Source organism: Pelobates fuscus, chromosome 9 (assembly GCF_036172605.1).
Source record: "Pelobates fuscus isolate aPelFus1 chromosome 9, aPelFus1.pri, whole genome shotgun sequence".
In the NCBI taxonomy this organism is placed as follows: Eukaryota; Metazoa; Chordata; class Amphibia; order Anura; family Pelobatidae; genus Pelobates; species Pelobates fuscus.
The window spans coordinates 164,644,206-164,788,384 of NC_086325.1; the positions used below are offsets into that span (position 1 = coordinate 164,644,206).

Below are 144,179 nucleotides of genomic sequence, written 5' to 3' on the forward strand. Positions count from 1 at the left end.
ACACCACTCCCTCTAGCATGTAAACTCACTGAGCAGGGCCCTCAATCCCTCTGTTACTGTGTCACTATACACCACTCCCTCTAGCATGTAAACTCACTGAGCAGGGCCCTCAATCCCTCTGTTACTGTGTCACTATACACCACTCCTTCTACCATGTAAACTCACTGAGCAGGGCCCTCAATCCCTCTGTTACTGTGTCACTATACCCCACTCCCTCTAGCATGTAAACTCACTGAGCAGGGCCCTCAATCCCTCTGTTACTGTCACTATACCCCACTCCCTCTAACATGTAACCTCACTGAGCAGGGCCTCAATCCCCCTGTTACTGTGTCACTATACCCCACTCCCTCTAACATGTAAACTCACTGAGCAGGGCCCTCAAACCCTCTGTTACTGTGTCACTATACTCCACTCCCTCTAACATGTAAACTCACTGAGCAGGGCCCTCAATCCCTCTGTTACTGTGTTACTATACCCCACTCCCTCTAACATGTAAACTCACTGAGCAGGGCCCTCAATCCCTCTGTTACTGTGTCACTATACCCCACTCCCTCTAACATGTAAACTCACTGAGCCGGCGCTCAATCCCTCTGTTACTGTGTCACTATACCCCACTCCCTCTAACATGTAAACTCACTGAGCAGGGCCTCAATCCCTCTGTTACTGTGTCACTATACCCCACTCCCTCTAACATGTAACCTCACTGAGCAGGGCCTCAATCCCTCTGTTACTGTGTCACTATACCCCACTCCCTCTAACATGTAACCTCACTGAGCAGGGCCCTCAAACCCTCTGTTACTGTGTCACTATACTCCACTCCCTCTAACATGTAAACTCACTGAGCAGGCCCTCAATCCCTCTGTTACTGTGTCACTATACCCCACTCCCTCTAACATGTAAACTCACTGAGCAGGCCCTCAATCCCTCTGTTACTGTGTCACTATACCCCACTCCCTCTAACATGTAAACTCACTGAGCAGGGCCTCAATCCCTCTGTTACTGTGTCACTATACCCCACTCCCTCTAACATGTAAACTCACTGAGCAGGGCCCTCAATCCCTCTGTTACTGTCACTATACCCCACTCCCTCTAACATGTAAACTCACTGAGCAGGGCCCTCAGTCCCTCTGTTACTGTCACTATACCCCACTGCCTCTAACATGTAAACTCACTGAGCAGGGCCCTCAATCCCTCTGTCACTGTCACTATACCCCACTCCCTCTAGCATGTAAACTCACTGAGCAGGCCCTCAATCCCTCTGTTACTGTGTCACTATACCCCACTCCCTCTAACATGTAAACTCAATGAGCAGGGCCTCAATCCCTCTGTTACTGTGTCACTATAGCCCACTCCCTCTAACATGTAAACTCTCTGAGCAGGCCATCAATCCCTCTGTTACTGTCACTATACCACACTCCATCTAACATGTAAACTCACCGAGCAGTCCCTCAATCCCTCTGTTACTGTGTCACTATACCCCACTCCCTCTAACATGTAAACTCACTGAGCAGGGCCAGCAATCCCTCTGTTACTGTGTCACTATACCCCACTCCCTCTTACATGTAAACTCACTGAGCATGACCCTCAATCCCTCTGTTACTGTGTCACTATACCCCACTCCCTCTAACATGTAAACTCAATGAGCAGGGCCTCAATCCCTCTGTTACTGTGTCACTATAGCCCACTCCCTCTAACATGTAAACTCTCTGAGCAGGCCATCAATCCCTCTGTTACTGTCACTATACCCCACTCCATCTAACATGTAAACTCACCGAGCAGTCCCTCAATCCCTCTGTTACTGTGTCACTATACCCCACTCCCTCTAACATGTAAACTCACTGAGCAGGGCCAGCAATCCCTCTGTTACTGTGTCACTATACCCCACTCCCTCTTACATGTAAACTCACTGAGCATGACCCTCAATCCCTCTGTTACTGTGTCACTATACCCCACTCCTTCTAGTGTATAAACTCATTGAGCAGGGCCCTCAATCCCTCTGTTACTGTGTCACTATACTCCACTCCCTCTAGCATGTAAGCTCACTGAGCAGGGCCTCAATCCCTCTGTTACTGTGTCACTATACCCCACTCCCTCTAACATGTAAACTCACTGAGCAGGCCCTCAATCCCTCTGTTACTGTGTCACTATACCCCACTCCCTCTAACATGTAAGCTCACTGAGCAGGGCCCTCCACCCCTGTGTTACTGTGTCACTATACCCCACTCCCTCTAGCATGTAAACTCACTGAGCAGGCCCTCAATCCCTCTGTTACTCTGTCACTATACCCCACTCCCTCTAACATGTAAACTCATTGAACAGGGCCCTCAATCCCTCTGTTACTGTGTCACTATACCCCACTCCATCTAACATGTAAACTCACTGAGCAGGGCCCTCAATCCCTCTGTTACTGTGTCACTGTACCCCACTCCCTCTAGCATGTAAACTCACTGAGCAGGGCCTCAATCCCTCTGTTACTGTGTCACTATACCCCCCTCCCTCTAGCATGTAAACTCACTGAGCAGGGCCTCAATCCCTCTGTTACTGTGTCACTATACCCCACTCCCTCTAACATGTAAACTCACTGAGCAGGCCCTCAATCCCTCTGTTACTGTGTCACTATACCCCACTCCCTCTAACATGTATGTGGCGAAACCGACCTCGCCACTGGGCATTGGAAAAGACTGATTGCCAGCCTCCTGCCATGTGACTATGGCCCCTGGGATGTATTTCCCTTTAAAGACATTATTTGGGAATATTGTATTTTATTGTGCTGTTTCTGGCCCTTGAAGTACTTTGGGAAAGGACCTGCAGTTTTGGCATAGCACTTCGGATGTAGCCGAAGTGCCAAAGTAATCGAAGTGTCCGCCATTAGAAAACACGTGGCGACCGCCATTTTGATTCATTTGAATGCAGTCAGCAGTGTGTGCCGTCAAACTCATGGAACTAAAATCGGGTACAGAACGGCACGAACACCGCGGAAGTTTTACCTTCCCTGGAACTAATGCATTCGACAGTTCATTCGACAATTCGAATGGTTGTCGTTCGTCTGTTTGAACTTACTTTAACATGGGAAATAGACCGACCGCACAGCCCAAATCTATGGAACTGTTTTGGGCAGGAAAATGTCCTTGCGGTCGGTCATAAAGGACTTCCAGCTAACTTTTTAACCCCTTGAAGGAATCACCTGAATTTTGGATATGTTTATATTTGAAGTGAATGAATAATAATATGTCATTTTTATGAAGATTGAATGTATATTTTTAAAGTTATAGTACATGTGTAAAAACTGTATTTCTCTGCCTGTGATAATTACATTAACCCATTGTGTAAGGCAATTGTATCACAGGCAGAGGGGAGGATTTTGTGTGGTAGTGTCTGAGTGTATTGTACGTATTGATTGGTTGTACTTCAAAACCCTGTGGGCGGTACTATGGTTGTAGAATGGGTATAAAAGCAGAGTGTTTGAATAAAAGTTCTTCAGTTCTACTTCACCCTCAATTTGGAGTGCCATCTCTTATTGGGGGAATCTGCTACAAGGGATTGCTATGCTCTGCATACTCTCATGCGATATTCACTGCTAAGCTCTTGTAAGAGCTTGTTCCGGTTTTGCTCTCTGAAGGGGTCTACGGTGGTTATGGTGTCTGCTGGAGTGATAGAAACCCTCAGGAAGCGCGAGGAGCATCCTTCAACGGAGGTACCCAGTCGAGGTGCCTGTCGATCGGTTACAATGTAAACTCAATGAGCAGGGCCCTCAATCCCTCTGTTACTGTGTCACTATACTCCATTCCCTCTAACATGTAAACTCACTGAGCAGGCCCTCAATCCCTCTGTTACTGTGTCACTATACCCCACTCCCTCTAGCATGTAAGCTCACTGAGCAGGCCCTCAATCCCTCTGTTACTGTGTCACTATACCCCACTCCCTCTAGCATGTAAGCTCATTGAGCAGGGCCATGAATCCCTCTGTTACTGTGTCAGTACACCCCACTACCTCTAGCATGTAAACTCATTGAGCAGGGCCCTCAACCCCTCTGTTACTGTGTCACTATACCCCACTCCCTCTAGCATGTAAACTCATTGAGAAGGGCCCTCAACCCCTCTGTTACTGTGTCACTATACCCCACTCCCTCTAGCATGTAAACTCACTGAGCAGGCCCTCAATCCCTCTGTTACTGTGTCACTATACCCCACTCCCTCTAGCATGTAAGCTCACTGAGCAGGGCCCTCAATCCCTCTGTTACTGTGTCACTACACCCCACTCCCTCTAACATGTAAACTCACTGAGCAGGCCCTCAATCCCTCTGTTACTGTGTCACTATACTCCACTCCCTCTAACATGTAAACTCACTGAGCAGGCCCTCAATCCCTCTGTTACTGTGTCACTATACCCCACTCCCTCTAGCATGTAAGCTCACTGAGCAGGCCCTCAATCCCTCTGTTACTGTGTCACTATACCCCACTCCCTCTAGCATGTAAGCTCATTGAGCAGGGCCATGAATCCCTCTGTTACTGTGTCAGTACACCCCACTACCTCTAGCATGTAAACTCATTGAGCAGGGCCCTCAACCCCTCTGTTACTGTGTCACTATACCCCACTCCCTCTAGCATGTAAACTCATTGAGAAGGGCCCTCAACCCCTCTGTTACTGTGTCACTATACCCCACTCCCTCTAACATGTAAACTCACTGAGCAGGCCCTCAATCCCTCTGTTACTGTGTCACTATACCCCACTCCCTCTAGCATGTAAGCTCACTGAGCAGGGCCCTCAATCCCTCTGTTACTGTGTCACTATACCCCACTCCCTCTAACATGTAAGCTCACTGAGCAGGGCCCTCAATCCCTCTGTTACTGTGTGTCCAACTTGTCTAGTTACAACTATGTTTGTTCATCTACCCACTGTAAAGCGCTACGGAATTTGTTGGCGCTATATAAATAATAACATAATAATAATAATAATTGGATTGGACAAGAAGAAGAAGAGAAGCCTTACTGCGGAGTGAGGCTTGGCGCTGGAGAATAGCGGAGTAAAAAACATTTTTTTTTAGACTATAGAGTAGAACTCTATAGTGTTATCAATACATGTTTGTAGTCCTAACGCTAGAGCGTGCCTTCAAGTGAACAGAAGGGACCTCATAATAAAATATCATACACAAGTCACCTCTTTGTTGGGATAGAATTGTGAAAGCACTTGCGCTGCGCATGTGAAATATAACACGTCATTGTTTTAGTAAGACTTTCATATTGCACAACTCTACCAGTTTCTTCCAGGGTGCTGCCTATGCCCCCTGTGGCTATATCTGGAATTGCAGAATTAAAAAAAATACATATATATATACATATTTTTCAATTTACAGATTTATTTTGTGTTAATTACGAGTGTGAAGTCCTTCTAGTTTTTCTCAAACCAGTTTCACGCAGGTTGTGATTCTTTGGCACTCTAAGTCCACCCCATTTACTGGATACATCATTATGAGTATTTTTTCCTTCTTCATTATCCAATCAAAATATTTGTACAGTGTGAGCATGTGTTGTGTCCTCACAATGCAATACAGCACAATGAGGGCTGCGAGCAATGGGTACAGCAGCATTCAGCCTCAGCAAATTGTCTTTAACTATAGAATGTAAGTTCGATTGAGCAGAGTCCTCTCCAACCTATCGTTCCTGTAATTTTTTTGTAATTGTCCTATTTATAGTTAAATCCCCCCTCTCATAATATTGTAAAGCGCTACGGAATCTGTTGGCGCTATATACATGGCAATAATAACAATAATAATAATAATAACAACTTTCGGCCAAACCACATCACCATTAACCATTTTCAACACTGCAGAATTGAAACACGGGGCCTGTGGAATCATGCAGTTCTACCGCCCCTTAGTGTGACAGCCTCTCAATGCACGACTTGAACAAGTCTATTTTCAACCTATGATATACCCTAACTAATCATCAGCACAAGAGTTAAAGCTTGTATACTGTATTTATTTTTTTAATTCAGAATGTCAGGGTAGGCAGCACGTTTCAGGAGATTATATAATGTGCTGATGAATACTATAGCCATTGCTACCCCCCAAGGGTGGGGAAGGTTGAGCACAGGGTTTATTTCTGTATGGGTTAATAGGATGGGTAACAAGGTCTGGCAATGACTTTAGAGTTTCTGCCAAGCATTAGTAAGGACAAGCAAAGTTCTGCAAACACTAACAGGGTTTTTAACTAAAGTGTGAATGACAAGGTGTATACATGTGAGAATTGTTCAACTCAAGGTAAATTGAAATTTGAGCCCAAATAAATCGGATGTACATGGGTGTGAAAGGGCTCTCGAGTAAGGACGATTGTGGCAAGTACATGCCAGTACACCATATTACCTACCCCGAGCATGCATGATATAGACAGTAACTGAGGAAATGTTGGTTAGAGAAGACGAATTGTGAGTGTAAAGATCTGTAAGTTGGTAAAGATCTGGCCACGTGAGCATGCAAGCTATTAAGCGGCATTGAAGGTTCTGGTTTCTCTACCGGTCAGATTAGAAGGCCCAACACAGGAGTTCTGACGGGATAAAACCACCCTCAAACTGTGCGATGCCAGCAAAGCCTTCCGGATGAGATGCTATGACGAGATCTGTCTTTTATTTTCCTTCCATTGTGTCAATATTTAGATATAAGCAGTATTGTTCCTTCTTGCTGAAAAACCAGTAGTACTGAGACAGCTCGCATGAAGATATAATGTATCACATCCTTAACAGAGACACAGGAGTCTTTACACTAAACAGCGAATTGTTCGAGCGAACGGAAAATATACATTTCAAAATAATAGGCAGAAATAGCTCAAATGGAAAAATTCTCCCATGGGACTGTAGTCACAGTGGGCTATTTTAGCCCGAATGCCCGATTTGATTTCCATTTATTACAATGCAGTGTTGAGTGAATAACTAGGCTATTTAAAGGCGCATCCTCAGCTCCCTTCCAGTAAATCAGCAGGAGACTCCCGTCACTCACCCCGCAATTTTTCAAACTACTCCGGAGTTGTACGATGGGACATGTAGGTGACAAGGTGCCTGAGACAGTGTAAATATTGTGCTTCAGGCCTATGATTAAAGGGACACTCCAGGCACCCAGACCACTTCTGCCCATTGGAGTGGTCTGGGTGCCAACTCCCACTACCCTTAACTCTGCAAGTGTATGTATTGCAGTTTTTATAAACTGCAATAATTACTTTGCAGGGTTAATGCCTCCTCTAGTGGCTGTCATTCTGTCTACTAGACAGCCACTAGAGGGCACTTCCTGATTCATAGCACAGGTTTTCTGTGCTATAGCGTCGCTGGACATCCTCACGCTGTGTGAGGACCTCCAGCGTTGCTAAAATCCCCATAGCATTGAAAAGCATTTTCAATGCTTTCCTATGGAGAGGTCTAATGCGCCTGCGCAGCATTGCCGCACATGCGCATTAGGTCTCACCTGCCAGCGGGTGTGATCAGTCTCCCCCGCCGGCTGCCGTGATGAAGGGGAGGAGCATGAGCGGAGGAAGAAGCAGCGACGTGGGACATGTCGCTGCATCTGGTAAGTAACTGAAGGGGTTTTCACCCCTTCAGCAACCGGAGGTGGGAGGGAGAGGGGACCTGCAGTGCCAGGAAAACAGATTGTTTTAAATGTCTAACATGAAACACTGATTTCTCTGCACTCTTTGCCAGGAATCAAGCTTGCTGGAAGATATTTCAATAAAGCAGATTATTTCTTCATAAAACGTACAATGAGTGTGTCTGTTACAGCAGGGACCTGGTACACACATTCGGATACGACCCAGTAGCCACGGGTTATCAATAATACTCACAATAATAAATGTGATAATTATCAATAAAATAAAGCTTATATTTATTTGTACCTCCAACAAAATCAGTGCAAAAGGGAAACTACAGTGCCGACGCTACAGCTCCCTACACAGGTGTACTACAGCTCCCTATACAGGTGTTGTAGTGGGGGCACAGGTGGGGGTGATATGGGGCCCCCCTCGGCTTACCTTGGGCCAGGGAGAGGTGAGCAGGAGCCTGGAGCCAGCACAGTGCAGTCAGCCGGCCCCTTCTGATGATGTCTGGAGGAGGCGTGACTTCCACTGCTCCTCTCCCAGACTCCCCAGCAGTCCTGGGAGAAGGGCAGTGGAAGTCACGCCCCCTCCTCCTGACATCATAAGGGGCCGGCTGACTTCTCTGACTGCACTGCGCTGGTGGCTGGCTGTAGGGAGAGTGAGGTGTGTTTAAAAATCCGAGTCCCCAGCCAGAGCCAGAGCCAGAGGCAGGGGATTCTGATTTTTGCGCCCCCTTGCTCTGTCGAGCTAAGGCAGCCACTTGTGCCGCCTTATGGACGTGCCGGCCCTGGTCGGGGAAGACTTAAAGGGACACTGAAGGCAGCTGGACCACTTCAGCCCATTGAAGAGGTCTGGGTGCCAACTCCCATCACCCGTATAAACTGCAATAATTACATTGCAGGATTAAGTCCTCCTCTAGGGGCTGTCTACCAGACAGCTATTAGAAGGATTTCCACCTTTTTACACTAATTTTGGTCGTCTAAACGACGCTGGGCGTCCTCAGGCTATGCATGAGGACCTCCAGTGTGGCTGGAATCCCCATAGGAAAGCATTGAATAATACAGGGTCAGGCTGGGTGTAATACAGGGTCAGGCTGGGTGTAATACAGGGTCAGGCTGGGTGTAATACAGGGTCAGGCTGGGTGTAATACAGAGTCAGGCTGGGTGTAATACAGAGTCAGGCTGGGTGTAATACAGGGTCAGGCTGGGTGTAATACAGGGTCAGGCTGGGTGTAATACAGAGTCAGGCTGGGTGTGATACAGAGTCAGGCTGGGTGTGATACAGAGTCAGGCTGGGTGTAATACAGGGTCAGGCTGGGTGTAATACAGGGTCAGGCTGGGTGTAATACAGGGTCAGGCTGGGTGTGATACAGAGTCAGGCTGGGTGTAATACAGGGTCAGGCTGGGTGTGATACAGAGTCAGGCTGGGTGTGATAAAGAGTCAGGCTGGGTGTAATACAGGGTCAGGCTGGGTGTAATAGAGGGTCAGACTGGGTGTAATACAGAGTCAGGCTGGGTGTAATACAGAGTCAGGCTGGGTGTAGTACAGGGTCATGCTGGGTGTAATACAGTCAGGCTGGGTGTAATACAGGGTCAGGCTGGGTGTAATACAGAGTCAGGCTGGGTGTAATACAGGGTCAGGCTGGGTGTAATACAGGGTCAGGCTGGGTGTAATACAGGGTCAGGCTGGGTGTAATACAGAGTCAGGCTGGGTGTGATACAGAGTCAGGCTGGGTGTGATACAGAGTCAGGCTGGGTGTAATACAGGGTCAGGCTGGGTGTAATACAGGGTCAGGCTGGGTGTAATACAGGGTCAGGCTGGGTGTAATACAGGGTCAGGCTGGGTGTAATACAGGGTCAGGCTGGGTGTAATACAGGGTCAGGCTGGGTGTAATTCAGAGTCAGGCTGGGTGTAATACAGGGTCAGGCTGGGTGTAATACAGAGTCAGGCTGGGTGTAATACAGGGTCAGGCTGGGTGTGATACAGAGTCAGGCTGGGTGTGATACAGAGTCAGGCTGGGTGTAATACAGGGTCAGGCTGGGTGTGATACAGAGTCAGGCTGGGTGTGATAAAGAGTCAGGCTGGGTGTAATACAGGGTCAGGCTGGGTGTAATAGAGGGTCAGACTGGGTGTAATACAGAGTCAGGCTGGGTGTAATACAGAGTCAGGCTGGGTGTAGTACAGGGTCATGCTGGGTGTAATACAGTCAGGCTGGGTGTAATACAGGGTCAGGCTGGGTGTAATACAGAGTCAGGCTGGGTGTAATACAGAGTCAGGCTGGGTGTAATACAGGGTCAGGCTGGGTGTAATACAGTCAGGCTGGGTGTGATACAGGGTCAGGCTGGGTGTGATACAGAGTCAGGCTGGGTGTGATACAGGGTCAGGCTGGGTGTAATACAGGGTCAGGCTGGGTGTAATACAGAGTCAGGCTGGGTGTAATACAGGGTCAGGCTGGGTGTAATACAGGGTCAGGCTGGGTGTAATACAGGGTCAGGCTGGGTGTAATTCAGAGTCAGGCTGGGTGTAATACAGGGTCAGGCTGGGTGTAATACAGAGTCAGGCTGGGTGTAATACAGGGTCAGGCTGGGTGTAATACAGGGTCAGGCTGGGTGTAATACAGAGTCAGGCTGGGTGTAATACAGAGTCAGGCTGGGTGTAATACAGGGTCAGGCTGGGTGTAATACAGAGTCAGGCTGGGTGTAATACAGAGTCAGGCTGGGTGTAATACAGAGTCAGGCTGGGTGTAATACAGGGTCAGGCTGGGTGTAATACAGAGTCAGGCTGGGTGTAATACAGAGTCAGGCTGGGTGTAATACAGGGTCAGGCTGGGTGTAATACAGGGTCAGGCTGGGTGTAATACAGGGTCAGGCTGGGTGTAATACAGGGTCAGGCTGGGTGTAATACAGGGTCAGGCTGGATGTAATACAGGGTCAGGCTGGGTGTAATACAGGGTCAGGCTGGGTGTAATACAGGGTCAGGCTGGGTGTAATACAGGGTCAGGCTGGGTGTAATACAGAGTCAGGCTGGGTGTAATACAGAGTCAGGCTGGGTGTAATACAGAGTCAGGCTGGGTGTAATACAGGGTCAGGCTGGGTGTAATACAGGGTCAGGCTGGGTGTAATACAGAGTCAGGCTGGGTGTATTACAGAGTCAGGCTGGGTGTAATACAGGGTCAGGCTGGGTGTAATACAGGGTCAGGCTGGGTGTAATACAGAGTCAGGCTGGGTGTAATACAGAGTCAGGCTGGGTGTAATACAGAGTCAGGCTGGGTGTAATACAGGGTCAGGCTGGGTGTAATACAGGGTCAGGCTGGGTGTAATACAGGGTCAGGCTGGGTGTAATACAGGGTCAGGCTGGGTGTAATACAGGGTCAGGCTGGGTGTAATACAGAGTCAGGCTGGGTGTAATACAGGGTCAGGCTGGGTGTAATACAGGGTCAGGCTGGGTGTAATACAGAGTCAGGCTGGGTGTAATACAGGGTCAGGCTGGGTGTAATACAGGGTCAGGCTGGGTGTAATACAGGGTCAGGCTGGGTGTAATACAGGGTCAGGCTGGGTGTAATACAGGGTCAGGCTGGGTGTAATACAGAGTCAGGCTGGGTGTAATACAGGGTCAGGCTGGGTGTAATACAGGGTCAGGCTGGGTGTAATACAGGGTCAGGCTGGGTGTAATACAGGGTCAGGCTGGGTGTAATACAGGGTCAGGCTGGGTGTAATACAGGGTCAGACTGGGTGTCATACAGGGTCAGGCTGGGTGTAATACAGGGTCAGGCTGGGTGTAATACAGGGTCAGGCTGGGTGTAATACAGGGTCAGGCTGGGTGTAATACAGAGTCAGGCTGAGGGCCAGTTGGCAGTGAGGGGGGCCAGGTTTGGACAGGTTATCCCAGAGTCGGGGGGGGGGGTGTCTGTCACTGTGTCAGTGTGTGGGCGGGTCCTCCTGCTCTCTGTGCGCGCTCCCGGCTCGATGTGTGCGTCTCTCTCTCACAGTGCGCGCGCTTTCCGCTCTGTGTGCGCGCTCCCTGCTGCTCTCGGAGCTGTCTGTGTGCGCGCTCCCGGCTGCTGTCAGTGAGTCTCAGGTCGGGCACACGATGCAGCCTCTCCCCTCCTCAGCCTGAAGGATGGGGGGTCCGCGGCCAGTGGGGGCCCTACTGGGGCCCATCCTCTACTGCTGGGTGTTACTAGCCCGGGGGGCCACCGCCAGACCAGGTAACCACCGGGGGGGGGGACAGGTGGATTTATCTTTACATACACACTGTATTATAACGATATAACCATCTGTGTATCAATATTATCTATATTATAACGATATAACAATCTGTGTATCAATATTATCTATATTATAACGATATAACAATCTGTGTATCAATATTATCTATATTATAACGATATAACAATCTGTGTATCAATATTATCTATATTATAACGATATAACAATCTGTGTATCAATATTATCTATATTATAACGATATAACAATCTGTGTATCAATATTATCTATATTATAATGATATAACAATCTGTGTATCAATATTATCTATATTATAACGATATAACAATCTGTGTATCAATATTATCTATATTATAATGATATAACAATCTGTGTATCAATATTATCTATATTATAACGATATAACAATCTGTGTATCAATATTATCTATATTATAATGATATAACCATCTGTGTATCAATATTATCTATATTATAACGATATAACAATCTGTGTATCAATATTATCTATATTATAACGATATAACAATCTGTGTATCAATATTATCTATATTATAACGATATAACAATCTGTGAATCAATATTATCTATATTATAACGATACAACAATCTGTGTATCAATATTATCTATATTATAACGATATAACAATCTGTGTATCAATATTATCTATATTATAACGATATAACAATCTGTGTATCAATATTATCTATATTATAATGATATAACCATCTGTGTATCAATATTATCTATATTATAATGATATAACCATCTGTGTATCAATATTATCTATTTTATAACGATACAACAATCTGTGTATCAATATTATCTATATTATAATGATATAACAATCTGCGTATCAATATTATCTATATTATAATGATATAACAATCTGTATCAATATTATCTATATTATAATGATATAACAATCTGTGCATCAATATTATCTATATTATAATGATACAACAATCTGTGTATCAATATTATCTATATTATAACGATACAGCAATCTGTGTATCAATATTATCTATATTATAATGATACAGCAATCTGTGTATCAATATTATCTATATTATAATGATACAACAATCTGTGTATCAATATTATCTATATTATAACGATATAACAATCTGTGTATCAATATTATCTATATTATAACGATATAACAATCTGTATCAATATTATCTATATTATAACGATATAACAATCTGTGAATCAATATTATCTATATTATAACGATACAGCAATCTGTGTATCAATATTATCTATATTATAATGATACAGCAATCTGTGTATCAATATTATCTATATTATAACGATATAACAATCTGTGTATCAATATTATCTATATTATAACGATATAACAATCTGTGTATCAATATTATCTATATTATAACGATATAACAATCTGTATCAATATTATCTATATTATAACGATATAACAATCTGTGAATCAATATTATCTATATTATAACGATACAACAATCTATGTAGCAATATTATCTATATTATAATGATATAACAATCTGTGTATCAATATTATCTATATTATAATGATATAACAATCTGTGTATCAATATTATCTATATTATAATGATACAGCAATCTGTGTATCAATATTATCTATATTATAATGATACAGCAATCTATGTATCAATATTATCTATATTATAATGATACAAGCAATCTGTGTATCAATATTATCTATTTTATATATATGTGTGTGTGTTGTCACTGATAATGTAAATATATTGTATACATCAATAGAGAAATCATATATTTATAATGTGTGTGTAAGGTGTACACAGTACAGGATGTACCCCCAACATCCAGTCTGTAGGAGTGCACCCCAACACCATGCTTGTAGGAGTGCGCCCTAACACCCAGTCTGTTGGAGTGCACCCCAACACCATGCATGTAGGAGTGCACCCCAACATCCAGTCTGTAGGAGTGCACCCTAACACCCTGCCTGTAGGAGTGCACCCCAACACCCTGCCTGTAGGAGTGCACCCCAACACCCAGTCTGTAGAAGTGCACCCCAACACCCTGCCTGTAGGAGTGCACCCCAACACCCTGCCTGTAGGAGTGCACCCCAACACCCTGCCTGTAGGAGTGCACCCCAACACCCTGCCTGTAGGAGTGCACCCCAACACCCTGCCTGTAGGAGTGCACCCCAACACCCTGCCTGTAGGAGTGCACCCCAACACCCTGCCTGTAGGAGTGCACCCCAACACCCTGCCTGTAGGAGTGCACCCCAACACCCTGCCTGTAGGAGTGCACCCCAACACCCTGCCTGTAGGAGTGCACCCTAATATCCTATCTGTAGACTTGGTGCCATATGTTGGGAAGCAGTGATTATAGTGATTGTAGAATGCTGGCAGATGGCAGGGGTGATGTCATATGTTTACCTTGGCTGCAGGACTTGGCATGTTTTGGGGTGCTGGTGGATTGGGGTGTGTGGGTGCCAGCTGGCAGGTAGGTGAGCTTGGTAAATAATTAGATTTTATGTGACTTTGGGACCCAGAGTCTTTGTTAATGCACATGGCATTTATAGGATTATGTGTAAACCTCAGCTTTCCTTAAATATTTGTATTGTTGGTTTATGATATTGACGGTTTGCACATTGTATTTTCTTTAATAAATATACTGCTATTCAGACCATGTTAATATTCTTATTGCAGTATTAAAGATTTATTCTGTATCAGTTACCAGAGATTTTTTAAAGCCTTTAAGATGCTGTTTATTTTTTAATCTATATAATTAACCTATAAACCTGGGCCTGGGTTTACGCTTTAGCCCAGTATTGCCTTGTCAGTGTCTGGCACAGATTGATAGGAATTGTGGTCTAACAACTACTGGAAGGGAACGATTAGACATTGCAGCTCTAGAATAATAATGCGGTTAATATTGTCCCAGTTGCTCCCTCCTCCACCTTCCAGCCCATGTAGCTGTACTGGGCATTTATGATCAGCTGTGAACGTGCCCTGTAGTCCCAGCCATAATGGCTAGCGGGAAGGTATTGGAGTTCGAAGGACTGAGGAACTCCTTGTAATTTAGCATTGTAGAAGGTTTGATCTCATAGAGTCCCTTTCTGTTTATACAGCTGAGATTTGGAATAAAAGATGATTGCCTTTTGTGAGTCAGACAGGCGTGATAGACCTATTTATTGAGCCAGGTCTTACCTAGATCCATTCGAGTAAATCAGGACTTGGCATTCCCCTGTCATCATATAGCCTCTAAATTGAAATTTTGAATATATTTTTATTGCTAGTGAACAAAATACGGGACATTCCTAAACTGCCCTTCAAAATGATTAGGTCTACAATAAAATATTTCCTGCCAGACTACTCGATTCTCTAAACGGTTTTCAAACTATCGATATGTGTAACTCATGCGCCCTCTTTGTCTCTGAATTTTGTGAAACCCAACCTTGATGGGGCAATGAAAATTTAGGAATAATTAAAAATCCAGAACTAAATTATCTTGACTTAATATTGGCTATTATCGGAAGACCAATGTAGATTCCCATTCTGCTGACCTACTAGCCTTGTTGTGGATGGTTTCAATATTTAATTGGTCCTTTTTGAAGAATTCAGGGTGAAATAATATTTAACCTTACCAAGCGTTTTACCCATGTAATACATTTTTAGTTAGGTGTGATGTTTGACCATTGCTGAGAGATGCTTGAATTCAGTGTGCCTAGCTCTTATCGAAAGTGGCCATCTGTTTATCGAGAGAGAGACACCCATTACAGGACTGGAGGAGATAGATGTGGACAGCCTGAAAGGATAATGTGCTTTATTGAATCTATTTGTTATCTTTTTGGTTCAATCTGCAATTCACCTTGTCTGTATTAGGTTTGCTGACCACTGAATTTTCCAATTAGATTTTTTTTTTTTTTAATTTACACTTCAAAGCCTTAGTAGATAAGCCTGGTGAACAGGTTTTTCTTAAAAAATCTCCTGATTTATTAACATTTATTTAGCAGTGATTTGGCACCCTTGTTGCACCATTAAGGACAACATAGCTAAGTTTCAATCAAACTACATTAAATGTATGTAGTTCATGACCCTTTCCAATCATAGGTGGTGTATAAATGCCCATTTTCTATTCCGCTTGTTTAATTATGGATTTATGATTGTAAAAAAAAACACTTTAATTGGAGGGAAACGTTTTAGTGAGAAAATCATAACTGGAAACCACAAAATAAATATTTATATATATATATATTTATTTATTTTTTTACATCAAGTATTTGTAATCAATAAATAGCTAATTCATTCATAGTCATTAGCAAAACAGATTCAGCTCACAGCCTATCACAGAGGGGGCTGGACTTTGGGGTCTGAGAGGCACACAGTTTGCCAAAAATCAAGAGGCTCCTGCCCTCTAAGAACCAAGTCAGACTCGGTTCGCAATCCAATGCTGCTCCTGGCGCTCATTTGATTGGTGCGGCAATTTGCTGCGCATGCACACTCTCCTTCCTATGGGAAGGCTGAGTTCATCAAGATTGATGATCTCAGCCAGGGAGGCAGTGCAGCAGCACAGAGACTGGCATATTGAGGGACTGCGGAACAGACTGTGTATGTTACAGACAAAACCAGAAATTAGGACACAACGCAGAACATGCATTATTTAATAGTGGTGAGGCTGAAATGTCCTACATTTTTGCGTAACCCAGTATTGCCACATAAATTCTTCTATTATTTATGGGAGATACCCGATTTTAAGTCATTTTTAGCAATGTGAAAAAATGAGAAGTTTGACCACTGAGCAGTGAATTTCACTGTATCTAAAGCCTAAATGCAAGATTTAGCTAACAATGGCTGGTTTGAAAAGGTTGTTTTAGTTCACCTAGGTCAGGGATAGGCAACCTTCGGCTCTCCAGATGTTGTGGACTACATCCCCCATAATGCTCTTACACACATAATGCTGGCAAAGCATCATGGGAGGTGTAGTTCAAAACATCTGGGGAGCCGAAGGTTGCCTATCCCTGAACTAGGTGAAAGCTTGGCTATTTTAACCAGAATTTTATCATTCGGTTTTCAGTTAACGTGAATTTACTGTTTAGTATATAAACCCTTAGCGTGTGGACGTGCTGACTCCTGTTGGTGTACTTAGTATGGATTGTGTGTTTATATTCATTAGTTTCAAAATCAGAGACGTTTGTATACCTCAAAACAGGAACGCAGTATGGCGGGATCGAAGACTTTAGAATAGCCATGTGTCTGTTACATTAAGTAAAATATCAGTTATGTGCACAGACCTTTACCTAGGTGGGGCTGGTATAGGGTAATGGTTTTTTTCCAATGTAATTTTGAGTATTTGCTTAAAGGAAAACTATAGGGTCAGGAACACAACCATGTATTCCAGACCCTATAGTGCAAAACCCACCATTTAGTTGGCTTGCCCCTAAAAGAAATTAAAATTCACCTTTTTTCCACCGCCGCACGGGTCCGCCCCCTTGGTGACATAATCAGAATTGCCGATTTTTAGCCAATCTAATGCTTTAATTGGCAGGGCTAAACACTGTTTTTGCCAATCAGCACCTCCTCATAGAGATTCATTGAATCAATGCATCTCTATAAGTAAATTTCAGCGTCCCCATGCAGAGCGTGAAGACACTGAACGGCACTGCTGCCTTCTAAGCTAGGAAGCCCCTCCAGTGGCCATCTGAGGAGTGGCCACTTGCAGGTGTCCCTAGGGGCAATGTAAACGTTTATTAAGCTGTAGTTGCCTTGGTGTGGTGACTATTGTGTCCCTTTAATGCAGCGTTTATACAAAAATAAGATAATTCTTGTTCATCAGGCTGAGTAGCTTAAAGGAGATAATAGAGCAGCAGGAAATGCTAGCAGAATGCTTGGTTGTATAGGGAGAGGTATTAGCAGTAGAAAGAGGGAAGTGCTCATGCCATTGTACAGAACACTGGTGAGACCTCACATGGAGTACTGTACACAGTACTGGAGACCCTATCTTCAGAAGGATATTGATACCTTAGAGAGAGTTCAAAGAAGGGCTACTAAACTGGTTCAGGGATTGCAGGATAAAACTTGCCAGGAAAGGTTAAAGGATCTTAACATGTATAGCTTGGAGGAAAGACGAGACAGGGGGGATATGATAGAAACATTTAAATACATAAAGGGAATCAACACAGTAAAAGAGGAGACTATATTTAAAAGAAGAAAAACTACCACAACCAGAGGACATAGTCTAAAATTAGAAGGACAAAGGTTTAAAAATAATATCAGGAAGTATTACTTTACTGAGAGGGTAGTGGATGCATGGAATAGCCTTCCAGCTGAAGTGGTAGAGGTTAACACAGTAAAGGAGTTTAAGCATGCGTGGGATAGGCATAAGGCTATCCTAACTATAAGATAAGGCCAGGGACTAATGGAAGTATTTAGAAAACTGGGCAGACTAGATGGGTCGAATGGTTCTTATCTGCCGTCACATTCTATGTTTCTATGTTTCTATGAGATCTACCACTTCCACCATTGATAAAACATTGAAAATCACAGCACACTTAACGTGTGTCGGAGCCTGGAGTGTCCCTTTAAGGAATGCAGCTTTATCCTTCTGTTAAACAACAATCTCTGTTCCATTGTGTTTATTTTGGTGCTATGCGCCCAGTTTACGTCCGTAATACACAAATTGATAAAGGAGACACTGCTCTTACTAAAGATGACCGTGCCTGCCGTCCATGTTAATATTTTATTACTTTGTTTTAGATTTGCTTTCCTTGGGCAATACTGTATTTTTTTCCCATGAATTCCAAAATCCCTTCCTCCTTCAGGAAAAGCAATTCCTGCCTTTCATATCCTGCTTTCTCCTTCCACACATAGAGGCGGTGTCTGCGAATTCCCAAAACTGTACAATCGGATAACTATTTATTAAAAACAGGGAAAACACGGGACCTGTAACTAGCAGCTGAGTTGTAGACGTATTTCAGATATTCCTGTTTTACATAGTAGTGTTGATTCCTAAGCAACACTATGCTGTGTTTATTTAGTAGAAACAGATTAAAGGTGCACTATGTGCATTATAACCACTTTACCTAATTAAAGTGGTTATGGAGCCTTCAGTTCTCTCACTTTCTTCTAACAGTGAACACAGTTTTCTAAATCTGAACGAGGGTCCCCATCAGTCTACAGCCAAGCCCCCTTTGGAGGTATGATTAAGACTTACATTTCACAACACCATAATCACCATATTTATATGGCAGCTATGCGTTAACCTGAGCAGCTGCACTTGCTAGACTACAACTCACATCATGGTTATTACAATTCTGGTTGAGGATGGTGGGAGTGAAAGTATACATATGAAGTAATGGGCTGCTGAATTCACTTGGTCTATAACACCAACCAACCTCATCTGGTGGTTTGCTGAGCCCTATAAGAACTTTGGCATTAGATGGCGAGTCGTCATTGTACTGAACATGTGAAAACGATTACCTAAAAACAACCCTTGGGAAAAAAACAAAAACATATAAAATGATCCGTATCATTTATTCAATAATAATAATAATGATCATCATCATTGTAAAACAATTAAAATAAAATGAGCCTTCTCTCCTCGAAGCTGTACTCTGCAGATTTGTTCTGTTTCCTATGAGAAGCATTTGATTGGTAGCAAGTAAATTAGGGTCAAAAATAGGGTGCGTAAATATGGGAGGTCCATATTTTTACATCATTTTTATTATTTTCCTCTAATGGCTAAATTTGAAGAATGATTTAGATAAAAAGATAAAAAATAAGGCAGAATGAGGGGAAATACAGCTAATTGTAAAAGGTTGAATTGGATTTTGGGAACTGGGAAGTGTGCGTATTGTAAACTGGTATATATCGGTAAGAGAAAAGGGATGGAATATTATTGGGGTCACAACGGATTGCTTAGATGTTGCAGACATTAGAAAATGGCATATAGCCTGTTTTATTCGAACATAAGATATCACATTTTCAATATACAGGGGACACACATGGTGTCTGGATTTGTGTCTTTAACCCCTTAAGGACACACGACATGTGTGACATGTCATAATTCCCTTTTATTCCAGAAGTTTGGTCCTTAAGGGGTTAAACATGAATCTGAATTATATGGTATCTAAAGGCCAATGTGCTGCAGTGGTTTGGGGTTAATGGCAACATTCAGTACTTATTTCTGATGTTAGAATCTGCCAAAACACACAGGGAGTTTCAAAATAGAAATAGAGCTAAAAAATGAATTCTGCCTGAGAAAAAGGGCGGACGCAACCTCTGCGCCAAATATCGTAGGCATTGCATTTTATTTCTTTAGGATTTTGTCATAGATCGTATTAAAATAGTTTTTTAAATTGCGCCAAGTACCATGACCACTAAAGTGATCTGAAGTGGTCGTGGTGCCTGTAATTTATATTTGTAACGCTGCACGTAGAGAGTTTAACCCCTCTGCTGCCATAGGCTCTGGCTGCGTCATTAGCCAGGCCAGAATAAGTGTTTTAGGCCGACTAATGTCAAATCCGCCAGCCTCCCCCCTCCCCACTCCTTTAACGTTTAAATTTGCATAATCCGTGCTAGAAGATGCGTAGATGTTTTTCTACTAAAGAGAGCGTTTTGGAGAATCAACTTTGTTGCAAAATGTGAAAGAAAATAAACCAAATTCAGCTGAAATTATTTTCCAGTTTCTGCCATTTTTATCGTTTTGTATATTAGATTTTAATTCATTCTGCTCACTGTTTAGTGAATCACAATACACGGTTTAGTTATTTAGTTACTGTTCCGGTTATATGACTGAGCCATCACCATGACATATTAGAGTGTTGCTGTCCTAGTCTATCGGGATACGGGCATATCTGCACCCTCCCACAATGCATGCTGATCAATCCCACAATGCACCGTTGCTACATTAATAGGTTATACGTTACTTTATTGGTTAAAAACATGTATACAGACTCACATTCTGACAATCCCATCTATTCCCTCGGTTACGGCACCTGATTTCCCCAAATTTCTTGGAATTCTGGGCCATAAAAACAACTGATTAAAACCCAGTATGCAGTAAAGAATCTTGTATCTATCGAAGTCTGCCGTTGCCATATATCTTGTTCATTGTGAGACATTTTTTTAAAAGACGCGAGAATTGTTAGTGTTTAGCGATTTGATAAATAGACAGATATAATAATGATAATATATATATTTGTACAATTTATTTGCCACGGAGGCAGATTTATTAGCCATCCCCATTTAATTCTTTATTTTCACTGTTATTCACTTAGCTTCAAATTTTAGTCGATTGAAAACGGAATTGATCTTACAGTAGCCAATCTGTCACTGTAGCGAAATTGCAGCAGCTTAATTTTTCCATTAAAATTGTATTTACATAACAATTCAGAGTTTTATTGAATAACTGTGTCTGTGTTAATATGTAAAATAATAAAAATATTTGCCCCCAAACAGCAGCATTTTCCCTGATTCCTGGGATCTGAGATTTATTGCAGTACAGTAACCAAAGTTATCCCACTCCCACCTGTTTTCAACTGTTTTGGATAAAATCCTTTTATTGTTTGCAAGATGTTCTTCGTCAGGAAATTAGAGAACATTCGCTCCCAAGAAGATCATTTTTTTTCTGTACAGTAATTTATTGAAAACCAACAATCTCTGTAGCACTTTAGAGCTTAAGGCTAGCAAAGCATTGTGGGGGTTGTAGTTTTACATCAGGCCTGGATTTACCTTTTGACCACCCAAATCTACTGCTGTGAGGGTGCTCCTTCTATATTGCATGTTCCTTGCAGCTTTTGTAATATTAGAGAATTTTCAAAAATTTTCACGGCAGCTGAAGTGAACTTGGCCTATGAGCTTGCAATCTAGCTTTCAGAGCACATGTTAGTACATTTTGCTCATTCAGAGTATATAACGCTAGGTACTGTGCCCTGTCCATTAGCGTGTCGGAGATGGGCGTAACCAGCATTGGGGACGCCAGGTAAAGCAGCTGCAGGTTTCAGCCAGACAGATTTCTGTTTGTGTTGGGTTTATCAGGCAGGGAGTTTTCTAGTTTTTAATTGTATAGTTTACACAGCTAACTTGGCATTTTCTATTCTTCCACTCCCACTCTTGCTTTTTCTGCTTTTTTTTTTTTCTGCTTTTTTTTCCCCCATAAAGTTACAGCGATCAAGTTACTTAACCCTCCGGAACAGGGGTGACCAACGGGAACCTTTCAATCTGTTATTGAACTCATTTCTCATGAAGCTCTCTGAGTCTGGGGGGCCCCTTGCCCTGCATATTAAGGATGATTTTACAAGTTGCAACTTTCCGGATATTAAATATTTCTTAATTCAACACAGCGACACAATGTCACTTTCTAGAAATGGCCGTATATGTTAGCTTACAGTTTTTATTTTATTGCAAAAGTGTTCCCCTTTAAGAGGTTTTTTTCTCGCACGTTAAATTACCAGAAATGCTGTGTCCGATCGGTCTCATTCATATTGTCTAAGTTGTACAAAATGGTAATATTATCTCTGTCTGTAAAAGGTAAATATCCAATAAAAAGCGTCATTCTGTACATTAAGCCGGTTTGCCTTGCGTTTCCTCCCCGCCTGTGCCACTTGTATTTGTTATTCAATGGAGACACTGCACCTGACTTGGATAGTATAGCGAGGAAAAATAAATATACTGCCTTTTCACACCAAAAATCGTGGAAATGTCAACAGCTGTCTGGAAACTCATACAACAGCAAATGCGGACACAAAGCACGTAAACTGCATGTGTGCAGTAACGAACCCCTTCCTCCCTGGAATAGCGTGTCCCTCGGCCAAAGCACTCTAATGGTGAAATCCAAACTGTCTACCGATTTGGTCCAGCCATTAAGACGACAAGCAAAGAGAAGGATGCTTTGTGAGCTATTTTGTGTTTTTTATAAACCCATTTTCTGTGGTCTGTTTCCTGTCCCCTGTGTCTTCCTCAGTTATCAGACGTTTTCCAATAAAGGGCCATATGGAGCTGTAATCCTAAATACTTCAGTAAAAGAGCTCGCACTGTCAAAGTCTACCATTAGTGGCCATTTCCTGATCAAGCAATCTGTGTGCGGTTCTGAATTTGTAAAAATGTTTCTTCCATCCTGATTTTATTTTATCAAACCTGTTTTTTTTTGTAGGTTTTAAATGTTTTTTTTTTTTTAAACGCCTGTGTCTTGCGCTGTTATGCTCCAATAAAACCTTGATGTAAGAGTTTTGTTGGTATACAGTCGTTCCCAGAACTCTGCAAGCTGGTAGATTGCCCCCTGAAACATTACTGTGAATTTTATTTTGGAGCTCTGTGAAACACTCATACTCCTTGCACATTACTCTGAGTTTTATTGCCGTGGAGCTCTGTGATACTCCCACATTGCACATTACTCTGTGAGTTTTATTGCTGTGGAGCTCTGTGAAACACTCATACTCCTTGCACATTACTGTGAGTTTTAATGCTGTGGAGCTCTGTGATACACTCACACATTGCACATTACTGTGAGTTTTATTGCCGTGGAGCTCTGTGATACACACGCACATTACTGTGAGTTTTATTGCTGTGGAGCTCTGTGATACACACGCACATTACTGTGAGTTTTATTGCTGTGGAGCTCTGTGATACACTCACACATTGCACATTACTGTGAGTTTTATTGCCGTGGAGCTCTGTGATACACACGCACATTACTGTGAGTTTTATTGCTGTGGAGCTCTGTGTTACACACGCACATTACTGTGAGTTTTATTGCTGTGGAGCTCTGTGATACACTCACACATTGCACATTACTGTGAGTTTTATTGCTGTGGAGCTCTGTGATACACTCACACATTGCACATTACTGTGAGTTTTATTGCTGTGGAGCTCTGTGATACACTCTCACACTGCACATTACTGTGAGTTTTATTGCTGTGGAGCTCTGTGATACACTCTCACACTGCACATTACTGTGAGTTTTATTGCTGTGGAGCTCTGTGATACACTCTCACACTGCACATTACTGTGAGTTTTATTGCTGTGGAGCTCTGTGATACACTCCCACATTGCACATTACTGTGAGTTTTATTGCTGTGGAGCTCTGTGAAAAAAGGTGTTGGTTAATCCAAATCCATTGGCCAATAGCATCCCATTTATGTGAAGGTAAAATGCCAGAGGCACAGGAGTCGTTTCCACTCTGGGTGTGTACAACTAATTAAACCATGTCATTAACAACTAAGCTATTAGCTGGCTGTTCCCATCCTAGCATGTTTACAGTAACAAAAAGAGTGAATTGTTGTTGTGGTCTTAAGGTCAGGGCAGAAGAAACTGAGTTTTAGCTCTTTCTTTGCAACACATGGCTCATTACTTTTTACTGGAAAGATAAAAAACGTAAAAATAGACTGGCTCATGTGTTTATTGTGATATCTGTAGTCTTAGAAACAGGTTCTAAAAGCAAATAATTAGAATTTTGCTGATTTTACATATTTGTTCTTCAGGATCGCCTTATACAAATAACAGGCATTTTTTACTTCCTCTACTATTTTAGCCTTTACTGCTCCCACTGGAAGGCTATTCCAGGTATCTACTACGCTTTCTATATCGCTGTTACTGCTCCCAGTGGAAGGCTATTCCAGGTATCTACGGCCCTTTCTATCACTGTTACTGCTCCCACTGGAAGGCTATTCCAGGTATCTACTACCCATTCTATGTCACTGTTATTGCTCTCACTGGAAGGCTATTCCAGGTATCTACTACACTTTCTATATCACTGTTACTGCTCCCACTGGAAGGCTATTCCAGGTATCTACTACCCATTCTATATCACTGTTACTGCTCCCACTGGAAGGCTATTCCAGGTATCTACTACACTTTCTATATCACTGTTACTGCTCCCACTGGAAGGCTATTCCAGGTATCTACTACACTTTCTATATCACTGTTACTGCTCCCACTGGAAGGCTATTCCAGGTATCTACGGCCCTTTCTATATCACTGTTACTGCTCCCACTGGAAGGCTATTCCAGGTATCTACTACCCTTTCTATATCACTGTTACTGCTCCCACTGGAAGGATATTCCAGGTATCTACTACCCCTTCTATATCACGGTTAATCTTCACTGCTTTCACTGAATAGTAGTATTTTGTCACATTACCTTCAGTCTTTTACCCACCAATTTCAAATCCTGTTCCAGATTTTCTATTTAATTGGACTCACTTTCTTCTTTAACTTTGTTTAATCCTTTAATGTACAAAGCCACCTTTGTTGGTGCAGGGATATTTCCACGTCGATTATCTTACCACTTCATCGTAGCAAGGGCTAAGGTATAAATGATTTATTTTATAAATAATCATGAAAAAAAGTTGATGTTTTTTTCTTTTTCTGTTTTTGCTAAATGATTTATTAAACCAATTGTTGTGTCTGAAAGCCTAAAGCTTACCTTTCAATAATCACTCCGAGCATCATAACTGTTCATACATCTCGGGTGGCTTATTGTGCACAGTGCTCCCCGTTCGTTTTCTTTATCCCGTGAGTGGGAATTATAGTTGTAGTAATTTTCAGAATAGCCCACCCTCTGACATCACAGGGGAAATAACTCCCTGATCAGACAAGAACCTGGACGGGTTGGTGGGAACCCCAGTGACTTGTGCGGTTGTTCATAGCACACATCACTCGCAGTTCAACGTTCCATGGGAGAGATTGTACAGCAGGTGCACGCATGCATGCCCGTGAGTACTTTCATTCATGATAAAAATGAATGAAGCTACTCTGCAAGCTTTATAGCAAATTCAGAGATTAATAGATTTTCTTTTTTTATTTATTTTAACTTTCCTTCCTGCTCGTTTTAATGCATTACCTCCATAATGAAAAATCAGGTATCGACTCAAGCTTTGAGTCACCCTTTAATGTGTGTCGAAAGTTTGTTAGATCTCCTAACACATTGGTTTACATGCTGCAGCTCTCTAGTGACTGTCATATTGACAGCTGCCATGAAATAGTCTGGAGTAAAACAATTTCAATCCGACGGTCTCACAGAGAGCAGCGTTTATCCCATTGAATTTCTACCAGAAGGCATTGGATTGGCTGAGATCATCGATGATCTCAGCCAGGCGGGCTGAGTTGCACGCCATAGACCAGCGCTATGAGGGAGAAAAGGCAAGAACGTGTCACCTTTTTAACACTGGCAGCATTTATATTCCTAACGCTGTAGTGTTCCTTTAAGCTATCCCTCCAGATGAATTCATCTGTGCAGTTGGACTGGCTGATAAACTTGTGCCAAGATAGGTCTTTTCCAGAGTGCCCCGAGGTACTCACATTTCCAACCACTGCCCTACACCAATATTGGACAGGTTCCAGAAGGTCTCTGATATGTGACTCAATGTATGGGAGAAATATTTGCAATAAATAGCCTCTCTGTTTTGTTTCGCTCCAAATTCCACCCAGCCTTAAACGAACGTCAGAAATCTTTATAGAGTGAGCGTTGTTTCTGTCAGTTCCCAAGTTTTTCATTTAACTTGGCCATTTCTTGCCATTTTAGGTTTAGCTCGAAAAGTACCTAAAAGATCCATTGCTTGCCCTCTGATGGTTTAACATGCATAAATGAGCAGTAGCTGTGGGTAATTATTTATTGTTGGGGTGTTTTTCCAAAGTGAATTTAAAGTTTTTTTTTCTCCCATCTGTCAGTCAGTGCCTCGGTGTGCCCACACAAAGTCCCTTTGCTCTCCTCTCATGGCAACCACAGCGCAGGCGCTGCAGTTGCTATGGAAACTCAGCGATATGAGGGAAGTCACTTTAATCTGAACGGAAACATTCCAGCTATGCTTTCAGTCCTGCTAGTATGGCCTACGATTTGAAATCCCATGATTTCCCACTTTTAGTAAATAACCTGCTGTGTTGCTGTGACCTCACCCTCCACTGATTGCTCACTAGACTTCCAACCAGTCCAACCTGTTGGATCTCCTCATTGTCAGACCAAGCATGTTTTAGTTTATTGTTTGTGTAGTTTACACAAAATCTCCAGGGTTAGTTACTACTTGTGGGTTTGGTATGTCACATATCTGACATTTCAGCTGTTAGAATCTCCCGCACCCCTTTCTCTAGCGCCTAGAACCAGCAGATTTATAGTAAAACGTAACCAAGTAAATGCAATAGAACCTGTTACTAAACAAAATATTGTTTGATATACTTATTATCCGTTGACGACATTGCATCAGGTAAAAACTGAGGGCTGAAATTAAATTGTCATTTTGCAACATCTGAATACACTTGTTTAGGCTGCAATCTATTTCTTGTGCTAACGTTTTAATGTATTAATTCCCGGTACTGCAATGCTAGAGTTACGAAGTCCCACAATGCCTACAGCTTAAACGACCATTATAGGCACCCAGACCACTTCAGCTCAATAAAGTGGTCTGGGTGCCAGGTCCCCCTAGTTTTAACCCTGCAGAGAAATTGCTATGTTTACACTGCAGGGTTAATCCAGCCTCTAGTGGCCATCTCCCTGACAGCCTCTCGAGGCCGCTTCCGCGATTTACACGGAGTATACCGCAGTTATTTTACGTTGGATGTCCTCACGGAGTCCAGCGTCAAAAAAGATCCCCAGAGGAAAGAATTGAGTAATGCTTTCCTATGGGCGAGTTTGAATGCGCACGCGCCTCTGGCTCCGCACTCGCTCTACTTGGGAGCTGACGTCGATGGAAGAGGAGAGGTTACCAGCGCGGAGGGAGCCCGGCGCTGGATTAAGGTAAGCAAATAAATGGATAATAAACCATTTATATGCTGTGGAACGGGGCTCTAGTCACCTAAATAGTTACTAGGGTTCTATAGCGTTAGGAATACATATTTGTATTCCTAACGCTATAGTGTTCCTTTAATCCCAGAATGCCAAATGCATGTTTTAGCTCGAATACCAGAATACCAGTATGCATGTTGGGGCACCTTGCTGAACAACATGGCGGTAATTTACATCTTAAAACGCATGGTCATGGTGCCTGGAGTCTGCTCCGTACCATGACGGCAGGTATAGTTCCAGATTGGATAATGTCAATTCTACGCTACTTTTATTGCACAGAAGGTTAGTCATTGGCCGAGAGAGGTCATCAGATGCTCTCGGCCAATGTATAGTGATGGCTGCGACTTCTGGATTCTGCAGCTCTGTAGAAGCCGGAAGCGCGCCACTGGACCACCAGGGAGCCTTGGAGCCCGGTGGGAACCTGGATAAATGGGCAAACTCTTGTTAAGCGGCTTACAGCGTTACCGGGGGACCGGGCAATGGTAATGTGGGCTGGAGTGGTTATGATGCTTGCAGTAGTACTTCAAATGGAGGCACCATAACCACTACAATCTGTTATACAGCATATTGTAGTAATTATAGTGCAGGGAGGTTTTGAGTGTATTCCCTCCAGTTTTTGTCAAACTCTTTGGCCAAGACTACAAGATGTCTTGTCACCCATAGTCCAGCCCTTCTGCTGCTTCCTATATACAAAAACGTATGCACTGAATTTCAGACGGGTAATCAGACGTTTCACTATTGCATTGTATTCTTTGCAGACACAGACAGGTAAAACACCATACTGGGTCCTTGCCCCATAACTATAGAGTCAGCAGTAGTGGTTATGGTCCTTTGAGTGTCCCTTTAAGATTTCACTGTTTGTCGCTGAGTCCATTGCATAAATAAATATATAAATATAACATGTATAAAGAACAAAAATATTAAAATAAAACCCCTGTTTTTTATCCTGTGTTTCATGGAAGCAGTCACATTTCAAGCTGCGTGCCTGATTGTCACATCAGATTTAGAATTGCAGAGAGATGGCCTCATTAGCGAAGGTTTGGATGCTATCCGTCAAGTCGAAATGTTTAACTTGTGTTTTTAATCAGGATCATAACAAAACCTTTAACATCTTGCAGATCCGATGACGCAACTAGAGGTGACCTATTCAATGCTTTAGTACAGATGGGGGGGAAAAATCCCATTAGTGTGTTTTATTTTCCAAAGAAGATCTGTGTAATCTCAACCTCTTAATATTTCCTGATTGTAAGTACAACACAGTATTGTAAAAAATAGTAAAAATGGAACACTTCCCAAATGTTACATGTAAAAGGGTAATCAGTTTGTGCTTCGAGAATGATTAATACCCCGGATGTCGTTAGTGGACATAGTACTTTAATGGGATAATTTAACGGTACGCTCAAATCTTATAAATAAATATATTCATTTTCAACATAAGTGTCTTTTCGTATTTGGATTCCTGACCTCCGCCATGTTTTTTTTCTTTTCTTTGTTAATTTGAATGAAAGTTAAAAATGGCCAAAGATCTTACCTTTACAGCACCAAACCAGTTTCAGAAATAGCAGTGTTTTGAGTTGTCTGATAAGAAGGAACACGTCCTTTAAGGCGGACTTTATACTGAATGCAGAGGAGAACATTAGAGTGTTTGGAATACAGCTTCATTGTACAGCGCTACATAATTTGCTGGTGCTATATAAATAATACAAATAATAATAATATAGTGTTCCTTTAAGTTGAAGTAGATTTGTTGCTTACAATCAAAGTTATACTACAGGGTAAATTTACCACTCTTTATTTACATTGTATACATAATGCTTTTAAAGGGGCACTCTGTGCACCATAACCGCTACAGCTTATTGTAATTAGCAATGTGCAAAACAGTCTGGGTGCCATCCCACTTTTTTTTTTTTTAAATGCTCCCCCAGCACCTGGAGGCCACCAACTTGTGGCTGCATTGGTAACGTGGAGTTTACATTTGGTCCATACTAATTGGCTTAGAGTGCATGGCGAACCCAACCAGCACTAGCCGACCCCCAGCACTCTCAGGCAGTCATCCACCTACAGGTTGGATAGAATTGACATTGCTAATATGGAAAGGTAAATATGGCCGAGGAGGAGTGAGTTTAAAATAGTTTCCTGTATATTGCTTTTAGCGTATTATGTGTTGTTTCTTTGTGAAATATCCCATGCAACATGGCAGTGCCTGTTTTGCTGCTGGCATCCGTCAACGTACAACGATTGCTAACCTTGGAACGTAATGTCTCACAATTCTCAGACAGCCTTTGGTTCACTCATCTTCAGTGACGAGGTAAGCCAACAGCGCTGTAGGAATTCCACTGTTTTGGCGTGTATTTGGAGTGGGCAGGGTGCCACGTGAGTTGACGAGTGATCCTCGCAGTCATCGCACTGTGAGCACGTCCACGTGAACTTCGCTCGGATGGCTGGTTTTCTGTAAGAATTGCCAGGTTGTATTCAAAGAGCATGGGCAGTGAGGCAGATCGGGACTTACTTCACTGACCTCAGAAAACAAGTGTTACGGATCTTTACTGTAACCTTGTTTTAGGGGGTGTGTCAAAGCGTGAGAGAGAGGATCCAAGACGCAGCTTAACCCTTTCAATACCTTTGGTAAAATCGCCGATAGTCGTAGGTCGGTAACAAGAGCTGGATGTGGTGTAACCAGAATTCACATTCTGTTGGCTTCCACGGTGATTGCTCCATTTTTGTATTTTTACCTCACTGTAGCTCTTTATATATCAGGGGTGGAAATTTTAATAAATAAAAAAAAGGGGACTGCCATGGGATTAAAGTGGCAGCTACTTGTCCATCATGACTATCTACTTGTCCTGACGATCTACTATATACCTGTCCTGATTGGGGCCCCCGCCTGGAGCCCTGACCATCGATATGGTTAGTTATTAATTTAATTACTGAATTAAAAGGTGAGCTAGAATAAATCTACATGTGTAGATGTGCTTTGTTTAATGTGTGCTGGCTGGCTGTGTGTGGATTTGGTCTGTGTTGGCTGTATATTGTGTGTGTGTGTAGATGTGCTTTGTTTAATGTGTGCTGGCTGGCTGTGTGTGTTGGCTGTATATTGTGTGTGTGTGTGTGTGTATGTGCTTTGTTTAATGTGTGCTGGCTGGCTTAGTGTGGGATTGTGTGGTCTGCACCTCCAGCAGGTGCAGCCCACCGTAATCTCTCTTGCGCGGTTCCAGTGCTACCTGAGTGCAGGCGCCTGTATTCCCAGCCTGCGGTCTGACATGGTGAGCACCAAACCGCAAGGTAACCTGCTGGAGATGCAGATCACGTGCTCCCTGACATGGCATGGTCCTCCATGGGCCCCCCTTTGCAAGGCTAAACTTTCCCAATTCTGCCAGGGGTCTGACATGCGGAGATAGGAATTCCACACCCTTGGTATGAACTGTGTGCCCTGAAAATATGGATTTCAGCCATACACAGGTTGGCTCTTACTTTCCACATGTTTACAGAGACAAACAATGGTCTTTTTAAAGTAAACCGTCAATCAGCATGATATAGAATGGACAAAACATGCAAACGTAAACTTTACTGTTCTCTGGAAAACCTGATAAAATAGCTCCATGTTATAACAAACCCTGGGAACTGTATCTCCAAGTAAAACATTACTGACTTTTACACGGGATTCCATTAATCTCCGTGTGTGCATCAATTATCATCCTGATCCCAAATTCCACAAATATTTATATTACCTTGCATTGGTGTTTGTAAACTCGTTCGGCCATTTTTTTTTTTTTATTTTAAATACTGGTAAATTTTTAATAACGGAGTATCTTCAGGAAACAAGCAAAAAATGAATATTTTATTTTGTTCCTGGTAAAACGTATGCCAAAAAACATTTCTTATGCGTTCCATTCAAAAACCTAACAACTTTCCCAGGTCTGGTGTGATGTCTTGAGCCAGGCCTTTTAGTCTGGTATCCAATATCTGTGGATATTTTATATGGATATTTGCACGGGAAATACTTAAATGGAACTATACTTGCTAATTTAAATGTATAATCTAGATTTATAGTCTAGAGCAGGAGTAGGCAACCTTTGACACTCCAGATGTTGTGGACTGCATGTCCCCCGATGCCAGCATTACGGGAGTTGTAGTCCACAACATCTGCCGTCCCTGAAGTTGCCTACCCCTGTCAGGAGCTAAAAAAGCTTCCTTAGAGAGACAGTTCAGATGAATATGACCTTGCCAGAACAGTGAGGAGCATGGGAAATACTAATTTACTGTTCCACTACCATCACTAGCCGAGAGTGACCACCAGAACGGTTACGTAAAAGAGACAGTCCAAACCCCTTAAGCACTTTAGCTTGCTGAATAATTTAAGTGTGAAGACTGTTTACCCTTTTATAAAAAGTGCAGATCTCAATAGAAATGGTCACTTTTATAAATTAACCTTGTTACACCCCGTGGCTGTCAGTCAGACAGCTGGTTCTGTTACTTCCTGGTTTAGTTAGTTTAGTGGTGATAAACTAAGAGGCAGCAATTGCCCCGAGCACCTGCCTTGCAAAGACTTCTCATCGAGCGGTATTGGCAAGTCTGTAATTGGACAGACACAGAAAGTCTGGGCGGGTTTAGAAGGGGTGGGCTTACAAAGGCTACAGAAAAGAGATCTTCATTTCTACAAATTGTTTTTAGATCTAATCCCAATAAATATAGTATGATTAAATGCATGTATGTTTTCTTTGGGGGTATATATGCTAAACAGGGATTTTTAGTTATTTTGTATTTGAGTAGTGAAGTGTCCCTTTTAACTATGTACATTTCCGAAGCATGGGTTTATCTGAGGTGGGCTATTGTGATATGTATTGTGGTATAATTCTGAAGAGGATATATTTGGTTTATCTTCACTACATTAGTCATATTTAATATATAATATCCTCATATTTATAATTATGCCCCCATAAACCTGGATGCAGTACATGGAGGTTTGCACGTTGTATAAAAAGCACTGGTGGCGTCATTACCTTATAGAGCGGAGATTTAAAGACATATGACCTTGTTTTGAGATATATATACATTTCTCAAACAGGTTAATATCCAGAGGAAGGCAATGTATCCTCACATTATGATTATTGAAGAACCTAATGGATTGCTGTCGTATTTCACACCGATGAGTGGGTGATATGTACTTCATGATTGTCAACGCTCTGCAGATAGTTCTTGTTTGTCAGAAAAAGGAACATTCAATATAGACCGAGTACGCACTGTAGGCGAAGGTCGTGTTTAAGTAGATTCCCCCTTCCCCAACCTAGATGTAATATTTTTAAAACGTTTAGAATAAGTTTAATATTATAACAAATATTTTAATATTTTGATATTTTTTGACATGTTGATATATTTTTTTAAATTTAATAGAATTTTTATTTTTTGGGGGGTGAAAATAATATTTAAAAAGTTGATCCAAAAATATTGCATTTTTTTGAATTAAATTGAGACCTTATTTTGAGATTTTATGTGAGAAATAAAGGCCGATGGTGTAAATCTTCTCTTAGAAAGCCTTGTACTCCTGGACTTATTGTGTATTCCCTGATCATTGGGGGGGGGGGGGGGGGGGGGCTGGGATTGACAGGTACACTATCACATCTGTATCTGACCTGCTTATTATATTATTAGTTGTGGCGAAAGGAAACTCGCCACGTGCTCCTGGAGGAGCCTGCTTGCCAGCCTCCTGCCTCAAGACTATGGGCCATGCGAAAAGGCTCATAAAACTGGACCTATGGACCACCCATTAGCTTGTTAAGCCCTATCATCACCTCATAACGATTACGATTCTAATTGTTCGTCTGGGTGGCCACCGCTTGTATGAACGACCACAAGATGGTGGCCATCTTGTTCCTGCGAACGTAGGCAGCGTTGTTTGGGCATCGAGCTCATGGAACTAAAATCTAACACTAAAGCTCCTGAACACCGCTGGACTTCCATAATCGCCTGCTTTCGATTCTATACAACCTGGAGGGGCACTGTTCGGTGGAATCATTCCCACGAATGAGGTGAACAAGCTACACGCTGTAATTTAATGTTATGTTTAAAATGTTATGCAATTTTATACTCCCGAAAGACACCAACCGTTAGCACTGATTTCATGGAACTGTTTTGGGCATGGGACCATGTGTGCGGTCTGTCAAATAATTGACTTCCATGGGAAAACTGAACCAATCTGGGTGATTTTTGAATATGTTGGTCACCCAAATTGGGGCATATCTGATAATGTGTAACTTTTGGGGGGTTTCTATGGATTTTGAGGGTAGTTTTGGGATGTGTGTAAATTGTATGGTTTTTGTACCTGAGAGATAATTTAGTTATATGTTTGTTTCTCAGATAATTATCTCTCAGGCACAAAGGATCATGGGAGGGATTTCCCTGTATTCTTGTATTGGGAACCCCTTGTAGGGGCTTTTGCATAAAAGGCTGTGTGTGGCCTCCAATAAACCAGATGACTCCCAGCATTAGGCCTCGGCTCATGTGTGGGGGGAACGGCTATACTGCTATATCACTTGCTCTTTTATTGGCTATACAGCTATACTCTCTTGGAGGAGAGGTCTCACCACTGGGAGCTGGATCCAGGTGTTGGGTCCAGGGTGGGAAGGGACGGCGAGACCCCAGCCCAGCTGCGGCGGCTAAGGGGGCTACAGTGGTTATGATGTCTGGTGCGGTGCTTATTGTACTCGATGAGCACTAGGAAGCGTGATTGACGGAGGTACGCAGTCGGGGTGCCAGGCGGTCCGCCACATTAGTCTTTTAATATTAATATAGTTACTGTAATGTTTTATTGGGAGCCACAGATGATGATGATGATGATTGTAAGCTTTATTTTGAAGATGTCGGATTAGTTTGTAATTTTTAAACAAAAGGGAATACACCACAATAAAGATTTTTATGTACATGTTCAATGCCTGGCAGAACGAGTATTCACTCCCTTGGATATTTATCCATTTTGAAGTGTTACAACCTGGAGTTAAAATGGATTTTATAGAGATTTTTACATTTATTTTATCTAACATAACATGAAAACTTTGAAGGCGCAATTTTTCATTTTACTTTTTGTGACACGATTTAATAAATAACATCTCTCTCTATGATATATAATTATTATTATTGTTGTATTACTTTGTGTATGTGTAACTTTTGCAGATGCCTTTTCTTAGTAGAACCAGTGTTTGGGAACCATTGTTTGAAGCAATGATTGGTGCCTAGCGTTTCCACTGTGAGAATGGTGGGACAGCTGACATTGGTTGTGGCAGGAACACGCATGGACAGTCACCAACTCGCTGACAATCCCAATGTTTCGTAAGGACATAAATCCGGCTTTTTAATTTTTCCTTTTAATAGAGAGCTTTTCAGGTGAATTTAACCTCGTTGGAGAAAACAGAATTTTCTTTCTTTCTATTGTAATTTGTCTATTACTCTATTTGTCTTTCTGTGTATTTGTTTGTATTTTTACACCATTCTAAAATATTTTTGGTATTTGAAGCCTTACAGCTATGCGCTTTTATCCTAAATAAAAATCCAAGGTTCAATGCTTGGGTTTAAAATGTCATTTACAAAATAGAATCTCGGTCCAGCTGGCTCCGCACTAAAGGTTTTTATTCCAACAAATCCTCTGCCTCAATAGCGTCTGCACAGTATCACAATAAGGCATTATCTTTTATAACACGATGTGCGCACTTTAAATATTGTCACACTGAAAGCAATTCTACACGAGCCTAATCTGCAGCTGTGCCTCGCGGGGTGACAACAGGAAGGTGACAATATATGTGTAGACAAAGCTATGACGCAAGTGAAAGGATCACACCTTCTTGGGCTGTTTATGGACACACGTTACAAGGCAAATGTAGATTGTGAGCTAAATTCACCCTTTCATTGTCATGGGGAATTACTGTCCCCATAACCGCCCCATTGTTAACTGTCACTGACTTGGACCGTGAGTAGCTAAATATAGCCACGTTTGTTATGTTAAGGTTGTCTAGATCATTTCTAACCTAGAAGATAAAAGTATTGTATTATACATTTTCTTTTCATTAATAAAACTACGCTCTGGTATCATGAGGTTTGTTACCAATTCTGGTAGCCCCCTTTTTTCCGTACATGAAATACATCCTATCTTTACTTCTTGTGCCCCTTTACCCCACTCCCTCTTGAATGTGAGCTAATTTGAGCAGGGACCTCAATCCCTCTGTTACTGTACGTCCATCTCGTCTTGTTTTTAATACGTCTCTGTTAGTCCACCTATTGTACTGCGCTGCGGAATCTGTTGGCGCTTTATAAATACAAAAAAAAATAATGAGCGTTCTGAAAAAGCACAGATATGGCATTTAATGAGACGGCACGCTGATTTATTTATGAAATGTGCTGGCGACCATGATAGGTTCGCTTTTTTCACCTTCTTTAAGTTGCTTGTTCATTTAAATATCGCCGTGCAGCAGGCGAGAAGCACTGTCCTGTACTTACTGCAAGTAAAACATTTGTCATTAATCAATAGGAAATCCCACAGCATGTTCATTTCACATAGTGCAGGGCAGCGCTCTTCCTGTGCTGCTCCGCGTGAAAAAATGATGGGTCTAAGAAAATGCACCATATCTGGTATCTGCTGCTTTCAGGAGATGCCCAGCCTTCTCTTGGCACTGTTTCGGTCCAATTGCAAAGTATTGGAATAGCATTTGGAATGAGGAGGCCTCAATGAGCTGAAGGAGCTTGCACTCTAAATGTGCTTAACAATGACTGAATCATGCACCTTAACTCAGGCCACTTCCTCAAAACATCAGAAGGTGATGTAACCCACAGAGTAAATAAATGTTTTGTGAAATCAAGCTTTTATGATGTAATTTTTCCACCCAGTTGTCCCTTGGCCACAACCCAGAATGCCAGTGTTTCTGCACAAGCATTATTCATATTTTAACAGAGGGAGTAAAATTGGACTTGATAACATTTAAAAATGCTATGGAAAAGGAGACAAACCCTGCAAATGCCTTGGCCATCAGGTCACTGAGCAGGCTGCAGCAGGTCAGTAGCCGTTAAACCACGCTTTGAGTGGATTCTCTGCCCATGTACCAGGGCATTAGACTGCTAATCGGCTTAGAAATATTCTGTATGCTGCGATTCAGTGGCTGGAGAGACTCCAAGTGAGCTCATACTGGTTACATATAACACGTGACACATATACGAGCTACATTAAAGCATTCTGCATAGAGAGAATGTCTATCATTTAGTTTATATAGCAGCTCCATAGTGTGAAGCGCAGTGCGATGATTGAAGCACGGTTTTTCTCTATGCACACAGTCTTAGCTCGGCTTCAGGCTAGCTACTTGGGAAGGTACGATTTTGTAATCTGAGCAGCATAACCCTCCATACATAAAATACGTCAAGAGTTACTCCAAGCAATAAAACCACTTCAGTGGTGATGGTGCCTGGAGTCTGTATGTGCAGCGATTCGCTATGTAATTCTGCACCCTGTGCATGGGGCGTCATTAGTCGGGCCGGAAATAGAGTTCCAGGCTGGCTAATATATTGATACTGTTACTGGAAATCTGTGAATATTTCAATGAGCAGAATTGGCTGAGAGTGGTGAGCTGACGCGCTCATCCAATAAATAGCTTACCGAATCAGCTTCTGCAGCAATCCTAAAGATTCTTTAGGGCACTCCTCGGATTGATGAGTATTGACCCTATACCTTAAATTAAACCCTAACATTTCCGCCATCTTGATCTCGATGACCGATTATTTTTGATTTATTTTGTTTGTTTTGGATAGTGGTTAATCGTTCATATCCTAATATAGTATTTATTATATCTGATATGTTTGTCACGCTATCATTGTTTGTATGAATGATAAAGCAGCCCCCTATGTGACAAGGAGCTGAACTCTCGTATTTTTTTATTTTTGTACTGTTAAAAGCAAATAAATACATTTCGAAACAGAAGTTTCTGCCAAGGAAGAGTTAGCAACATGGGATAATTGAAAACGTTCAACACCTCAGTGAGCTGGAAAAGGCAAATTCTCCACAACATTTCTAAGTGTCGGCACATAAGTAGAAAAAAAAAAACCTTTGACACACAACCTGCCAAGCGACTTTAACAATTCTTCTTTAATTTAGCTGCACAAATTAAACTGAAACTCAAATGGAATACTACCCTGCTGTTCCACTTTCCAATGTCCGCCCCGTTTCCAGTGGAAAAATGTAAAATTCTAAATATTTTTGCTTCCTTTGTTTACGGCGCAGAGACAGCGCTGTTGCAGCAGTCCGCCCCGCCGCGTGTCTGGTCGCGCTATCGTCCAAATCAATGTATCTGATAGGGGAGAATGGGGGATGAGAAACGCAACGCGTAAGCAGTGAGTGCCACGCTTCTTCAATTGAGAAAGAATTGGAGGAGGTGATGGGTGACTCTCACAGATAAGGTAGTCTTGGTGCCTGTTGTGATCATTTAAGGAGTCAAACTATTTCTATATGGTTCGTCACTTACTTGGATCGTTCGGGTGCCTGTAGTCTGTCCTCAACTGGACAATTTTTATATTTCTAAAGAGCAATGGAACTTCCACTACAACAATATCACAAGAGACTGGAAGCACTGTGGGCAATGTCAAACCATTGTTAAACAGCTCGACTCTTTAATGTGGGACTCCAGGCTTTGTAACCACTACAAACTGCTGTAGTGGTTATAGTACTTAGAGAGCCCATTTAAAGAAACACACATACTGCAATATAATTGGCTAATGACACCCCCTCCCCCATTAGCTTCATTGGTGCTCTTGGCTGTCTGTGACCTTCAACCTACGATGGAACTGAAAACCTCAACCTGCCACCAATTTATTTTGTTGCTAATCTCGCTATACCGGCCTGTCGGAGGTCAAGTGTTTACCATACCTGAAGATGCAGATTGTTCCTGCAGCTAGTGAAAGAGTATGTTTGCAATTAACCATTCTGTTTTTATAAAACAAAGGAAAGGCAAATAAAAAAAAATATATAACCTGTCGGAGCTGTGTAATAATGGATCTGTAACTGCTTCAGTAGGGATCGTGTCATCCCTTGCTCCTAATTTTGTTGTATTTCGTACCGGCCTATTGTAAAGCTCTGAGGTTTGTAAGTGCTTTATAAATATACATATTAATACACCGCAGCTTTGTGATGTCGGAGATTGCTGGTCTTTTCATAGAGCCTGCATAAAGCACGATGGATAAACTAATTCCTAGAACCTGCTCGGTTAGATATACATCCTGGTACAGTATTTTCTCACGTTAATCCATGGCAAGCCTCTGATTACTGGAGTCGGCTTTCCTTTCTTGTTAATGATCTGTCACTTTTAGGGGGGGGAAACAGAGTGTTTGTTTTTCTTTAAAAATAATCATTTTTAGGTAAACGTGAAGGTCTCTGGTAAATACGGATATAGGGTTACTCAAATATTTAGCAGGGCTTGTTCCACGCAGGCAGTCTTTTCAGCGCCGCGCAAGTTTCCAGTAACATTGTACGCGTGGCGAAATGGAAGTAAACGCTTACTGTAACGCTGTAAAACGAAATAAATAAAAATAACCACGACCGCGATCTTGTCTGTGATCTTTGTACACTGTGAGAATCCACCTATAGCCTAAAATCTATCAAAACTGTAAAATATAAGAGGTGTATTCACTAAATTCTGAATTGGACTGATCTAAAAAAATGAGATGAAGTGGTGTTGGTGCTTTTAGGGTTCCTTTAAAATAAGGAGGCCTTTAACTCCAGGGTTTCTCTTTAATTCAATAATATTTGCAGTATGTGTTTAGTGAGTAGGTGTGTGATTGTCAGGGTGAATTTATTTTCATTGTGGAGCAGGCGTTCTGTACAGTGGTGCACAATATAATAAACACTTTTCACCTACCTGCTGTGAGTGTTGTGCTATAGTCTAGCTCTCATCTGTGCTAGTTTGTGTTCCCAGAGTCTGGCACCAGTTCTGGGACAGTTAACTGCAATAAAAAAAATAAATACAAAAATCAGCAGCCAGGCAGTAGGATCGCAGTGCTGGAATAAAATAAATGAAAGTATAAAAATCGGGTAACATTTTGTTTTGTGATATAAAGATTTTATTTGGATGACTTCTCTGCGTATATTGTATATTCTGCGTACACATCTTTCTCTGTGTAGTCAGTCTTGTAAGAGTACAGCTCCGTTTCAGGATTCGTATTTGGAAGAATAGAGGACAATTCAAGTAATCACCAGACATTCAAATTATTGAATACGTATAACAAGCCCTCTTTTCCTATTTTCCTCATCGTTTGTGTATTCTGCAGGGTTTATCTTATTGGGGGAAAACATTTTCCAGCATGTCTATTTATTGCAGTGTGAATAATGCAGGAATCTCTTCTGTCTGATACACTGTGCGTTTCAAACAATTCAGTAATAAACATATAACATGGGAAACATCATTTTAACACAAAAACAATGTGTGTCAAAGCCTCAAGGTTTAAGTCTTGATGTTTAACTCCTAAAGGTCAGCCAGCGTCTGGGACCTCCTGGCACTATAACAACTTCATTTCGATAAAGTTGTTATGGTGCTGAAACTGGTTCTTTTAATGAGATATGGGTTCTGGTGTGGTGAACCTGCTCCACTGTGTTCCGTTCTATAGAACTAATCTTCGCTGTGTTGAGAATAGAACTTCCTTTTTCTGGCAGGGGGGCTAATTATTTCCCCATTTGCTGTCTTTTAACAAGAACTGTGTGTTTTTACTTGTTGTGGTTGCTTTATTTAATGCAGATGAAAGCACTGGAAAGAGGTTGAACGTAAGCCCAGTTTCCTCTGCTTTTGATTTTTGTGTTATTTTGTGAAAACAAGTGAAAATCAAGGCTTTCTTATCACACCCAACTTCCTTATACCTCCACACAGGAATCCCCAAAACAAAAGGAACGGAAAACATTTAAAGCTTTGGAGCTGAGATCACCAATTATAAAGTCTGGTTTGAGAAGATTAAAAAAAATAGAAACATTATGCTGTGAAACTAGTAAACTTCTATCGGTAAAGACACATTGTTAAAACGAATTCTGGCATGTAATCTGTGCACATTAATCGTCATTCCAAGACAAAAATGAATGTTTTCTTAACACAAACACAAGTCCCATTTTTGTTTTCCACCATAAATTTAAGAAGTATAGTTATTGCAGCAAATCGATCATCAAGAATGGTTCTCATTCACATTTTGGGTTATACTAAATGCTGCTTCATAGATTAGCAACACAGCAAACTTTAAGCGGATACAGAAATTACGCAAAATGGATCACCTTCCGTTGCCCCAGTGGCAAGAGCCATTCTTGGACTAGTAATTTGGAACATAAAGGCTCTAAGAATATTTTCTGCAGCCTCTGCATCTGTCCTTTCCTGTAGTTGTTCTACTTATTTGTAGAAGTGTGTTTTTGGTACAGCGTACACCTAGGACTAGATTATCTCTCAGCAGTGCCAGAGGCCTTTCCAAAAACCATCTCTTAAATCTGCGATCAAAGACATCGCCGAGCTTGTTCTGTATTCTCCGAAGATCTGCAGAAAGTTTTATATAATGCGTGGCTCTATTCCGATACAAACCTCTGGGAAAATCTCTGATAGAATAATGCACGGGGGACGATTTTTTAAAAGGAACAGATTTGGAAACTGTTCCCTGTAACCTTTTCTCCTTGCAAGAGTTATCTGAAAAAACAAACGCATGTACGCTTTATGCATTATCTGTATGCCCTCCATATTGCAAATATTAAACTGATCCATATCTCTGAACTGTTCTTTTACAATCGTTTTAGCTGCTGGGATATTCTTGTTTTTTGGGGTTTGTGTTCTCAGTGGAAACGACGTGTCTTTGTCAGCTAATTAGCGAGTCATTTCGGTTCAGGCTGCACTAATTGCTCAGTGTCAGAATTTTAGTCTCCATATCTGATATCATCGTCTCTCCGCGCAGTCTGCAGTCTCGCTCTTTCCTTTTGCAATGCAGCGGTTTTCTGTCAGTTTTTGACACAAATCTGTTAACGCAAGGGTCCGACGCACTGCATTGTATGTTGTGTACTAGAGGTATTAGCAGTGTTCTGTACTTTAATGTAAAAACACTATTATAGTTATAAGGAATTTCAAAGTTTTGACCCAATTAGATGAGAAACCTTCTCTAGCTAAGAAAAAAGTGTGATATCATTGTGCAACACGTAACACACTCACTCAGATACTTTCAATTGATTTTGCCGATCACTTGAATTGTGAGCCCATCCTGCTAAATTAAATGTATCTGATTAACTCTTTGATCATCATTTTTGTACAGTCAGTAAATGTGAGGCGTTTCGGCTTAGTTAGATGTGAAGGGGCAGTTACCCCTTATTTAACACCCCAAGCGTCAATTCATTTTCAGTCCAATGGTTGATTATAGAGTCACTCCAAGCACTGTTAAAGCTTTGCATCATTTGATCTCTGGCTTATCACGGGAGTGCTTTTCATAAATCACACAGTTACGCCGCCCCCCCCGCGGCTCAGAGAGAAAGCGTGACTTTTTTTGCCGTTTCAATTTTGTCCAACTTTTGCCTACTGAATGCTTTTGTCGCTTGCACAAAAAGTAAGGATCAACGAGAGTGATTTAAACAAACACTGCGAATAACCGGGTTAACAAAACTGTGAACTGCGTTGTGAATAAACAGATTCTCTCTGTGTCATGGCTGCTATCCAGTTATTTTGCAATTCCACTCATCCTTCGTGATGAGTGTCACTGTGACCAGTGATTAAACCATCAACAGAACGATAATATTAAACCCCCGGAGATCCAACCCTCCTGCTCCGGGACAGTCTTCCTGTAGCTGCGGAATTGCAATGTCAATTGCTAAATCTTTCATTTACATTAAAGAATAAAAAAAGTTAACATAAGTTCGGGCAAAAACCAACTCCTGGGACGATTCAGCCTAACATTCTCTAAAACGCACGTGTTATTCTTTACCAGGGGAAGCCCTGTCTGTCACTTGATTTCTGTCTTCAATCCATTTATAAATTCCCTGCTATGTTTGCTTTTATATTGTTTGTTTTACTGCGTAAGAGGAGGGGGGAGATTCCTAAGACATGACATACTTTTAATCTGGGTCTATAAAACAACCAATTCTGCAGCAAGAGACAGAGAATAAACTGCTGCGTATCCGACTTTACTTTGATACTGTTTTTAGACCAAGAGCTGCAATAAAAATCCCTTTGGTGAATAAGACTTGTTTGTTAGGATCACTCCAGGTCCTGTGAATAAATGTGGTTTTACTGTTTGCTCGGTTAATCTGTCGTAACACCTTTATCCTAAAATAAGTGACCAATTGGCAGATCTTCAGTGTGAAGTTAATGTGCGCTTTGTACGATAACTGCGCTTTAAGATGAATGTTACACACTTACGTATTTCTGGAGAGGGGAGGTTATGTGTTTGTATTATGTTTTCAATTATATGTCTTTTAATTCAGTGGGAAACGCATGTTTTTGCGTGGTGTACTGCACATAGAGTAAATGGTACATAAATTCATGAAAATAGACGTCAAACGGTTAAAATGCAAAAGCGTTTACTCCAGATTATAGAGTAGAATTAATTGGATTAGAAGAAAACTAGACGGCAAAATGCCACCAATGACTGGCCAGTCCCTTTGTCCCATGACAATGATGTTTTCTACTATACAGAGGTAATTTGCTGGTGTTGTCTCACCCAAGCTCAGACCGGTATCCTGGCTCCATTACTGGTTCTGTCCTTTTATGCGCCATTCTTGGTTGGATGCTTGTCTCTCTCCTAGTTCCTTTTAAAAGAACACTCTAAGCACCGTAGCTTCTTCATCTCATTGAAGTGGTTGTAGTGTCTCGAGTCCTCTGGTGCTGTCTTTCCATTCCTCGTTAAACCATTTTAATGTGTTAAAGCTAAACAAGAGTCCCCAGTAGCTCTAGTTTAGTAGGGTCTGTTGGCGCTAACTCCGCCCCCTTGGTGACATAATCAGAATTGCAAATTTTTAGCAAATCCAATGGTTTCCCATTGGGAAAAGCATTGGATTGGCTAAAATCGACAAGGGGGCAGGGCCAAACACCGTTTTGGCCAATTATCATCTTCTCATAGAGATGCATTAAATCTGAGCCAGCACTGAGCCAGGAAGCCCCTCCAGTGGCCATCTGAGGAGTGGCCACTTGGAGGTGTCCCTAGGGGCAATGTAAACACTGCCTTTTTTCTGAAAAGGCAGTATTTGCATTAAAATGCCTGAAGGCAATAATTATACTCACCAGAACAACTACATTAAGCTGTATTTTTTCTGGTAACTATAGTGTCCCTTTAATTAGCAGTAGACTGAAAATAATATAAAAATTACACCTAATATTTGCATCAAAAATACACAGAGAATAGTTGTATTATTTAAAATTCAGGTAGAGATTAGCCGTTGTTGTTATAATTTTGCCTCAGCCTTTGGCCGCTTAGTTTGAATTGATCTCTCTGAATATCTTTAATTCCAGCTCCCACATTCTATATACATTCACACACACTTACAGTCTACACTCCGTCTGGTCAGTTTTATTTTTAACCTGACAGGAAAGTTCCGTATTGACTTTTTTAGTAAACCACACACAACCTGTCTTTGGCATTCCTTTCGTTATAGACAATACAGCGGTTCCTGTGTCTCTCTCCAACCTGAGGGTGTTGCCTCCACCAAAGAGAATACGTTGTTTGGGGCATGACAGGTGCCATTTAACCTTTTGATAATTCTTTTTTTAGGAGTTGAATTAAAAAAATGCTCATCTTAAAGGTGGCGTAGCGACAGCAAGTGACTATGATAAATCACAGCCTTCCCAATGAAACTCAATGAGAAGTCTTTGCAAGGCAGGTGTTGTAGGTAATTAGAAGTTACAGGACCGGTTATCTGACAACAAAGTTTATTTATAAAAGGGCCAATTTCTCTTGAAATCTTCAAAAAAAAGAGGACACACTTGCAGGTCTAGAGTGTCCCTTTTTAGGTTTATGTGTCATGGTTGCACTTTATTAAACATTACATTTAATATAAAACCTGTCCTGGTTAATAATAATAAATGGAATATCAGTGCTTTTAAAATTCGAGTTTCTAATTGTGTGCTGTGAGTGTAGGTGGGTCATTTCAAAGTATGGCAGCTACAATGTCCGAGCTCGAAGATGGGAGCGCACAGTGCGTAAACGTTTACCCAACTTTCAGGGGAGTATCATTTTTAAGGTGTTATTCACTAAGCAGTGAATTGTAATGAACAAAATCCAGGCGGGAATACTCCAGTTCAGGCCTTTTTGGCCTACAATGTACAATCCCCTTTGTTGTCCACAATTCCTGGCTTAGTGAGTGAAATCTGCTCAGTTCCCCTTTGTGTTTTATTAATGCAGGTACTCCGCAGTCACCTTGCCAGGTTTCCTCTTGGTTTGGGAATATTTGGTCCCCCGGTGTGCAGTGGGAACCCGTAGAACTTCTAATTCATGTATTCGTATTCCTTCAGATGAATGCGAATGTGGTTTATTTATTTACTCCTCTGTGTGTATGCTGTTTGTTTAGCAGTTTAGATAAAAAATGTCTCTCTTAGACCTGCGCTTGCGTGGAGGTACACAGACGTCGACACACACAGGAGATAGAGGACCTGAGCCACGTCATCTCTGCAGGGAGGGAGAAACAAACCACCCTAAACAAACACCTGCTCTCGCCTTTATCTACAGAACCTATCCCATGCTGTTTGGCAGCCCAGGGAATGCTAATCTACATGTGGATACCTGCAAGGTCCGTGTGCCAGCGTGGCAGAGTATAATCCACCGATATCCTGGGTCTTTCTGGAAAACCCCTCTAGAAAGACACCAAGCCATTCTTTCCTGTAAATAAGTTGATGGACCAAAAACGCTAGGTTTTGTAGCAGTAGTTGACACCTTACCGATCTAGTCCGCAGTCTCTTCTCCTTCACCCATCAATCAACAGCCATCTTCAAGCCATCGTCGCAATTTAACCCTGCCTGCCCTCAGAGTATCTAGACTGGATACATTGCTCCGGTATCTGTTGGAGGCATCATATAGATCACGCAGAATAGAATGGAGTCATGTTAATAAATAAATATACTGTTTAATTAAAATTCTATTTTGTAGATGGCTATCTGGACAGTTTCAGTTTACTCTCTAATCTGGAGAGTTTGTTTACTGATAATCTATCTAAATTTTATTGTTTTAATTTTTGTATTTATTTTTTTAAATCTAATTTTTGCATCATATTTTTTACGTAACGTGAGCACAGGATAGTTCAAATGTGAAATATATACAACTCCAGCCAAAAGCCAGTGTTTGAAGAAAACAGTGTTTTGTGTTGGAGTAACCCTTCCTAACCTGCCCCCACCCTCGCTCCTCCAAACGAGGTAAAGTTATGTCCTCTTTGACTGACATCACTCCCCCTAGCAGGGGGTGGAGGCAGAGGAGACTGAGCGGAGCACAGAATCTGTCCATTGGCCACCTGACGCCAGCATGCTATGCCAATTTTGCATCTTGTTCCCGGTAAGGGAATCACGCTGTTGGAGGTGGAGTTAAACCTCTGGCAGCAGAAGGGTTAATATGCAAATGTGCAGCGTTCCAACTCACTGAAGTAGTCGTGGTGCTTGAGATAACCCTTTACAAATGTATTTGAGTGCTAGAGAACACCGATCCGGGTTATTCACCCAACGTGATTGTCATAAGTATAAACAAAATAGCCAAATTGATAAAACTATCCATCCGTTATGCTTCCAGTTCGGCAAATATGCCTTAAATTTGAAATTCACTTCGGTAAATATCCCTGTAATGAGAGGATGGTGGATGGGCCCTACTTGTAATATCTCATAGTACAAGATAACCGCCCCGTTCCCAGGGCTCGTGTGTATTCCAGTGAAATGCTATATTTGCCTTTCCTGGTTAGACATAGCCTGTGGGGGTAAAATCTTAACGTGTGCTCACTATTTCGTTCTATTTCCCTCCATTCTGACATGATATCTCTCTTCTGATTTGTCTTATTATATTTTTGGAGTTGGGGTCGGGTGCAGGCGTGTTGTTATGGTTTCAGCAGGAATTCCACAAGTATTTAAATGAGTCTGTTTTCATAGCACTTGTCTAGCTCCCAAAGAGTTAAACGATCTGAGATTTACATTTCGGTATTAACTGCACCCCCTAGCATGTAGAGAACCCCTATGTTGTACAGGTTGATGGGATCACTTCGGCCCCTTGGCTTTTCCCTCTAGGATAGCTATCGATTGAAAGTCTATATGTTGTGTGATATTCCTGGCAGGGGGACCTAATAAAACTGTCTGGCTGTATGGATTGCACCCCTTCCAGTCAGTGTAGGTGGATTGGCGGGGGTTGAGAATCTCTCGTAGGGGGATGAGTGGTCTGCTTACTCATCAAAACAACCCCCGGACCTCCGCAGTGTGTCCCATCATTCTTTACTGAAACCCACTGCCTTGCCTTTTCTTGTGACGCAGGGAATCTGCAGATGGTACTCCGTCTGTCTCTCGCTCAGACTTGTACTGGCTGCGACGGTTTAACCCTTCAACGCTCAAAGATTAATTTTCTATCCAGCTAGACCCCAGATACCAAGCTTATCAACGCACAGATAAACCACCAAGAAAATTCTACATTTTAAGTCAAAATAGAGGAATGGGGAGACCATTCTCCAGGTGGCCTACTTTTTAAAATGAACTATTCAGGCCTCCAATTTCTAATTCTCAATCGTTTCCATCTAGTGAATAAACTGCACCTATTTTATTGCTAATCTGACTGGATGTAGATTAGCTCTTCAACTGTTAATACACACACTGTAACCAGCAGCTGTATATTTGGCCGGCTGTTCATTATAGGATTTGTAGTTCTGCAATAGTTTGAGAGCTGCCACTGCTGTGTTTCATTGTGGAGTTAATGTTTCACATTTAAAGGAACACTATAGTCACCTAAATTACTTTAGCTAAATAACGCAGTTTTAGTGTATAGATCATTCCCCTGCAATTTCACTGCTCAATTCACTGCCATTTAGGAGTTAAATCACTTTGTTTCTGTTTATGCAGCCCTAGCCACACCTCCCCTGGCTATGATTGACAGAGCCTGCATGAAAAAAAAACTGGTTTCACTTTCAAACAGATGTAATTTACCTTAAATAATTGTATCTCAATCTCTAAATTGAACTTGAATCACATACAGGAGGCTCTTGCAGGGTCTAGCAAGCTATTAACATAGCAGGGGATAAGAAAATCTTAATTAAACAGAACTTGCAATAAAGAAAGCCTAAATAGGGCTCTCTTTACAGGAAGTGTTTATGGAAGGCTGTGCACGTCACATGCAGGGAGGTGTGACTAGGGTTCATAAACAAAGGGATTTAACTCCTAAATGGCAGAGGATTGAGCAGTGAGGCTGCAGGGGCATGTTCTATACACCAAAACTGCTTCATTAAGCTAAAGTTGTTCAGGTGACTATAGTGTCCCTTTAAGGATTTTCTTGTACCACACAGATGATGACAAATACTGCATGTATGAGAACAGTTTGTAGGGTTTATATCCCGACATCCCAGCATGTGAGAATTCGAGGTGGATTGACAATATAAAGGGACTCTATAGGCTCCCAGACCACTTCATCTCATTGAAGTGTTGTGGGTGCACTGTCCCTGTCACACTTGGTCCCACAATGTAAAACATTGCAGTTTTATAGAGCTTTCTTAAGGGGCGGGAGATGCTCCGCGCATTTGCCATCCCCTCCCCGTCGGTTGACATCAGAGAAGGTGGAGCACCGACCCAGTGCCGAAAAAGATTGGCGCTGGAATCCGGTAGGTGTTAAAATATTTTTTTAACTGTTTATCTACTGGGGGGAGAAGGGAGGGGGAAGGAGGGGGTGAGGGGAGGGGAGGGGAGGGGAGTGGAGGCAGAGGGAGCAATAAAGTTAGGAATACAACTTTGTGTTCGATTTTTTTTTTTTTTTTTTACTTTTTGTAAATAATGCTGACCGAGAGAGCCACAGTTTTATTCTAACCATTGTGTTTTAACACTCAATAATCATATGGCGCCAAAAATACTTTATACCACAACCACTTTGAGTTTTAGTGGTTCCTGCACATGTTACAACTCCTGGTATAACGTGCTGGTTTTAGGCTTGACCGGTTCATTTTATTTGTCTCTGTCGCTCGGTAGAGGCCGGGTTTTTTATAAATATGCTGCTTTGCATAAAGTATCGCAATGGAAATTCTGCCTTCCTGTGAGAGATGCGGCAGAATTCTGAGAATTATACATATTAATGTGTTGATCGAGGTAAGCAGATGAACAGATAGGGAAATGGCCGTGATCTCTGCATGTGACTCACAGTATATTGGCCAACAGAGGCCTATAGCGCTGGGACGTGGTGCAGAGTGTTCCGTAAACCATTAAACAGCGTGGTCATTACGATGGACGGTATATTACACTGAAAATCCTATAAACCACCATACAGTGTATCTCAGCAGGTCACTGCCATATACCTCGTTATAGCTTTCTTCATAGAAAGGGTTCACTTGTGTGATTGAGTTTGTTACAGTAAAGCCTCTCCGAGCGTCACGTACTGTGTGTTGTCATACAGTGTTATATCGTCTTGGTGTACTGTATTATATTGCATCTCGGTGTGTTCGTAGTTATAATGTATCAAGGTGTGTTATATTGCATTAGAAAACCTTATTACTATGGGCATTTATATAGTGCAAAACTGTTCCAGTGTGCAATTTTAAAAAGGGGCGATTTGTTGGATGCCATTTCCATTTTGCATTGTGCCCGGTTTACTGCTGTATATTGTGTGTGGTTTGTCGCATCCTACCTAATGTAGTGTTTGTATTGCATTGTTTGTACTCCCGTTGCTGCAGTGTGGCTCCTGCTGTACTCATTGTGTGATGTTCTGTAACATTGTAATGCAGAGAGTTTTTCTCAGTGTGTAAAATACTGCAGTGTGTGTTATTTTGTTTTCAATGGCTGACATACTAATGGGTGTAATATTTTTGCTGTATTGCGGTGGGTAGCACAGTACTGCAGTGTGTGTTATACTAAGGTGGGTGACGCTGTGTTTCAGTATTATATTGCGGTGGGTAGCACAGTACTGCAGTGTGTGTTATGCTAAGGTGGGTGATGCTGTATTGCGGTGGGTAGCACAGTACTGCAGTGTGTGTTATACTAAGGTGGGTGACGCTGTGTTTCAGTATTATATTGCGGTGGGTAGCACAGTACTGCAGGGTGTGTTATGCTAAGGTGGGTGACGCTGTATTGCAGTATTATATTGCGGTGGGTAGCACAGTACTGCAGTGTGTGTTATACGAAGGTGGGTGACGCTGTGTTGCAGTATTATATTGCGGTGGGTAGCACAGTACTGCAGTGTATGTTATGCTAAGGTGGGTGACGCTGTGTTGCAGTATTATATTGCGGTGGGTAGCACAGTACTGCAATGGGTGACGCTGTATTGCAGTATTATATTGCGGTGGGTAGCACAGTACTGCAGTGTGTGTTATGCTAAGGTGGGTGACGCTGTTTTGCAGTATTATATTGCGGTGGGTAACACAGTACTGCAGTGTGTGTTATGCTAAGGTGGGTGACGCTGTGTTGCAGTATTATATTACGGTGGGTAGCACAGTACTGCAGTGTGTGTTATGCTAAGGTGGGTGACGCTGTGTTGCAGTATTATATTGCGGTGGGTAGCACAGTACTGTAGTGTGTGTTATGCTAAGGTGGGTGATGCTGTATTGCGGTGGGTAGCACAGTACTGCAGTGTGTGTTATACTAAGGTGGGTGACGCTGTGTTTCAGTATTATATTGCGGTGGGTAGCACAGTACTGCAATGGGTGACGCTGTGTTTCAGTGTTATATTGCGGTGGGTAGCACAGTACTGCAGTGTGTTATGCTAAGGTGGGTGACGCTGTATTGCAGTATTATATTGCGGTGGGTAGCACAGTACTGCAGGGTGTGTTATGCTAAGGTGGGTGACGCTGTGTTGCAGTATTATATTACGGTGGGTAGCACAGTACTGCAGGGTGTGTTATGCTAAGGTGGGTGACGCTGTGTTGCAGTATTATATTACGGTGGGTAGCACAGTACTGCAGTGTGTGTTATGCTAAGGTGGGTGACGCTGTGTTGCAGTATTATATTGCGGTGGGTAGCACAGTACTGCAGTGTGTGTTATGCTAAGGTGGGTGATGCTGTATTGCGGTGGGTAGCACAGTACTGCAGTGTGTGTTATACTAAGGTGGGTGACGCTGTGTTTCAGTATTATATTGCGGTGGGTAGCACAGTACTGCAATGGGTGACGCTGTGTTTCAGTGTTATATTGCGGTGGGTAGCACAGTACTGCAGTGTGTTATGCTAAGGTGGGTGACGCTGTATTGCAGTATTATATTGCGGTGGGTAGCACAGTACTGCAGGGTGTGTTATGCTAAGGTGGGTGACGCTGTGTTGCAGTATTATATTGCGGTGGGTAGCACAGTACTGCAGTGTGTGTTATACTAAGGTGGGTGACGCTGTGTTGCAGTATTATATTGCGGTGGGTAGCACAGTACTGCAGTGTGTGTTATGCTAAGGTGGGTGACGCTGTGTTGCAGTATTATATTGCGGTGGGTAGCACAGTACTGCAGTGTGTGTTATGCTAAGGTGGGTGATGCTGTATTGCGGTGGGTAGCACAGTACTGCAGGGTGTGTTATGCTAAGTTGGGTGATGCTTTGTTGCAGTATTATATTGCGGTGGGTAGCACAGTACTGCAGTGTGTGTTATGCTAAGGTGGGTGACGCTGGGTTTCAGTATTATATTGCGGTGGGTAGCACAGTACTGCAGGGTGTGTTATGCTAAGGTGGGTGACGCTGTGTTGCAGTATTATATTGCGGTGGGTAGCACAGTACTGCAGTGTGTGTTATACTAAGGTGGGTGATGCTGTGTTTCAGTATTATATTGCTGGGGTAGCACAGTACTGCAGTGTGTGTTATGCTAAGGTGGGTGACGTGGTGTTTCAGTATTATATTGCGGTGGGTAGCACAGTACTGCAGTGTGTGTTATGCTAAGGTGGGTGACGCTGTGTTGCAGTACTATATTGCGGTGGGTAGCACAGTACTGCAGTGTGTGTTATGCTAAGGTGGGTGACGCTGTGTTGCAGTATTATATTGCGGTGGGTAGCACGGTACTGCAGTGTGTGTTATGCTAAGGTGGGTGACGCTGTATTGCAGTATTATATTGCGGTGGGTAGCACAGTACTGCAGTGTGTGTTATGCTACGGTGGGTGACGCTGTGTTGCAGTATTATATTGCGGTGGGTAGCACAGTACTGCAGGGTGTGTTATGCTAAGGTGGGTGACGCTGTGTTTCAGTATTATATTGCGGTGGGTAGCACAGTACTGCAGTGTGTGTTATACTAAGGTGGGTGACGCTGTGTTTCAGTATTATATTGCGGTGGGTAGCACAGTACTGCAGTGTGTGTTATGCTAAGGTGGGTGACGCTGTATTGCAGTATTATATTGCGGTGGGTAGCACAGTACTGCAGTGTGTGTTATACGAAGGTGGGTGACGCTGTGTTGCAGTATTATATTGCGGTGGGTAGCACAGTACTGCAGTGTGTGTTATAGTAAGGTGGGTGACGCTGTGTTTCAGTATTATATTGCGGTGGGTAGCACAGTACTGCAGTGTATGTTATGCTAAGGTGGGTGACGCTGTGTTGCAGTATTATATTGCGGTGGGTAGCACAGTACTGCAGTGTGTGTTATGCTAAGGTGGGTGACGCTGTTTTGCAGTATTATATTGCGGTGGGTAGCACAGTACTGCAGTGTGTGTTATGCTAAGGTGGGTGATGCTGTATTGCGGTGGGTAGCACAGTACTGCAGTGTGTGTTATACTAAGGTGGGTGACGCTGTGTTTCAGTATTATATTGCGGTGGGTAGCACAGTACTGCAGGGTGTGTTATGCTAAGGTGGGTGACGCTGTATTGCAGTATTATATTGCGGTGGGTAGCACAGTACTGCAGTGTGTGTTATACGAAGGTGGGTGACGCTGTGTTGCAGTATTATATTGCGGTGGGTAGCACAGTACTGCAGTGTATGTTATGCTAAGGTGGGTGACGCTGTGTTGCAGTATTATATTGCGGTGGGTAGCACAGTACTGCAATGGGTGACGCTGTATTGCAGTATTATATTGCGGTGGGTAGCACAGTACTGCAGTGTGTGTTATGCTAAGGTGGGTGACGCTGTTTTGCAGTGTTATGTTGCGGTGTGATGGACCAACACAATTTTTTCTGAGCCGATGCCAATGCCTATTATCGATTGGTGATAGCTGGTGCTGATATTATGTACATTTAAAGGAACACTATAGGCATCCAGACCATTTCACCTCATTGTAGTGGTCTAGGTTCAATGTCCCTGTCCCAGTTAGTCCTGCAAAGTAATCATTGCAGTTTCTCAAAACCAGACTAAGACTGCCTCCAGTGATTATCTATCACATAGCCACTAGAGGCGCTTCCGGGATTCTAACAGACCCTGAGTCCCTTTAATGGCGCTGGATCTCCTCACGCTTTGCATGAGGGCATCCAGCATCAGTGAAAAACGCCACCCTGCACCAATCAGCATCTACTAATAGAGATCCATTGAATCAGGGCTCAACAAATTCCAGGCGCCAAGTCGCCAAAAGGAATTTTGCCTTGGCGTCTGCGAGCCGCAGGCGGCATGCTGGGTGGTCCTGCAGGGCGGGTGGCGGCGCGAATAGGAAATAGTGTCATGATGCGTGTGTTTAGGTTACCAGACACCTTCTGTTCGCCTTTTTTATCCCCCCACGCTGTGCTGATCTCCCCTCGACTAGCAATGCCTCTATGGCTGAGATCATCAAGCTTGATGATCTCGGCCAATCCAATACTTTGCCAAAGGATTGGCTGCAAAATGCTGCACCAATTAACATCTCCTCATAGAGATGCATTGAATCAATGCATCTCTATGGGGAATGTTCAGAGCCTCCATGCAGAGCGTGGAGACGCTGAAGGTAGCACAGGAAGCATTTCTAGTGACTGTGTGGGTGACTGTCACTAGGAAGCAATGTAAACACTGCCATTTCTCTGAAAAGTCAGTGTTTACATTGAAAAGCCTGCAGGGACAGGCTCTAGACACCAGAACCACTACATTAAGCTGTAGTGGACCTGGTGACTATCGTGTCCCTTTAAGGATTGTATTTTAAAATCTAACTTTTTTTTTAGCTGGCTCCTAGATTCAAAGCAAATTTGTCAAGCCCTGCATTGAATCAATACATCTCTAATGTGGAGGCGCTGAAAGTGTGCATCACCAACCCAGGAAGCACCCCTAGGGGCCTTCTGAGTGACTGACATTAGAGGTGCTCCTAGGCAGTAATGTAAACACTGCCATTTCCCTGAAAAGGCAATGTTTAGATTAAAAAGCTTGCAGGGACAGGCTATAGACACCATAATTACTGCATTAAGTTGTAGGGGTTCTGGTGACTGTAGTGTCCCTTTAATTCTCCATATCAGGGAGCTGGGCAGAACAATAAATCTTAGAAACCTTGAATTTCCCAAGGCCCGCTCCCTGTCTTCTGCTGATACTTTACAGTGAGCCTCTGCGAGTGTTCTTTTACTATGTTTCATTTCCTTCCGGCCTTTAAAAGGTTAATTCTTCCAGCAGTTGCCATGGTAGTATTGATCCACTTTTCTCGTACACAAACATCAGGAAAAATCCCCAAACTTCCTTGATAGATGACTTGCTATTGAATATTGTATCCATGGAGGTGAGATGGCGCCCCCTTTGGGTGGAGAGGTGGCTGTGCCTCGTGTGTTTTCTTGACTTGGCTGGGAGAATGCCCAGCGAGGCTTTAGATTCAGCCTAATCTGCTCAGGGACCGATCAGCTTGCAGCATCTCATTGTGTCCTGTCCCAGATACTCTGTAATGCTGTAATGCACTGCACATCCTTCCAAACGAGAATTCTTGCTAAGTCCAAGGAGTACGTTATGGCAGATTATGTTATATAATTGATCAGCTGTTTGATTTTCAGACCATTTACATAGAATGTTGGTATGATTTGCATGGAAATATAACTCAACCCATCCACTTTTGATTGACTCATTCATGACTGAACGTTGAAAAAAAAGAATGCTCTTATTCTGCAATGTAACGCATGCCATTTATTTTAAACACAAGTCGTATCGCTAGAATGTGAAACAAAGAGGGACAGGATTCTTCAGAAGCGTGTTGTACAGAGAAATCTCTCTGCGTTTATTCTTCTGGAAGGGGTAAAAGTTTGAATATCATATCTGTCATCTCATCTCTCCTTCCGACAGGTGTAACATTATTCTCGTAAGACTCCTATCAGTTTTAAAACATACAGTAGGTGTGATAAATCTATAAATTCTCCGATGACCAGCGTGCTGCTATTTATAAAGAATGCGGATATATCTTAGGAATGTAAATAGCCGGAATATCTGCAGAGAGTGAAAAAAAGATGTCTGGATGTGATTATAATGTAAAGGGTTAGCCTACGGCTTCCTTAGGATACTGACTTGGCATTCCACATATTTTTGACCCCTGACTTATTTAAATGTTGCGGTACAGTGACGTGTGGCTGTCCTTTCCCCAGTGATACTCTGTAATTATCTTACCGTGTAATTATCAGTCAGTCCATTGCATTCGGCTCAGCTCTCCAAAGTGACACAAGGTGTACGTCCCCTCTCATCCCATTAAAGGTCTCTCAGTTACCTTTAAATCCAAAATTAGCTCTAATAAGATGTTAAATGACTTAATTTTGGTGCAGAAGGTCACCTTGACCAAGTACAAATGCTCTATACCCAACTTGACCAGACTCTGATTGCGTGTCATTTTCCAGTCATTTGTAGTTCATTGTGTGTGTGGGTATTAAATGCGTTACTTGCCGAGCGGTTTGCGCTGTTCATATCCTGGGCATAATATGGTTACACTGACTGCTTTCCTATGGACTATCAGCTTTAATTACTAACTACTCCCACTGCATATTTTCCTATTTATTGTTATGTTTACTGTTGGATACATTTGATCTGATTATGCATAAACCTAGTTTTATTACTTGCAGTATATATAATAGCTTAATCCTTTACTTCTATCTGGAATAGATTAGTTTTGCTAGGAGCATACGCCTGGCATTTTGTGACTTATTATTTGTTCGTTTAATTTTTATTTTAGCGTCTCCTGTTTATGTGATTCGGATCCTATACACCGGATTACATTTATTGCAGGATGGCTGCTTGGTAGATAATACCTCTGATCACACATCTATTAGTTGTACTTCAGGGGTTCTAGAAGCAGCCCATAATACGGCTCTGTTATAGACCAAAACGACACAGAGAAATCTAAAATAACCGGCTACAAGCACGCAGGTCCCCCCACAGTTATTGTACATCTGGCTGTATGATAGCTGTGCTGGCCATCTACGTGATTTGCTCATGGCCGCTGGGATGCATGCTCCCTCAAGGTCCCCCGCCAGTGAGATTCCTTCCAAGTATTACACGCTGTGTGACCTCCATATTGTCTGTGTCATATCTACAGCCTTCAAACTGGATCGTCTGATTACTTATATCCAGCAATCCAGAATTGCTTTGCTCCTCTGTGAAATCTATTCAGTATGCAGAATCCTTACACACTCGGTTATCCAAGTAACCCCTGAAGTGCTGGAATATCTAGCTCCACATTAAAAGCCCTAGAAGGGGGTTATTCTAGGCAGCTGCTATATGTTTAGCCAAGATACGTTGGATTTACACAAACTCATTTCAATGTGGCTATTCTTCTTATTGTAGCTGGGATAAAATCTGAGAGTGTTTTCCCTTCCCAATTAATCCGACCCATAGGGTCGTGTGAATTGCACGAAAATCTTTGTGAATTAAAAATTTTAGGCAAAAGAGCCAATGTAAAACTCTGGACATTTTTTTTCCCAATTTGAATATTTTGACCTTAAATTTAACATTTGCTTTGAATTCACATTGCATTCCTTCTCATTGAAGGTGGACCCTGTCTGTCGGTCACCTATAAAGGGCAGTTATGGCACCAAGTGTTACATGCGGAGCAGTCACCATGGAAACCAGTGGAATTCCCACTGACCGTTCCTGACTTAGAATTCTATTGCAGAATGACCTATTCCCAATATTGTACCGCTCACCTGGTGGGAGACCACATTTCCGAGTCTTACCTTCTGCTTTTCAGGACATCGCCACCGAGCCACAACCTATTTATTTTCTGCAATTCAAAGATTTAATAAATTCTGTACATTAGTTCAGGAGATAATTTTATAATATCTAAAGGGGTCTTAGGATTTCATTATTACAGTATTTTTTATTTTTTTCTTAACATTTGGGAATTTTGGGCCAGTAAATTTGAGCCATTTTGCATTGGGCATAGTATGGTGATTGGTTACTAAAGTTGACAAATACGGCCTGTGAACAATACCTGCTCTAAAACCCGATGCTGTGTCACAGGGGTACAGGTATTCCTGTAAAAGGGTCTACCTCTTGTACCACTCCCAGATTGCTGCGCGGATCTCGATCATACTGTATTACAAGGTACATAGCCAGCCTCCCTTTGTCTGCCTTGTGACTGGAACGACTAATTAAACGCTGGAGTCAGCACGTGGATAGGTCGAGACCTGTTTCATTCTTCTAACTTGTTTATTACATGCTGCTGGAAGTTGGCGTAATTATGGATCCGACGCCACGTCACGGCTTGTGTCTCTGTGTGTGTTGTTGCCTTCTGAATACGTGCGCTGTAATACGATTAACTGCATCTAAAATGCCCATATTAGCAGATCATTTTGAGTGTCTCGTGGTGTTGGATGAATGAGTCTCTTTGCCACGTCTCCACTGCATATCTTTAGCCTCTTTCTTAATCTTTTCATTGATGATGTGATGTACAACGTACTCTTTTATAATTACTATTGGATGGTTAATGCATTGGGTTTTACTGTGCTATACTCCCCCGGAACCCGTGAATACAAGTTTTTGGGTCTATTTTGTTTTTTCTGTTCCAATATTTTATATTTTCGTTTTTTGTTCTGAGCCAGGCATGCAATTCCCTGCCTTCCATTCTTTTCATTGGTGTAAACTAAGCCAACAAACCCCCAAATCATGGATTCAGCAATCCAAGCAGTGCTGTACGCTGTACATTGGTGTACAAAGGACAAATGTCAGCTACCTTGTACAAACCTTGTTTCATATTGCTTCTGAGTTTAACAAATAGGGCATCTGGTCACATTAATGCGCAGAAAAGAAAAGGAGTTTGTTAAAATAAGAATTCAGAATCTCTAGAAACATATTTGCACGAGAGAGCTTCAGAGGCCAGTTCTCCAGTCCATCTGTGAATGCATTTGATTATATCAAACTGCCTAGCATTTTAGCTTTACCTTTTTTTAAACGTAGGTGCATAACAATTCTGTAAAGATCCCATTCTTCAGAATGTCTCAAGGAGGGGAATAGGACATTAATCCCTTTTTATGAGCTTGTCTAAGAATGTTTGTTCTTTTGATCATGGAGTTTCTGACCCAGTGTGTTCAGTGAAATGTAAGAAAGGGGTTAAAAAAACCCTCCTGGAAACGGTCCAACTGCCAGTGCTGTGGGCACCTCTTCTTGTGTTTGCATCTTCGCCAAGCTGACAGGTACACGTCATTTAAATAGAAACAAGACAGATGTTAGCTGAGGAGTCGGTCTAATTTATTGTATCGGCAATGTGCCCGCACTAAAACAACAACAAGAAGAAATGCCGCAGGCGTGGGTGGAAAGAGCGCTCGTTAGCTGAGCTTGTTGAATTGTTATTACCCAGAAGTAGGTGGAAATGTATCAATAGGCAGATCAATAAGTCCCAGTGATATTAATCATTATAATCATTGACCCGCTCTTGGTGTATGTTTGTCTGTGCCTGTATATATATTTTTTTCCCTTTTCCATTACAAGCTCGTGTTTAAATAAAAATATAAGATTTAAAACTAGTGAGGCATTTTGTTGTCCGTTCCCTGCACAGTGTAATTCTGGGAGATATTCAGTTCAGATATCAGAATCTCAGGTGCTGATTGGTTGCTGGCAGGATAGCTCCGTTTCAGCCAAACTGGCCTTCATTGCGAGCTTTGAGTAACTCTAAATTGGGTTATAACTTTTTTCTTCTGAACATTGACTATTCTACTATTGGTGATTGATGTGCCAGCCTGAGCCCTGATGCCCGCCAGGACCTCACCATTTTTCGAACTTTTTGTTTTCTAGGTGACCATTGTCGAACGATTGATTGTGCTCTGCAGATGAGAGAACACTGTCCCAGTGGGTCCGATGTATGTGGTCCTTGTCTTCAGGGACTAACAGAATCCAGTGATGGAAAATGCCTGGAAACGTCTCCAAAAGGTAAGTAAATTCCATCGCTCAGTGTCTGCACTTGCATTGGGTGTTTGTTCTGTCCCTGTACGGGATGCGTTGGACTCATGGTGTACTATTTTTATTTGTAACTAGTAGCATGCCTGGATAGGTATGGATTTGTGGATTGGTATCCCTCTGATTAGACTTATTATTAATTATGAGTGTTAAAGGGACACTATAGTCATCCAAACCACTTCAGCTCAATGAAGTGGTCTGGGTGTCAGGTCCCTCTAGGGTTAACCCTGCCTGATGTAAACATAGCAGTTTCTGAGAAACTGCTATGTTTACATCTGGGGTAAAGCCAGCCTCTAGTGGCTGTCTTACGGACACTTTGAATGCGAGCACGGTAGTGCCGCGCATGCGCATTTGGCGCCGGTGACGTCAGACAAGGATGCTGACGTCAGCGGGGGAGGAGAGGTAAGGGAGCCCGGGTGAGTAGCTGAAGAGGTTTTAACCCCTTTAGCGCCGCGGGAGGGGGACCCTGAGGGTGGGGGCACCCTCAGGGTACTATAGCGTCAGGAAAACCAAGCGGTTTTCCTGACACTATAGTGTCCCTTTAATGAAAAGCATATCCTAGCCTTCTATAGGAAGCACACAGATCATGTCCAGTCCAGTGGAAGGAGGTAGACTCTTGTTAAGATCGTCAATGTACCCTGGGATGCAGATACAGCAATAAGGCAGATCGGCTCCCTCTTCATGGAATGCCCCTGTGTTGGACATCTGACTCTCTCCGTCTCTGCAGTCTGTTAAAAAATCCCTAATAACACACTTCCTTAGAAAAAACTCAATGAACTCCTCATCCCTACAAAACTCCTATTCTGTGTCCAAAATACAGTGCTCCCTTCTCCCAAACACCCCTCCAACCCTCGGGTACATTCAAATCGCTTGATTCCCTTACTCCCCTTTGCGTATTTGTCCCTCATCCCTTTGGATTGTAAGCTTCTTTGGGCAGCGCCGTCTTCTCCTACTGTGTCAAACATGATTTGTTAGAAGGAAATGTTTGTCTGGTTTACTATTGTACTGCGCTGTAGAATATGTTGACGCTATGTGAATATTTGTATATTAATCTACAATACAGCTGATCTTTATCTGCTCCTGAGGCAGTCTGATTAAGAGTCACTTTAAAACATTTCCAATATCCAGAGTCCGAGAAAGTTTACTGAAAAGAAAGTTCTCTGTCCACATTCTATGTGTTTTTTTTTTTTAAATCCTGTGTTTAATTCATCATGTATATATGTTACCTACTAAACAAGGTCTTTTGTAAACACCATTATTAACAAATAAACAGAAATTCTATAGAGCCTGATATATACACCAGCAGTCCTTGGCCCCTCTGATTAGATTTGTCTGTTTTATTGGCTCCTGTGGGGATATTGTACTATACAGAGAATGTCTCGCAAATTATTACTAGAAATGATCTCCATGGTAACCAGCAGATGCTATAGAAACCTTCATCAAAGAGAAATTCTTTATACAGAAGTGCACTTCATTCCCTTTGACACAATGCATTCTCCTAGTCTGCGGCTCTAATTCAAGGCTTACAATGTCTGCGCAGCTAGCCAGGCTTTAAAAGTTACTAGCCACTGCAAGCCTGGATGGCCCATACACACTTACCAGGGGTGATTTTCTACTGGCTGGTAGCAAATTGGATTATTGGACCCTGGGTATATTATTATAGTTTGTCAAACGGCTCAATAACTGAAAGATGGCACTCTCGGCATCACTCCAGGTACCATAACCACTATGTAGGTTATTAGTAGGGAGTAATAGTCTAAAGAAAGGTTACGCATCGAATGGAAATAATTGCCAATTGTTCGATGTCTGTCTGATTCCGTGCAATGTGCTGTGGAAGGCCCTCAGCAATCTATTAAAGGGTCAACCAATCGCTGCTTTTCTGCTGTTCATGTCACGTGTCCCCTGTTCTTGGTCCACGTGGAGAAATGGCATGACATTATATCTGTTTTGTGGTGCAGCGTATGAGTCATCCGCTCTGCGTGTTGGGATAAAAGGAGATCAACTGCACACAGACTGCCTGGCTTATTCCATGAAGCAGAAAGCAGGTACAGCGCAAGTAGATTGTCAGTAAATATGGCAGAACGTCTCTTCATTCCCAGAATGCTAACTCGCACATCCTGTGTTCTGAGTGAGCATCGCTCTGGTAGATAACGAAACTGCGAGACTTTATTAAACAAAGTGTTCTGAAAAGGGGTGTTCAAACCCCATCATTCTTTTCATCGTATTCATTAAAATCATCTAAAAAAGTGATGGTTTTCTTTGTAGTAATTTGCAGCAGTTGTCAAAATTTAGAGTACTGGAAAGAAATTCAGCCACTTTCTGTCAGAATAAGCGGTGGATATAATCATAAATTCCTTGCGCTGGTTAAAAAAACGGCACATGTTCAGTAATGATGGCTAGGGAGCAATTAAAGGAACAGATAAAAACTAATCTGGCAGATTTATTGTGCTACAAATTCACGAAACGTTCACCAAGTGTCAGTGATACTTGGATAAACATCCTGTTACCAATATCTTACATTTAAATGTTACGTTTCATAGTCAATGCAGATTTAGTTATTTTGTGGATAGTTATTTATATCATTCATCCCATTGGTACAGTATGGTATATTGTCACTGCTCAGGGGGCATGTAGAGAACATTGAGAAATTCCCTGCGAGAAGGTCACATGGCTTTACCTGAGCGTCTCCTTTCTCTTGGGCTTTACCTGAGCTTCTCTGTCTCTGTCTGAGGTCAGTGTGGAGTGTCAATGACAGATGTCGAGTTTGCAGTATTTAATGCGGAGGAGGTAACTGGAAACACTGTGTTAGCTAGATGGCAGATAAGGCCATCTACAGTCTGCCTCTCCCCCTGTATGCTACTCATCTAATGCCCACACAGTCTGCCTCTCCCCCACTGTATGCTACTCATCTAATGCCCACACAGTCTGCTTCTCCCCACTGTATGCTGCCCATCTAATGCCCACACAGTCTGCCTCTCCCCCACTGTATGCTGCCCATCTAATGCCCACACAGTCTGCCTCTCCCCACTGTATGCTGCCCATCTAATGCCCACACAGTCTGCCTCTCCCCACTGTATGCTGCCCATCTAATGCCCACAAAGTCTGCCTCTCCCCCTGTATGCTGCCCATCTAATGCCCACACAGTCTGCCTCTCCCCACTGTATGGTGCCCATCTAATGCCCACACAGTCTGCATCTCCCCACTGTATGGTGCCCATCTAATACCCACAAGAAAGCCCGCAAACAGTTTGCTGAAGACAAACAGACTAAGGACATGGATTACTGGAATCATGTCCTGTGGCCCGATGAGACCAAGGTTCAGATGGTGTCAAGCGTGTGAGGCGGCAACCAGGTGAAGATTACAAAGACAAGTGTGTCTTGCCTACAGTCAAACATGGTGGTGGGAGTGTCATGGTCTGGGCCTGCATGAGTGCTGCTGGCACTGGGGAGCTACAGTTCATTAAGGGAACCATGAATGCCAACATGTACTGTGACATACTGAAGCAGAGTATGATCCCCTTCCTTCAGAGACTGGGCCACAGTGCAGTATTCCAACATGATAACGACCCCAAACATACCTCCAAGACGACCACTGCCTTGCTAAATAAGCTGAAGGTAAAGGTGATGGACTGGCCACGCATGTCTCCAGACCTAAACCCTATTGAGCATCTGTGGGGCATCCTCAAACAGAAGGTGGGGGAGCTCAAGGTCTCTCAACATCCACCAGCTCCATGATGTCGTCATGGAGGAGTGGAAGAGGACTCCAGTGGCAACCTGTGAAGCTCTGGTGAACTCCATGCCCATGAGGGTTAAGGCAGTGCTGGAAAATAATGGTGGCCACACAAAATATTGACACTTTTGGCCCAATTTGGACATTTACACTTAGGGGTGTACTCACTTTTGTTGCAAACATAGAACCATTCGGCCCATCTAGTCTGCCCAATTTTCTAAATACTTTCATTAGTCCTTGGCCTTATCTTAGAGTTGGGATAGCCTTATGCCTTATGCCTATCCCACGCATGCTTATACTCCTTTACTGCGTTAACCTCTACCACTTCAACTGGAAGGCCATTCCATGCATCCACTACCCTCTCAGTAAAGTAATACTTCCTGATATTATTTTTAAACCTTTGCCCCTCTAATTTAAAGGACCACTATAGGCACCCAGACCACTTCAGCTTAATGAAGTGGTCTGGGTGCCAGGTCCAGAGAAACTGCTATGTTTATAATAGGGTTAATCCAGCCTCTAGTGGCTGTCTCATTGACAGCCGCTAGAGGGCTTCCGCGCTTCTCACTATGAAAATCACAGTGAGAAGACGCCAGCGTCCATAGGAAAGCATTGTAAATGCTTTCCTATGGACTGGCTGAATGCGCGCGCGGCTCATTCGCATTCAGCCGGTGACGGAAGAAGAGGGAGGAGAGGAGGAGAGCTCCCTGCCCAGCGCTGGAGAAAGAGGTAAGTTAAACCTCTTCCTCCCCCCAGGGTCCGGCGCGAGTGGGACCCTGAGGGTGGAGGCACCCTCAGGGCACTATAGTGCCAAGAAAAAGAGTGTTTTCCTGGCACTATAGTGGTCCTTTAAGACTATGTCCTCTTGTTGTGGTAGTTTTTCCTTTTTTTTTTTTTTTTTTAAATTCTTTATTTTGGCGTGCAATAAAAGAATTACATACAGGCTGGTAGGGCCACAACAGCATCTACTAGCTTAATATGGTCGAACAGTTGTTGACATTGTCATGGCATGTGAAACAATTGCACTTTTCATTTTTGTGAGTTAAATAAACAGGTGTCAACATCGTTTGTAGTATAAAACTTGAGAAATAACAAGCTAGAAAACCAACGTTAGAATGAGATTAAATGTGTTGCCGCGGTAGTGTGCAGAGGTATGATGTCGAGGATGTCAGTGGGTAAGTAAGATTGTTTGAACTAAGAATGGAACTGACAGCTTAGTTATGGAGTGACCTGGGTCCTGGGCCCAAGAGGTTAGCCCATGATATGGCAGCGCTTTGGGTATTACAGGCTGGGTGTGCTGCTGCCTAGCGCGTGGTCTTAGCTAAAGAGGTTGACCTTGTGCCGATTCCAATGTGCCAGGCATGTGTCAATAAAAGGTATTATCCCTGCAGGTCTATGGATTGCTTAGGGTACTCCAGTAGTGGAGTATGTGATACATGAGGGAGGGGCTCTGTGCAGGTCGACATAGTAGCTTAAGAAGACGAGTATAAAGATTGGTAGCATTAAAAATAACACAGGGGTAAAGTAAGGTAATGCGAACTATGGGCCATGTGGTCTGTACCTGCCTTGTATTGCAGAAAAGTAGGAGGAAGACCCCCAGCAGTCCATGTTGGTTGGTCTATGCCCCTTCTGGAGGCCCGTGATATGGCCCTAGGTGTGCTAGTACGGGGTACTTGCAGCTAAGTAAAACTGTGCATATTTTCACGGTTATGGTCGCTCCACACACATGTACATAAACAAGCTTACTAAGACTATAACGAATGTAATGCACATTAACAATTTCTGGTTGCATAGCCTTCGGTCACTGCACATTTGCAAATGGCCAAGCGTACAGTCACCTCGGAAAGGCTGAGTAGTATGTCAGATTAAGACTTACAATGCTAAGCCAAAAGTTGCAGTAAGTCGCATCTAGCTGACTATAAGCTGATGCGTTAAACTCAATAGTACCAACATTGAACTTATAACGTGAGCAGTCTTGGTTACTTATGCAGTTATGTTGCTATAAGGTGGGAAATGTAACCGTGGCTCGGACATAGATTAATATTTTAAAAAGTGCTATCTATTGCTTATGGTGTAAGCTATCATACTTAGTATATAACAAAACATATATGCTTTTAGGCCGCTGAGTCAGGAACGTTAAACATAGAGCATAACATCGAAACAGTACGAGGAAGGGGGTCGTTGCCCCGCATGGCTTTGTGTAAAGATCCCCTGTTACCCGGGGGAAGGGGGGGGGGGGGTGGGAGATGTCAGATGGCTTTACAGAAGTGGCTTAAAAGTGCTCTTGGTTGCTAAAACTCGTGTGAGTTCTACCTTAATATTGTGGCTTTATCATTTCAACATATATACATCGTGACTGTGTCATTAGTCATGGGGTTGCAGCGAGCATTGCTGCTGAAGATAGTCTTGTCTGGATACCGGAGAGCTTCAGGGCTGCGTCAGGTGTTGGTTGCCGCAGCGATCGCCGTTTTTAGGCTCCTCTAGGGACAAATGTGACCGCTGTTGCGGGGTTCCATGCGGTGCCGTGTGCCAGCGTGGTTCTTTTCTCCGGTGGAGGATGAGCGATCGGGGGAAGTCCCATGGTCGGTAGTAGCTCAGTTGCCTCTTGTAAGTCCTGTATGGTATAAGTCGCGTTCCCGTGGTGGATCAACATTGTGCGCGAACCTCTCCAATGGTAAGTGATATTATGTTGGCGTAGGAGGGCTGTAAAGGGCTGAAGCGTGCGTCTCCACGCCAGGGTGGACCCCGACAGGTCCGCGTAGAAAGATAGCTGCATATTTTCAAACTGGTACGGAGATTGGTTCCTCGTGGCTTGCATCATCGCCACCTTGTCTCCGTGGTTTTGGAAGCATGCCAGTAGGTCTCGTGGGGCCTTTGGTGGGGCCTTAGCCGCTCGTGGTAGGCGAAATACCCTTTCATCCTGTTACATATCTTAGTATCATCCGCAAAAAGACAGGCCTTACCATCAAGACCTTCTGCAATATCACTAATAAAAATATTAAAGAGAATGGGTCCAAGTACAGATCCCTGAGGTACCCCACTGGTGACAAGCCCAAGCTTCGAATATACTCCATTGACTACAACCCTCTGTTGCGTGTCACTCAGCCACTGCCTTACTTAAAGATTGCAGTTTATTGATTCACATGAAAAAATCCAATAAAATGTGAGGGGTGTGAGATACTGTATATGGTATCTGGGAATGGAAGATCCAGAAAGCCTTTTACTTTGTTATTGTGTTTAGAAGATGGTGTGAGCCCGTGGTGTGTGTAATGAAGTTGCCGTTATGGTTGGTGCACACACATCCCTCATTGGCACTCTGTAATTTGAGGTTTCCATGCAGCATCTCCGAAATCAGAAGGATGTATTCCTCACAAAAGGCAGACGTTGCTCTATCTGCGTGAATAATCTGATTGTCCGCTACCTCCAGAGCCACCTGCATTATTTCTCTGTCTCTTTTAGAGGATATTACTTTTTTATCTAATGAAATGATTCTTTCTTTTGTAGAGTTAAAGCGTCGGTTATCATATAAATAAAGCATGCTGTGACTGACGAGAGAAACCTCCCTAATATTGATAAATCTTGGACCATTTAATCGTCTTCCAATTGGATACCTCCAACGACCATATATTTTATTTGTGTCATATTTTGTATCCAGCTTCCTTATTAGAGGGTCTTTACTAGGATCAGGATTATACAGATTAATTAAAATAATAACAACAGTGTATTGAGATGGAGTTGGACTACAAGCCCCATCATGTTTTCTCATGGACGCTGGCTCTCTCTGTGTTCTCCAACATTAATGTAGAATTCCTATCCTTCGAAAGGGAAATAAATCAGTCCATTCATTATTCAAGGTAGTTCCTTTAAGACTCTTCTTAAAGGATTGCATAACGGATTTCCAGATATATGCAGCATATGAATCCTATATACAAGGGGGCATCAACATGAAGAAATTATACACATCCAGGATCTGGATTTTATGCCTAAATTGAGGGTTTCACATTTTTCTAATTGACTTAGAGAAATGGGAGCTGCAGAGACCCTGTGCCAAAATCGTATTACAATGGTATCTCATTAGTCTATCACATCCCTCCTAATTTTTCAAATTCGCTTTTCTCCTAACACCCCTCCAAAACATATCCCATGATGGGATTAATGGGGTCGAGGCAACAGATCATTAACGAGCTTGTGACCTGCTAACTTGCAGATAAATCTGCTTGCCCTAAAGGCTCACAACCCGCTCACAGAAAAGGAGAGCAATTTGCAAAAAAAGCAAGCAACGCACATACTGCTGCCTTGTTAGTGGCAGTGCGTTACGGACCGCTTTAACAATTTTTACAGCTTGGAAACACAACAGTCAAATTAAAAATGTATGTGGCTTTATTTTTGTTAGTTGAATGGTTTTCTATGGGAAGAACGTTTTGTGCCTTTTTTTAGAGCAGAGAGATATATCCTTTTCTGATCTCTGATCAAAGCAGATGGGACTTGATAATAGCCCACATAAATATTTCAAAACAAGTACTGCAAGGCATTCTGGGTAGTCATCTGTGCTATACATAAGTGCTTGTAAGAGCGTTCAATGACGGACTGCTTCATTGTTCCAACTTATATCTCCATAGATCTTCTGATTGCTGTACGTGTACGGTATTTAACGTTAATTACTTCTTTATTTCAAATTCCGTCACTGATATAGAGCCCCTGAGTTCTGCGTGTAGTTTAGGATGGCGATTCCTAAGACACTTCTGGTGACTTTTTATTACTTTACTGGCTTCCTCCTGGGGAACAAAATGTCAGCTGTTTACAGAAGAGATTTTATCTCTCACACAAATAATATGGAATTATATACCCCAGTCGTTTAAAGGGGTAAGTCCAGTACTAAGCACGCCACTTCACATTATTTTTGTTTTTCACCTAAAATACATTTCTTTGTATTTTAATTGTAACTTAAATGGAAACTACAATGTTTTCCTGGCGCTATAGCTCCCTCATGCATAGCGTGAGGGCATCTAGCATCAATTATGCAACCAAAAGTCGCCTAATGACCCAGAAGTCCCTCTTGTGGTTGTCTGATTGACAGCCACTGGAGGTGGGGTTAGCCCTGCAATATAATTATTGCAGTTTATCCAAAACCTGCAATAATTACCATTGGAGGGTTAAGTAGACTGGGACACTACACCCAGACAACTGCAATGAGCTGAAGGGGTCTGAGTGCCTATAGTGTTCCTTTAATTTACCATGATTTCCAGGACATCCTATGGTATTAGCAAAGTGAATAAGAAACTAACAAGGGGACAGACTACCAAGGCCATGAACGTATAACATCCTACTCAAATTGCCAGGTCAGAAGTGAAATGCTCGTTTTCCCCTTAATTTAGGGGCAAAGATACAATAACCTTGAAATTGATTAAATAAGTTCCACTATTCACATACCTCCCAAGTGTCCCTATACATGAGGGGTAGTCTATATATTGGGTCCAAATCCCTCTGTCCCTTTTGTCTATCCCTCTGTCCCTCTTTTCTAGGAGCTCCCTATTGTTTGAGTGTCTGAGTGTATAGCAGAGCTCCACAGTAATAATACTCCCAGTAATGTGTCTGTATAACAGAGCTCCACAGCAATAATACTCCCAGTAATATGTCTGAGTGTATCACAGAGCTCCACAGCAATAATACTCCCAGTAATGTGTCTGAGTGTATAACAGAGCTCCACAGCAATAATACTCCCAGTAATGTGTCTGAGTGTATAACAGAGCTCCACAGTAATAATACTCCCAGTAATGTGTCTGAGTGTATAACAGAGCTCCACAGCAATAATACTCCCAGTAATGTGTCTGTATAACAGAGCTCCACAGTAATAATACTCCCAGTAATATGTCTGAGTGTATCACAGAGCTCCACAGCAATAATACTCCCAGTAATGTGTCTGAGTGTATAACAGAGCTCCACAGCAATAATACTCCCAGTAATATGTCTGAGTGTATCACAGAGCTCCACAGTAATAATACTCCCAGTAATGTCTCTGAATGTATAACAGAGCTCCACAGCAATAATAGTCCCAGTAATGTGTCTGAGTGTATAACAGAGCTCCACAGTAATAATACTCCCAGTAATGTGTCTGAGTGTATAACAGAGCCCAACAGCAATAATACTCCCAGTAATGTGTCTGAGTGTATAACAGAGCTCCACGGCAATGATACTCCCAGTAATGTGTCTGGGTGTATAACAGAGCCCCACAGTAATAATACTCCCAGTAATGTGTCTTCAAGCTACAATAAATGTGTTTAGAAATCAGTCTGTGTAAATAGGATACATTGTTCTTCTTCTAAATTACATTTTAGTTGCAAAAATAGTTTTTAGTCTCCTAAAATTTGGCACAAAGCACCCCCCCCTGTGCTGGCCATGTCTTCCCTTCAGCGTGCCCTCCCTGACCTCCCTCCCCCTGTAGCAAGGGGAGAGCCATCGGTCTTGGTTAGATCAAGGTGAGATTTTTTTTCTTTTTTTTTTATCGGGGGACTGGGACAGCAAGTTTTCCACTAACCAAAATCATTATATTATGAAAACACTATTTTTTGGTTGGAGCAATGATTTAATACTGGAAGGGGATCATTTAACGTTCATTAGATTCCATTAACATCCTGGATGTATTCTGTGAGTATTACCCAACTCACTGGTACTTGTTTCATTGACTTTGGACGGTGAAAAGCCTTGTTGACCTTTATTGGATTGAACCTATGTCTGTAAGGTAATGAAGTTGAAACCACAATCACTGAACTATCCCGAAGGCTGTGTTAGTTACTTGACGACCGTGCGCCAGCCACTTCACACTCTCTTCATTAACTGTGTCCAGATGATTCGTGATTTCAGTGTCTAATGAGCCCAGATAGAGTGGGCGTTCAGTTTGGCGTTCTCGCTGTAGGATCTCCCACGACCTTCTTTAAATATTCCCATGATGAATTGAGGGAACCCACACTCACGCTGTCAAAAGCAAGTTCAGTTGGCAAACTTTCCGACGCTAAAAAATGTAAAAAGTTAAAAATCCAGGAACCCTGTGTCTTTGGAGAGTTACATCACAACATATCTCTCTGTATGTCCAGAATCCTGTGCAGAGCTCCGGGTGTAATATCCCAAATCAAGCTCATTACACAGAATCTGCATAGATTGTTAATAGTCTTGGGAACCTGGGAAGCATACCAGAACAGCGGGTTAGTGGTACAGAGAGCCAGGATTTGGGAATCCATTATTCTGGAAGCCACTCAAAGCTTTGGATAATGATCCTGCATTGGAGCTGTATCATTATTTCCTGCGCTACAGCCTATGTTGGAGAACGTATTCCAGAGGAATAATAATATTTCTTGTATCCTTTTATTTCAATGCTGTATTTTTACTGATAAAAATACGGACAGATGTCTCACGCTGCTGATCCTTACGGTTGTCTGTGCTCTAGTAGGTTAAATCGATTGCTTTATTATTATTTTAAATGAACTACAACTCCCATGATGCTTAGTTATACATTTACAACATCTAGAATCTATCTTTTCTCCACTCCGGCTTTAGAGAAAGGTTCTTTAACCCCTTAAGGACACATGACATGTCTGACATGTCATGATTCCCTTTTATTCCAGAAGTTTGGTCCTTAAGGGGTTAATAGCCAAAAAACAAAACCATATTGCTGAAATAAACCATAAAGATGCAAGGATGGGTTTGGCAAACCTTTTGATTAAAGGGAATATTTTATATTATTTTGGTGACATGGAGTTAATGCTTTGCAGTGCAGGTGAATCAGATTTAAAATATACTTACACATTATGTGTTTGAAGTGTGTTTGTCAAGATATGGCTCCAACACTTTCTGCAGCGCTGTACAATAACGTATCTTTGTAACAAATTGTAATGATTGAAGACAGCACAATAAAGCACAGATTACAACAAACGCTATAGAGATGCCTGTGGTCAGCCTGAAATCTAGCATGCGTTACAATTGTACACACAGGGGTATTTCGAATTCTATCTGAATGACAAGACTGAGGCTAACACAGCTAAGCTGTGAGTATAGTTGAGTATAGCTTCTAAATTTCCTGTTAGCCTCAGTTTTGCTGTTGAGATTTAATTTGTTAAATGACCCTGACGGGGTGCACTGACCTATGAGCTTACAATCTAAACAATGATTCATGGATTGGCTATGACTGATGCGTTCCTTATGCAGATCTCCTCTTTAGAATTGGCTATATTGCCCGGCCAGCCTTTTGATTATTTATTTATAAGCCTCCAGCGTTTTGGCTGCTGTTTATAACAGAGAAGCTATAAAGCAATCATTGACGAGATTATATTAATGGGGATGGGGGTTCTTAACCCTTTGTGTGCAAGACTGGTGAGAAATGCCAAGTCTGCAATCCCAAAAGGGTTAAATTGTTTCCTCTACCCTCTGCACTCTGCTAAAAAATGCAAACTTAATAAAAGATCTCCGTCAGAACTCGTCGTTAAAGGATGATGCACGTTTTGTTCTCCTCCACGAGATGCTTCCCTACCTGGCTGTCCTTTAATTGGCTGCTGCCGGGTTGCAGTGCGTGGGGAGAGGAATCCCTCCAGCCCACACACACAGCTCTGGTCTCAGAGCGAGAAGGTCTGTGCTGCAGTGCTTCCGTGCCTTATCCCTGTGACAACACTCGCAGCCTCTGCCTTAAGTTATTCGCCAATCTTCCACGTCCCTTCGAGACAATGAAAACCAGCCTTATTGCGTTTACAAAGTGTGTGTGCGTCTTGTGGTCGGTAGGATTGGGTTATCCTGTGCACTATAAGGAACACGTCTACAGACACCACAACCGTAAGTGACCAACCACTCGGGTGGACTTTGCAAAAGCTACGGACCCTCTGGGTGTAATTACAAATGTTATTGAATCTAATTTAGTATCCTGGATGTATACTCTTTACAGAGACTATGATGGGAATATGGGTACTTGTTTAACCCCTTCATGACAATGAAAATCAGGATAGTCTGATTACACCTTAATGCTCGTGGCTTGCTGTTCAATGAAATGGTTAATGTCCATAAATTGTCTTGTTTTTTTTAGACATGTTTTTCATGCACATTGGCTATATTGCTATATCGGCTCAGTCGTCGTATTATTACGCCTTTGTACCTCTCTCCAGCTGGTGTTCCGCTATATTCTTAATCCACCATGCTGAGGGGCTGGTATTGTGACCCCCTGTTTGACCATTTGATTTTTCTCCTTTAAAGAGATATTAAGATGAGATATATATATTTTTTTTATTTGTTTGATCTTATTTCATTTAAAGCCCTGTTGGACATCTCTCAATCTGGTCGCTGAACATGTCACCAGGATGAAAAGTCCAGCTTAATTAGCTTTTATACAGCCCTGTTGTTGCTAAATGAGTGGTATGTTGTAGTGATAAAGGGTTAAACAATGCAAAGCGAGGCTGACATTATATTATATATCATTTAAAGGGCCACTGCGGGTACCATAACAACTTAATTGTAATGGAGCGAGGAGGTCCAAGGTATCATCTTGCCCTTTTCACTCGCTTTTCTCAATGGCAGCTAGTTATAGGCCGAGTGTCTTGCATGATGCTCTCAGACTGTCAACGGTGCCCGGTCTGAGGCTTTCTGTTTGTAGCCCCAAACATTGAAATGCAGGGCAGAGCGGTCGGAAGCTTGGCAGACTTACGGGCTAAACAGTTAACAGTTTAACCCCTTCAGGTATTAGCAACTTTATTCCAATGAAGTTCTTATGGTGCCCAGAGTTGCCCTTTAACACAAACAAAAACAACATTGTAATTTGATGGTTAAGCATAGGTGGCACTGTTGCGTTTTTGGAATAAACTCATTACATCACGTGTATTATGAAGGATACAGTTTGTATGAGAAAAGGGGATTAAAACTGTTAAACTGGAATTGTTACGCCTTTGATTTTTGTGCTACCTGTTAAAGCTAGCTAAAATTTAGCTTGGGTTTCAGTGCGCATTGTACGTGGGCTGCCCTGAACTAACCAGAGCATATCTTACGAACGTAGTTACTTCCATGGGGGCAAAATCTAACACTTTGGGATACAGTGTCTGAATGTGGCTGCTGCGCTCTGTGCTCTGAAGACGCCTGAGTGGGCATCAGCATGCCCAGAGCTTCACGGGCACCGGGTACTTTTTCAAATTTTGAATTTCAAATTTATGGTAGCCAAACTGAAAACAACATATTGTTTCTAGCTTGGATATTTTCTGTTCTGTTTTGTTTGTACAAACAATCCTCTGACATCGAGAACATTGGGTCGATGAAAACACTAACAATATAACACTTGTACATCAGATAGGGGCAATTCCCGCAGTTTACAATTTTCACATGTCGACATGCCTTATAGTTATTATATTAATGTTACATCTCTACATTTCCACAGTCGTAAACTCTGACTGCTTTTTGTATTTGTGTGTCGTACATTGTAAATGTTTTCCTTGTCACTCTCTCTCTTATTGTTTATGTGTGTGTGCGCGTGTGTGTCTATCCCTTCACTTTCTTGCCTTAATTTGAATTTAATAGAAAGGACTTCCACGGTTCCCAGATGGCCCTACAGTGGTGTGATTTTCCCAGCGTAGACATCCTTAATTCTTCCATTCTATGAATATCATCTATTTTCATGAACCATTCCCTCCTAGGTCTCCTGTTTGTTTTTCATAGCCCCGCTATCACAGATTTTGCTGCGGTTAGTACATAGAACATAAGTGAACTTTTGAATTTGTGCATGGGTATCGGAGCGTTGAGAAATAATAGTGTTTCAGGGTTAAAGGACAGAGAGATACCACTGAGTTTTCCGGTGATCCTCGCCCCCACGATCCAGTATCCCACTATCCTCCTGCATGACCACCATATGTGTTGGTATGTGCCCCGGTTTGTCATACATCTCCAACACAACCGTGATATATTCGTGTCAAATTTGTTAACATCTACGGGAGTGATATACTATTGTGAGAGGAACTCATAGTTAGTTTCCTGTAATATTATCCTAGAATGTGATTTCATCATTTTAGTGAAAATTGTGTGCCAGACCTTATCTTCTATCGGGGTCGAGAACCATTTTTGGTTCCTCATAGTGTATCCCGGGAGAGTGTGGTTTGTGCTTTCTTGCAACAGGTGGTAGCACGTGGTTACTACTTTAGTCTTTGGAGGGAGGGAGCATAGCTTCTCGAACTGTGTTACCTCACGCGGCCTCCATTGTAAAAGCCCTTCCTTGGTCAGGAAATGTTTTAGCTGATGATATTGGTAAGTTTGTGTCATTGTTGGGTGGTTTGTGCCTGTTAGGTCTTTCAGAGGTATAAGTCCGTTCATGGTGACTATATCCTGTAATGTTACAATTCTGTCCCTTGAATTTGTAAGAACATTGCCTTGTATCACACTAACACTGCCTGATGGCAATATTGGATCTAGCTTGGCTATTTTTATTTACATTTTCAGATTCATTTTTATTAGCCAACAGTTCTGTCTTTAGTAAAAAGGACAGTCAAACGTTAAGCTTAAGAGAAAGACACAGAATTGCCATTGGCTGTAAATTAAATTAACTTAACGTTAAAGACATTAGGTTCACGATACAAATTTAACCATAGATCACGTTAATATTATTAAACAGTCTGTCCTGAATGTGATATGTAAACAATCGCCAATATTTAATTTACAACAAAATGCGTTAACAGTTGTCAATGTGAATTTGAGTTTACGCCTAATTTTTATTTCTCTGTCTGATATACATGTGTTGTGCTTATCAAATTTCCACTTAAAAAGGAGGAAAACAAAAAATGGAAACAAATAAAAATGTTATATTTAAAGAGGGACTATCTTGTACATTTTTTTTTTACCATTCCAGACTTAACAAATAGCTGTGGGTTTATTTTCTATGTGTTTGTCCTATGTTTTGTTTTACTCTTGTTTATTTTAATTATGGCTTCTGTCTTACACTAGACTGTCAAGGCACAGCATGGCATAGAATGTAAATCTCTTGGCATCCCATATTGCTGAAACATCAGAGACTCTAATTTATCTTTACATTCTTTAAAATCCTATGCTAAGGTCTATATTACATGGATCTAAACAAAAGACAAAGAGAGGTTTCTAAACATATTTACTATATTTTTATACTAGAGCAGCATTTCCCAATTGGTGTTATGTGGAACTTCTCAACTTCCTTGAGAACAAAACTGGGGTTCCAACGCAATTTGCCCATCGGGTGGCCCAAGCACTTAGGACCACCGGATGGGTATCGCTGAACAGGGAGCGAGTCAGGTATCGTGGCCGTTTAACCCCTTAAGGACTCATGACATGTGTGACATGTCATGATTCCCTTTTATTCCAGAAGTTTGGTCCTTAAGGGGTTAAGAGCACGACCGAGCCCCTGTAGTATCGAATGCTGGAAGAAAGTGACAATTTTTACATGTGCCTTTTTCCTAATAATATTAGTAATTTATCTTATTTATATGAATGTAATCAATGGTGAAACTATCAATGAAATACATATATTATGCTTGAAAGTGTCTAATTCGACCAAAAAAAAAAAACCAAAAGAATGGACCCAAAAGCCAATTGGAAACCATCAGGTTTGCCAGGATGCTTTGTCAGCCATATGTCTTGCAAAGCATCATGGGAGTTGGAGCTCTAGGACAGATAGGCATCTATATTTTCGCAACTTTTACGTTGAGAGACCCTCCAATTTGTCAAGTTTATATTCCTTGGGGCTATTCACTAAAGAGCGAATTGTAGCGAGTTGAAAAATCAAAGTGCTACATTTTGAGCAAAATAACCGCATTGTAGATTATTGTATTCTTTTAATTGCCACTTTTTGCCTCAATGTTTTTTTTTTTTAAATAAAAAAAACAACAAAAAATGTAAACGTCACTAAAGTTTGATGTTTGTGTAATAAACCCTGTGTGTTTAGTGCATGAACACATTTAAACTTCCATTTCATTCACATTTATTCTTTCTCATTTTTTCTTTCTCATTTTTTTTGCAGACAAAAACACTATTCCAAATATAGAAGCAGAAATTGACTATTTAGCTTCCATGATTGCAAACCAGGATCCCAATAAACTTCAGCTGGCTGATGGAGGTACGTGCTTGGCAAACACAGAACAGACTTGGGGTGTAAGGGTGTAAAGATCAAAATCTAAAGTTTAGTATTTGAACCAGTCTTATTAAAACTATGTAAACTGTAAACCAATCAACTCTTAATTATTCTTGCAGTTAACACCACAAACTCACCGCCTCCCCCTGACGTAATGCCATCGGTAAAGGACAGAAGACATCCCGGTGCCACATTGGTCCCCGAAAATAGGCGCAAAGCACCCCTGAATGACACCCTGCTGCTAGGTATATTGTTCTTACCTACATGGGATGTGTAAATGTGTGTGGGGGGGCGGGGGGGGGGGTGGGGGGTGGGGGCTGGGGGCTGGGGGGGTGAAAAGCACGGCCTATTTTGTCTGTTGGTTTAACTGTAACAATTTAAATTTACTATTATTTGGTTAGAAGAAAAGAAAATCCCAAAATCTGATATAATGTATATTTATTTACTGAAAATATAAAAAAAAAAAATGTAACAGAAACTAATAACCAATTTAAGGTTCTAAATATATTCAACATACAATAATACACTAATATTTGTAATGTTTATTTGCTATGGTGTATTGTTTTCTGAATGTTATCTCTGCATCTTGCCAGGTGTTGTCATTGCGTGCGCTATCTCTGGACTGATGGCGTTGATGGTGGCCGGAATTTGCTGGTACAGGTAATGCTAAACAAGACTCATCTCCTATTTTTTTTTTAATTGTGTTCATTTTTGTGTTACTTTGCAAGGTCAGCGTTTCTTGTAAATGGCAGCGATACAACCGCTGTATACAAACACACAATGCTGTACATGTACCTTACACATTGTCATCGAAACTTGTGCACATAAATACACTGTGTACACAGATAATGAAGTGATGAATACATAGGGAAATATGTCAAATGTGCACCAGTATACAAGCACACACTAAGCATAGCTCCCTTATAACAACAGCAACAAAGTAGATTATATATAAAGTTACGCCAGTAATGGTTTATACACATACACATATTTGATATGTGACACATAACACGCTGGAGGGACAGTGTCAGTACCATCATAGCAGTTCTTGGATTTATGATATATGTAATAAATATGTCTTTAGCGTATTAAATATGGTGGTTGCTCTTATCATACAGGATGCGAAGGGAGATGAAGCTGGCTGAGAAGACAGATTACCCAGCGTTCAAAGCATCACCCCCTCCACCCTATGAGAAGACTTCGGTAAGCTGGGGCCTGGTCTCCCACCTGTTTCAGAGATTTTGCTGGGACTGGGTGTCTCTCTGTATGTTACACTGTCACTTGACTGAGTGGTCTCTGTCCGTATGTTAAACTGTCACCGGGCTGTTTGTCTCTGTCTGTATGTTACATTGTCACTGGGCTGGGTTGTCTGTATATTATACTGTCACTGGACTGGGTGTCTCTGTCTGTATGCTACATTGTCACTGGGCTGGATGTCCGTCTGTATGTTACATTGTCACTGGGCTGTTTGTCTCTGTCTGTATGTTACACTGTCACTGGGCTGGTTGTCTCTGTATGTTACACTGTCACTGGGCTGGTTGTCTCTGTATGTTACACTGTCCCTGGGCTGGGTGTCTCTGTCTATATATTATACTGTCACTGGACTGGGTGTCTCTGTCTGTATGTTACACTGTCACTTGACTGAGTGGTCTCTGTCCGTATGTTAAACTGTCACCGGGCTGTTTGTCTCTGTCTGTATGTTACATTGTCACTGGGCTGGGTTGTCTGTATATTATACTGTCACTGGACTGGGTGTCTCTGTCTGTATGCTACATTGTCACTGGGCTGGATGTCCGTCTGTATGTTACATTGTCACTGGGCTGTTTGTCTCTGTCTGTATGTTACACTGTCACTGGGCTGGTTGTCTCTGTATGTTACACTGTCACTGGGCTGGTTGTCTCTGTATGTTACACTGTCCCTGGGCTGGGTGTCTCTGTCTATATATTATACTGTCACTGGACTGGGTGTCTCTGTCTGTATGTTACACTGTCACTGGTCTGGGTGTCTATGTCTGTACGTTACGCTGTTGCCTGGCTGATGATTTTGTAACCACTATGAACACAATTACACTTAACCACTCGTATTTTGGGAGTTGCTTGCATATAAAGGGAAAATATAATTTGTATTACATTTTACTGGTTTGCACTATGTATATATGCTTTTTATGTTTTTAAAGGTTCTCTATATGGAAGATATCTGTGAAATTGTATAAGTATAGACACAAAAATATTTGCACCCCATATTATATTATTATTTATAACTGGATGTCTGTTTGTTACACTGTCACTTGGCCTGGGGTGAGTGTCTCTGTCTGTATGTTACACTGTCACTTGACCGGGGGTGAGTGTCTCTGTCTGTATGTTACACTGTCACTTGGCCTGGGGTGAGTGTCTCTGTCTGTATGTTACACTGTCACTTGACCAGGGGTGAGTGTCTGTCTGTATGGTACACTTTTACCTGGCATGGCGTGAGTGTCTCTGTCTGTATGTTGCACTGTCACCTAGCAGGGTCTGAGTCTCTATGTGTGCTATAGTTTCAGCGGGCCGGTTGTCTATATTTCGATACGATACGATGTGATACTGCACCATGTTAGTGACTTCCTATTATATTATTTAGCCGTATGTGCCTTTCACAGTAAAATCTTCTCCAAAATCTAAGCCCTCGCTGTTCTCTCACCTTGCGCCCTCCATATTTTCTTTTCCCACTTTGCTGAACACAATAATGATGGTATCAATTTTTATTTATACAAAATGTTTTTTCTTGTTTTTTTCCATTTGTAGCCAGGAGATAAGAAATTGGCTCACAATGCTCAGATGTATCATTACCAGCACCAGAAGCAACAAATGTTATCGATGGGAAAGTAAGTACTGCATCTATTCCTGACCGTTATAGTTTAATTATAATATATTCTGTACTATAGTCTGCTCTATCCGTCCCTATCCGGTATAGTCTGCTGTATCCGTCCCTATTCGGTATAGTCTGCTGTATCCGTCCCTATTCGGTATAGTCTGCTGTATCTGTCCCTATTCGGTATAGTCGGCTCTGTCCGTCCTTATCCGGTATAGTCGGCTCTGTCCGTCTCTATCCGGTATAGTCGGCTCTGTCCGTCCCTATCCGGTATAGTCGGCTCTGTCCGTCCCTATCCGGTATAGTCGGCTCTGTCCGTCCATATCCGATATAGTCGGCTCTGTCCGTCCATATCCGATATAGTCGGCTCTGTCCGTCCCTATCTGGTATAGTCGGCTCTGTCCGTCCCTATCCGGTATAGTCGGCTCTGTCCGTCCCTATCCGGTATAGTCGGCTCTGTCTGCTCTATCCGTTCCTATCCGGTATAGTCGGCTCTATCCGGTATAGTTGGCTCTATCCATCCCTGTCCGGTATAGTCGGCTCTATCCGTCCCTATCCGGTATAGTCGGCTCTATCCGGTATAGTCGGCTCTATCCGGTATAGTCGGCTCTATCCGTCCCTATCCGGTATAGTCGGCTCTATCCGTCCCTATCCGGTATAGTCGGCTCTATCCATCCCTATCCGGTATAGTCGGCTCTGTCTGTTCTATCCGTCCCTATCCGGTGTAGTCGGCTCTATCCATCCCTATCTGGTGTAGTCGGCTCTATCCGTCCCTATCTGGTGTAGTCGGCTCTATCCGTCCCTATCCGGTATAGTCGGCTCTGTCCGTCCCTATCCGGTATAGTCGGCTCTATCCGTCCCTATCTGGTATAGTCGGCTCTATCCGTCCCTATCCGGTATAGTCGGCTCTATCCGTCCCTATCCGGTATAGTCGGCTCTATCCGTCCCTATCCGGTATAGTCGGCTCTATCCGTCCCTATCCGGTATAGTCGGCTCTGTCTGTCCCTATCCGGTATAGTCTGCTCTATCCGTCCCTATCCGGTATAGTCGGCTCTATCCGGTATAGTCGGCTCTATCCGTCCCTATCCGGTATAGTCGGCTCTATCCGTCCCTATCCGGTATAGTCGGCTCTATCTGTCCCTATCCGGTATAGTCTGCTCTATCCGTCCCTATCCGGTATAGTCGGCCCTATCCGGTATAGTCGGTTCTATCCGTCCCTATCCGGTATAGTCGGCTCTGTCCGTCCCTATCCGGTATAGTCGGCTCTGTCCGTCCCTATCCGGTATAGTCGGCTCTATCCATCCCTATCCGGTATAGTCGGCTCTATCCGTCCCTATCCGGTATAGTCGGCTCTATCCGTCCCTATCCGGTATAGTCGGCTCTATCCGTCCCTATCCGGTATAGTCGGCTCTATCCGGTATAGTCGGCTCTGTCCGTCCCTATCCGGTATAGTCGGCTCTATCCGTCCCTATCCGGTATAGTCGGCTCTATCCGTCCCTATCCGGTATAGTCTGCTCTATCCGTCCCTATCCGGTATAGTCTGCTCTATCCATCCCTATTCGGTATAGTCGGCTCGGTCTGCTCTATCCGTCCCTATCCGGTATAGTCGGCTCTATCCGTCCCTATCCGGTATAGTCGGCTCTATCCGTCCCTATCCGGTATAGTCAGTTCTATACGTCCCTATCCGGTATAGTCGGTTCTATCCGTCCCTATCTGGTATAGTCGGCTCTGTCTGTCCCTATCCGGTATAGTCGGCTCTGTCCGTCCCTATCCGGTATAATCGGCTCTATCCGTCCCTATCCAGTATAGTCGGCTCTATCCGTCCCTATCCGGTATAGTCGGCTCTATCCGGTATAGTCGGCTCTATCCGCCCCTATCCGGTATAGTCGGCTCTATCCGTCCCTATCCGGTATAGTCGGCTCTGTCCGTCCCTATCCGGTATAGTCGGCTCTGTCCGTCTCTATCCGGTATAGTCGGCTCTATCCGTCCCTATCCGGTATAGTCGGCTCTATCCGTCCCTATCCGGTATAGTCGGCTCTATCCGGTATAGTCGGCTCTATCCGTCCCTATCCGGTATAGTCGGCTCTATCTGTCCCTATCCGGTATAGTCGGCTCTATCCGTCCCTATCCGGTATAGTCGGCTCTATCCGTCCCTATCCGGTATAGTCGGCTCTATCCGTCCCTATCCGGTATAGTCGGCTCTATCCGGTATAGTCGGCTCTGTCCGTCCCTATCCGGTATAGTCGGCTCTATCCGGTATAGTCGGCTCTGTCCGTCCCTATCCGGTATAGTCGGCTCTATCCGTCCCTATCCGGTATAGTCGGCTCTATCCGTCCCTATCCGGTATAGTCTGCTCTATCCATCCCTATTCGGTATAGTCGGCTCGGTCTGCTCTATCCGTCCCTATCCGGTATAGTCGGCTCTATCTGTCCCTATCCGGTATAGTCGGCTCTATCTGTCCCTATCCGGTATAGTCGGCTCTATCTGTCCCTATCCGGTATAGTCGGCTCTATCTGTCCCTATCCGGTATAGTCGGCTCTATCCGTCCCTATCCGGTATAGTCGTCTCTATCCGTCCCTATCCGGTATAGTCGGCTCTATCCGTCCCTATCCGGTATAGTCGGCTCTGTCCGTCCCTATCCGGTATAGTCGGCTCTATCCGTCCCTATCCGGTATAGTCGGCTCTATCCGTCCCTATCCGGTATAGTCGGCTCTATCCGTCCCTATCCTGTATAGTCGGCTCTATCTGTCCCTATCCGGTATAGTCGGCTCTATCCGTCCCTATCCGGTATAGTCGGCTCTATCCGGTATAGTCGGCTCTATCCGTCCCTATCCGGTATAGTCGGCTCTATCCGTCCCTATCCGGTATAGTCGGCTCTATCCGTCCCTATCCGGTATAGTCGGCTCTGTCCGTCCCTATCCGGTATAGTCGGCTCTATCCGTCCCTATCCGGTATAGTCGGCTCTATCCGTCCCTATCCGGTATAGTCGGCTCTATCCGTCCCTATCCGGTATAGTCGGCTCTATCCGGTATAGTCGGCTCTATCCGTCCCTATCCGGTATAGTCGGCTCTATCTGTCCCTATCCGGTATAGTCGGCTCTATCCGTCCCTATCCGGTATAGTCGGCTCTATCCGGTATAGTCGGCTCTATCCGTCCCTATCCGGTATAGTCGGCTCTATCCGTCCCTATCCGGTATAGTCGGCTCTATCCGGTATAGTCGGCTCTATCCGTCCCTATCCGGTATAGTCGGCTCTATCCGGTATAGTCGGCTCTGTCCGTCCCTATCCGTTATAGTCGGCTCTATCCGTCCCTATCCGGTATAGTCGGCTCTATCCGTCCCTATCCGGTATAGTCTGCTCTATCCATCCCTATTCGGTATAGTCGGCTCGGTCTGCTCTATCCGTCCCTATCCGGTATAGTCGGCTCTATCTGTCCCTATCCGGTATAGTCGGCTCTATCTGTCCCTATCCGGTATAGTCGGCTCTATCTGTCCCTATCCGGTATAGTCGGCTCTATCCGTCCCTATCCGGTATAGTCGTCTCTATCCGGTATAGTCGGCTCTATCCGTCCCTATCCGGTATAGTCGGCTCTATCCGTCCCTATCCGGTATAGTCGGCTCTGTCCGTCCCTATCCGGTATAGTCGGCTCTATCCGTCCCTATCCGGTATAGTCGGCTCTATCCGTCCCTATCCGGTATAGTCGGCTCTATCCGTCCCTATCCTGTATAGTCGGCTCTATCTGTCCCTATCCGGTATAGTCGTCTCTATCTGTCCCTATCCGGTATAGTCGGCTCTATCCGTCCCTATCCGGTATAGTCGGCTCTATCCGGTATAGTCGGCTCTATCCGGTATAGTCGGCTCTATCCGTCCCTATCCGGTATAGTCGGCTCTATCCGTCCCTATCCGGTATAGTCGGCTCTATCCATCCCTATCCGGTATAGTCGGCTCTATCCGTCCCTATCCGGTATAGTCGGCTCTATCTGTCCCTATCCGGTATAGTCGGCTCTATCCGTCCCTATCCGTTATAGTCGGCTCTATCCGGTATAGTCGGCTCTATCCGTCCCTATCCGGTATAGTCTGCTCTATCCGTCCCTATCCGGTATAGTCGGCTCTATCCGTCCCTATCCGGTATAGTCGGCTCTATCCGGTATAGTCGGCTCTGTCCGTCCCTATCCGGTATAGTCGGCTCTGTCCGTCCCTATCCGGTATAGTCGGTTCTATCCGTCCCTATCCGGTATAGTCGGCTCTATCCGTCCCTATCCGGTATAGTCTGCTCTATCCATCCCTATTCGGTATAGTCGGCTCGGTCTGCTCTATCCGTCCCTATCCGGTATAGTCGGCTCTGTCTGCTCTATCCGTCCCTATCCGGTATAGTCGTCTCTATCCGTCCCTATCCGGTATAGTCGGCTCTGTCTGCTCTATCTGTCCCTATCCGATATAGTCGGCTCTATCCATCCCTATCCGGTATAGTCGGCTCTATCCGGTATAGTCGGCTCTATCCGTCCTTATCCGGTATAGTCTGCTCTAGCCGTCCCTATCCGGTATAGTCGGCTCTATCTGTCCCTATCCGGTATAGTCGGCTCTATCCGGTATAGTCGGCTCTATCCGTCCCTATCCGGTATAGTCGGCTCTATCCGTCCCTATCCGGTATAGTCGGCTCTATCCGTCCCTATCCGGTATAGTCGCCTCTATCCGGTATAGTCGGCTCTATCCGTCCCTATCGGTATAGTCGGCTCTATTCGTCCCTATCCGGTATAGTCGGCTCTGTCCGTCCCTATCCGGTATAGTCGGCTCTATCTGTCCCTATCCGGTATAGTCGGCTCTATCTGTCCCTATCCGGTATAGTCGGCTCTATCTGTCCCTATCCGGTATAGTCGGCGCTATCCGTCCCTATCCGGTATAGTCGGCTCTATCCGTCCCTATCCGGTATAGTCGGCGCTATCCGTCCCTATCCGGTATAGTCGGCTCTATCCGGTATAGTCGGCTCTATCCGTCCCTATCCGGTATAGTCGGCTCTATCCGTCCCTATCCGGTATAGTCGGCTCTATCCGTCCCTATCCGGTATAGTCGGCTCTATCCGTCCCTATCCGGTATAGTCGGCTCTATCCGTCCCTATCCGGTATAGTCGGCTCTATCCGGTATAGTCGGCTCTATCCGTCCCTATCCGGTATAGTCGGCTCTATCCGTCCCTATCCGGTATAGTCGGCTCTATCCGTCCCTATCCGGTATAGTCGGCTCTATCCGTCCCTATCCGGTATAGTCGGCTCTATCCGGTATAGTCGGCTCTATCCGTCCCTATCCGGTATAGTCGGTTCTATCCGTCCCTATCCGGTATAGTCGGTTCTATCCGTCCCTATCCGGTATAGTCGGCTCTATCCGTCCCTATCCGGTATAGTCGGCTCTGTCTGCTCTATCCGTCCCTATCCGGTATAGTCGGCTCTATCCGTCCCTATCCGGTATAGTCGGCTCTGTCTGCTCTATCTGTCCCTATCCGGTATAGTCGGCTCTATCCGGTATAGTCGGCTCTATCCGGTATAGTCGGCTCTATCCGTCCCTATCCGGTATAGTCGGCTCTATCCGGTATAGTCGGCTCTATCCGGTATAGTCGGCTCTGTCCGTCCCTATCCGGTATAATCTGCTCTATCCGTCCCTATTCGGTATAGTCGGCTCTGTCCGTCCCTATCCGGTATAGTCTGCTCTATCCGTCCCTATCCGGTATAGTCTGCTCTATCCGTCCCTATCCGATATAGTCGGCTCTGTCCGTCCCTATCCCGTATAGTCGGCTCTATCCGTCCCTATCCGGTATAGTCGGCTCTGTCTGCTCTATCCATCCCTAGTCGGCTCTGTCTGCTCTATCCGTCCCTATCCGGTATAGTTGGCTCTATCCATCCCTATCCGGTATAGTCGGCTCGGTCGGCTCTGTCTGTCCCTATCCGGTATAGTCGGCTCTATCCGTCCCTATCCGGTATAGTCGGCTCTGTCTGCTCTATCCGTCCCTATCCGGTATAGTCGGCTCTATCTGTCCCTATATGAAGTGTCCCCTAGATGTTCTATGTTATCCATTTCTACCATTTGTCTTCCTTCCCCAACCCGTGCCATCACCTGTGTCTATACCTGAATACGTATGAGCCAGACTCTGTCTTCGTTGCATTGAATGACCGTTCAGGGGTCTTGATTGGCTTTGATGTTTGCAGACGAGGAAGTCCTTGGGAGTCAGTGATTATATGTCCCATTAAATTCTTTACAGCAATTAGGGGAATCTGGGGTGTTTGGTAGGAAAGCAGATAAAACATTTAAGTATCTTTCTTTACTTTTATGTGTTTTATTTGTGGTTTAATGTTAACAGACGCTGACTTGCCTAGGAGACATCAATAATATTGTTTTTTCTAAACTATTAGGAATAAAGATGAACCTAAACACACAGATTCCGCTATGACGTCGGATGAAGAAAACGAAGATGGTGATTTCACAGTATATGAATGTCCCGGTTTAGCTCCGGTTAGTATTATAGCTGCTGTCTGTGATCACTGCCGCTACATCTGAGTGCAAGCTCATAGGTTCAGAATGAATACTTCCCTTTGTTTCTGTTTTAAAGAGGGTTTGGGTGATTTATCTGCCCCCTCCCCTGTCTATTGATGTTATGCTTGTAATATATACATTGTACATAAAACCTTTTTTTACTGCGTCCCTGATGCATTAAAATCAGGATTCGTTCTAGGTAAGCATGGGGCTAGTAGTGTTCTTTTAACAATAAAGTATTTCACGTTGTAAGAATAAGAATTTGCACATGTTCTGTAAATATAATTGCTTTCCAAGGTCACAAAATCTCGTGAATAGATCACTTTAGGATTTATTCATTAAATGGTGAATTATTGTGAATTAAAACCCATATTGCAAAATAAGACTAAATTAGCTACGTTGTAGTGAACTTGTAGAATTTTTCAAGCCTTTTATTTCAGACAACTTTTTCTAATTTGTCCTCAGTTGACTTGTTAGTGAATAATTCCTGTGCCATTATCAGAATAACTATAGAGCTACATAAAACCTTATTTTTGTAAAAAAAAAAAAACACACACACATTTCTCTCACTCTCTCTCGCTCTCTCTCCTCCTCCTCCTCCTCCCTCTCGCTCTTTCTCCTTCCTCTCTCTTTCCCCTTCTCTCTCTCCCCCCTTCTCTCTCCCTCTCTCCCCCTTCTGTCTTTCTCTCTCTCTCTCTCTCTCTCTCTCCCTCCCTCCCTCCCCCTTCTCTCTCTCTCTCTCCCTCCCTCCCCCTTCTCTCTTTCTCTCTCACTCTCTCATATTGCACTGTATAAACAGCAATATTAAATGTCCAATTAAACATCTCACCGCTGTTTGTTTTCTTTTAAACTCTGCAGACTGGAGAAATGGAAGTGAAGAATCCTCTGTTTGATGACTCCTCGCACAGTCCCGCTCACAAAACTCCATAGCAACCTACATCAATCTGTCCCTCGTTAGACTTGTTCTACGAATTAAAAAAAAAAAAAATACATTGAATCCAGTGGAGGAAATTTTAGGTGAAAAAAAAAAGTGGAAACTGGAAACCCCATCAATCTTTGAGAAGAACTAAAACCCAACCTGTTACAAGGTTTCTTATAACCTGAGACTGTTAAAAAGACGGGGTGTTTCTGTAGTTGGAAATCAGACATTTCTCTGTCTCCTGCCTTGAATAAATGGTCTCTGGACAAACTGGAAGACGCCAGGCAGATCAGCTATTTTATTTTTCTTATCTTATAAATCTGTCAATGTCCAAGTTTAAACAATCCACATGTACACGTTTATAGTTTAATATCACAACAAAGGTTTAACATCCGAGGGAAGGCATGAATTGGAAGATAGGTTTACATGAAAATCCTGACTCTAAAGGCGGGTGTATGCATTTTCCTCCTTAAAAATATAATATTTGCACTTTTCACACTTTAAGGATTTCTGTTGGCTTATAGAGACTGTTGATTATTGGTAAACCATTTATTAAGCTCTGTCCTTCCCATCGAAGGATTAAAACGTACAGAAACGTTTTGCACAAAATCCATTCTAAATTAGCTGCTGACATGTTACCCCTTTTATGTATTTTGAGGGGGGTTCTCTATTCCAAATGTTTAAACCCTGGACCTTGGTTATTGTACATATTTGGTCGTCTAAGCAGACTCGCTTGGTGTATGAATCAATTCAGTTCTCTTCTCACTGCAAGGAAAATGAAATAACCTTGTCTGATAATTTAACACCAAAATGGAAGGTTTAGTTAGCAGAAGGTGGGATTGTGGACACCGCATCTTCTGATGAGAATCTTTATTTTGTTATTAACGATGGATCGCATGTCCAGTTCTTAACTAGCAGAAACATTACAAATTAAAAACATACATTCCAAAATAATCACTTTAAAGCAAGGAGAGACAGACATGTGGATGTTTTAGAACCAACTTTTATTTTCACAAGCTAAATTATACCGCATAAATAAAAGACTTGTGCACAAATCAAATACCTGTTAATCGCTATACAAAACAATTGATTAGTTCATGTTCTGATGAGCAAATCGATTCGTTCTACGCTTCGCACAAGTCTAATAAATATGGAAGAATTTTATTGACTAGCTGCATTTTTAATTTTTTAATTTTATTTTTTATTTTATATAAATAATTGCAATTCAGCATTCCACAGCTTGTCCTCCGCAATTCGGGCTTCCTTCTATGCAGTTCCATTTTAGTAAATATTAGGAATGTTGGACAAACTTAAACAGTGACTAATCCCGTGTGATTCATACTAGTGCTTTTCACTACACTTGCATCCATGATCTGTTGTCTGCTAGACTTGTGCACAGATTCTTTTCAGAATCAAATGCCTCTTAATGGATACGTCAGAATCCACGGGTACGTCCTGGATGGATAGATCCGTTCAGGTGCAGGCTAAAAGTCGATAAATTTATACCACCTGAACAAGTGTCTTACCCGCTTAGTGCAGTCACAGACAGATTTTATTTAATTAATCATCTGGGGCTGTTACTGGGATTATCGTTTATGGCTGATTAAAGTAATTACTTCCATCTGGCATGCCATAAGAAAAAATAATTAATAAATAATAAATTGTAGCACATATGAGAGTTTTTCAATATAATACAAATTAAAATAACAAACCACTCCGACTTAAAAGAATGATTTGATTAAAATATTTGGAAAGAAAATTAATTCCAACTCTCTGTTTTCTGAACTCAGCTCCCTTATAAAATTGCAATGTATTGACATCCCTTCAAATGAATGAATCTACTCAATATCCCAGTATTTGTCCTTAACTAACACAAGATATATATATTTATCTCTGTAAATTATTTTATTTGTGAATAATGTAAAAATGCAGGAGGTGGTGCACGATATTCTCAGACAGCTTATTTTAGAGTAAAACGTCTTTAGTTTTCTCTTTATCCCCTACATTCACATTGAAAGATCTATTGTGAATTGATCACTAGTGGTTAGAATTCAATAAGCCATCACCAGGCGTCAAACTTGGCTGATTGGACTTCACATCGTTTACACAATATTATCAGATCTGTTGTAAAGTACATAATCTGGCTATAACCGTGTAGTATACAAACTTTGGATTTAACCCCCTTATACATTTCATCTCTCAGTCCTCGTGGGTAAAGGCTCTCCAACAGTCTCAAAAACTCAGTTATTGGCCCAGGTACTGTGATTTGTAATTGACCTGAAATACCACCAATAAGTGGTCCATGACTTTCAACCACTGTCTTCTGCATTATGTCCCTTCACTGTGCACTATACTGAGACAATTACTTAGAATGGGGATCTATGGTATTTGCTAGATTTCGATTCACATTGTTTTCTCAGAATTGTGAGGTTTGCCTGATGTTTGAAATTATATTTAAATGTCCAGAGATTACCTAGTGGTAAAAAAATGACATGGATGACTGTTTTAATTCTGTACAATTTGAAAATCGGGTCGGGACTCAACCCTACAAATTTGCATGTTCGTACAAACCAAATCCCCCAGCCTCAGATTTTGTTGACATACAACTCTCAGGAACTGAGCCAACAGGAGGCTTGCAGAAGATGCTGAGGTTGTTAAGAAAGAAAGAAAAAAAAAAACAAGGTCACCAACCTTAAATCCATTTCTACCCCTCACTCATTGACCAAGTTTCTCGGGAAATCCATCGAGAACTTTGACTTGTTGAGGGAATCAAATGGAACCAATCAAAAACTAAAACCAAAGCTTGAAATGATTTACAAACACATGTAAACATTGTCTGTGTTCTGTTTTTAAAACTGTGACACCTTCTCTGTCGGTTAGTTTGATCCTGGTGTTTTATTAAAATCAATATCTTACTATTATGGTATGCATACATGAGTGGTATTTTGTAATAAAAGTCCTCCTGGAGGCATTTCAGTGGTCGGAAGTTAATTATTTTACATATCTGCAGATTTTGCTGTTGCATTGAATAAAAATTTTAACCTTGAACATCCATATCTACAGGAAGGAATCCACCATTGAGGTGCCAGCTATCTCCACGTTTATGAGAAAACAAGTAATGGGTATCACCAGGACTGCCATCGGAACACTTAGGGCCCCTTACAAACTGTGGAGTTGGACAAAGACAGATCCCAATCACACATACATTGCAGACACAAACATACAAATTGCCAGATATACATAAACACATGCTGACAATCATGCACACACAAATTTAAGAGGTTTTAGCCACCCTCCTCTATGCCTACATTGTGTGCTGGGCTGTTCTCAATCTGCGTGACTCTTTTTGAAATGCTGGGAGTAAGTGATCAGACATGCCTTCCTCCCAATGCTGCCACAGATCTGCATTACAGTCCGGAGAACAACGGACCATGATCAGGCCATTTAAAAGGATGGTACCCACCTGATGGCAGTCCTGGATCTCACTGTTGCTGCCTAATTTAAAGTGTGTCTAGTGATTAAAAAAACAAAACAAAACTGGATTATTCCATTATATTCCCACTTTATGTAGAGGAGTCAAGTGTAATCATTTCTCAGAGGACCCTTTAAAACGCAAACTGGATACAAATATACGTGTCTGCTATCACTGATCTTCAGCTTTCTGTCTGAAAAATAAGGAAGCCGTCTGGTTTCCAATCATCAATTTTAATAATGATCTTCGTTAGTCCTCACACATATCAAGAAGCCTAATGGCATTAATATGCAAAACATTTTTTAAATATACATTTACAGTAATTGCACAATTAACTTCCATTAAAAGTGTAATATTTCTCATTTTGTTTATTCAAATCCAGTACAGGCTATATATTAGCAATATCAGTGCTTAGTATGCAAAAAGGAAATCCAACAGGTCAGTCTAGACCAGGCTTCCCCATACTCCGGCCCTCCAGATGTTGCTGAAGTACAACTCCCATGATTCTATAAAGGAAATAGGCTGAGAATCATGGGAGTTGTAGTTTAGCAACATCTGGAGGGCCGGAGTTTGGGGAAGCCTGGTCTAGAACCAGATCTGGATTCCATTAAAGAGGAAACTGGCTGGTTTCCTCACAGTGGACTTTAAGATTAGCTTGTGGCCATTTCCAGTGACATTTGCTGTACGTACAGCCTTCATTAATGCTCCTAACTACATCTTTAACCTGGGTAAAATACAAACCGTGTTAACATCAATATGATCTCAGCTTTATCCATACTTTATTGAAATAAACAGTTCAAGAACCAGAACAGCTCACGGTTCAATCAGTGGCTGAATGAGCAGGTGGCTTGGTCACTAGTGCCGATGTGGCATGTGTCTATTACTAACAGAGGGGGCTTAACCGATTAAACCATTTTGGACAATCACAAATACTTGGCCTTGTTTTCTATACAAAAACCATACAATCCTACCTCCCCAGTATTATGGCTGGAAGGTATATAAAAGGTAGAACTTTGCAGTAGGGGGCTTAATGCCATCTCCACACGTTGCGGATTGTATCTGTTACACTGTGGCATTGGTTAGTCCTCCTTGCTATGCTAAGTGGACACACTGTTTAGACTGCGCCAAGTTTTCATGAATTAAACTGTTTTCAGTACTTAAAAAAAAAAAAAAAAAAAAAGTGTGAGTGGGGGAAACTCAATGTCAATTTACTATTTTTTTTTTTTTTTTTTTTTTTAAGAACGTTTGTCCGATAAACATTTCTCGGTCAGTTAAAGTTAACTACAATTAAAATAAAACAAAGCATGATAAATGTGGGTTTGAGTACTATCCACTAAACCCCACCTTTTACCTTCACCCCAATAGTAAGAGGGCAATAAACGAAATACCTGAAACGCTTACCATTGGGTCTCTTCCATTTATTTTCAGCCCCCAAAACATTACAAAAATTATATAATCTGTCGGTATTTAAAATATATTAAATTAGTTGATTTGAAGTTACATAAAGTGATTTGATAGCAGAGTTTACTCAACACCACCATACAAGTACAATATAAAGGCCCTAATTCTAATTAGCGTTATTCTGCCTCATGTGTATTTGCTAAATAATTAAATGTTCATGGTCCAGGCACTCTTCAGCCATTAATCCTTCAAAAAAAAAACAAAAAAACCATAAAAGCAACTATATTTAACAGCAACAGGTTATTATCTAATAATTAGATAACCTGACCATTCAGTGAATGTCCTCCAGAATTTTGCACTTTGTGAAGATATTTTATAGCCGAGCCGCTGCTGACTATACCAATTATATTAAATATAGATTATACATTGTAATCTGAAGGGTTATAAATATACTTGAGTGGGACCGTGAATAATAGACTTTTGCCCTCATAGGACCAAAAAAAAAATAAAAAAAAAATCAGTCAAACACAGAGTGAGGGCCAAAGTGTATACACACACACACTAAGACTCAAAAATATAGACCAATACTGTTACAGTAATTGTCACTCAGCTTAGAAGCTGGAAGACAGATGCTGGCTCTTTGGGTCCATTAACTTTGTACAAGCAGTTCTATTCTTGCACAGAATAGAGAAAGACATCCACCATTTATGTTCCAAGACAAATTCCTCTCTCTACATGGAGTGTTACTGGCCTCTCGGTTTTAAAAAGCAGAGGTTGTGCCTGGAATGGCAGCTATTGGAAACAAACACCACTGCCTCAAGAAGGAGTACCATCTCCGTATGTACGAGAACGGCTTGTCATCTTTTATTACTAACAAATTCCTATAGTCCGTTTATTATAGTCCGTTGATCTCCCCACCGGCCCATGGAGGCACACTGCAGGGCCAGCGCTGCAGGGGCCGCCGGGGAGATCCTGTGCTCTCCCCTGCTGGCCTTGGCCCCATGGCCATAGCGGCCCACCGGGCATTTGCCCGGTATGCCCAATGGCGAGTCCGAGCCTGGCCCCAAAGATCTTTTATGGTGAACTCTGATAACAGTATCTGTTTTGGGATTTAGTAATTTGACAGTTCAGTTCTGAATTTTAATGACCCACAGATTGACCAGAAATGTAACAATATTGCATTTTATTTGAAACTGGAAGCACAACATTAGTGAAACGAGTGATATTAATTTGGAAAACATTAACCTGTGGGTGGTGCTCTTAAACTGGGAATAGGTAACCCAAACAGACAGCCCGGCATTTAATTAAATCCCGATGAATTTGGTTTCAGGAAGTCCACAGATTCATCCAATTAGAAGCACAAACAACATACTTTAAGGATGTGTGGCTTTTTTGGTGAACACACTGAGTGCAATGTTTCACTCATTAAGCAAAGTTATAAAAAGGTCTACACGCTGACATTTAAAGTCTTTGGCTTCTCCGCTATGATTTGCCGAGCCTGGCAGGAGGATGCAAGAATCAGATTAATATTCCATCATATTGGGCCGGGTTGCAGAATTTATTGGCATTGTAACATTTTACACAACTGGAGCCGTGCTGGTTACTGCGAGTGGTACAAGTCAGTAGGACCATCCTGTACTTTGGATTCTAGTGTATTTTCTTCTTTCAGTCTTCGATTACAGAACCACACGTGTACAACCTGGTGATCAAGGAGATGGGGTAGCGGTTATTTTAGACATTGGCTCCTCATTCCCTGTATTAAAGTATCCAATTCCGTTTTCCATCAAGCGTTAATCCTATTAACAGTCAAAGTAAAGATCCCATCCACACAAACAGCCTGCATAGTGCAGAACAGAGCATTTGTATACACGAGCAGGTTAAAAGCCTTATGTAGCATTGATAATGATCCCTCCGCATATTGTGGGATTTCAGGCATTTGCCAACACATCAAAAAAGGAAAAAAAAAAAATAATAATCTTTCTCAATGAGAAATATACAGTCCTGCAATGTATAACTATATGGACTTTTCAATTATATGGAAATGTGACCCTGCAGTTATCACAAGTACCTACTGGGACAGATTTTACAATATTGAACAATATCACTAGACAGGTTTAACAGTTTCTGATCAATACCAGAAAGGATCAGATAATTGAGATATTGATGGTCTCTTCCTTTAATACTATAGGCTCTTGGGGGGGGGGGGGGGGGGGGAGGGGGGGTTATCTATTGTATATAGATATTACCTACTACTCACCCTATTGTTGACATTTTCTCGAGTGAGACCCAATATTCTATTTCTGAGCTCATAGACAGAAGGTTCAATCTCCAAACTTTCTGTATTATCCTGTGAATGAAACAGACAGAGTTAAACTTGGGATAAAGAAATGGTAAAGTGAACTAAAAATAAAATAAAACCCTTTTGCTAGCTTTCAGAATGTCATTGGGGAGACTTAACATGTTGAGGAAAATGCCAATTTCTGCCATTTTATTTTACATTGAGCATTTTCCAACCAAATATTCATTTAGTAAATAAGAGTCTGAATAGAAGTGTGCAGCGGGAAGAGTTTGGTTTACCTGAAATTTGACCATCTGCTTTTTCCTATAGGGTACCGTTTAGTGGATGGCTCCCCTAATGTGGAGTCCCGATATTGGATGGCTCCACTAATGTGGAATCCCGATATTGGATGGCTCCACTAATGTGGAATCCCGATATTGGATGGCTCCACTAATGTGGAATCCCGATATTGGATGGCTCCACTAATGTGGAATCCCGATATTGGATGGCTCCACTAATGTGGAATCCCGATATTGGATGGCTCCACTAATGTGGAATCCCGATATTGGATGGCTCCACTAATGTGGAATCCCGATATTGGATGGCTCCCCTAATGTGGAATCCCGATATTGGATGGCTCCCCTAATGTGGAATCCCGATAGTGGATGGCTCCCCTAATGTGGAGTCCCGATATTGGATGGCTCCCCTAATGTGGAGTCCCGATATTGGATGGCTCCCCTAATGTGGAGTCCCGATATTGGATGGCTCCCCTAATGTGGAGTCCCGATATTGGATGGCTCCCCTAATGTGGAGTCCCGATATCGGATGGCTCCCCTAATGTGGAATCACGATATTGGATGGCTCCCCTAATGTGGAATCCCGATATTGGATGGCTCCCCTAATGTGGCATCCCGATATTGGATGGCTCCCCTAATGTGGCATCCCGATATTGGATGGCTCCCCCAATGTGGAATCCCGATATTGGATGGCTCCCCTAATGTGGCATCCCGATATTGGATGGCTCCCCTAATGTGGCATCCCGATATTGGATGGCTCCCCCAATGTGGAATCCCGATATTGGATGGCTCCCCCAATGTGGAATCCCGATATTGGATGGCTCCCCTAATGTGGAATCCGATATTGGATGGCTCCCCTAATGTGGAATCCCGATATTGGATGGCTCCCCTAATGTGGAATCCCGATATTGGATGGCTCCCCTAATGTGGAATCCCGATATTGGATGGCTCCCCTAATGTGGAATCCCGATATTGGATGGCTCCCCTAATGTGGAATCCCGATATTGGATGGCTCCCCTAATGTGGAATCCCGATATTGGATGGCTCCCCTAATGTGGAATCCCGATATTGGATCGCTCCCCTAATGTGGAATCCCGATATTGGATGGCTCCCCTAATGTGGAATCCAGATATTGGATTGTGTATGTAATGGCACAGTTAGGGCATTTAGTAGATTAGTTTTGGAAACATGTTTATGATGTTGTTGTGTAGGATATGGGAAGTGCTGGCATTGTTTTTTTTTTTTTTTTAAACCTACCAATAGCACCCTAATGGGTATCTTATTAGGGGAGCCATCTACTAGACAAGCCCCCAACTTGTTACCTTTAGTTAGAACACATGTAAGGATACCATGTTAGGGAGCAGTCTACAAAACAAGATAAAAAGCCTTAGTTTTGCAGTTTTAGTTGCTTAATGGGACACTATAGGCACCCAGATCACCAGCTTATTGTAGTGGTCTGGGTGCAGTGTCCCAGGTCTCTTAACCCTACAGTGGTAATTATTGTAGTTTAAGAGATTGCAAAAATGATCTGCTAGGGCAGTGATGGCGAACCTTTTTGAGCCCGAGTGCCCAAACCGCAATACATGCCAACTTTTTTCCTTAAAGTGCCATGCAATTGCGTGTGTGTGTGGGGGGAGAGGGGTGCTGTGTGTGTGGGGGGGGGGGAGGGGTGCTGTGTGTGTGTGTGGGGGGGAGGGGTGCTGTGTGTGTGTGGGGGGGGGAGGGGTGCTGTGTGTGTGTGGGGGGGAGGGGTGCTGTGTGTGTGTGGGGGGGGGAGGGGTGCTGTGTGTGTGGGGGGGAGGGGTGCTGTGTGTGTGGGGGGGGGGAGGGGTGCTGTGTGTGTGGGGGGGAGGGGTGCTGTGTGTGTGTGGGGGGGGAGGGGTGCTGTGTGTGTGTGTGGGGGAGGGGTGCTGTGTGTGTGTGTGGGGGGAGGGGTGCTGTGTGTGTGTGTGGGGGGAGGGGTGCTGTGTGTGTGTGGGGGGGGAGGGGTGCTGTGTGTGTGTGTGGGGGGAGGGGTGCTGTGTGTGTGTGTGGGGGGAGGGGTGCTGTGTGTGTGTGGGGGGAGGGGTGCTGTGTGTGTGTGTGGGGGGAGGGGTGCTGTGTGTGTGTGGGGGGGGAGGGGTGCTGTGTGTGTGTGGGGGGGGAGGGGTGCTGTGTGTGTGTGGGGGGAGGGGTGCTGTGTGTGTGTGTGGGGGGGGAGGGGTGCTGTGTGTGTGTGTGGGGGGGGAGGGGTGCTGTGTGTGTGTGGGGGGGGAGGGGTGCTGTGTGTGTGGGGGGGGAGGGGTGCTGTGTGTGTGTGTGGGGGGAGGGGTGCTGTGTGTGTGTGTGGGGGGAGGGGTGCTGTGTGTGTGTGTGGGGGGAGGGGTGCTGTGTGTGTGTGGGGGGAGGGGTGGTGTGTGTGGGGGGGGAGGGGTGGTGTGTGTGGGGGGGGAGGGGTGCTGTGTGTGTGTGGGGGGGAGGGGTGCTGTGTGTGTGTGGGGGGGAGGGGTGCTGTGTGTGTGTGTGGGGGGGAGGGGTGCTGTGTGTGTGTGTGGGGGGGAGGGGTGCTGTGTGTGTGTGTGGGGGGGAGGGGTGCTGTGTGTGTGTGTGGGGGGGAGGGGTGCTGTGTGTGTGTGGGGGGGAGGGGTGCTGTGTGTGTGTGTGGGGGGGAGGGGTGCTGTGTGTGTGTGGGGGGGAGGGGTGCTGTGTGTGTGTGGGGGGAGGGGTGCTGTGTGTGTGTGGGGGGGAGGGGTGCTGTGTGTGTGTGGGGGGGAGGGGTGCTGTGTGTGTGTGGGGGGGAGGGGTGCTGTGTGTGTGTGTGTGGGGGGAGGGGTGCTGTGTGTGTGTGTGGGGGGGAGGGGTGCTGTGTGTGTGTGGGGGGAGGGGTGCTGTGTGTGTGTGGGGGGAGGGGTGCTGTGTGTGTGTGGGGGGAGGGGTGCTGTGTGTGTGTGGGGGGGAGGGGTGCTGTGTGTGTGTGTAGGGGAGGGGTGCTGTGTGTGTGTGTAGGGGAGGGGTGCTGTGTGTGTGTGTAGGGGAGGGGTGCTGTGTGTGTGTGTAGGGGAGGGGTGCTGTGTGTGTGTGTAGGGGAGGGGTGCTGTGTGTGTGTAGGGGAGGGGTGCTGTGTGTGTGTGTAGGGGAGGGGTGCTGTGTGTGTGTGTAGGGGAGGGGTGCTGTGTGTGTGTGTAGGGGAGGGGTGCTGTGTGTGTGGGGGGGAGGGGTGCTGTGTGTGTGGGGGGGAGGGGTGCTGTGTGTGTGGGGGGGAGGGGTGCTGTGTGTGGGGGGGGGGGAGGGGTGCTGTGTGTGTGTGGGGGGGAGGGGTGCTGTGTGTGGGGGGGGAGGGGTGCTGTGTGTGTGTGGGGGGGAGGGGTGCTGTGTGTGTGTGGGGGGGAGGGGTGCTGTGTGTGTGTGGGGGGAGGGGTGCTGTGTGTGTGGGGGGGAGGGGTGCTGTGTGTGTGGGGGGGAGGGGTGCTGTGTGTGTGGGGGGGAGGGGTGCTGTGTGTGTGGGGGGGAGGGGTGCTGTGTGTGTGGGGGGGAGGGGTGCTGGCTGTGTGGGGGGAGGGGTGCTGGCTGTGTGGGGGGGAGGGGTGCTGGCTGTGTGGGGGGGAGGGGTGCTGGCTGTGTGGGGGGGAGGGGTGCTGTGTGGGGGGGAGGGGTGCTGTGTGGGGGGGAGGGGTGCTGTGTGGGAGGGGAGGGGTGCTGTGTGGGAGGGGAGGGGTGCTGTGTGGGAGGGGAGGGGTGCTGTGTGGGAGGGGAGGGGTGCTGTGTGGGAGGGGAGGGGTGCTGTGTGGGAGGGGAGGGGTACTGTGTGGGGGTAGGGGTGCTTCTGGGGGGGTAGGGGTGCTTCTGGGGGGGTAGGGGTGCTTCTGGGGGGGTAGGGGTGCTTCTGGGGGGGTAGGGGTGCTTCTGGGGGGGTAGGGGTGCTGCTGGGGGGGTAGGGGTGCTGCTGGGGGGTGGGAGTGCTGCTGGGGGGTGGGAGTGCTGCTGGGGGGTGGGAGTGCTGCTGGGGTGGGTAGGGGTGGTGCTGGGGGGTAGGGTGCTGTGGGGGGTGGGGGGTGCTGTGGGGGGTAGGGGGGTGCTGTGGGGGGTAGGGGGGTGGGGTGCAAGGGTACTTCTGGGGGGTAGGGTGCTGCTGGGGGGGTAGGGTGGTGCTGTGGTGGGTAGGGGTGCTGCTGTGGGGGGTAGGGGTGCTGCTGTGGGGGGTAGGGGTGCTGCTGTGGGGGGTAGGGGTGCTGCTGTGGGGGGTAGGGGTGCTGCTGTGGGGGGTAGGGTGGTGTGTTAGTATCCCACCCCCCTCCTTCTTACCTTCAATGAAGTGTGGGGGGGGGAGGGGGGACACAGCCGTCCCTGGTGGTCCGGTGGTGGTAAGTACTGCAGGGGGAGGGATCTGTGTAGCAGCTCCCCTGTCCTCCCGCGCGATACTGTGTGGAGCGTTGCCATGGTAACGCTCGGCAACGCTCCACATAGCATCGCGCGGGAGGACAGGGGAGCTGCTACACAGATCCCTCCCCCTGCCTCCCGACCCGGAAGCAGAATAGGCGCCTGCCGTTTCGGGCAGGCAGGCGCCTATTCTGCAGTGATGGCAACCCTATGGCCGCGTGCCCACAGAGAGGGCTCGGCGTGCCACCTGTGGCACGCATGCCATAGGTTCGCCATCACTGTGCTAGGGTTAACTCTAGTTGCTGTTTACCAGACAGCCACTAGAGGGACCTCCAGGCTGTTAGGCGGCTTTTGGTCACCTGACGCCCTCACGCTATGCATCCTGCGTCACCAAAACCCCATAGGGAAGCTAAATAATGCTTTCCTATGGGGAAATCCGATCGCGGCCATTTGGTCTCTCCCACTGGCTGGGGAGTAGAGAAGGTGGACCAGAGTCAGCGGTGAGTGACAGCACTGAACCCAGGTAAGTGATGGTTTAACCCCTTTTGCACCACAGGGGGGCCTTGAAGGAGGGGGAACTATAGTGCCAAAAAAAAATAAAAAAAGAAAAGTGTTTGACCCATACACTACACCTAGCATTCAGATTAGAGATCTTTCAGGACAAGTGTTTAGAATATTAGAGCAAACCGTAAATATTTACATGGTTAATCATTAAAAGTTGGCAGGAATTCAGAGTAAATTTCAAGTTTAAGGCCAAACTAGTCAAGTTGGAAAAGTGTGTTATGCTTAAATTTTGACTTGTTTGGTCTAAAACCCAAAAGTCATGATGCATTCTCACTTTAGTGAATAAGTGATTTAAAAAGGTACTAGATGGACTAAGACATCGAGACAGTTGTGTTTACTCACCTCCACCTTTTCAGTGACCTCATTACTGGTCCCAGGAGGCCACCACTACTTGATATTGATGGGCTCAGTGTATGTAGAACGTTCAATACAACCATTCTCTGTTGCAGACTACCAGCTTCCCTCTACTGGGTTAAGAGGGAGACAATGTCCATGTGGCATATAGAAGTATCGTTAGCTGACCTGTGTGGCAGTTGCCCATCTAATCCTGGAAGATGTGATGAACAGGAAATGGCTTATTTTATAGTTATCTTTGTGGGGCTTGGGCACTGCCACATTGTGGCGGGGTGTTGATCCGTAACTAACTAGGTTAACCAGTGGGTTTTTCCAAGTTCTACCATACTCTGGTTAGAGCAGACTGGTCCATAAAGGAAAGTTTTGCCCATTTCACAGATACAGGCTGTATATTATCCCCATTACCATCTGAGGATGGATCACATTATCCTGCAACCTATAGCTAACAACCTGCTCGAGGACACCCGAGAGGAGCTGGGTCAGCACAGGATAAATCAACCGACATGTTAACATAAGGCTAAAGTTTAAACACTGCCATGCTGACTGCTGACTGCATGGCCAAAACATTCTTCTGGTTACAAGTTGACAGCAGTACTTCCTTGTTTAAAGTTTTGCCCTGGAAAATAAGAGAAGATGGCTTATAGACTGGTTGAGGGAAGTAAAGACTTCTGGAGCACACCAAGAATGGTTCCTAGGTATGTGAGTGAATGCGTATTTATAGAAGTTTTGAGAAAGCTTGCCCCACCCATGGTGGGTTTGCTCTAGCCTATCATTGGCTTATTCAGATTAACTACTTTCCTTACTACCTTCAATATAATCCTATCCAGCTAAGAGGGAGAGTCATGCCTGGGTTGTAAACACACAATGCCGAGCAGACAAGAAATAAATAGTAATGATGTAAATTGATGAAAAAAAAAACATATTGAGACTTTGATGAATAAATAAAGCAAAAATCTGATATACTTTCAAAAACTGATATTCCTCTTTTGGAAAACCATTATAAAGCTGGTATTGAGACAAATATATGCACGGATGGAGCTGTTTATTTCTTTAAACGTCTACATAAGCTGAGTAAATAGACACATCTTACTTATATAAAAAATAACACTGATCCCCTAAGTTTTCATGACAACTCTCTCCTTTAAATGATGCCACTGGGGTTAAAGATAGTTTTGGGGCCTTAAAGGGACAGTGTAGACACCCAGACCAATTCAGCTCATTGAAGAGGTCTGGGTGCAATGTCCCATGTCCCTTAACCCTACAGTGGTAATTATTGCAGTTTCTTAGAAACTACAATAATTACCTCTGAGGGTTAAGTCCACCTCTAGTGGCTGTCTGACAGCCACTAAAGGGACCTCTGGGTGCTTAGATGACTGTTGGTGGTCTAAATGATGCTGGATGTCCTCACGCTATGCATGAGGACTTCCAGCATCACCGAAATCCCCATAGGAAAGCACTGATTAATGCTTTTTGATAGGGAAATATTAATTTGAGCGTGGCCATGGCGGGCGAGGAGCATGGGCGGAGAATGTCTCAGCGCCGAGGGACATCGGAGCTAGATTTAGGTACGTTTTAGGTTTTAACCCCTTCAGCCCGAGGGAGGGGGGCACTGTAGGAACCTATAGCGCCAAGAAAACAGCTTTGTTTTCCTGGCACTATAGAATATCTTTAATGATAGAGTAAGGGCTAATTCAGGGGTAAGCAACCTGGATCACTCTAGATGCTGTGGACTACATCTCCCATGATGCATTGTTAGAATTAATACTATAAGAGGATTGTGGGGGATGTAGTCCACAACATCTGGAGTGCCGAAGGTTGCCTATCCCTGGGCTAGTGGGACAAATGTAATGTTTACATTTGGGGGGACCTTGGTTAGGAGGTGTTTGCGATTGATGGATTTAGCTTAGCATGTAGCTGCCTTAAGGAAATCTTTAATATTACCTTTTCAACCAGGTAACATTCCCTTAACCTTAAAACACATTCTAAACTTAAACGTCCTATATTCACTGCATGGGGTACACTACTGTGCCCTAAAACATGACAGGACATGACAGGACTGACTCCAAATGAGTATCCAGCACCATTATGAGGACAGGGTTACTCTCTAAAGTAAGAATTGTCAGTAATTTATAGTGAATTTAAACTTTAAGGCCAAAGTAGCCACAAAAGAAACATTCTCCAAGCCATCTGTGCTTCTAGTTTGCTTATTCTGGACTTTGAATTCCAACAATTTTACTTTATTGAACAACCCAGACTGTATACATTGTGTACCTTCTATTCACACACAGTCCCTATCTTGTTTGCAATAATTACATTTTAATCTGAAATATGCAGTTGGATAATCAGATCCTTCAGTTTCAGTAAGACTATTTTCTCCCCAACAATCAACTTGATGAACTCCCAGGGCAGTTGTTAATTCACAGAATTTGCAGGATTGGGGAGGGGAGGGATAAATTAGAATTTGGATGATTGGGGAGGGGTGGGTATAATTAGTTCTGGTGGGGGGTGCTAGTATATATTGGAAGGTGGGTGGGGGCATTCTTTCTAAGATAGAGTGATGATAAAGTAATACAGATGGAGGGGAGGGTTGCTACTTGCTAGAAGTGGGTTTTTGGTCTGTGGATTCTTTAGCCTGTTAGTAGAAACCAGAGTTTGACAAGTAAAACAGGGGGGGGGGGGGGGGGGGGGGGGGGGGGGGGCTACAGGTTTGGTGTCTGATGATCTAGGACAGTTCAGGGGTTCTTGCTAAAAGTGAGTTCTTGTTGAACAGAATCCTTAACATGTTGGCAGATAGCAGAATTCGACAAATACTGGGGAACTGGAGAGGTCTGTGATAGTTTGGCACAAACCAGGAGTGGCTGTTAAACGTGTGTCTGAGCTGAATCCCTAGCATGTTAGTGGAGTCTAGAATTTTACAAATACTGGAGAGGTTTGGTGTGATGGCAAGTATATTACGGGCATGTGGCTAGTTATAGATGCTGGCTATTGGAACAGTTGATTACCCCTTTGGCGTGGTTGTGTTTTTTTGTTTTTTAAATTGGCACTTTTTCTCAACTTTTCTGTAATTTGAAGTTTAGTGAACACACTCTTTGACACATTAAAGGTACAGCTAATGCAATATGTTGGCTGACCATGAGGGTATTGTGCAATTCTAGCAGATTTGACTTCTTTTCAGGAACGGTTTACAGTTCCCTTTCTGCCTAGTTAATCGTGGACTAATGGGAATTGTATGTTGGGTGAAGGAGATGGGTTACAAAGAGGAGAATTTCTTGGTTGGAAAAATGTGCAGCAATAAACTCTTAAAAGTTAGTCCAACTGAGATCCTAAACAACTTCAAATATTTTTTTTTAAACTTACCTGAATTTATTTCAAATTCATCCCAATACTCGAAGGAAGAAATTCTAATGGTGATTAGAAAGTACAATGAGATCTGTAGATTACATATTAACCAGGAATAGTGTGATTGGATATAGGGATAAATTGAAGGTTTATATACAATACTCCAAACTAACATGAACATTTGCACCACAATGAGAAACCGTTATCAAATTATAAAAATATCATTAAAAATAAAGATTTTGTATCAAGCTAGGGTAGTTGGACACAGAAATGATGGATTTGTCAATGGGCAGGGCATGAATAATCCTTACCTTCAGCATGTAAATGATTAAGTTCCTGATTAATGCCGTAGTATCTGCCTGCAACATATCACCATGGTAATAATGGACAGCACTTTTCATGCAATATCAAGTGTCCAGAAATACATGGTGGATCAGATTATCTTATGCTAAGCAAGGCGTACAATGTAGGCAAAATCAGCCATTATATGAAAACTGTTATTACGGTCACTACAACTCTGAGAAATATCATTCAATGACCCGTAAATGGCAGATACATTGAGATTTTTTTTACTTTGCAGTTGAAACCCTTCCAGTCTTCATTAACTGTCATTTCTTATCCTAATATCCAATAATGGTGGTTGCACGCACACACAATACCACTAGATGGCAGCATTGCAAAGATCTTGTCAGATCAGAGAGCCAATGTATTAGATTCCCAAGGAAACCAGTGGCTTTGTTGCCAATTAACCCTATACTTAATCAGCTATAGCTCTCTGAATTGTGAGGGACAGCTGTCTATAAAACTGTTCCCTCTTCCTTCATGGGGTCTAATGGAGAGTACTGGGTAATGTCCTATCGCATCACACTGTGGGATCCGGTATAAAAAGTAATGATGGACTATCCCTATTCTATATAGATGTGATACATTATGTATAAATTTACATAATCTCGATACATGCCTTCCTTTTGGGGAAACCAGATTGTCTGCTACTCAATTAGTAACAGAAATTTGCAAAGGAAAGTCATAGCTGATATATATCTGGCAAAAATAAATAAAGAAAATGAATATTTATAATTTTTTATTTTTTTTCCTGACTTGTTTAACTGTTTTCTTTCATGCGGTGTCAATGCACATTATGTATTTACATTGAAAGCTCTTGGACCAGCTTGGATAGCACTTTGTATAAAAGTACGATATTAAAGTTTACAGGATTCTCCACTTTATATTGTTTGTACACCCCCTCCCCCCCCCCCCCCCACCCCTGTCTGCAATCTAACCTATGATTGCTATATATATTTTTATTTTTTTTCTAATAATGCACTCCTCACCAAGCTATATTATTAAATATAAAACTAGGGTTTATTGTATTAATATAAAGATAGTATGGCAGTAACTGACAAAGCTGTAGCTGCAGATTTAATTTTAAATGTGTCCACTCAACTGTCCGTTCCTTTGAAATGACACTATTTAAAACTTCACTTTTTGTGCACTTTTTGAATTGAAATTTTGTGCAAATTTGGTCTCTGTTCAAACAGTGAGTAACAGTTACATGGCTGATAAGAGGCATGTCATAAAGTTCAGCCTCTTCACATTTCTTTTTGCTGTTGATCCTAAAGGCAAAACAAACTTTAAGCTCTCTGTCTTGCAACAAATTAGGATCCCATAATAGTCCGATCTCTCCCTGGATCAAGAACTTATTAACCCACTGATTTTTATTTAAAAAATATATATATAAAATCCCTGAAATATTCTTTTTCAAGTATTTATCAAATTGCTGTTTAAACATCTGTACAGACTCTGATAAAACCACTTCTTCAAGCAGAGCATTCCACATCCTTATCGTTACTGTAAAAACAGTTTACCCTAAACTAAATCTCCTCCTTTCTGTCTTAATGCCTGTGTCCTATGTATATAGTTCGGTTTCTGAATAGATTTTCAGACTACGGTTTGTATGGCCCCAAGTATTTAAATCTTTATTCATAATTAAAATATTCAGCTCCTCTGAAGTTTGCAGCCCACCTCTACACTTTCTGGTGCCCCAAATTATCCTTTAGAACAGGTGCCCAAAATTGCACAACATATTCAAGGTGTGGTCTTACCATTGATTCATAAAGAGGCAAAATATTTTCATCCCAAGACTGAATGCCTTTTTACACATGGCAATACCTTACTGGATTTAGCAAATGTTGACTGATATTGCACGTTGTTCCCTAGTTTGTCTAACCATTCCCAAATCATTCTTCCATGTTATCCTAAATGCTGGTGAATTTAGGATGTAAGTTGCTTGTGTATACTATACCCCCAAAGGGCATAACTTTGCATTTCTCTACATTAAATTTCATCTGATTTTCAGTGCCCAGTCCCCTAGTCGATCTAAATCCCTCTGCAGGAAAGTAATATCTTGCTCACATTGTATGACTTTAGAGTTTTATCTGCAGACACAAACTTTACTTTCAATGCCTATTTAAAGAATTTATAACTGTTGAATAGCAGCGGTCCCAGAACAGAACCCTGAGGGGCAACACTTACCACTGTTATCCATCTTGAAAATGTACCATTAATTACAACTCTCTGTACTTTTTAAGCCAATATTCTATCTATAGATGAAGAAGAATTTTCATCTATACAAATATTTTTTGAGTGTGAACACTAACCTGTTCTAGGTCACTAAACCTTATCTAACGCCTTGGCAAAAATCCAAGTCTATCGTATCCACTGCAACACACTGATCTGTATTTTTACTTATTCATTTGTAAAATGCAATTAGGTTAGTTTGATATAACATGTTCCATAAAACATGTTCATTATTGCTAATAACAATGTTCTTCTCGAATTCCCGAATATTGTCCCTTAACCCTTCAAGTAGGATTTAAATCATCCCAGATGACCATCTAAAGCAATCAATGGTTCCTTGTATTTATTTTTTTTGACCATTACTGGCCCCATTTTTGGTGTTGATGAAGCTGTTTCCACACTATCATTCCTTTATCAATTTAAATACATACTGTATTTGTCTATGGTGGGACAGACTTGGGATGTGGCATCACCCATGTGACATTTGCTGACACCTGGATGGTGTGCTGTTGGGATGAATACACTTGCCTATATTTACCCAGCTCACTATCATGTGCTGACTGAATTGGGTTTCTCTACTGGTAAGTGTAACCCTTCTAGTGTTTGAGGCAATGCAAAGGTGTGGCGTTATGTTGATCTTTAACGGACCAGGTTAACCTCAGGTTCTTTTTCTTGTCCTACCAAACCCGAAGACTTGCCCTTAAAGTCCATTATTGTCAATTTTGCAGGTACTTGCTGAATGATATCCCTATTACCTGCTGTCAATGCTACCAATCGTCCTTGACCTCACAACAAACCAACTTTAGAACACATGGTTTGGGTTAGGGTGGCCTATACCAGCTCTAATGTTCATATATTGAGACACCACTATCCTTGATTGGGGCATGGTCGGTGTACTTCTCCGATGTGAGCAAATTTCTACTTCCTCCTACAAATCCAAGATTGTTCTTCCTCGATCCTAGATACTCTGCAGCTTTATCGGTGAACACAGTGAGCACAACGTTTCACTCATTAAACCTTCCTAAAAGCTTTGCATTCAGCACCACACTAGTACATTATGGTGGGGTATCTGATGATCCAGGCTCTGCATCAATCCCATTAACATTTAAAGAAAACATCCATCCACACCAACAAGCTCACTTGGAGTAAAATACTTATAAAAACCTATGGGTGTGATCCAGCTTTCTATGATGTAGCCGTGTATTACTAAAATACGTGGAACTGCATACTGCATTGTGGGATTTTTCGACTTCCCCAACCACTTAATACTGTCAATCCATTCATGCAATTTTTTTTCTTTTTGGGGGTGGGGTGGAATGCCAATGGTCCTTTTAAATGGTCACCATTTACCAAGTCATTTTTATATTTGGCAAATGTCAGGCGGCACTGAAGAGTGTGATACAGGCTCATGTGTTGCGAGTGACATTAAAGTCCACAATGCTGTTGTATGAGATTTTGAGGGTCTCTTCCCAGAATTTCCAGTACTGGCTCTTCAGATAGCTCCTACCCAGAAACACCTGCACCTCACAGCTATGGCTGGGAATATTGGATGGCAACTCAATGTTGTTGAATTGGACCTTAGTCGAAGATGTAATTTTAATCTACCTGGAATTCACACTTCAGTGAAAATACCCTCTAATTGGTTTAGCTGAACTCTGAAGCCAATGCAGCAGAGCTAAATCTTTGCTGCTTAAAGACTTAACCTTAGACCTTGAATTTAGGAGAAACACCTACACCTTGGTAAATACCTTGGCTGCGAACTGAGAGCCCATTCTGGGTTTCCTTCTGGCGGTACCTGTTATATTAATCTTGTACAATAAGTAGATGTCAATTATGCAGCAATCCTTGAGGTATTTTACAGTAGTTTTTGATAACTTTAGTAACAGGCTGACGAGAATAAAAACTCCTCTAGATAATGGTGTTGGCATCAACTTGCCGGCTCTCCTCACTATTTGTTTTGGATCCCCTTTAGTAGGATCTAGTGAGTATTAAAAGGGACACTTTGTTCACCATAACAACTTCATCTAAACAAAGCTATGGTGCCAGGTGATACAAAAATATCAAATAGCTTCTTCCATCTTAACAAGATCAACAAATATCTTGGTTTTAGAGAGGAATAAATAGGATACTTTGGGCTGGTGGGCTGGTAAACATGTAAGAGTGATTTTTGGTTTACAAAGTTACCTGGTTTGAGATTCCTTGGAGGTACGATGTATTGTCTTACAGTTTCCCCTTCCCCTATTTCTAAGAGTGGTATACCTATTTTTTTTCTTATTTTACCTGTAAAACTATACATATTATAGAACTACATATCACAATACATGGGTGAAATAAAATATTTACAATTTAATCCTACAGATATCAATATTTGTGGTGACAGTCACAACCTATTATAAAATTGCAAGAATATATCAATATTTGTGGTGTTGCTACAGATTTAGCAAGAGTGTTTGTACTTTTGTCATTCCACCAAGAGGAACTTGAAACTGGTTGTTCATGTTTGATCTCCTTTTAACTTACCTTCAAATTGAATGTCTGTCTGTATCTTTCAACTGTTTCAACTCAACTGATATCTCCTTGTAGAAGATTCTTCAATATAATGGCTTAATTTCCTTGAACATGTTTTAGTGGATCCCCATTGATACAATATAAATTTTTTTTTTTTTAGTAATGTTTCTGAATGTGTACATTCTGAATGTAGCTCCAACTCATTATTAGACATTATCTGTACATACCTTTCTCTATGGGTGTTACAATGGAGATTTTTTTACATTTTTTTTTAATTTTAACTTTACCAGAACATGAACTCAGGTTATGAAAACCTTGATGATAAATGGTTTGAACTTGGTTAAACCTACTGGATGCGAAATCATTCAAGCATTACATCATCCTGCAATGCTTGAAGACCTTGCCTTCAGTCTGTAGAATATTCAACTTGTATCTCCAAACAATCTTTGGCTGCCTGTGGTGAATCTGCATTTCTCATTAATGCTAAAGTAGCTTCCTGTAAATGATTAACAGAGGGCGCAATAACATTTGATACTTTATGTCCTCCAAACCCATACTCTAAGCCTCATTCCATATTTAATGAATGTTCCTTACTTTGTGGAAATTTAGTATTAAAATGCCACAATCTTGTTGCACATTTCCCATCTATTAACAAAGGCATCGAAAGGGACTTGAACCTTAGTTTTGCATTTTACCATTCTCTGAGCGAAATAAATTTACCTCAACATCACCACGTCTCTCGTAATCATTTCTTAACATTAGACAAAACTGATATTTTCCACTATCCCTGTAGATAGCCTTGTCTAAATAGAAAAACCTTTTTATCCTGACCGACCAACCTCTCTAGTTCACCTCTGTTCATAACCTTGGGTGTTGTATGTGACATACTTCCCAAAAACGTTCCTTCCCTTTTTCCATGTCAATACAGACCCAAGGGGTTACATTAAATGTGTACATCAAGTTAATTTAAGCCTCTTTCCTGGACATCTACAATACTAGGCTTCACCAAAATGTGGCATAAGGTAATCCGTTACCAGAAACCTCATATTGACTTCCTGTCAACCATTCCCTAGATGCTTGTATTTCCCATATCAAGGTATAACTTTTTTCTTTAAGAATTATAAAGCCGATATCTCACCACTTTATCCTAGTTTAATTACTGAAGTTTGTGCAATATTCATGTACGTTAGGATATATGCATTTTATAGTATGTGGAGTTCCCACAATTCAGTTTCTCAATGTCTTGTATGAACATTGTTCAACTAAATCATTAGAAGTTATTTTGTTTTAAATTGATCTCACACTCATTTGAAATTAATTTGTACATTGCATACGTGTAGATTATCTTTTGTCCCAAAACAAAAAGGTAACTTTTAATACTTGTCCATTGTCTTTATTTCCCAATAAATCATTTACTGATTAAATATAATTTTTTGTTAATCTTAAATAGAACTACAAGAACTGTCACAATCAACGTTGGCAAGATGCTAATAACTTTTCTGCTATACGCTTCTTTGAGAACATTTTCTTTCACCGGCCAACTTTCTTCTGTAGGTCTGCTACAAATATCCAAAAAAGTTGTATCAATATCTTAATATTTTTTTTGGGGGGTTTTATACAATTTGCACTGATCTGCATGAACCCAAAAACCACTTTGCCAGAGTTTGTTCTGTGAACCATCAAGAGGTCTTTGCAATTGGACCTTCCCAGGTTGCTTCCTAAGGTCCTGTTTTCCTAGAAGTTCATCATGATCAAAACCCTCTTAATAACATTGAAAAAATCAGGAGGTGCCATTTTGCAGATAGGATTAGCTGCATGTGGAAGGATTTGCTCCATATTTTCCTGCAGCATTTGCAACAACTATGTTTAGCTATTGCTTCTCTGTGGGGTTGAAGTATGGATCATTAGGAAAATTAATCTGCAAATTTCTGCCTGTCATTAATTCAGACTAAGTATATTGTGTAGCTGAAGACACGGTCTCTAGTATCCAGAAGTACAGCAGGAAATGCATGTACACAGGTTTCCTTTCTCAAGTAACACTTTTTTAAAAGTCTGGATTTTAATGTTTTTTTGTTATTCCTTCCACAGTCCAAGCAGATTATAGGGATGATATGCAACATGGAATATTTTTAGTTTATTCCCAGTAGAGCACACAATGCTTGCAGGACTTTCTCTGTGAAATGGGTACTTCTGTCTGACTCGAGGTCTAGGAAATAATCAGTATTGTACCTCTGGTTGCATAGGTGTTACTTAACCTGTGCTCAGTTTTAACCCAGAGTCTTGGAAAGGGAAACATAATTCACTTTTAACAGAATCAGGTGTTCAATTTCAGTCTGCAAAAGCATATCAACATACTGTAACAAGCATTCTGACCTAGAAAACAGACAAAGTCATTGCCTGATTAAATTAGTTGACCTGTGAAATCTCTGGGGTAACACAGTAAACCTATTGCTGACTTTGAAACGTAAACACATTGTATAGCCAGCTACGCTTTAGGGGTACTGAGAAACCATTACTCCTAGTACAGAGTACACTTTGGCAGTTTTCATCAATCATGACATACCTGGGGATTCTGCCACCACTTGCATTGAAGGTGTAGTGTATTTGTTTCTAAAACCTCCTGGAGTCACAACTGACTTGTCTGCTTTCAACACTGGCCACAGATTTCGATTGTGTGGACTATTTGCTTTCCTAATCACCCTTTTTTTTTTTAGAAAATCATTGAAAAACAAACAAGCAATACAGGCGCTAAAAGTGTAAAATATAAGTGCAAATATTAAAAATAAAGGTAGAGCAGCACCTAAAAGTGCACAAGCTCAAACACCATACAAAGAATATAAATAGAAAGGTGCGCTGTACCTTTAAAAAATTTAAAATGCAAATTAGTGCATCGAAATAGTGCAAAAAGGAGTGTCTGTCTGATATAATCACACTCAATATAACAAATGTGCAAAATTGCAGGTGAATAGCGATTAAAAATAAAGATAATAACTTACAACAGGAAAATATGTCTCAGAATAAATGGCATTTGGTTATTCCAAATAGGAGATATGGTACATAAAAAAATGAAAAGAAACATAGCATAATACTGTATAAAACTATGTAAAGCAACCAAGAAAATGGAATACAACTCACAAGGGAAGAGCAGTAAAAGTCTGCTCTAACTTCTCCAGCATGTAGTCCACAGCATAGGAATTTGATGAGTTTTATTCAGCTGGCGTCCTGCTGTTTTTACTATCTTTATTTTCTTTCCAATAAAAAGAGCTCTAAATCCAATTGTGTACCCTTCCATATAAAAAATATATTATCGTTTTATATCTGTGGTAGACCAGGTTCGCCCCCCAGTTATGGCTGTTATAAATAACTTCCGATTCCCAGCCTGACATAAATAAATTAGCGTAACTAGGGGCGAACCTGGTCCCCATAGCCGTACCTTGTAATTGTAGATAAAATCTAGAATTAAAATTAATTATTTTCTAAAATCCATACTATCTATAAGGAATACAATATGTATTACTAAAATTACTCTATTTTTCTAAACATTCTTGAATCATTTTACATCCCTTTTCATGAGAGATGGAGGTAAAAAGTGCCGTTACATCTGAAGTTACTAAAATATCAATTTTCCCATTTAGTGTTTTTTATAATTTTGATTACATCCGTAGTGTCCTTGAGATATGATGGCATTTCCTTAACTAAATTTTGTAACCAGATGTCCACATATGTTGAAAGGTTAGCTGAAATGGATCCAATACCGGACACAATCTGCCTACCCGGAGGGTTCTCGAATTTTTTTATGCACCTTGGGCAGGGTATAGAATACAGGCACTCTAGGAAATTTGACTAATAACTTATATTAGTTATTTAGAATACCTTCATCTTTTCCTCTTTTTAACAGGATCTCTAATGAAGATTTTATCTGATGTCGGGTCTTTTTCTCATACCCTTATATGTCTTTGTCCTCTAATTGTCTGACATTCTTTTAAGTAATTGGTAGTGTCCTGGATCACAATACTACCCCCCTTGTCGGCGGGCTTTATTATTTCTTTATTATTTCTTGGGTTTTGTAGGGCTTTATATTCATTAAAACTTAAATTTGAATTACGTTTTTGATTGCATTTCCCTAATTTATCGAAATCCTCAACAGATTTTTCAAAAATATCTATGGCACTTGTACGATAATTTCTAGGATAACAATTTGATTTATTCTTTGTCGGTGTGATTATCACTTTTTCTAGTGTCTGTGTATTTATTTATTTCAAAAAATCTCTTTTTAAAGTTAACGTTCGCGAATATTTCAATATATCTATATAAGCTGAAAAAGAATTAAAATTTTTACTGGGGGCAAATTTTAGGCCTTTATTCAAAGTTCTAATTTCAGCATTGTTTGGAACAAAATTAGACAGATTAATTACTCCCTCCAATTGGACATTCTTCCTTTCTTTTCGCTGTTGTAGCCTTGTTCCTCCTCTACATCCTCTCTGAGGATGCCACGTGCAAGCTACACCCTAAACATGACAACCATCTTTCACAACAATGTACTGCTATATACTCATACCCTCAGTGCAACTAGCCATGATATACGCACGTTCAGCCTAGCATGCTCAAATATAACACTTCTGTCTTAAAAAAAAAAAAAAAAAAAAGAATGCGGTTTCCGAATGAATCTAAAATGGATGCTGTCCAGGAGGTGGGAGGGTCTGCTGCTGATTGTCTGGAATGTGTCTGCTGACTGAGGTACAGGGTCAAAGTTGACTCAATGATGACGAATAGGGGGCAGACCGAACATCGCATGTGTTCGCCTCCCGTGGAGAAAGCAAACACGCTATGTTCGCCAGGAACTATTCGCCAGCGAACTGTTCAGGACATCTCTTTATGTATACATCTTCTTGGGTTAATGGCTCGCCTGACATATTTCTATATCACCTAAATACTAATACGCTATCTGATGTTGTATACATTCTACATCAAAAACAAACAATATACTGAACAGATGGTATTTCTTAACTCCGTAACAGAACTTTGAAGTCTTTGTATCAGCAAGTCAGGGACACACCCGGAGCGAGGAGAATGTGATCCTTTGCCAGTCTTTTATAGATAAAATGAGGTCCTATCTCCTAAACGAAACTCTGGCCATATAAGGACACTGCCCCGCAATCATCCAATCCTATACAACACATTTCAGAGCTCATGGTACAGAATGGCAAACTTTCTGTTCTTAACCCATTCAAAATCCATACCTAATGTGTATATGAATATAAAATTAAAATTTCAACATTTTTCCCTCCTTTATGGTTTGTTTAAAAACATAACAAAATGTTTGTCATTTGTATCAATTCATTGGGTAAAAGGTGTCTGTGTACCTGGTTTACTACCCAGCTTGGTTCCCTTAGTCTATTCTCACTCTGTTTAATCTCTTTACAAGTGTAGATTTTTCTAATTTTACATTGCATAACCAGGGCCGGACTGGGAATTAAAAGCAGCCCTGGAAAAAAATATTTACCAGCCCCATAATGCATCGCGCCAGCATAGTGTGCTCCCCCCTCTGTCTCTTTCTCCCTCCTTTCCCTGTGGCACTCTCCCTCCCCCTCTTTCTCTCTATTCTCCCCCCTCTGTCTCTTTCTCCCTCTTTTCCCTATGGCACTCTCCCCCCCCCCTCTGTTTCTCTATTCTCCCCCCTCTGTCTCTTTCTCCCTCCTTTCCTTGTGGCACTCTCCCTCCCCCTCTGTCTCTTTCTCCCTCTTTTCCCTATGGCACTCTCCCCCCCCCCCTCTGTTTCTCTATTCTCCCCCCTCTGTCTCTTTCTCCCTCCTTTCCTTGTGGCACTCTCCCTCCCCCTCTGTCTCTTTCTCCCTCGTTTCCCTATGGCACTCTCCCTCCCCCTCTCTTTCTCCCTCCTTTCCCTGTGGCACTCTCCCTCCCCCTCTGTCTCTCTATTCTCCCCCTCTGTCTCTTTCTCCCTCCTTTCCCTGTGGCACTCTCCCTCCCCCTCTGTCTCTCTATTCTCCCCCTCTGTCTCTCTATTCTCCCCCTCTGTCTCTCTATTCTCCCCCTCTGTCTCTTTCTCCCTCCTTTCCCTATGACACTCTCCCTCCCCCTCTGTCTCTCTATTCTCCCCCCTCTGTCTCTTTCTCCCTCCTTTCGCTGTGGCACTCTCCCGCCCCCTCTGTCTCTCTATTCTCCCCCTCTGTCTCTTTCTCCCTCCTTTCCCTATGGCACTCTCCCCCCCTCTGTCTCTCTATTCTCCCCCCTCTGTCTCTTTCTCCCCCCTCTGTCTCTTTCTCCCTCCTTTCCCTGTGGCACTCTCCCTCCCCCTCTGTCTCTTTCTCCCTCCTTTCCCTATGGCACTCTCCCTCCCCTCTGTCTCTCTATTCTCCGCCCTGTCTCTTTCTCCCTCCTTTCCCTATGACACTCTCCCTCCCCCTCTGTCTCTCTATTCTCCCCCCTCTGTCTCTTTCTCCCTCCTTTCCCTATGGCACTCTCCCTCCCCTCTGTCTCTCTATTCTCCGCCCTGTCTCTTTCTCCCTCCTTTCCCTATGGCACTCTCCCTCCCCCTCTCTCTCTATTCTCCCCCCTCTGTCTCTTTCTCCCTCCTTTCCCTATGGCACTCTCCCTCCCCCTCTGTCTCTCTATTCTCCCCCCTCTGTCTCTCTATTCTCCCCCCTCTGTCTCTCTATTCTCCCCCCTCTGTCTCTCTATTCTCCCCCCTCTGTCTCTCTATTCTCCCCCCTCTGTCTCTTGTCTCTTTCTTCCCTGAACCCTCTACCTTTCTCCCCCCCACCCACCTGAGCAGGGCTGGTGGAAGGATTTTTGCCGCCCTAGGCAAAAAAACAATTTGCCGCCCCCCCCCCCCCCATGTTGTGACGTAACAACCATATGACTCACCCATCTCTGCTTATTTGCCCAGATTACAGTAAGGCCACTACATGCTGCACATAGGGATGTGCAGTGTATTTCAGTAGGATGTGTACCAGGAAATTATTCCCCTATGTTATTCTTTTAATATTATGTAATGTGAATATTTATTAAAATGTTGAGTGGATGTGTGGTGTGGGTGTGCGTCTTGTGTAGGGTGGCTGTAAGTGTAGTAGCTATGTGTTAGGTGTATGTTGTGGATTTCTGTGCGTGATGTATAAGGCTGGCTCTGTTTATAGTTGTGCGTGATGTGCGTGGCTGCATGTGGGTAGATGTGAGTGGTATCTTTATGTGTAGCTGTGTGAGTAGCCATGAGTGAAAAGTTTGGGCCACTGTGAGTGATATGTGTGGCAATGTGTGAGGTGTAGGAAAAACATGTAAAAAGTAGAGGAATTTCCATTTAGCATAAGATGGGAAGGGAGAATCAGGGTTAGCTCTAATTGTATTGGGGGTTTGCTGTTGATTGGGATCTCAGGCAGTACATGGGGGTTAGGGGCTGTAATGGATATAAGGAGCAGTAGGGGTGGGTCAAGACCTGTAGTGTAAGTGTCAGGGGCAGTATTGGTTGATCAGAGGCAATAGTGGGGTGGGGTGTTTTGAGCTGTAATCGTGGTTAGGTGCTGTAGTGGTTGCTTAGGGGCAAGAGTGTTGTTAGGACCTGTAATGGGGGCTGGGGGCTGTAGTGGGGTTACAAATTTGTAGGGGGGGTTAGGGGCAATAATGGGGATTAGAATCAGGAAAGAGAGAGCCCTAGACTGTGGCTATGCCTAAATGAAATGTTCAGCTTTAGGCAGAGCCACAGTCCAGGGCTCTCTCTTTCCTGTGAGTATGTCATCTCTTACTTTGTCACTATCACTCCACTTCCTTCTCTTATCACCCCTTAGCTGTTCTCCTCAATCCCCCATTTTTTCTGCTCTAACTTACCTCTTTCTGGTGTGTGGTCACTCTCTCTCTCCTCCAGCCCCTGAGCAGCATGCCTCTGCAGTAATCTTTCCTCCTGCAGACAGCTCCTCCTTGCAGTGTTTGCCAAGTGCTGGGAGGGAGCCCACAGCATGTGAGTAGAAGGAGGAGGGGACGTGTTGTTACTCCCTATCCCCTCCTCTTATTCAGGACCGAGCACTCCTTCCAAAAAACAGACAGCAAGACCTGGTAGGGAGACTTCTAGTGCTGCCAGGTCTTGCTCTATTAAGGGAAAGTGAGGGGGCGGCCGACACCTCGCCCGGTCAGGGAAATCTTTTTATCTTCCTGCCGGCTTGTTCAGCAGCAGGCTCTCCTCTGTGGTGCCCCCAGGGAGCTGGTGGCCTGATGAAAGCGCCGGCCCTGCACCTGAGAGGAGTCAGGGGGGCAGCCACGTTCCATGCTGCAGCCTTGCCGGTCCGGCGGCATTTCTAATGCTGGGGGCTGAAGGAGGAGGGAGGAGCATGTCTCTGTACCATGCTCCCTCGCGGTTCCTGTGCTGGGAATTGTGGGAACCGCGAGGGAGCATGGTACAGAGACATGCTCCTCCCTCCTCCTTCAGCCCCCAGCATTAGTGACAGGAGTGCCGCCGGACCGGCGAGGCTGCCACCCGGTCCGGCGGCTCCAGTGTGGAATGCGGCCGCCGGCCGGCCCCCTCAGAGTGTGTGCCACCGGACCGGCCACCCGGTGGCACATACATTTCCAGCGCAGCCCCCAGCTGCCGCGGCCCACCGGGAAATTTCCCGGTATCCCGGTGGGCCAGTCCGGCCCTGTGCATAACTACTTGTAAAACAATACAGATTATAGATATACATATAACCATAAAAAATCTACAATTGCTGATCCTACAGGTGTTTTTAGAAATTATTTGAACTCTTAATTGTCATTCCACAAAGAGGAACTTGAAACTGGTAATTCATGTTGGACCTCCTTTAATTTACCTTGTTCAAATGTAATGTCTGTATCTTTACTGTCTTGGTAAATAATATAATACCTGCTCTCCTAATCCCATATTCCCACTGCATGGAACTCATGAGTTTTGTGAAACCTTTAATTGAATAGACATATCTACTTCTTGTATAAGATTCTTCAATATATTGACTTGATTTCCTTGAACATGATTTGGTGGATCCCCATTGATACAATATACATATTTTTAGTAATGTTTCTGCATGTTTACATTCTAAAAAGTAGCTTATTCCATTATTAGACAACCTGTACATACATTCTCCATGGGTTACAATTTCATGGAGATTTAACTGTTTTAATTACACCAAAACATGAACTTTGGTTATGAAAACCTGAATGATAAATGGTTTCAACTTGGTTAAACCTTCTGGATACAAAATGTCGCCTGGAAAGATCTACCTGCTCCGGATCCATAAGGTTATTAAAAAATATAATCAGGATATTGCAATTTATCAAATTGTTACTAATGGGAACCCCTAACCTCAACATTGAGGTTTTTTTTTGTTTTTTTCTCAATACCAGAATTTGGTATCAAAGAAGAACTTGTACATATATCACTATTGCATTCCAACCATGTGTTAACCTATAAGTCTCTGTATGACTTGTAGTCAACACCAACTCAGATAAACGGTGTTTGAGTTCTAGAGGAGTAACGTCATCCTGTAATGCTTGAGCCAGTACCTTCAATCTGTAGAATATTCATAATTTTATTTCCAAACCAGCTCTGGCTACAGAGGCATATAGACACCCACTAGATATCTAAATCGACAGGTGCCCTCCCCTTTTCTCTGAATCCATGCCCACTGCACATGTGCAACCCTCTCAACCACGTCCCTGCTGCACCACCACACCTACTGCGCATGCGCAGTCCAACCTGACAGGGGGCACGGGGGGTGGGTGATACAATCCATAGGGAGGCACACAATATTATAAGAGTGCAGTGTAAACCAAGCCCTATGCACATTTACAGACTCCTGAGGAATGTTTTTTAGACTAGTGACTGGTGCGCATGAAACAAAGACCATGTTGAGACATGGTTTTTAGGGGAGAGTGTGCTCTAAAACCAAGAACCATTAATGGATATAACCTATTTATAAAAAAAGGGAAATGACCAGGGCTATAAGTGATATAAAAAAAAAATTACACAATAAAAACCTAAAATAGCAAGGGGCATCTGGGGAGCTAATTTGTAATATCCACACAACTGTCTGTGGCACACCTTGCAAAAGGAGTTGCAGGAATGATCATTTTTGTGATAAAGGGTATGAATGTACTCATAAGAGGCCCCGATAAAAGCTTTACATTTTATTTTTATTTTAATTTTTTATGTATGTTCTCCTTCGTGATGAACAATACTTTCTTGACCATATGATCTAACTGAATATACCTCCATGCACCACGGTTGTGATAGAGAATCTTAATGTTGACATCCAAATGATTCTAAAAAGCCGTTATATCGCTAGAGCTGACTAAGCGATCATCAGGTATACTCAGAGCTTTATACTTTGGGCTCTCTCCAACACAGCATCAGCTGGTATTTCTTTATCTACAAGGGCACATAGGTTAGCAGCCAGACACAAGTTATTATCATTAAAATCAAACAACCATCGTCTTTTAGGCTGGATAATGCGACTATAGGGTGTTGATCTGAGACGTCTACATGCCACTGCCCCCCAGCTCTCTTAACAATGATAAAACAAAACCGTAAACTGCTACCAATTTCTGCGTTGCTTTGAAGCAAATTTGCCTCAGCATTTTTGCTCTTCGACCTAATAGAATACAAAGGTCTACAGAGTCCATCAGCAGTCAATCTTAACTCTGCCTAAATCACCTTCATTAGCAGCATGCATTGACTCTCTTGCTGCAACAAATTATGGCATACTCTCTAAATTCACAAAACTAAAATGATCATAAAATTCCACCGCATTAAAATTGTTTAGTTCCTTTCGATGTTGTTCAACATGATCTAATAATACTGGGGAAACATCTTGGGGATTCTGCATTTCTTGTTGCACATCTACATAAAGTCTACTTTGACTTGGAGGCCCTTGGTGTAACAGATTGTCGTCATTATGGGGATTTAGCAAATGTGGCTGCATATCCACAGGAGACTAATGCTCAAGGTTAGGAACCCCCTGCTGTACCGCCGGGGCCTAGGATATTGCGGCAGTCCCAATAGCATTATCGGCTTGTACCACAGGGGCCTGATGTATTTGGGCTGTTACAATATCATTATCTGAATGGACGGACATTGTGGGTTTGTTAGCAACAGTAACATTTGCAGGTGTACATTGCGAGCCTCTGGTTGTTGTAGACCCTATTACACGTCTGTCTTTTCACAGCCCTCCTAACAGTCCTAGTTTGGTAATTGAGCACTGGTCTTGGCCTGGTACCTATTTTCAAAAATGCACTTTTGAATTGTGTACTAAACCACAGCCAGTTATGCCTAGTCAGATCATCTTCAACATAATTGGGCCCCTCAAAGTAATCAGCAGCACTGTCAATCCTTGTTATCTCGGGTATGAGTTAACAATATCGCATCATTAAAAGCAGTTGCAAGCATTGGCTCCAAAAGCTTGTACATAGACAAGATAATGAGTCAGACCATAAACCAAAATAACATCTCATATGACCACCACTCTAATGAACCGCATACAAAGGCACGGTGTGAACTTGTGTTTTCGTTCTCTGATGTACAGGTGTTGCCGTTACTAGCTTGTTCTAACAAGCTATAACCGTGCCTAAAGACAGAGCTCACACAACTTTTAAGCTGAGAGCACAACCCTTCAAAGAAGTCACCGTTTGCTAATTTGACTAAATCAAATATAACACCCTGTACGGCTGCACCTCTTGCCAAAAAAACAATTTTTTGAACACTGTAAAATACATTTGGAACCAGGAGCATGTACGTCATTAATAAGTTGAGTGTTTAGGTCATGTTTTGTGTTGGGTGTCGATGTCTTGTATGATCTACTTCTGATTTTGTACATCAACACTGTATAAGAACTACAGATGTAGTAGGTCGTTTCAGACACATTTTTTGATTTGGCTTCTTTGAGTTAATCACACACAGGATTTTTGGATGCCTCAAGCGTTGTGTTCACACGTAACTGATCGCTTAGTTGTCTCAGGGTCATGATTTTTGTTGGTATAAATGCTTATTTTTTTTGCGATAGAGCTTTGGGTGTATGCCTCAGTGTCTTAAGACAACTTTTGAAACTATATAAATAAGCAAAAAGTGAGTGCATAGTACCCCAATGTACACTCAGAATTTAATTGCCCTAGACACACTATACAGGGATCAGACACCAACTAAATATATATTTATCACGGTATCTTAAAACATATATATTAAATCAATAATAACCCAAATACAACTTGGCATTATGACTATGTAATTGCAAAATACTAATTGGCCTCTTCAGGTAACGTGATTCTTTACCAGACAAAGAGAACTTCATAAAGGAATGTTCATTATGAGCAAATGGTCACAGTGCATATAAAAATAGACCAATTATTTACATCAACCGATAAAAACAAAGGAGATGAAAAAAAAGTCATCACTTCCACTCTTCAAAGTAAATACTTCTGCACCAGGGGTCTCTGGTAGGAAAGATGGTGACTCACTTAGAATTAGATTCTGGCCCCAACCAAGTACAAATGCACCCTTCAGGATCATTAGAGACCCTGTGGATTACCATGCCTCACCCAGAGGTGGAGTTAAGGCGTATCAATCCAAATGGAAACATTTGGTTCTATCTTGTATGTACCTGCCACAGATAATTGCATCTACAAATGTTTTCCCATTGAATAGAAGTCACACTTGCAACTCAACATGGCAGACCTCACAATCCGTTCCCCCATGGTTGAGTTATGCCACTCATGTTTGGGCTTGTTTTAAAAATGACGCTTGTCACAGTCCAAATATAACAAATGAGGCTTAATTATTCTGTGGGGATATATATGGGGTGATTTTTGATCTTTATGAAAATGTTTTTTAATTTATTTTTATTATATCAAAATTGATATAATGGCACTGTCCCCGAATATGATAATAGAAAGTTGAGTTACCCACTATTTAATTATCTTAGATCCTAGAGGCCGTTCTTCAGAGGACTTAACTCCACACAGTAAAGCCACAATTTCTTTATAAAAAATGTATTGTGACGATGATAAATATGTAACATGCGTGATATCAGTGAATATTTAGAATAACATAGGTATACAAAATGGCAATGGTTTAAACACAATGTAGCGGCTACAGCCAAACTGTCAAGACTTAACAGATTTATGATAGGGTGCTTCACAAACACAGAAAGCTCACAGCACAGCGAGAAGCAATAAACCTTGGTTAACAGTTGGATAACACTGAGTAGCCCTTTCAATGCTTGCTAGAATCCTCCTAGACATTTAATATCCTATTCTGGTGCAATGTTTATACCAGATCAATAACCATTCCTGGAACCATCCAATAAGAATAATCTTCTATATTTTACATTAGCTGAATTTTAATTTCCCTACATAAGATGCACATCGTATTTCAGAGCAAATCAATACATCTGGATAAATGCTGCATGCTAACATATGACAAACTTATCAGTAATATATAGTTCTTACTCCACCTGCAGGTATGGAGTTTTTATAACCATGTATTCTTTTAGTTAACAAAGATTTCTAATTATTGAAATCTGACCAATTTATCAAGGCATATATTCCTGCTATAAGGTAAAACAATTTCAATTAATTTAATTATATAAAACCAGCATAATTAACAGTTTTTATTATCAGATGATAAAAGGTCTTTGCAAAATCAAGGAAATTGGCTCCAGTTAGGTTTCCTTGCCCCATGCCAGTTTGGATGTCATTGCAAACTTTTAAGAGGGCAGTTGTAGTGGAGTGATTCTGGCAAAAGCCCGATTGATCAGGGGTCAGATAGTTTGATTGTTGGTAATACTCACAGTTGCGTATGGACAAATTTTTCCAAGATTTTTGACAATACCGGGAGCAATGATATAGGGCGATAGTTAGAAACCAAAGAAGTTTCACCACTTTTATGGATAGGCACTACTCTCGCAGTCTTTCAAAGTTTGGGTATCCAGAGACCAAGGATTTGTTAATTAGAGTTGCAATGGGTTTAGCAGTTGCTGGCGCACTGAGCTTCAACAGCATTGCTGGGATTTGGTCAGGTCCGGACAGTTTTTTAAGATTTTAAGGTGTTTTTCAATGACACTAACAGGTACAGGTCTAAAAATGAACTTGTCTATATTGGGACTTTGCAAATTTAGTGGGACCTGATCCACATTTGTAGTTTCAGGATGCGTGTCATTTATTAGCTTGGCAATCAGGGCAGTAGAGCATCCGACAAAATAATTGTTAAAGGCATTTGCTACATCTAAGGGAAGTTGCAGGGTTTGGTTATCCACTTTGACAGTAGAGGGTTGGGAGTGGATTGGGGGAGTTTGTAGTTTGACTTTCCAAAAGTTTCTAGGGTTTGAGATGTTATTGTTCAGATTGTCATAGAAATATTGGGCCTTGGCCAATTTTGTCTGTTTTTATGCATATATTTCACCATTGTCTATATGCACAGTGATCCTTCATAGAGACAGTATGCTTAAACTTTGACCACAAAGAATCAGTCTTCCAGTAGGCTACCTGTTTCAAATGGCCATGGAACAGCTGGTGGAGTTCTGAGTTCTATGCTGGACTGGTTATGTTTAAAAATAGAAAACAAACCTTTTTGTCCTGATCAACAAGCCTTTGTTTAGTTCACCTCTGTGAATAACCTTGGGTGTTGTATGTGACATACTACCCAAAAACTCTCCTTCCCTTTTCCATGTCAATACAAACCCAGGGAGTAACAATAAATGTGTACAAGTTAATCTAAGCCAAGCCTTTCCTTCCTGGATATCTACAATACTAGGATTCACCAAAATATGACACAACCTGATCACCAAAAACCAAAAACACCATATCAACTTACTGTCAACCATTCCCTAGATGCTTGTATTTCCCATATCAAGGTATACTTTATTTTTATTTTAAAGGAATTTTGTCTCTAAATGTATAAGCCAAAATTGATGAGTATAAAGTATCTCACCCCTTCCTCCTCGTCGTTTTAGTTTGTACAACGTTCACATAGGTATTATGTGCATTTTATATTATGGAGTTCCCACAATTGTGTCTCTCAATATCTTGTATGAATGAACATTTTTAACTAAATCATTAGAACTGATTTTGTAATGTTTAAATTGATAACGCTATCTCATCTGAAATTCGTACATTGCATAGTTGTAGATCATCTCTTGTCCCAAAACAAACATGACCTTCTAATACTTGTCCATTGTCTTTTCTTTAAATTTCCCAATAAATCACCTGTTACTGATTAAATACTTTTTTTTTTTTTTGGTTCATCTTCAATATAACCACTACAAGAACTCACCATCAATGTTGGCCGGATGCTGCTGACTAACTTCTTTCTGCTACATGGTTGTCTTTGAGAACACTTTCTTTCACCGGCCAACTTTCTTCTGTAGGTCTGCTACAAATGATCTAAATTAACCAGAACCAAGCAGTATCTATATTTAAGGTTTATACAATTTGCATTGATCTGCATGAACCCAAAAACCACTTTGCCAGAGTTTGTTCTGTGAACCATTAAGAGGTCTTTGCACTTGGACCATTGGATCTGTTCTCTTGTAAGGACCTTCCCACTTTGCTTCCCAACGTCCTGTTTTCCTCGAAGTTCATCATGATCATACTCTTTAAAACCACTGAAATCAGGAGGTGCAGTTTTTTGCATGTGGAAGGATTTGGTCCATATTTTCCTGCAACATTTGCAACAACTATGTTTAGTTATTGTATCTTTCTGTGGGGTAGTCAAATATGGTCCATTAGGAAAAATCTGCATTTTCCTGCCTGTCATTAATTCAGATGGAGTATATTGTGTAACTGAAAGCATGGTCTCTAGTATCCATAAATACAGCAGGAAGTGCTGCCTCTCTCGAGTAACTTTGTCTGGATTTCAATGTTTCATTCTACACAATTCCAGCAGATAACCAGTATTGTAATTCTGGCTGCATCAGTGTTACTTAACCGGTGCGGAGTTTTAACCCATATCAACATATTTTAACAAGCATTCTGACCTAGAAAATAGGCCAATAAGTTGACCTGTGGTAATACAGTACACTGATTTTTTGAACCTAAACTCTGCCAGCTGTGCTTCATGATTACTGGGAGATTAATCCCATGCAATGTAAACCCTTTTGAAGACTCTGCATGAGAGAACATTTTTTGCCCCTCCTACCACTTCCACCAGAAGCATTTACCGGTAACTAAAATAGAAAAAAAATCCATTTGGCAGATTGCATATAATAAAACAATCCAAAATGTTTGAAGTTTGTGCATTATTTAAGGTAGGGGTGCCCACTACTTGTGCAAAACTGCATTTAAAATAATAGATTCTATTGGATTAAATAGAGGGAAGCAGCAATACACATGTTGATCAATTCTTGCTGGGCAAGCTAAACGAAAACAAGCCTAAAATGCCACGTTTTCACAGCAGACAGTGCCTTTCCATTCTCGCAGGCACTGCTGCACCGTAACAGGATCCTGGATACTAAACAGAAGGAAATTCAATTTGAGACTTTAAGACAATGAAAGTTATGATGTTCAAATATAAAAAAAATTGCTATAGAGTTCAGTTTGAGAACTCATTATTTTATAATGGCTTTTTAATTTTTTTTTATTTAATTCTGAGGATAATGCTACCCAGGGGAGTCCTTGTATTGACTGTACTCTCCTGAGGCAAACCAGTTACAGTATATGTATTGGCCTTGAATCTGACAAAGTTCCCAAGAACAGGAAAACCCAAACACTGTATATTAAAGTATGACCGGAAGGTGACACGTGACGGACACACAGGACATTGTGATCCTTCTGAAAAATGCATTCCTGCAAATCTGGTAACACGCTTATTTCTATCTTGAAGATTATTGCACCGGCCCTATTATAATTTTAATGAGTGCCAGTGGTCTCAATAACATTTCAATGTTGTAGAAAACTTTCATTCTACTGTCTCGCTATGGAACTGGTAACTTCAATATCAGATTTCCAGTACTTGCAAATACATCTGTGCTGGTGTCTCACAAGATGAAAATCTGAGACCTCCGTATTTCCAAACACAATATAACCCACATTATATGGAAAGATGTCGCCAGTCTAAAATTGGTACCAAATCCGATCACCTTCTACCCTGAGCGGTAGTGAATCACTTTAAACATCGAATACCCCATAAACCTTTCATTCTGCTCAGGTATGCAGGCAGCTAGTAAGGACCTCTTAAACTGAGCCAATAAACTGAATTATCTGAATTTGTGTGGCATTTGATTTGTGCACTAGTTCGATTTTTAGAGATTTATAAAAAATGTTACCAGGAAGGATACTTTGAGATTTCTCTTGTTTTCAACTGTGTCCTGGGTCCATGAAACATTGCATAGTTACAAAAACAATAATACACCACACATACAAAATCTAACATGGAACAGGTAAATATATCCACCATGACAGGTGCATTCTGTTTTGAGGTATGTGGAGAAATTCCTGATTTCTGAATTTGCACAAAACAAAAATAAACATGCTGGTCTGTGCTAGTTATTAATTTGTAGTTCCACCAGAAGATGATTTGACTAGTGGGCAGACACAATTTTTTTTTTTATTCACAGAGCAACCAAAGGGGACCAATACAGGGTGCAGTAAATATATTTTTTATAAATATACGTTGGATATAAAAATACTTATTATGGCTATTTTTTTTTATCTCCATTTGCCCTAATGTCTCTTAATCTGTGAACCAAAAGGTGGGAAAATGTACCTTTCAGTCATCTGCATAATAGATCCATAAATATTTATATTACGTATATATTTTGAAGTACACTGGCCCACTTCCATGTCCCTTGGGGTCTTTTTATGGAGAAGAAAACTTGAGTCTAACTAAATGCACACAATCCGGTAGTCACCAACCACAACTTGTTTTTTTGAGGATAAAATGGTTCAGCTAAAAATATGGTGTGTGTGTGTGATGGGTGGATTTTTTTTTTTTTTTCATGAGTGCAGATGGGTTTAGCTTTAGAATAAACATTTCTGAACATTAAAATGGGTTTTGATTTATTTTTAACTGGCACAAATGTCTCGAACATTTCAATTATTGTAAAATTTCAGACCGTGATAGAGCTAAAGTCAACATTGTGTAGGCGGCAGAACACGGGGCAGTTTTCCTTGGGGTACTGCCAGGTAGGACTAGAGTACCACTAACCTGCTGGCCATGGCCAGCCACTGCAATCTGATGCAGGCCTGGAACACCACAGTGCCAGCATGGAATGAGGCAAAGCTGGGATCGGCAGACTAGCCTACTTAGAAATTTCCCAGTGTGGTGAGCCTCCTGACCTTGATTTGCAGCAGTTGGATTATAGGTCTGGTGCTGGGGGTAACTGGAAGGTTGTTGGGTTGTTGAGGGGAGGAGGATGGGAATGGCCTCATACTTCAGTCGTGAATTTGAACTTTCAAACGGCTACAATGCCAACTCATGCGGGATAGCCCCCTCAAATCTATCACTCAAACTAATTGTAAAAACTTGAATAGTCGGGTATCTTATATGGAACAAGATGGTGTCAAAAGCATACATTGTGGTATCATTGAAAATGTGCCTGACATCAATATGGGGTTTTGTACAGGAGTGGCACACATCAGGTTTACAATATACACGTTATAAAACTCTATGCTTGGAATCAGAAAAGTTTATTCTACAATATTTAGCAGACATTGGCAGTTAAGCATCACTCCAATGGCCACTTAAGTGTCGCTTACCTGCCATGTCAAACCTATTTTATGTGAGTCCTACGCTAAAAATTCACCTTTCTTCTTTCAGCTTCAGGGAAAATAATCTGAGACAGAGGGGGACTTTTCTAAACTCCTACATACGTATTAACCCCAAATAGGGAACACATGGGCTGGGTGACAGCATTGTAACATAGCTGTGTGATACAAAAGTAAATACCTAATATAGAAAAAAAAATTAAGCCCTGCGCTCATACTCCCACTACTCCTGTGCGGCAGCATTGACTATAGTACACATCAGCCCTAATACATACAATAAAAACCAAAGAGTTACATGCGCACTATCCAAACGCACATTTAAATAACTGAAGGTTTTTAGTGTTACTCCAAACCCACCTGTTTTTGATGAGAGATCCCTCTAAGACATGCTTTCCCCTAACTCCTACAGAAGTCAATTTAATATACTATACCACACATCCGGTATTACTTGTGCTTTACAGAATATATCTGGAATAAAGATTTGTAAGCTCTATAATGTGTTCTACATGTTAAACCAATAGTATGTTACCATAATGTCTGGCTAACCATTTATAAAACGTGTCACAATCAAGGAAGTTAAATAAAACCTACCTGTGTAAGCATTCCGACAAAATGAAACCAAGGTTAATGGTGAAATAAAATATTACACTTCTATTCCCAACAGGGGGCCTTGGGGTGCACTGACTGCATATAATGCACTTATTGGTCTTTGATTATTTAACTTTTTTTATATTTCAATACAAGTTTTACAAACTTTGTGATCCTTCATCTTGTCTGTTTTGATCTTTTTATAATCGGTATCTACACATTGGCATTGCAAAGCTTGTTAGTCTCTTGCTTACCATACAGAACGCCCAGTAAATTTCCTTTATTTGTCGGAGTAAGACCCAAAGTTTCCATTGTTTGATATCATGTGCCGCTATTTCCATTGTAATTCTTGCTATGGAATCCTGTGACCGTGACAAGGGGTCAAACCTTGATAAAAGTAGAAAAGAAGGTGGAATAAATCCCACCTAATGGGGGCGCTAGACGTGAGAGAACCAGTATCCTGTGAGTGACCAAAAACAGTCAAGGGATAGTATTCTATAGCTACTATAAAAATATGTCAAACTAATATATAATGTAAAATTTAAATTTATTTTGCATCACAGTGCAATAAATCCATAAAAAATAGTAAACAAAATACATGACCTCCAGTACAGAGATGATAACAATATAGGGTCCTATTATGAGACCTGGGAACAAAAATCCCCGGCATCAACCACTAAACCAACCAGTAATCAGTGAAAAAATACATCGCGACTTCCAGGGCTGGAGTATACTTGCAACTGGGTCAGTGGTGATGGTATCGTGGTCTCTGGACAGCGACTGGATGGTGAGTAAGGCTCAACGCGTTTCATCACGCTTTGTTCGGGACTTCCTCAGGACCTGACACTGCAAGAAAGGACAGAAGCAGAGAGCAGCTGCCTGCAGGAACACTGAAACATAATGAAAGATGGAAACAAAAACAAAAAACCTTGATAAAATACTGTGAAATATAAAGGTGAGCAAAAACATGTGACGGCTTTATAGCATCTCCTTATAATACGTACTCACTATCTCTATCCTTGGTCTTCAAGGATTTTAGAGTTGTCAAACAAAACTAATAGTAAACTATTTTTACCAGCTCACTTATGCTTGATTGAAATGGTTTGTTTTGCAGAGGTAACAGACAAGGGGTTAAACATTGACAAAATACTGAAATATAAAGGATAAGGAAAACAATGACTGCTTTATAGCATCACTCTCCTTGTCGTTGTACACCACTCACTGGGCATGAACCATAGCTGCCTGCTCACCTCAGTTTCTGTAACCTCCTTCGTGGCCATACATGACGGACCTCTACTTTGAGTTGGCTTCAGTGTTGATCAAGAGATTTAAATACTCTACCTTTATTTGCTGGTTCTTCAGCACTTGCATTGCGTGTTTTGTATGGTTTGGAGCCATTGATCACTAAGCCATGTGATGGTATAAGCATATAGGCCCTGGCGCTATATTAAACCTGAGGTTTTATACTGGTGCGCTTGTGTCGGTTGTAGCAACACGAAGGGATTAAATTGTGCAGTTTGCATGCATCCTTGTCCCACCATTTTCTGGCTTTGATTGATTCTGAGGATACTGCCCATAGTATAAAAACACACAAACCAATAAGTGGTATGTAAAAACGCCAAAATTGCACTCACAAGATAGTAATAAGTTGCAGGTATATTGGAATCTTTAAAATTTGAAGGAGCTCCGTTTTCTTCTTTTACAACCTTAAGTAAAAAATGTAAGAGGGAGAGACGCAAACATAGTGCACCAGTATATTAAATGGAAAAAGTTTTCATTTAGATTGCACTCACAAGATAGAAGTCCAGCATATCAAACCACTCAGTCCTTCCAGTGTCACAATCCTTTCTATTCTAAGAGCAAGCTGTGAAGTAGCCGGAAGAACTTATAACAGAGTAAAATAAACTAATACAATAAACAACAATTGGAAGTGCTTCCTTGATCTCTCCGATCCTTCAAATCTTCAATTCCTATATGCCTGCAACTTATTACTATCGTGTGAGTGCAATTTGTCACAATCGCAATTTTGGTGTTTTACATACCACACTATTATTGTTTTTTTTGTTTTGTTTTTTTTATATTGTATTGCTTGTATTTTAAGACCTGAGGGATCTTCTTACAATCTAATATACTCCTAAAAAGGGTAACTTTATTTTATATATGTTTACCCATTGTGGAGCACATGTCTTATATTACACTTTTTTTTTTTTTTTGTACCGATACTGCCCATTACCCTACAGTTCAAAATTGGATATCCTTAATGGCAATACATTATGTTGGTTTGAGATTCCCGTACTGGCACATACCCATATTGGCCTGAATGCTGCTGTTCTGGTTGGAGTTGTACAGAAATAGTTGGTCGATGTTGGAAGATGCTTTCTAGGGTTTCTTCTACAAAGGCAGTGAAGGCTTGTGGACTGGTAGATTACGCTGTCTGCCGAGACTGACTCTAAAACCGGAGTGAACAGTTCTGTATAGACTCTGATAAAAGCACCTCAGGCAGAGCATTCCAGATACTTATGGTTCTTTCTGTAATAAACCCGTTCCTTTGCCTTTAGACTAAATCTCCTTTCTTCCAATCGAATTGTGACCGGTTTCACTTTAAGAAATCTACTTGGCTCTATTAATGGAGACATGGCAGCTTACGCAGGATAATTGAATCTGCATAAAACTCAAAACAATGAGGAGTTTCTTGCCACATGTTCAATAGATGAACGTGAGCACCTCGAACCTGGCTTCTTTTGACCCAGTCATGAAACTAAACCTCTAGCTACTGGTATTACCATGAATGTAGTTGTAGCTTGTTTTCAACTGTTCAGAAATGTTTAATTCAAATCACTTGTATATTAATAGGGTGCAGCAAGATCATGGTAAAATACACTGATAGCAAATTATGTTACTGGCACACCAGTGCCTATTGGCAGGGGCCTGCCCACGAGGAGCACACTGTGTTGGCTCCTCTATTATACTGATATCAGGTTCTTATCTTGTCCACCTGTTGCAAACCCACCGGTCTATAGTTCTGTAATGTAATTCAGTAACATTATTCCATTAAGATTTGAGAGCCTTAAATGGTATGAACTTGCCACCCACAACTTCTAAATTCTGCACATCAATATCTTGTCATTTGTGCCTTCATGCATTTTCACTCTGTATAAATGGATACTCAGCCACACATCGTGTAAATTTAATAGTGGGGTTCAGATATTGGCTCTGCTGCTGAAGAAATAAGGAAATCCTACATCTTGCTCACTCCTAGGAAATATGAGCACTCATTCACCTCCACTTATTCTCTTTTCTATAATCTATTTGAATTGACTTCTTCTATTTAGATTTTTAAAAGACAGCAAATTTACATTTCAACACTGGTCTCATTTTTGCAAGAACCGGTCACTGATTGGCTGCTTAAAAACGAAGAAATAATTGCCTGATAAACCTTTTTAATTGAGTTGGAGAAGAATCCAGACTAAATCACGAATTTCCCTTAATTATGGTGAGCTTATTCACTAAAATGACAATTGCCAGGATTTCAAAGTGAATTTTAACTCTAATGGCAAAATAGTCCGGATACATTCTTCTAGTCTGTTGGGTTTCCAGACTTGCTATCCTGTCCTTGAGATTGAAATATTCATTTAGAATTTTCACTTTTTAATGAACCACATTTGTTTCTATGGAAACTTTTTTATATTACTGACCTTCATTTATATGTACACAAATAGAGAAGGTAACTGACAACTTTTTAGACCTGTTTAGTTAATATTGCCTACTTACCTCTTCAATTTCAATATCCTTCTTGCTGACCATACATGACCAATCACTACTTGCAGTTGGTTTCAGTGTTGAAGAGCTTTCATTACCTGACATTATTTGTTGGTGGCTCTTCATCCCTTGTTTCATTTTTTATAGGGTTTACAGCCATTGAAGAGACACTTGTGACCCCATGAGATAAACCTAGTGATGGTATACACTTGTGATGTCAAAGTCCTGGCACTGTAATAAACCAGAGGTACTCTGAGGTTTTGTAATGGTACAACATGAAGGAATTGCATTGTGCAGTCTGCATGCTTCCTCATCCCACCATTCTCTGGCTTGTACTGGAATTGTTTTGAGGATACTGCATTACCCTGCAGTCTAAAATTAAACATCCTGAATGGCAATGCATTTGTGGTGGATTAGAAAATCCCACACTGACACACATGCCCATATTGGCCTGAATGCTGCTGTTCTGGTTGGAAGTGGACAAATTGGTTGGTAGATGTTGAAAGATGCTTTTTGGGGTTTCTTCTATAAAAGGCAGAGATGACTTGTGGACTGGAGCATACTGTCTCCTGGAAAACAGATTCTAAGAGTGTAATGGTTTCTATTTAATTTCTAAAGGACTAATCGTGATTTAAAAATAAATAAAAATGTATATACTCAACATGAACTGGGTGAAAACAAATTGACTCAAAAGCGAGTTGAGATTGATATTTACTTGCCAATATTGAGGTAAAATGGCTTTAATATTCCCCCGTGGGAAGACGTGAACTATGTATTTGTCACTTCAAAGAAATTTGCATAATTTCTTAGTAATCAAATGGACTCTTGTATATTCTAGGAAACAGATTGTAGCGGAGTGCTAGTCCTTACAGGGGCTCTTCTCCCCTGGTTACTCCAAGGGAACAGCCAAATGATCCAGGAATCTCCCACCACCTCCCCAGCAACTGGATGACACTCGGCTCTGGGGGTATAACTGATTTTAATGGAGCCACAGCTGGCCTTTTGAGAATCCACATGCAAGGGGTTTCCAAATACATATTCCATTGGCGTTCCTCACTGGACCAGAGTGGACTGAAGCAATGTACACCGTATAATTACATTAACTACTTTCAGGTCCAGGACATGTGCAATCTTTATCACCCCAAAATATACATTTCCCCACAAAGTAGTGTAGGAAATTAGCTGAGATGTTTGTTTTTCATACCAGTTTTCTGAATTGATCAGTGTCTTGCAATTAATTTATTCATTCCAATATACACATCATCCGGTAACAACAAAAGTCTGTGTTTTAAAACCATATGGACCAATAGGCAATGTATAATCACTTCTAGATCATATCCAAGCTTGAGGTTAAAAGGGATTGGTAAAAATTCTAACTGCAAAGGTTTTTTTATATGTTTAAAATTCAGTTCCATATGGGCGTATACATAAGGTTTGCCAGCTTTAAAATTGGCTGTTTTAGGAAAAAAGGTGGTAACTTAGCATTATCTGAAATCTCTGATTAAAGCATACGTTATATTTTGGCGGTAAGTTACACAAAACTTCTAAATACATGATTAAATGAATAAATGCCTTTTTAGAAATGTGAGCCTTCACAGGTAATCTGGCTTGCAAGGCTGGGATCAACAGGTCTCCATCATTCTTGACAAGAACCATATGTGTATACAATTAGTCTGTTTGTAATATATAGGCCTATGAATGGCCCCACAGTGTCTGCACATACTTTGAATAAAAACGTAAAATATTCATATCACAATGACAATCCTACAACACATTAAATATATTTCCTTTTCCCCTGTGGTGCATTAATGTTAATTTTGTGGTCACAAATTTACATCTGTATTTAACATCGATCAGTTGAGACGTATACGATTGACTCTTTTAGACCTATAACTAAAGAATAAAACCATAATGATGATCATCAAAATTACCAAAGGATGAGTTATGAAGTGTCATACCCATAACTAATCCTGTCCACCATTGCCACCAGGATGTGGTTTCTTCAATATAGTCATGTATAATGTTTTTAATCATATCTTGCACTGTATGTATTTGTACTAAAGTGTTATGTACTCCAGTCGCAGCTTTATCAATAACTTGTATTAACTCTTCATTGTTCTTTAACTGCTTATAGAAATCGGCTCCGTAACCTATGCTTACATTATACCAAGTACATTGATCATACTTAATAATAGAATCAGTCCTTTTTAGTATGGGTGGTATTCATATATCATAATATTTACCCCTTATATCCTTGGTGGTTACTGACAAAGCAGGTCTCTTTGTACAATAAATACCTGGTGCTAAACTTACTGTCTCAGAACAATTTTTCTCGTGTATTTCTGTTTCCTTCTATTTGATGCCAACATACAATTCCTTTATCGTATGTCCACGCAGGTTGAATTGGTATTTTATTTAACTTCATTTGACACGTGTCATTATTCTCCCAGCACCATGATACCTCTTATAGAACATTAACACCATACGGGCAGACATAATCACCATCATTTAACAAACAATTTTCTATATTAAGCATGTACAGTTTTTACTCCCACTAGGATTTTATCATTTTGCTTATTCATTTTTATCCATTTAGAATTCACTATTTTACCCAAATCAATATATTTAAATCTGTTGTAATCAACTCCTCCAGTAGGGAGAAAAATAGCAAAAGCACAATTTTCGATTGTGTCTTCCAGACATCCTAACCATTGTGTATGCCAAAAAGCTCTGTAGTAAGAACTTAATTTAGGCACTTCAAGAGGGACTTCATAAGGTCATTAATGGTTAAAAAGAGCTTGCAAGAATATTTGTGCACCCGTATTGATGTCCATTTGTAAAGCTATACATCCTAAGGCTAAAGAGGTATCACTTGCAATCTTTTCCATTCCTACACTGATATTATACTTTTTATTAATGAGATTATTAATAATGGAAATATCTGTTCTATAATTGACAAATGTTTGCATTTCTATGTTAGATAATAACAACGAAGCATCCTGTGATTTACTACCTGCAGCTGCTAGTGTATTCATTCTAGCTGCTAACGATTCTATATTTACTCCATTTATCATACTTGCTCCTACACCTAAACCACCTAATACTGTTATACCACTCACGTTTTCTTCGTGTATTCACTGGTCTCGAGAAAGTGTCTTGTTTTAACCAATAATAGAAATCTTGTTGTATTCCTACTGTATATTCCTGACATTGTGGGAATGTACGTGTAATGTCCCATTCTGACATGTTCAATGAATGTGTATATACTGAATGAAGCCCCAAATAAGACTTTGAGGTCATCATCTTTGTTTATTCTAATGGGATCTTTCCCCTCCTGTTCTAAAAGATTACAATCATCTGTTATTCTTTATTCTGGAGCCCAATTGTCACGAAATGTCATGATTGTAAATGCATATGACAGCGAAACAGTGTGTCCATTCCTATTTATTGTATGTCTCATAACAAAATAGGTGTCCATAACCATGTAGGTTTTCTAGATTTTGGATCCCAAGGCCACATAGTGATTTGGCCTGCACATTTAGCTGGGTTTTGATGGGTAAATGAGCTGTCTTGTGTTTGAGTACTTTTACTTTAGCGTTTGTGTAAGGATTAACAAGTGTATCTATTAAGTCAAAGTAACAATGTAACCCATCATCGTTAATACTTCTCACATTAAACATAGTAAGGGTAAGGGTGTTGTCTATACCAGTAGGTACCACACACCTACTCTCAGTATTATTTTGCCTTATATATGTCCGATCCTTGGTAATATTAATGATTAAATCAATTCGTCCGTCAACTGATAGATATGTCATACATGGTTCCTGGTTATCATGGAATATGAGCGTACCAGATATTGCATCCTCAGATGTGTCTGCATTAATGCATCCACAATAATCAACATCAGGAGTCTTACAATATCTCACTTTACACTCATATGGAAAAGCTGTGCATTTAGCAAAGGTATCTCTAATTTCACAATCTGGTGTACCTGTACCTTGGGCATTGATTGTACCTAACATCATCGTGAATAATAACAGTATTACGCTGTGCAGTTTTATACATTTTACATTAACCAGAAACCCCAATCGGTTTGATTTAGTCCATGAAGTAATGTCCTCTCCAATCGCATCGATGAGAGCAGTCTTTGTCCATAGTGTCCAAACAATTTGTCCTTTTTAAAATTAAACAGTCTTTGTCCATGAACAAACATTATTGGTTCTGTAATGAAAAACAGATTAGTTTACTATTCTTATACATTAGTGAGTTTACATTGATCAATATGCACAAGACTTGCTTTATTATATTTTCTACCAACTTTTGCTCTTTAAACCTGTAATACAGTTTGTCCTAATTTCTTTAGAATAACACAAGGACCTTCCCAACCTGCCTTCCAGGGACCTGGTGTTCTAAATGATTTTACCATCACCTTGTATCCTGGTTTAAATGTATCTGCATAATTCCCCTGAGTTACATCTTCAACCCATTGTTTGCCAGAAGGGGCCATATTCAAAGCAGCAAACTTCAAAACGGACTGCAGCTGTTCTTGTAACACTTGCAACCATTCAGCATGTTCTGCAGCCACTTTGAATGTGCTAGGAAAAAAGGTTCATTGGGGAAAGTAATTGGCACGGATCTGCCCGTCATTAACTCATGAGGTGACACTTGCGTTTTTAGAGTTTGGAGTTGCACGAATAGACATTAAAACTCCTGGTAAGTGTTACCCAACTGTTCCCCTTATCTTCAAGCATTTTTTCAATCTAGACTTTAATGCCCTATTCATTCTTTCCACTATGCCAGCCGACTGTGAATGATATGGGACATAATCTTTGGATCCCGAACAATTTGCACATTTCTTTAAGAACTTCTCCAATGAAATGTGGACCATTGTCAGATTCAATGATTCTGGGAAAACCCCATACTGAAAATACATTTTTCCATAGCGCCTTGTTAACGCCGTACAGTTTGTAAGAGCTATACAATCCACCCATTTAGAGAATGTATCAACAATTACCAATCCGTACTTTAGACCTCCTACAGGTAATGGTCCAATAACATCAATTTGTATAGAGTCCCTTGGTCCTTTTGCCAAAGGAACTCTATGCGATTTTGGCTTCTGACCTTTAGGTCCGGGATTAAACTGAACACATATGAGACACTCCTGCACTATGTGTACACCATTGTATAAATTAGGATGATAACATTTATTTTGCAGGACCTTAAACAGTTTTTCTGTGCCCAAATGCCCCAGTGTCTGATGATTGAATACAATGAATACATTGGGTCATATGCTGTTTTTTCAGGAGCTTTCGTTACAGCCTCGAACAGCTTTCTGGGCAGACATATGGCCTGGCAATCTGTATCTTTGCATTTCTTTTGTTTTATCGTCATATATGGCATAACCTGTGTGATGTAATCCATCCACATACAAACAAGGAGCCCCTTGTCGCTTGTTTCTCAAAACCTTCCTTTCAATGGCATTTAACATCCGTCTACACTCTTCATATGGATTTGATATGTGAGGGGGTTTTGAAGATTTATTGTCCGTTTCTACAGCTGCCACTCAACGTAGATTCTTATAGTCTGGCACAATGCCATTTTCTCTCCCTTTTACTGGGGAAGGTTTTTCCTCATATTTTGGACAATATCTCCGAACATGACCTTCTTGGTTACATTTGTAGCATACCATAGGATTACTCTGATTAACCCTATAATATCTATCTTGGGATGGGGCCGAATAATTTGAAGTACCCTGGTAATTTTGTGGTCTACTCATAGACCTCCCTCTAAAATTACAATTTCTATAGTTAATAGGGGCCAGACCTGATGAAGTGTCTGTGAAAGCAAAAATCTTGATTGGTATGTAGATTTAATGGATCATCGCATGGAATTGTATGCTGTGTAATTGTCACGGTTCTCACCTGTTAGACAGACAGCCAGACGTGGTCGCTCCTGGAGTTCCCAACAGGGGACTTGAACCGGGGAACTTATCAGTCCTAGTCCTGCTTTCTGCCTCTGATCCACAGCAGCTTAACACAGAGACTACTGATTCCGGTCCTGTTCATCCTGGCATGGCTACTACACCGGGGGCTGCACCTTGACTTGGCTGTGTCTCAGCTGACTCTGATCGGTCATCAGCAGGGTATTTAAACCCAGCCTCGCCCTGTGCTCAGTGTCAAGTCTTTGATCTTGTGATCCTGTTTCGTACCAGTGTTCCTGCTTCATCTGCTTCGTGTTATTGACCCCGGCTTCTGACTCGTTTGTTCTGACCTCTGGCATCCCTTGACTACGGCTACTCCTCGTTGTTCCTGACCTCTGGCATCCTTTGACCTCGGCTATCCCTCGACTATCCTGCTGGTTCAGTCCTTGCCTGTCCTGCGTATTTGGTACTGCATCCTGCACAGCCCGGTGACAGATTTATTTACACTACTCAGATTAATTATAGCAACTGTAGCACTATCGACACTTTTCTGTTATTCTGTTGAATATATGGATTATTGCTCTCTCGATTTTGATATAGCCTTTTCTTGAACCGGACACTCTTCCAGAATTCTCTGAATGCTGGGTCTTTTCCCAAAAATGGGGAGTTTCATTTCTGTAAAAGAGCAAGCATTTGTAGGTGGAGTTTATGTACTTTTTATCTGATTGATATACAACTTAAGTTGTTTCCCTTTGTGTCCCGTCATTTTAAGCAAATAGGGCTTGCCTTGTCTACTATATTAAATGGCCCTCTCCATACAGGAGTGAAAGTGTTCTTTCTTTCCGAAGTCACGTACCATGACAGAATTCATGAAATAAACATATTTGTGGCACAATTCAGGGCACAGTAAAAAATGACAGAATTCCCAACCTCATATTCAAAGGGTCTTTTTTTTATATCAAAATACTTTTTTGATCTGTTTTTTTTTTTTTTTTTAACTGCGCCCTGAATTTTGTGCCACAAATGTTTTTCATGAATGTAGTCTGCCATCTTTTCCACCCATGTTTCAGTCACAGCTCCTAACAAAATGGGAGTTATTGTGGGGAACAGTGAGAGCCCAGGGCATCACACGAGTCTCCCTGTCATTGCCTGGTAAGGGCTAACCCCAGTTGTAGAATGAGGTGTAGACTGTGTTGCCATTAAGCACAATGGTAACATGTCTTTCCAAGATGTGGGTTTTCCTGAACAAAACGTTAACATTGTCTTAAGGGTTCTGTTTCCTCTTTCCACAGCTCCAGAAGATTGAGGATAAGCAATATGAAGTTCCTGCTTAATATCTAGTCATTTCTGTAACTGTGTGTAAAAACCTGTCCTGTAAATGCAGGATCCCTGTCACTTGCTACTACTTTAGGAATTCCCCACCTGGAAAACCAATAAAAGTAAACTTTTGGCAGTTGTTGGTGCAGTTTGATTTTTATTTTTTATTTTTTTTAGCAAATGTTTCTATCCATTTGGAGATCACATCAACAACTACTAAGAAGTACATATAACCACCAGGGGTTTTGGGTAGGGGCCCAATAATATCAATCTCAATATGGGTCCATGGCCCTTCTGGGGAGGGGGGGGGGGGGGGCAGATTGCAAAAATGATCGGTTTGTGGAAGCTGGAGGATTTACTTGCAAACAAGGGAGACAGGTGGAACATTTAGATTGGATGTCCTCTTTAATAGAGAGCCACCAGACAGACTGCAGTACCTTTTCCTATTTTTTTTAACTGAGTAATGACCTCCAACGGGATGGGCATGGTATATTTGGAAAAATTAATCCGCACAATCAGGGGGAGCACACTATGGGAGAACCCACACCTTTTGTGTACATAAGGATTGTATTTTGAAATGTATCTGACATTAATTTGGCATACTCGGCCCATGCTGTAGGTGTGGGTAAAGGTTGGCCTGCCTCATGCCATTCCCTTACAACCTCATAAGGGGCATATGTTTTCTGCAAAGAAAGCAAGTCAGGTGTGGTACTCACTTGAAGAGCTGAGACCCCGGGTACTCTAAGAGTATACCATAGTTCAGTTAATTTGGCTGCTTTTTTTTTGCAGATTTATCAGCCAGACTACTTTCTCTGAATGCACAGTACCTTTTGAATGCCTTTTAACCTTTTATAAGTGCACATGAAAATTTCCTTTGCTGCAGCAAATCCCAAATATTTCATTAAATTAGCATGCACCAAAGTTTTACCATCTGAGGACTTAAAACCATTTGAAACCATATAAAGGTAGCATAGTTAGTGTTTACTACATAGGCGCTGTCACTATAGATATTTATCGCTGTCTGCTTGCATCGTAGAGTGCCACAAATCAGAGTTCTGCATATTGTGAAGAGTGAGGAATAAAAGAATGCATTGTAATGTAATCAGGTAGGACAATAGCAAATCCTGTGTATGCCATACCCTGGTCATAAGAACCATCACAATATAAATCTATGCCTTGCACCGGTTTATCTGAGAGAGGATTGGGAGGGAAATCAAGGTTGGAGGTCGGGGACAATCATGTGGTTCGCCTGGGTAGAGCAGTAAGGCAGGTAGAAGAGTGATCTGCTCTGCTGTGATATTCAAGTCTCTTTGCATTAATGTCAATGTCCATCTTGATAAACAAGCTGAAGAAATTAGTCTCTCCTGGTTTTAGCAACAAGTTCAGAGGAGTATGGGGGCTGTGGATTGTCAAGGGTTGAAGTCCGGTGATGTAGGTGAAGTGGTCTATAGCCCAGAATGTTGCTGGTAGTCTCTCATAAGCAGGATATTTCTGTTCCCCAGAAGTCAGTACACGTGAAGCATATGCAATTGGGCGCAGTTTCCCTTTTCCTTTTTTTTTTTTTTTTTCGGTGACCGCTTTGGTGTGTTTCAGTTACATAGCTGAAAAGACTTCCATCAAGTTCAGCCTTCCTCACATGTTTTTGCTATTGATCCAAAAGAAGGCAAAAAACCCCAGTTTGCAGCACTTCCTATTTTGCAACAAGCTAGGAAAAATTCCTTCTTGACCCCAGAATGGCAGTCAGATTTATCCTTGGATCAAGTAGTTATTACCCTACAATGAAAGATTATATCCTTGAATATTCTGTTTTTGCAAGTATGCATCTAGTAGCTGTTTGAACATCTGTATGGACTCTGATTAAACCACTTCTTCAGGCAGAGAATTCCACATCCTGATTGTTCTTACAGTAAAAAAAACCTTTCCTTTGCCTTAGACGGAAATCTTCTTTCTTCCACTCTAAATGCATGACCTTGTGTCCTATGTAAAGTCCGGTTTGTGAATAGATTTCCACACAATGGTTTGTATTGGCCTCGAATATATTTGTATAATGTTATCATATTGTCATGGCTTACCTGGGTTGGGAGTCCGGCAGGCAGAGAAATATGCTCACCCTTGCAAGAAAACACAGGCCAAGGTGGTCAGGCAAGAATTCACCTGACCTGTGAGTCGGTGCACGGGGGCTGTGCACGGGGGCTGTGCACGGGGGCTGTGCACGGGGGCTGTGCACGGGGGCTGTGCACGGGGGCTGTGCACGGGGGCTGTGCAGGGTAAATCCAAATCGCGGTACAGGAACAAATAAACCAGGAGAATAGTCGTGGGAAGCCAAGGGTCAGAGGAAGCCAGAAGTCAGGATATTCGGAGTAACAAGCCAGAGGTCAATAATAAACTGGAGAACACGAAACAGCAGAACACCAGAGTCAAGGAACTGACACTGCCTTCTGGGAGAGGCAGTGTTATATACCTGGCTAATGAGACATCAGGCTCAGGTGTAACATGAGTGGCAGGAGTAGTTCCAACGTATGTCCAGCTTCCAGTGCTGGATACTAGACAGGGCTAGATACAGGTAACAGTAAAGCGGAGAGATGGCTCAGAGGTAACACAAAGCACCAGAACTGCCATGTTCCCAGGTTCGAATCCTGACATTACCCCCTCCTCAAAGCCGCCTCCAGGCGAGAAAAAACAAGAAAAGGAAAAAACAAGTACGGCCCAGGAGGTCACTTTTTAGACTTCTTGTTTCTGGTTTTGCCAGCAGGATCGGAGGACATAGCTTGGGCGTTCTTGATGGCTTGCAGTGCCCTTTCAAAGTCATGCAAATGTTTCGAAACCACTAGAGTCCCATCAGATGCACAAGTGAAGCCAGGAGGATCATTCTTCACAGAACAATTTGCAATTTCAGGTACTACTGGAGAGGTTAGGGTTGGCAATGGATTTATTGCAAGTGGCAGGTACCTTGATCCCAGGAGTCTTATTCTCTGAACCTTTTTCCTTATGTACGTTACCATTGGAGGCATAGGTACAGACGGTAGGTAACTCCTCTTTAGGTTGACAGGAAGGGATGATGGTACCAGCTTTAACATGAGTTTCTACCGGCGGAGGTTCAGACTTCTCAGGAGCACTGGGTAAGTTATTCACCATAGTTTGAGTACCCTTCTGTGTCACATAACGGGGACATGACTGGCAGTAACCTTGGCAGCATCATTGACTCACGGGTCTTCAGAGGACAGATCCAATACTTGGTGCACTGGAAAGGATACGGTCCAGAGGAACGCTCCTGGGTTCCAGCCTCTGATGTCCATGCACCATCCCTCCTTCGTTCCTATCACGCCCGCTTCCCCATGAAGCCCGGACCCACCAGCAGAGATGGGGGGAGTCGTTGAGGGGGAGGTACTGTCAGGGTTTCTTTGCTGTTTTAAACAGCAACCCTTTTCTGTTTCAGTGATTGAGTTTTCAGCTGCAATTACTATGAGCTCCTTCTGCTTTGTCAGGATCGGGACAGGGATCCAACACGCAGAGTACAAACAGTAGCCAGATACGTATACCGGACCTTGGAATGGCCGGACTAACGTAAGTAGTACAGTATAGAATGGTCAAAGACAAGCCGAGGTCGAGGGCAACAGAAGACAGGTAAGCGAGAGACAAGCCGAATCAAGGGTAACAGAGATAAGCAGAGTAAGGTAAACAAGCCGGGTCAAAACCAAAAGGGATAATAGAATACACAAGCACTGAGTGACTAGAACAAGCTAGAACCACGACAGGGCAATGAGCTAATGAAAGAAGCTCTGTTAAATACCCTGTTCAGAGCAGTAACCACGCCTCCGAGGCGTCCTGATTGGTCCTGCAGCAATTGAGTGACAGGTCGTTCCGGAGGAGTGTCCTGATGACAACTTCCTGCCTAGATGCTGTAAAAGGCAGTCACTCCCTCGCGGCCGGCCTTGCATGACCGGATAGACCGTGGGAAAGGGAGCCATCAGGCCGTCTGGATGGAGGAACAGCTAAGTCTCTACCTCTTTCGGGGGTAGAGACCGCAGGTACCCTGACAGTACCCCCCCTCTCAGACACGCCCACCGGGCGGAATACACCAGGGCGAGAAGGGAATCGAGAGTGAAACGCCCTGCGGAGACGGGGAGCATGCACCTCCTCCTGAGGTACCCAACTTCTCTCCTCAGGACCATAACCCTTCCAATCGACCAAATATTGCAGTTTCCCCCGGGAGATTCGAGAATCAACGATGGAATTGACCTCATACTCCTCCTGACCCTCCACCTGAACTGAGCGGGGAGGGGCGATCGTGGAGGAGAACCTGTTACATATTAATGGTTTTAGCAAGGAAGCATGAAATGAATTAGGAATGCGTAAGGCATTAGGCAGCGCTAAACGATACGCAACTGGGTTAATTTGAGACAGTACCCTGTAAGGTCCAATATATCGAGGAGCAAACTTCATGGACGGCACTTTTAACCGAATGTTTCTAGTACTTAACCATACTCTATCGCCTGGAACAAACACCGGTGCTGCCCTTCTACGTTTGTCAGCGTGTTTTTTAACCAGCGTAGAATTGTGCAGAAGGATTTGTCGAGTTTGATCCCACAACTCTCTTAAATTGGCAACATGAACATCCACCGACGGTATCCCTTGAGAAGAAGACTCCGAAGGAAGGATGGAAGGATGAAAGCCATAATTCAAGAAAAAAGGGCTAGAATGCGTAGAATCACAAATGAGATTATGTGCAAACTCCGCCCAAGGAATCAAACCGACCCAATCGTCCTGGTGTTCTGAAACAAAACAACGTAGATATTGTTCAACTTTTTGGTTAGTGCGTTCAGCAGCTCCATTGGACTGAGGATGATAGGCAGAGGAGAAATTCAATTTGATGCCTAGTTGGGAGCAGAATGATCTCCAAAAACGGGAAACAAATTGGGAGCCTCTGTCAGAGACAATTTGGGAAGGTATCCCATGCAAACGGAAAATCTCCCTGGCGAATATCTCCGCTAATTCGGGCGAAGATGGGAGTTTAGGTAAGGGAATGAAGTGAGCCATTTTAGTAAATCTGTCTACCACAGTGAGGATGACGGTCTGCTTTTTAGAGAGAGGCAAATCAACAATGAAGTCCATTGCCAGGCAGGACCAAGGCTTTTCAGGAACCTCTAAAGGGTGCAGAAATCCGCATGGAAGCGAATGGGGTAGCTTGGTCTTGGTACAAACTTCACATGCCCCGATGAATTCTTTAATATCCTTGCGTAAGTCAGGCCACCAAAAATCTTTAGAGACCAGCGCATAGGTCTTGCGGATGCCAGGATGCCCAGCCACCTTGCTGTTATGGAGACAGCGTAGCACCTCCAGTTGGAGAGCGGCAGGAACGAAGTGTCGATCCCCAGGAGTCTGTTTGGGTGCCAAATGCTGAAACTTCATGATCTCAGAAAGCAATGGAGAGTGAATCCTGAGATTCGTGTTCGCGATGATATTCCCCTTAGGAACTATGGAGGACAGAAGTGGTTCAGTTATAGTGGATGGTTCATATTGACGAGACAAAGCATCGGCTTTAGAGTTCTTAGAACCAGGTCTATACGTAAGTACATAATTAAAGTGAGTGAGGAACAAAGCCCAGCGAGCCTGCCTGGCGGACAAGCGCTTAGCCTCCCCAATATAAGACAAGTTCTTATGATCCGTTAGGATAGTAACAGGGTGTAGTGTCTCTTCCAGTAAATGTCTCCACTCCTTTAAAGCCTTAATGACCGCTAACAGTTCCCTCTCCCCGATGTCATATCTGCTCTCAGGCCCAGAAAAATTTTTAGAGAAGAAACCACAAGGGTGTAACGGTTTATCCACCCGTAACCTTTGAGACAGAACAGCCCCAACTCCTGTCTCAGAAGCATCGACCTCGAGCAAGAAAGGCAGTCATATCAGGATGAACTAGAATGGGAGCTGAGGCAAAAAGGTCCTTGAGAGTCTTAAAAGCACCAAGAGCTTCCTCAGACCAGAACTTAGTATCAGCCCCTTGTTTGGTCATATTGGTAATGGGCGCAATGATAGAGTAACCCTTAATGAAGCGCCTATAGTAGTTGGAAAAACCAATAAACCTTTGGATAGCCTTGAGTCCTTTGGGCAAAGGCCAGTCTAAAATAGATTGGAGTTTACCAGGATCCATTTTAAAACCTTCCCCAGAAATCACGTACCCAAGAAAGTCTACCTGAGACTGATCAAAACTGCACTTTTCCAATTTGCAGTATAGACCATGTTGCAGAAGTTTGTGTAACACCTTTCTGACCTGTCTATGGTGAGTCTCAATCTCCTTAGAGTGTATTAGTATGTCGTCCAGGTAAACAATAACACAATCATGCTGAAACTCCTTAAGTACCTCATTAATCAACTCTTGAAATACTGCAGGAGCATTGCATAGTCCAAATGGCATAAGAGTGTATTCGTAATGGCCATACCGGGTATTGAATGCCGTCATCCACTCGTGACCTTGCTGGATTCTCACCAAATTGTAAGCCCCTCTGAGATCTAACTTGGTGAAGATTTTGGAGCCCTTAAGACGATCAAATAACTCGGTAATCAGTGGGATAGGATAGGCATTTCTGACAGTTATTTTATTCAAGCCTCGGTAATCGATGCAAGGTCTCAGCGTGCCATCCTTCTTCTTAATGAAAAAGAACCCCGCCCCGGCCGGAGAAGAAGACCTCCTGATGAATCCCTTTTCTAA

The 144,179-nt window shown here is 42.3% G+C and overlaps 1 protein-coding gene across 2 annotated transcripts; it reads left to right on the plus strand.

Moving 5' to 3' along the window:
- The first annotated feature begins 11,606 nt into the window (after window positions 1-11,606).
- On the plus strand, window positions 11,607-88,957 carry NPDC1 (neural proliferation, differentiation and control 1). Of its 2 annotated transcripts, XM_063432962.1 has the most exons (9): window positions 11,607-11,781; window positions 58,757-58,891; window positions 75,642-75,737; window positions 75,872-75,997; window positions 76,346-76,412; window positions 76,871-76,955; window positions 78,533-78,612; window positions 84,997-85,096; window positions 85,976-88,957. In XM_063432962.1, exons 1-9 carry the CDS (start codon window positions 11,694-11,696, stop codon window positions 86,045-86,047), a joined length of 849 nt encoding a protein of 282 aa, XP_063289032.1. In that variant the 5' UTR covers window positions 11,607-11,693; the 3' UTR covers window positions 86,048-88,957. The 2 variants fall into 2 exon arrangements, with proteins under 2 accessions (XP_063289032.1, XP_063289031.1); XM_063432961.1 differs by lacking the exons at window positions 11,607-11,781; window positions 58,757-58,891 and adding an exon at window positions 71,192-71,461.
- The last annotated feature ends 55,222 nt before the right edge of the window (window positions 88,958-144,179 follow it).

Bases quoted from the DNA above. Each gene is read 5' to 3' on its own strand.
- NPDC1 (XM_063432962.1), top strand. From the start codon at position 11,694: ATGGGGGGTCCGCGGCCAGTGGGGGCCCTACTGGGGCCCATCCTCTAC. The intron at 76,413-76,870 runs GTAATGCTAAAC...CTTATCATACAG, and splicing joins GCCGGAATTTGCTGGTACAG to GATGCGAAGGGAGATGAAGC. The intron at 76,956-78,532 runs GTAAGCTGGGGC...TTCCATTTGTAG, and splicing joins CACCCTATGAGAAGACTTCG to CCAGGAGATAAGAAATTGGC.